The sequence below is a fragment of the Ostrinia nubilalis genome, chromosome W (genome assembly GCF_963855985.1).
Source record: "Ostrinia nubilalis chromosome W, ilOstNubi1.1, whole genome shotgun sequence".
Lineage (NCBI taxonomy): Eukaryota > Metazoa > Arthropoda > Insecta > Lepidoptera > Crambidae > Ostrinia > Ostrinia nubilalis.
Window position 1 is genome coordinate 9,285,053 of NC_087118.1, and position 144,179 is coordinate 9,429,231.

General features: G+C 36.7%; 2 long non-coding RNA genes across 2 annotated transcripts; one reads left to right on the forward strand and one right to left on the reverse strand.

Moving 5' to 3' along the window:
* Positions 1-48,015: 48,015 nt before the first annotated feature.
* On the reverse strand, positions 48,016-101,908 carry LOC135086290 (uncharacterized). Its single transcript, XR_010260384.1, has 2 exons — positions 100,916-101,908; positions 48,016-48,119 (listed from the first exon to the last, which is right to left on the reverse strand). It is a non-coding gene; the product is annotated as an uncharacterized LOC135086290 (long non-coding RNA).
* LOC135086348 (uncharacterized) lies at positions 90,018-91,885 on the forward strand. Its single transcript, XR_010260429.1, has 3 exons — positions 90,018-90,083; positions 91,041-91,143; positions 91,520-91,885. It is a non-coding gene; the product is annotated as an uncharacterized LOC135086348 (long non-coding RNA).
* Positions 101,909-144,179: the final 42,271 nt, after the last annotated feature.

Sequence of the window (144,179 nt, forward strand, 5' to 3'; positions counted from 1 at the left end):
ATCTGTTCCATCCGATCGATTTTCATTGTTTTATTTGCAGCACAATGAGAGCAATGAATGCTATATGAAATGGTGACAATCCACTAGTAGGCCTCAAAGAAGCGCTTCATGCACTCCACCCGTGAAGTCACGGTGAGAGCCAGTGACAACAACACTTATTTCTGTGTCCAAATGACGATAACATTTCTGAGGTAACCAGATCAGTCATGCGGCTTAGACTAGATTTATGTGAAAACAAGACTGGCGAGCCAGACTCCACCATCATTGTTTAAATTACTACTTAAGAACTATAAAAGGACTCCCTTTTCACCAATTCTTCCACCTGTACCGGACCCCGTTGACCAATTGCTGGATCCACTTTTAATTGTGCAATATAATACCACAAATATACCGCCACAGAACGTTATTCGATTCTTTTTTTTTTTTTTATAAATACCGAATGCTGGGACGCCGTCGACATTAACAGCGTTTAACTTCATGTGAGTAGGTATGTCTATTCTCATACATAAAGTACTAAGTTATACGTTAAAAATCTAGACAAACTGAGTGGGTGGAAGTAGTTTATATGTTATAAACAACATTAAAATTCGTAGATACGCTTTACCATAGGTCTGATTACTTTTCTTTTTATTTATTTTATTTTATTTTGTTTTGGCCGATTTCTGCTGAATACTTATTTATTTCTAATATCACTACTTATTATCACCAATAACTTTATTGCTATTTTCAAGCTGATAATAAGTATTTCTAATAAAATCTGATTTTATAATGATAAAAACCAAAATGTTTTCGCCTGCTAACTTGACTATTCTCATACAACAAAATAATTATGCCTTTTCCAAAGCAGAATAATCGTTATTTTATCCATAACTCAATGAAATCAGACACATTACTGAACTTTAATTATTATGGCAGGTTTGTTACAAATTATTATTTCAAAAATATGTATTTTTACTGACCTTTTATTTTCCTTATTTTTCAAAAAATGTGTATTTATCCTCGTCGCCACTTGTAGTGTACCTAAATGTGCACACTGGCTCACCGTAACACCAAGCGTCTCATTGGGGCACGTCCGTACTCGCCGGCGTCTGCCGTACGACTGACTCGTCCCACTCGTAACGACGTCACGTGACTGCCTATCACTTGTGTATGTGAGACAGCGTATTGTATCTATCTAGTACGTAGATACAAACACTACAACCTGGCTTCACCCCTTCAGCGCTAATCTCGTACCCCAGATAATCAATTTTATTTTGAAGAAAGTTACATTTTGATAATTTTAAAGTCAAATTGGATTTATCAATTAATTGCAGGACCTCCTCTAACCTATTTTATTATTATTTTATTTTATTTTATTTTGTTTGGAAAACATACAGTGAAACAATAATAGATTAACCCCTGCTTAAGAAACTATACACCATTTACATGTTTTCGCATATGTGTAGCAATACAATTATACAACAAAAGCCAATTCGTTTACATGAGAGAGTTATTTTTAAATAAGATCTATACCTACATTAAACAGCTGATGAACCGTCGAACCAAGATTTAGCCAATGTGTCCCTAAAGAGATTTGGTTTCGAGTTAAACAAATCGAGTTCAGGAATGGTAACCAATTTGTTCACTTCACATGCCGATCGCAAAAAGAATGAATTCTGTCTGTAGTTGGTACTGCAGCGGGGGATATTTAAATAAATAGGCAGCCTAACAGTTCTATTTGGAACTTTGAGATAGATTTTCGAGAGCAGTTCTGGAGAATCAATATAATTCTGTGCGATTTTTACTAAAAATATGATATCCGCAATTGCTCTTCTGTGTTTAAGGGGTAAAATATGGAATCTACGACATCTGGTCTCATAGTCAGAATCACGAATCCCACACTTGTACTGCAAGAACCTCATAAAAAAAACGGATTCCAGTCTGTCAGAGTGGACCTTATAACGAGGGTTCCAGACCTGAGAACAATACTCGAGGGTACTTCGCACCAAGGAACAGAATAGAATTTTGGGTACTTTGATATCATTGAATTGTGAACACGTTCTCATGATAAAACCCATTGCTCTCCTAGCTCTTTTAGCAATATTGTCCACGTGTTTCTCATACGTCAATTTAGTATCATGTATGATACCTAGGTCTCGTATCTCCACCACTTCCTTCAGTTCCTGTCCCCTAAGATAGTATGTGTTGCACAGTGGCTTCCTTTTACGTGTGAAACATATAAAATTACATTTTGCGACGTTTAAATCCAACCTATTCAAGGAGCAATACTGCTAAAACCTATCCAGATCCTCCTGAAGAAAACGAGAGTCATCATAAGAGCAAATATTTTTAAATATCTTCATATCATCAGCGTAAAGAAGAAATTTTGAATGTTTGATGCAAGTACACACATCGTTTATGAAGATATTAAAGAGCAAGGGTCCCAATAAGGAACCTTGAGGGACGCCTGAGGGAATATTGGTCCAGCAAGAAGAGAAGCCATTCACCACTACAGCCTGAGATCAATTTTCAATGTATGAGGTAAACCATCTAAACAGGTTACCATGAACTCCTGCAAGGAGAAGTTTTCGCAATAGCAACAGATGATCAATCCGATCGAAAGCTTTACTGTAATCAGTGAAAATGGCGTCCACTTGTCCTCCAGAGTCCATGCAAGAAGTGGTAAAGTCCGTGAACAGTAACAGATTTGAGGCTGTTGATCTCTTTTTTAAGAATCCGTGTTGCTCTGGGATAAACTTCGATGACAGAGCCCCATAAACTTCAGCATACACTATTCTTTCAAAGATTTTTGCAAATATGCAAAGTTTTGATATAGGCCTATAATTCCCTATCTCACTCTTACAGCCACTTTTGTGCACGGGTGTGATGAATGCAGATTTCCAAATTACAGGCACGATTCCTTCCGAAATTGATCGCCTGAATAAAATAGTAAGTGGTAGGGTTAAGTATTTTGCACATTTAAAAATGAACAATGGCACGATTTTATCTGGCCCAGCACCTTTACTTAAGTCTACTGATTTAAGTAGTTTGAAAACTTTATCGGAATCAATCTCAATGTCACTAATAGTGTTTGAATCATTCCCATTTAGAACTCCGGAAAAAACATTACAAGTGTTACTTAAAGGTGAAGAGAGAAATGTATAATGAAAGTAGGAGGCAAAAAGATTACAGATTTCTTCACCCGTATTTGCGGATTGGTCCTTGTAATGTAAAGTTGAAGGAATAATATTTGAACCACTTTTATTAGATCTAACAAACGACCAAAACATTTTAGGTTGCTCAATTATAGCATTTTCAGTACGCTTAATGTAATCATCATAGCATTTCTGTTCTACTCGCTTAGCCCTTTCACGCAGAATACAAAATGTGGTATAATCATGACTGTTGTTATATATTTTATATTTATTAAAGAATTTGTATTTTTCCTTAAGAATTTTCTTTAATGGAGCATTGAACCAGGGTGGGTATGAAGAGTAATTGGTAATTGACTTATATGGGATATATTTATCTATAATATCGTACAAATGCTGATAAAACACATTGGTTGCGTCTGCCAATGAATTATTATTTAAGCAAACTTCCCAGTTTATATCATTCAATGATGTCATTATTGGTTCGTAGTCTGCCTTTTCATAATAGTATTTAAGTCTAGGGTTAATTTTCAAAGGGGTAGTTTGGGCAAAATTTAAGGCAATGTTTAATGACTTATGATGGGCGTCCTCCGCTACTAGGGGGTCGTCACATGATATGACAGTCACTTTATTATTGCATAGCACGTAATCAAGTATTCGATTGTTTACATTTTTATTATAATTAAATTGATTTAAATTACACTCAGCAAGAGTATCAAAGAAGTGGGTTTGTGACTCACCTGTTATGCCTAACGGCTGCAGAAAATTAGGACCATCATGCCAATCGACATTGCTCAAGTTAAAATCCCCCATTAATAAGAATAAATCTTGCGGACAAGAATTAACAATCAGTGACAGATTATCTGCAAAGTTCTGTAATTGCAAGTTAAAGGAATTGCCTAAGTTCTCCCTGCAGAGGTACAAAGTGCAAACATGTAATTTCATCCTATCCAGGTTAAGGTTCTTATTATTCAATGATATGGTCACCCATAAATCCTCCGCAGAGGAGCGCCATTCAGGTCGTTCAACAGCTGCTAGGTCACGCCGAACGGCTAAAAGTACCCCACCCCCGTATCTTTCTCCTGTTTTCGAGTAATTCCTGTCCCGTCGCCAGACTACGTACCTATCGTCGAATAACTCGCTAGTATTCAGTCCCTCTAAGAGCCAAGTTTCCGTTAGTGAAATAATATCATAACATGAAAGAAGTAGGTTCCTTTTGAATGTGTGTGTCTTAGTACGAAGTCCCCGAGTATTCTGGTAATATGCGTTAATTTCTGTAGTAGTCATTTTTATCTAGACTAAAAAACTCAATAGAAGTCCATCGTAACAAGTTCCGATGTAAGTATTGAATGAGACTTACCTGCAGCACAAGCGCTAAGTTCACTGTGTTACATTTTAATATACGTCTGTAATAGCTTTGCGGCACGAAATAAAATGTTAAATTGGTCGTCAGACACGGAGCTATCAATTTACTACTATTAATTTCTATGCATACGTAATATAAATAACTACTATTAAAGTGACTAGCATATTTTAAAACTAATATAAACATTAGCATTGTAAAATTTAGATAAGGAGGACAGTATAAGGTAGATGTGTAATAAATACGCACCATACGCACAGCGCACAGGATTCTAAGCGCAGGCGATCGTAAACTTAATAAGCTATAAGAAGCGCAAGCAATAATAGGCGCTACGCTGGTTGCGAGAAAGCGCACGCTCACGAGCGAACGGCGCGTACGCAGCGTTGAGACGGCGGCATTCACACTCGATAACCGGTTACTCACTCCACTAAGACACAGTAAGCAGGCGTTATGACTAATTTTTAACACGGCGCCGACGGTTCTCAAACTGTTTACACTTACGAGATCCAGTAACAAAAGTACAAATATTAAACATAGTAAGTAATGAATCAGATTATTTTGGAAAGATCGCTTTCGGATTTTATAAAAAATATGGGTGACGTATCTGATTTTCTTGCCATGATTTTTGAGTGTTTTACCCATATATACTGAAAATTCTTTTCCTTTGCCAATGATTTTGCCTTACTTAATAATGACTTATTTCTTTGTGTGAGATGGTCATTTATGTAAATGTTTCCAGGTGTGGAGAAGCCCATCGCAGGAAGGTTAAGTTTCTTGCTTTTACGCGCTGAAGCTACCAATTCTTCTTTGGTGTAACGATTATTGAGTGACATTATGATTGGTTTCTCAGCATTAGGCACTCGAGTGGGTATTCTGGCAACATAATTTATTTCCTCTTTTTTGATAGGAAAATCACATAAACTTCCAATCTTCATGGCTATGTCGTATAGATTTTCACTTTTCTTCTGAGGGATTCCCCTTATCTCAACGTTGTTAGCTCTGGCCCATTGGTCCCTATCATCAATTTCACGATTTAGTCTGGATATTTCTGCTTGGAGAGTAGGTGTCACATTTGCCACCTCTTCAATCACTGACACACGCGTTTCAAGAGATTTTATAGAACTTGAAAAGTTGTTTAAAAGTCCGTGTGCCATATCTAATGACTCCTTCAGATCGCTGATGTCAGACTTGATCGTTTTGACATCTTCCATGAGAGCTGCTAGGGGAGCCAGTTGCAAGATGATTTTGTTAAGCTGCTCTTGCATTTTATCCAACTGCGAGGGCATCGGAGAGGTGGACGCCGGGGATGGTGCTGGGCTGCTAGACTTGCATTTAGGACATCGCCATGAATTTTTTCTGTCTCCAAGTTTTCTATAGCCGCTTTCCGTGACCCCAGAATATGTGTAATCGTACTGGTTTTTGCAAACACTACAGATCGGGCCATCATTATGCTTCACACCACAGGCGTTGCAGGTAAACATTGTACGAATGTTTGAGAAACACTGGAATTAGTGTACGACCGAGTAAGCGTGCTCTCACGATTGCTGCCGAACGGCTACTGCTACTATCTAAGCATTCTAGAGGGTTAGCGCCAAAAATAAGCAAGTCATCAATGTAAACCATAGCTTTTGTAAATCGCGATGAACCCAGAATCTTGTTCATCATTCTTTGAAAAACAGCTGGTGCATTCGCCAACCCAAATGGCATTCTGTTAAATTCAAACTGTCCATCTGGGGTGACGAACGCAGTCAGCTGTTTACTGTGCTCCCCGATAGGCACCTGATAGTAACCAGATGCTAGGTCCAAAGTGATGAAACAAGCTTGTCCGGATAAGCGCGCTATCTCGTCTTCAATAATAGGCATCGGATATCTTTCTTTGACGGTTACTGAATTTAATTTCCTATAATCTATGCACATTCTGAGGCTACCATCAGGTTTCCGCACTAAAATGATGGGACTAGCATATTCTGAAACCGATTCTCGGATTATGCCTGCATCTAACATCTCATCAATCATACTACGGACTTGTTCTCTTTCATGGTGTGAAAGCCTATAAGGTCTGCAAACAATTGGGCGTTGATCATTAAGCTCTATGTTCATTTCCGTGACGTTAGTACATCCTAATTCCCCTAGACTAGAGGCAAAGCAATGTTTATACTTATTTAAAAGCTCAATAAGCTTATCTTTGTGCTCTTTTGATACCGATTCGCCTATATTGAGATCCGAATCCAATATCTCTCCAAAATCTCTCGATTCAAGAACAGTTGGAGAATGTCTGGAGATTCTATTCACAGTGTCCATCCTTTCAGCTCTACACAATGCAAAATTATCCATTATCAAACAAGGACTGCAACTAGGGGCTACAGTAATATAGACAACCCCGTTTGTAACTTTATGTAAACCACCGTAGATGACAAACTGTTGACCGGGTTTCCCTACTAGCCTTTCTTTTATAATAATAGTTCCACTAAAACCATCGTATGTAAAAGCTTTAACCCTACAAGGCACCCAGTTCCATTTGTGGAACACCGACTTTAATCGTTCCTATAGCTATAAAACTATTAGTAGCGACATCTTTTGCATCTTATTAGAAGCTACTGACATTTAGCAATGTAGTAATACGAAGTTTTACCTAAAGATGTCATTCGTGTTTTGGTTGTAGTGCACTCAGTGTGAAATTTGAATGAAAGTGACAAGTTAGTCGTTTGTCTGAATTCAAAAATAAATAAAAAATAGTTATTGAACAGTTTTGATTAGAAAAAAAATACTCTGTGTTATAAAGAAGTGTATAATTTGCAGAGGTAAGTTGTATTATTTATTACAATAGTAAACGTATTAGGAAATCACATTTTTATTGTAGTTCCACATACGGTACGTTGAGCTTTAGTGTCCGTTTTTACTTACGTACTTACGACAACTTACCATATGAATATTTTGATTTTATTGCAGATAATTTCGCGAAGAAGATTGCGTAATGGAGATATTGAGGGTTTCTTCAATATTCATTCTGGGAGTGAAGATGAACAAGATTTTTCTGACGCTGAAAGTGATGATGACATCGAAAAAAATCAGTCCATCCAAAACTTTTTACACTCTGGACTGCACTGCTGGACAAAGAGTACCTCCCCCAAGAATTTCCACGAAGACCGGTCCCGTGCCGCTCGCATCCAGGTACCTCCCGCGTTCACCAGATGGTCGGTCCACCTAGTGGGAGGCTACCCACGCTTCGTCTACCGGCTCGTGGTCGCCACTCAAGAACTTTCCTGCCCCAGTGGCCATCAGCTCTACGAACTATGTGCCCCACGCACTGCCACTTGATTTTAGCGATTCTGCGGGCTATGTCAGTCACTCTGGTTCTCCTACGGATCTCCTCATATCTGATTCGATCACGCAGGGAAACTCCGAGTATAGCACGCTCCATCGCCCTTTGGGTGACCTGGATGTACCTCCTCGTGATGTCAAACGTGATGGGTTTGAGCATTTCCTATTTGGGGTGAAAAAAGACAACGATGCAAATATCCCGGTTGCAAAGTAAAACGTCCTTATCTCAAATGTCGCGTAGAACTTTTCCTAAATAAATATAATAATTAATTATTGTTTTAGATCTTTTCATCAATAAAAAATAAAAAAATTATGATATTATTCATATGATTATGTTTATTATTAATTGTAATATATAAAAAAGTTAAATAGATAAAAGTTATTTCATTTTATTAAGAATAATAATTTTAATTATTAATACCAAAAATTATAGTTAAGGCTCAGGGTACCGTATGTGGAACTAAAATAAAAAGTTGATTTTTCAGTAAAATATGATTTTATTTTTATTTTTATAAGTTTTTCCTATCTTCTCATCACTAATTACAACCAATATATTTTTGTCGCGCACTAAAAAAAAATTGAGCCTTGTAGGGTTAAAGGAGCTCTATGTCGTATTGAGCCAAAACTTTAACGAATGAATCATTACTAGATTCAGACTGCGGTAGTTCATTCCCTATATCATAGAAGCGTAGTTGAGACAAATCTTTATAAACCACAATATGGGGTAGCTCTGTAAAAGTCTGACCTACTACAATTTTCGTATCTAAAAGATTATCTCTCACAATTTACAGGGCACCTCCGCTTTCACATTATCGATTTCCAATGTAACATTCACATTCCCCAAAGATTTTACAATATTATTACCGAAACCCTTCATCATAGATTCTTTAGAATCATTTTTCAAACCCAAACTCAATGCAAATGATTCTTTAATTAATGTTACCTCGCTACCAAAATCAATGAATACTTCTGTTTCCACCCCATTTACGTTTGCCGGTTTTAAAAATTTTGAATTTTGACTTGAGCTAGTTATGCACATTGTTTTACGAGTTTCATCATGTTGGTTGTTTTGCATTTTATCTGATTTGAAACTAAAGCAATTTTCAGTTTTATGACCCACTCTATTGCATCGACTACATTTAATCAAGGGCTTCGAACACTGTGTAAAATGGTGTCCCTTTTCCCTACAATTGAAACAATATGGACCCTGATTGGCTAATACGGCTGTTTACTATTAAACCTTGAGCTTTCCTTAGTATTATCTGACCAAGTTTTTTGCCTTGCATGAAAGTTAGACTGCAATCTATCAGAAAAGCTACCAGCGTCCTTGTTACTTAACAAAAATTCTAGTAATTGATCCGGGTTAGAGCAACGCAAAGCCAGGGCACTAGATTTCATAGTTTTGTCACTAATACCGTGGATGATACAGTCAACTGCCCGTTTACCACTAATATCGCATTGATTTAAAAGACTTAATTTCTCATAATAGTACACTTCAATAGGTTCACCGAACCTACTCCTACGTTTCAATATTTCTTCCAAGATTTGACCATAATAATTCAGTTCCGAAGGGAAAGCTTTGATCAATTTCTCTTGCCACTCTTGCCACGAAAACAAAATTGTGTCCAAGCTCTCGTACCAAATTTTGGCCAAACCTTGTAATTTTTGCATTGCAAAGTGAACGGTAGTTTTATCGTCCCAGCCATACACTGATGCACACTCGTTGACTTTCTTTAGCCATAGATTAATACGTTGATTCTCTGTAGCTGGGTCAAAACTAGGAATAATATTTTGATGATCTAAATTTTTGTTAGTTGATGATGTGATTTGGTTCGGCTGAGATGGTAAAATACCGTTCTTAATTGATTTTACAATTTCTGTGATATCTCTACTCGTGAAATTAGGGCTACGGGATCTACAACGAGGCCTATCACTATCCTATTCCTGCCTACGATGGTGATAACGTTCTTTGGAAGTTGTGTCTCGACGCCTATTTCGATAACACTGACGTGAAGAACATGGTGAATTTACTCTCCTTTCTCTAGTACGTGACCGGGTTATATTATTACGATCTTTTTGCAATTCGCGTTCTAATATTTGAAGTCTTGTACGTACGTTTTCTAACTCCTCGTGACGCTCCCGAAGACGACTGCTCCTCGCACTCCTCTCGCGGGAACGGCTACGGCTTCGACGATCCAAGTTGTGACTGCGGTCTTCGTTTGGGATGTCATCTTGTTGTCGGGGCTGGCTAGGGTCCGGTGTTTCCAGTCGCCGACGCTTGCGTCCTGGTTCCGAACTTGAGCCGTCCATCGTTTGCCACTCGAAAGAGAAGAAAATATATTAGTCACATACCCGAAAATAAACCTAAAGCCAAAGGAGTAGCTTTCTAGGTTTTTTTTTGTGGGTATTTAAAAAAATATATCCCATAAACGTACGATACTAAAATTATAGCCTAAATACAACACTAACCAAATTTTATAGAATCAACACTAATCTTCACTCCTTATCAAAGTATAAAAATAAAAAAAAATGATACTAATTAAAAACGCAAAAACTCATTTTAAAATCCAAAATATTCTAATATTACGTTGTTAATATAAAATAAATGATAGTACAACAACCCCGTCAAAAATAAAAATATTCACTTATAATTCACTATTGAAAACGATTTGTAGTACCTACTCTTAGAGACCTACTCTTATTTATTAAACTAATTGAAAAAAAATGATTTCAAAAATCTTAATAAAACTCTGCCACTATTAGCACAGCTATTAGCAATAAGAAAAATAGGAATAAAAGAAATTACCATACCATGCTTCAAAGTCACCGTTAGGAGAAACCCCAGGTGCCAGTAGCTAAATAACCGGTTTCTTATTTCAACTTTGACTCAAAATTATTTCTAGCTAATTTGATTTCTTTGTAGTTTATCAGGCACTTGTATACTTCACGAATTAAAAATAATTAAAACAAAATTAAATTTACCGGTATAATATATTGCTTTACGGAACCAAGGGATAGTAACAAAATTTAAAGTATTCCTTTTTAACTATACACTTCACACACTTAAAAGATTACATTATGGGCGTGTACTTACGTTTTAAAACGCTGTTTCTCCCGCGTCTGACTTGTTGGATTATTATATTTCAGGTCACAAGTTAAACACTGTAGACTTTCAACAGGGTATTTATTTTCCACCGTGCACAGTAACTACAGTACTTCACAGTTTCAAAGATCTGCCGAGAAGAGACCGAGTCAGCCTAGAGCACTCACTTTTATCATTTCGCTCCCTACCCGATTTTCTGCTCAGACCACGCCATCTGGCGGAAACATCTTTTCACTCAAGTAGTCAAATAAACACCTAATAAAATCATTAATGTTATAAGATCGACTATTAACAATTGAAATTGCTTTATAAAATATTAAAAATAACAATTATAATATTGAAATTGAACAAATTTATATATGAACCTAACACAAAAGGTAAACCTACTTCCCATTGATTACCAATATTACGCGATGTTTCATCTAGAATACGTACCGCTCTCAAATGTGCCGTATTCTCGCGTCGTAAGGTTGAAACTCCGATCGAGTCTAATTCAAATGACAACTAAAAGATTTAACTCGTTTACATAATCGTGCTCCTCTGAGTGAGCGAGATGGAACGTGTGCCCGTTCACGGGAGTGTGAGTGAGACCGTAGCAACCATGAATGGACCAGCCTAGTAAGCATCTCGTAGCATAAGGTTCCTGCTTATTGCCATGCAGAATTTCATGAGGAGCTAAAAGATAATAATTATCTTCACCTATAAGTAGTCGAGGCACCACACATTCAGTACAAACATAATCTTTTGGTATCCTTCCGTTTGGCCAAATTACTTTTCGCTAAATTTCACTTCGCAAACAACTTATCGCCAAAGTTTCATTTCCCAAATGAACTTTTAGCAACTGTACTTTTCGCAACTAATTCATTTGGTCAAATTATCATTTGGCCAAATTTTACTTGGCAAATGTTTATATAGCAAATGTTTTATGTTGCCAAATATTATATCCCAAATAATTTGTTTGGTCAAATTGACACTTCACATACTTACCCACCGTTACCCACAAATCAAAGTATAAAACACATTATCATGGTTTTCACAAGAATTTTATGTATGTTGCAGGAAATAGTATGGTTGCAAAAAGTAGGTATTACAGAAAAAAGTAGGTTAGGTTAGGTTAGAACAGTGACCCTTAATGCGCGAAGGCGAGCGAAGCGTGCCGCGGCAGCGGCCGCCGAGCGCTAGAATCACCTCTATTGTTAATGAATCGTTTGAAAATTTCGATAAAAAGAATGAAATAAGGAAATTAATGTAGAACAAATTTTATATTAACTACCCACTAAACAAAATAATAACCACAAGCTAATTTGTATCGATTCTATGCACCAATTAAATTATTTTGTAAATAGTTTATCGTGAAATATTTTTGCCTAATGAAACATTTGGCAAACCATACTTTGCCAAACAATAATTTGCTAAACAATAATATGCCAAAAACAACATTTGCGAATTAAAAGTTAGCAATAAGTTGCTTTGCCAAATGAAAATTTGCGATACGTTGTTTGCGATGTGATAATTTGGGAAACGTTTTTTGGCCAAACATTAGTAATCCATCAACCTGTCGCAAAGTGACGTCATAATATTTATTTTCAAAAGAACCAGAAATCTTTGTGAGGGTCATAACTTTAGGTACATCAGACTGAAATATTTCAATACCAAAGGCATCAATAAATTTTATTGGGCTTGTAACCTTTTATTTTATTTTACATAAAATAAAATGTTTCACTATTAAATATAGTACGGAAACTTAAAATAATTAAATTCTTAATTCTAAGTATGTACAATTTATTATTTACATAAAAATAATTAAACTAAAAGTCTTAATTCTAAGTTACTACTAATAACAAGTAAAATAATACAAAGTTGAAACACTTAACTAAATGGCCTAAAGATTGTTACTGACTACCACATACGCTCGCACGCGGCCGTAAAGTGAAAGGTCTCGAAGGTCACGACTCCTCGGCCTGCGCCCACTGGCTAGCTGGATGCGTTCTGAGTAAGACGCGTACCTCTAATTATTGCTACGTGAGTCTACCTATCTGCTGTCGTACTATCGTGCTACCTAAAACGTGTTGTACATAATAATTATTTACCTTGTGAATCCCCCGTTAATTATCGGGTAAGTGTTGCAATGTATTTCTTGTAGTTGTAAGCTGTAGTTCGTAATTTCACCATCAAAACACGCTGTGTCATGATCATAACGTACTTAGTACTTTATATCCTTACATGTAAATTACAATACTTTGATCTTATAATTCATTTAAACGAGAAAAAGTGTTAATTGAAATATTTAAGTAGTTACTTGAGTGGGTAATGTAAATAGTAAAAATATGTACCCACATAATATTTTATGTCACAACTATGTACATAACATAGCGTAAATAGTTATTAATTAATCTTAGTCGCACACCTATATTTTACACTTAATAACTTCTCTTCGTTTGTGACATTTCGTACTAATTTAATTCTAATTCCTTCAACTGGCAGACAGACATATTCTGTCTGTTGCGAAATGTCACAAAATAATATCGTTAGCTTTTAATTGTTTTCTGCCCCTATGTATTAGTTGATTATTGTGCCTCATCATTGATCACTATTTTTTGCAAATCATTATCATCTGCTCCCACCTACCGCTTCGCTTGCCGATCTTTGGATGTTGCAGTAAAAATAGGGAATCGGAATAGTTGTAAAATATTTTGTTTACACTATTACAGGGCCCATCTACCCGGTACCGGACGTCTATCAAGCCCCTTATTCTGCCTGGCCTGGCCTACTGCTATCCACATACAACATCAAGACATCTACGCCTGGAGCTACGCGACGGAATTGCAGGACAGTGATAGTGACGGAACTGAGTTACACACATTCGGTCGTTTATTGTGAACCCACCTATTAAACCTAAGAACCTACTGTCTATCTTTTCTTTATTTTGTTCCCTCTCCTCTACTAGGAGTGTGACAGGCTAGACTGAGAACTAACAAGACCTAATTCGCTTACCAAGTCCTTATCGATTAACGAAACGGATGCACCGTCATCTAATAACGCATACGCACTCACTATGCCCTTAGGGCCACTAAGATTGACTTTGATCACTTTGAGTAGCACTTCACTCACTGGCTGGGGCGGAGGGCGGCCGCCGCGCCGGCGCCGCCGCTGCGGTCGGGCGGCGCGCGCGCAGCCGGCGCGCTCGGGGCGGCGACGTGCGCCACGGTCTCGCCGCGCGATGACTCACTCTCAGCTACCGGTGATAAGTCCGCCTCTTGCTGCACTGTGTTGATCGATTGTGTACGTGGCGAAGGTTTTTTATAATGCAATAGTTGATGATGCGATAGCCCGCAGTTATCTACGTCGCATACGGGTGCGGGGCACGCATTATTTTCGTGCCGATCCAATAGACAACAAAAACATAGATTTTTAGCTTTGACAAATCTCCATCGATCTCTTCGCATAGCACGTTTGAATGGACGACATTCCGTTAGCAAGTGATTTGACTTCGAGCAATAAATGCACGCTGCAGGCTGGGATTGAGTGACGTTTGTTGACGTAGTTAGTACAGGACGGTTAGACGTGAAATAGCGAGGTTTATCATCAGACCTTCGGTTATGCGTTGCTGTCGATTCCAGTTTACGACTGTCTCTCAGATGTGTGACTCCCACGACTGATGACATTGTGGCTTCACGTTTGAGAAACGAAGCTAATAGTTGAAGCTTAGAAACGTTGCTTGCTAGCTTATCATAAGCGTAGTCTGTCCACTTGCTAATTAAAATACTAGGCAGTTTAGAGATGATTGCTGATGACAGTTCTGGGCTTCTCAAGTAGTCATACTGATTCAGTGAGTTCAAAGTTGCAACACAGTTATTTACTTTCATCGAAAAGTTGATAATATCATGTTGATAATTGCTCGAAAGTGGTGACAACTTTCTCATTTGTGATGTCAATTGTTGTACAATTAGATCTGAGTGCCCAAACCTGAGTTCTAGTGCCTCCATTACAACATCCGGTGAGGTGCTGCCGATCAGTAGGTCAGTGACAGCTTCTTTTGCTTCACCTCTAAGTGCACGACGAAGTCTCCAAAGGTTTTCTGACTCAGTAAATTGACAGACACGTGTAGATTCCTCATAGGCGCTTCGAAAATGTAACCACTCGAAGCAGTCGCCAGTGAATAGCGGTAATTCACGAGGGGTGGCCAAACGGGTCAGTAAGCGTTCGTCTTGATGATGAGGTGATTTAGCCATAATATCCTTGAGTGTGTGGGCTAGCTGAAGTATACCGTCGACGGGCAGGTCAGGGGCATGCGCGCGGCGGGGATCCGTGACAATAGGTGCCGGCGCACACTGGATCGAGCCCATACAAAGCGTTGGACATCGCTTCCTTACTCAGTGTTTTTAAAATAAAATGAGATTGCGTCAACGTAGTAACTTCAAATTTTTACAGTGTAAGGTTGACAAGTTTATCTTTCTAATGTGATAGATTTTACTTATTAGATGGCAATTAATATAAGTGAAAAAAAATCTTAAAATATAGTGATGAAAAACTTGTATTTATTGTTCAATTAAAAGCAAATACTCACTCATTTTGGTCTGTTTCCATATTTAAAGAGTAACATAGTCTAACAATACTCTAAATTTATTCTCATTAAGTGTTAAAATTATTAAAGAAATATTTTTGTAAACGCCTGATTTTTCATTGCACACAATCACTTTGTTCGATTTTGTCGAGCTTGTTTTCATATTCTGTTAACTGTTAGATACATAATCTAACAATACTCTAAATTTATTCTCATTAAGTGTTAAACTTATGAAAGAAATGTTTTTGCAAACGCCTGATTTTTCATTGCACACAATCACTTTGTTCGATTTTGTCGAGCTTGATTTTATATTCTGTTAGCTGTTAGATACATACTAATGCAATTTTATAGGGACTTAGCGGACTACAAAACTGACTCCAATCAACAGATTGCCTAAGCCAATCTACGTTTGTAGCTAAAAACTGGTGCTCATTATAATGACACTACTTCTTCTTGCGACAAACAATGTCAATGAAATTATTGTTTTTTTTTTATAGTTATCTGATAAATAAAATGTGTAACTCAGTACCTACCTAACACAATCATAAATGAAGAAAAAAATACATACAAAATGTATGTATGGTATGTACTAAATTCAACGACAATCTTTTGAGATGATGACAATATGATTTTTTTACTATATCTGTTTTATAGTATTTCTTTATGTTCATAAAGTATTAACTACGTTAGTACTTACCTCTGTTTATCTGAAGAGAGTGTATGCGAAAACAGCTCTAGTATCCTAGCTAAAGAACTAGCGCGATCTTTCATCGTGGTTTTTAATAATGCATACAAATCTCTATTTGACTTGAGGTTTTTCATTTTAATGAGTATTTTTACTGAATTGCACACGATAAACAACTCATAAACCAAAATAAACATCTTTGGTTTACCTGACATTATTTTAGTGTAACGAATTTTACCTAAGTTAATTTTGCTATGCGGAAAAATGAGGCGCTTTTATTTAGTTTTTTGTGATTTTCTCGAAAATAGGGATGAATAAGGGTCTAAAAACTGAGTAATAATATCGCCCACGTTGTCATCTATCATCTCTCATTCATGGTTTGTTAAAGATCGCCCAAGATGTCAACTAAAACACGCAGTTTTCATTAAAAAAAATACCTTTTAAAAATACGTCAAAATAGCCAAGCTAGAAGTTTTTTAGGCACTCATTTTAACACACAGATTAAGATAAAGGTATAAGATAATACATTAATAAGTAATAACATAAAACCAGTGAACGAAATTGGATAAATTGACAATACAAACAGAAGTCAGAAAATCCATGATTTTGACTTTGTTCACTTTACGGTCGCACCACATAACTATGATAGTAGATCATGACTTGATATTAGTGATATTTGATAGAATGAAGTCTCATCTTTCAATTTATATGCAAATCAATCTTGTTTTAAGTAGTTGCATTTAAAGCACCATGTCCAACACCTTGTATGGGCTCGATCCACCGTGCGGCGCTGCCTCCGTGGCCGTTGCCGCTGCCACTGGTGACGGCTGAACATTACTCTGCTCCAGCCATTGCTTAACGTTGGACTGCCTTCCGTCAATGCTGACAGTCCTACTCTTACTTGTTTTTGTACGGCTTTTATATGAACACTTATCATCTGTGACCATAGCTAACTCGCATTCCAGGCGTTTATCGATAAGTTCCTTTTCGATCTTCGCCTTGGCCTCTGCAGCAGCTAATTCAAGCTGCTTCCGCTTGAGATGTGATGATGATGATTCACATGACACTGCATTTGATTCAGTTTTCACTGCACGGTTATTTTTTAACAGTTCATTTTGTACTTGATCACGTGACATCATTCAATCCTATCGAGCAACTTTTCACGGGATTTAGTGGTTAAAAGTCTATCACTGGTTGGAGTACGATACATAGTCCTGGTTAGACAAATCCGGCTCGAAGGAACGATTGTAAGGGATGGAAATAAGACCACTATTTTCGATAGGTAAAACGGTGCGACCGAGGAGCTATATGCGTGCTTACGTTTGCGGTGGCGCGCGGACGACTGAACTTAGGTGCGTTTTTACTGCGTTTTGCTAATTTGCATATCGCGGTAACTCCTTGGTCGGCCGTAGATTTATTTCGTAAACGATAGACAAGAGAATAATAAAAAAACAGTACAATTCACGAGCACAGTACGAATATGTGGTGCGTCGCCTACATGGATCACCTTGTTGTTGTAACTCCGTCTACTACAGCCGATGTATTACCAAATTCTCAAAATAAACCTACCCCATTGATTGAATCATCCTTATCTGCAAATGAAAATAAAAATACAACAAATAGCAAGAATAAACAAGCAAGTATTTTTATTATTGGAGATGAACAAGCACGGGGACTTGCGGCTCGACTTACAAAAACACGAGCGAACAAATGGAACGACGTGTATAGCATCACCGGAATTGTGATGCCCGATGCCACTTTGCGGGACGTGCTGCGAAGTATTGATGACTTATCCGGAAAACTGACTAAAGACGACATGATCGTTTTATTGACTGGTCGCCATGACTCAAATCCTAATATTGTATTTTCAAGTTTTTGTGTAGCGCTCAACAAATTAAGACATTGTAAGGTTATTGTATTGCCTGTTAATGATAACAAGTACCTAAATGAGAAAAAAATTAATAATGAATTGAACTTGCTAACATCTTCATTCTCAAACAGTTCCTTTATTAGTGCTACTCAGATGAATGTCGGACACACTCAATTTCAAAACCTTTTGTGCATCAAGTTAAATGTTGTAATTGACTATCCAAAGTATAAAACTATAAATAACTTGGGAAGAACGACCTTACCACTGAGCGTAAAAAGAAATTCAAACTGCATAACTCAACCAGCCATTACGAAAACTCATCAGTTCTTAAGGGGTACGATTCCATACTACTTTAAAAAGGTCAGGCACCCTCCAAATATAGTATTATCACCTAAGGCAACTCCAATTGATACTAATCCCACAGGTAGTTCCTCAAGGAATGAGTTTTTTCGTGAATAAACAAAATAATACCAAACTACTGATATTTCACCAAAATTTTGCAGGCATAATAAGAAAATATATTGAAAATTTGACATGTAATGAACATTATGAATAAATTTCTTATTCTTATTCTTATTCATATTAAATAAATTAAATATTGTATATGTTACGGTTAATGTGATAAATTGAAAATTATTAATAATAACCGGTTATTATGAATAATTCCCGACAGTCGCGGTGAAAGTGATAAATTAATCACATTTAACAGTGATTATTTAATAATTAAACCTTAGTACTAACAAATTTCATAAAAGAGAACAACATCTTGTGTACGTGCTCGTGTACAGCCAAACTTTTGAACGTTTTGATATCATATATTAATATAATTTGGCATAATGAGTTTGGAATGTTTTTTGCATAATATTACTTTTCCATGATGCCTATAACATAATGTTTTGATTTAAAGTGAAAAATAGGTTAAGGTGCGGCGGGGGTGGCCCTTGGGCCACCCCTAAGCCGCCTATTTAGTTTTATACACACATAAATGACCTCATATTAATCAAATTTACCAAATCATGCGGTAATTATTCATAATAACCGGCGATTATTCATAATTTTTACATTTATCACTTTGACCGTAACATATACAATAACTTTTAGTTTTCTTTAGATATTTCAAGATCCTTTTTGCATGTGTCCAGTGACAATTATCATAACAATTATTATATTGACTTAAGAAACTTACAGCATATCCAATGTCAGGCCTAGTTAACACAGCAAGGTACATCAAACTGCCAATTAATATTTGATATGGTAATTGTTTATCACAAACTTCAGCTTTTTCCAAATTAATTTTAACTTCTATAGGAGTATCAGACATTTTACAATTTGACATATTAAACTTTGTTAACAATTTCTCAATATACTGCTCTTGGTCTAATTTAATAACATTCAGTTCTTTATCAACAGTTACACGCATTCCCAAACAATTTTTAATTTCACCCAGATCTTTCAACTTAAATTTTTGACTCAATATTTCTACTAATTTACTAGTTTCAGTGCTATTATTTGAGAACACAAAAAAGTCATCGACATATAAGGCAATAATTAACTTTACATCATTACTCATTTTTGTATAAAGGCAAGGCTCTAGCTCAGATCTTTTAAAACCCAGGTCATTCAAACAAGTGTCAACTTTTTGGTACCATGCACGAGAAGATTGCTTGAGGCCATAAATTGCCTTTTTCAACAACAAAACTTTATTATCACAATTACAATCTTTAGCATTATTAAAACCTTCAGGTAATTCCATAAAAATGTTTTCCTTCAACTCACCATTCAAAAATGCAGTGGTAACATCTAAGTGACTTACATTAAGTCCTAATTTCACTGACAAGGCAAACAAGAGTCTCAATGTCGAGTGTCTCACAACGGGAGAGAATGTCTCTTCATAATCTACACCAGGCACTTGCGAATACCCTTTCGCCACTAATCGAGCTCTGTAACGCACTTTATTGTCCACATCACTTTTCTTTTTAAACACCCACTTGCATTTTACTAGAGTTCCATTTTCAGGTACACTAACTAACTCCCATGAACTGTTTTCTTCAAATGATCTTAATTCTTCTGCAATAGCTTTCTTCCAACTTTCCTGTTCAGATCCACTCATAGCTTCAGTAAATGTCAGAAAACCTTCATCCATTTCATTTTCATTAGCAACTGTCATGTTTAGAAAACCATACTTCTTAGGTGGTCTTCTTATTCTCTTTCCACGTCCAGATTCTTCTTGTGTTACAGGTGGTGGTGGCTGTATTTCAGGTTCAGGTTCCTCTGCAGTTGGTACAGTAGTTTCAACATCATGGTATTCTAGAGATTTATCCATTTCTTCATCTGAGGTATTCTGTTCACAATTCCCCTCTGAAACTACATTTTGCAATATCTCTTCACTGTTTTCTACCAACATTTGACTATTGCTGCAGTGATCATCATCTTTGTTTTCCATTATTATGACATTTCTACTTGTTGTTGTCGTGCCATTGCTAGGATTATATACTCTGTAACCCTTGACATTATCTTGGTAACCAATCAATATGTATTCTGTAGCTTTTCTGTCCCATTTTAACCTCTTTTCTCTGGGAGTGTGAACCATAACCTCGCTACCAAAGATGCGAACATGTTCAAGGTTTGGTTTCTGCCCTGTCAAAGTCAAAGTCAAAGTCAAAATTTCTTTATTTGTTTAGACTAATAAATAGTTCTTACAAATCGTCATATGCTCTTACGGAGCCTCTACATGTCTCATAATCTTTTTACCCTACCAGCGCTTCGAGACCAACATTTGGCAAGTGCTGAGAAGAAGCGCCGCAACAAACTCAGTCACCACTGTCTGCCGGTTAATATAAATAAATAGAAATAGTAGTAGTAGGTACATTCGATTCAGGAGCAGTTCACTGAATTTACCATGCATTCTTGTATGGTGTATCATAAGAATGGGTATACAAGATTGCGTGGTATATTAAACAAGGTAGTGACGTGCTAATATCTAGACTTACATATTAAGGTACTAACTCATAAGGGGTCTTGCTTGCAAACCTGCACAAATAGAACGGTTTCTCAGGTATACAGCTGTGTGCGAAGCCTCTGCCCAGAACCTCTTTGTTAGATTTGCGTCAAACAGTAAGCATCTTGCTTTTTCTATGATGGTACGATTTAGTCTTTCAGCTAAACCATTTTGTTCCGGAGTATAGGGGTTGGTTCTCTGGTGTATTATTCCACAACTCTTCAAAAAACTATCAAAGGCACTGTTGCAGAATTCCTTACCATTGTCTGTTCTGAATACTTGAATTGTTTTATTCTTTTGGTTTTCTACCATACTCTTAAATTCCTTAAAACAATTCAGTGCTTCATCTTTACTCTTCAAAAAATAGATGAACAACATGCGGCTATAATCATCTACTAAAGTCAGAAAGTAGCGGGAGCCTCCAATTGACTTTGTCTCCATTGGGCCGCAGATGTCAGCATGTATCACTTCCAGAACATCAGAGCTTCTTGTGCCAACATGTGTGAAAGGTAACCTGGTTGCCTTCCCTTCACAACACACTTTACAGCTTGTCATGTTTATGTTGCTTTCATCAGGAAAATTTATGCCTTCAACTGCTCCATTTTTCATCAAATTGAGAGCTCTGCTGTTGATATGTGCCATCCGTCTATGCCAAGTTCTGTTGTCAACCACTGCTGCTACTGCTGGACAAGAACTGGTATTTTCACTCAAGTTCAACTTGTAAATGCCATTCTCCAGTGATGCTGTAGCTATCAACATATTGTTTTGGTTGTATATGTCACCGTAAAATTGTGAATTCCGTCAGATTATAATCTGACGTAGTTAAATTACAATCTAACCTAACCTAACCCACTGTTAGTTTACAATCTAACGCGTTATATTATAAACTGACAGAGTTCACAATTTCACGTTGACATATACACGGCATTCATCAGACTTGAAAGATGGTTTGCTTCCATTGTTGATCATTTGGCTCACAGATATAAGGTTGGTGGCCAAGCTGGGTACATACAGCACATCCTTTATGATCACATCACACTCTTTGCCATGTACAGAAGTTGTAACTTGTACTTCACCACAACACATAACCTCAACTTTGTTGTTGTTGGCAACCATAATACTTGTAACTTGTGGATTTTCAGACACATTCCTCAACCAGTCTTTGTTGCATATCATATGAAAACTTGCCCCGGAGTCAATGTACCAATCTTGCTTACTAAATGAGCCATTCAAAAATACGGCACTAAATGCATTCATTTGTTTATTTTTCTGGAATGCTTTGTTCTTGTATGGGCATTTATTCTTGAAGTGGCCAACATTTTTACAATTATAGCAAGTTATTGTCTTTCCATTGGTCGATTTCACACTTGAATTACTTGACTCAGCTTGCGTATTTCTCATTGCTGAATTATTACTTTTGTTGTTGTACGAATGAGAGACGCCATATTTGTTACGCTGCACGTGTTTGGCGGCAAATGCTGTTTCTATGCAATTTTCACTTCCGGTACTGACTTCTAAATCCAATCATTTTGTTTTGATTGCATCTGCTGTTATATTAATTCCGGAGTGTTCAATGGCCATTATCATCGGCGCATATTTCTCTGGTAAACCGGCCAAAAGCAATGAGCCCACCCACTCATCATTTATGTTGAACCCGGTTCCGCTAAGTTTTTGAGATGTTTCTATTATCTGAGTAACGTATGCAGTCATGTTATCACAGTTTTCGAGTCTTATTGAGATCAGGTTTCTGAGTAAACTTATTCTGCGAGTAAAACCGGAGTCGTCAAACATATTCTTGAGTTTGTCCCATAATGCCTTGGTTGAGTTTACGCCTTTTATATGGACATATAATGACGGATCGATGGTCATAATCAATTTTGCCTTCGTCTTCGCATCATTTGAAGCGTTGACGCCATCACAATCTTCCTGCTTGATGCTGTTTTCCAAGCCTTCTAGGAGGAGTTAATTTTCGGCGGCAAAAGCCCATTCGTCATAATTTTCTCGTCCGCGTAACTTGGGAACGGAAAATTTACTAACAAGTTCACAGCCATTCTTGTGCAACTCAATGTGAATTAAACTGGTAATTTTTACAAAAAAGTCGGGACTGGGCCCATAACCTAATAAAACGCATTGGTTGTTCAGCACAGACTATTATTTATTTGACAAACCCGTAGTTAGTACACATTACACATACATACACTAGGTGGCAGCACTGTCAGACATTTTGTTATCTGTATTACAACAATTTCTAATGAGGATCAGTACTGTTGTACAAAATTCAATAAAACTAGTATCTACGTTAATCTTTAAGATATAAGAAAGATATATCTTTTTGAATTATCCAAATCGGACCATTACTTACGAAGATATTAAGTAATAAACATAGGCCGTTTTTGCCGCTAAAAGTCAACGTACGCAAGGCCGCGTGACGTCATTATATCCGAATCGAGCGCAGCCGGCGTACTAATGGGATGGAAAATATTTTTTTCCGGCTAAACTATCAGTTTTAGAAAAAAACTTTTAATAACATTTATTCTTCAAAATAAAGTAACCTATCGACCAGTAAGTCAAGTCATAACCAGTTTCTAGGGCTGGGGGGAGGGGCTAGCCTTACCCAGCTTATGGCCTGGGGGAGGGGGGGGGGGGGGTCAAGTCATACCCAGTTTCTGGCATTTCTGGCATGGGGGGGGGTGTCATACCCAGCTTCTGGCCGAAGGGGAGTCATATCCAGCTTATGCTTATGGCCTGGGGGTAGGGGCAAGCCTTACCTAGCTAAGCTAAAGGCTAAGATTAAATAGATTTCCAGCACGGAGCGGCTGTCCTTTCCTGCAGCAGCTGGCCCGCCCATGGGAACGGCGAATAGATAGGTAGGTGCGTAGGTTTAACTCAGAAAAACTAAATAACAGGTAGGTATTATTAAGTGTACATCGAAATGATTTTCATAGCAATGTCTTATTGTTAGAAGTTATACCTTATTGTTAGAAGTAAATAAATTAATACTTATACATTTTTATATTTTACTTGGAAGAAGATATGACTCTAACAACACTTATGTACACTTTATTTGAATAAATCGCCAAATATACCACCGCGGAGACCCCAATCGCGTCTCTGCGTGCCATTGAATCGTATGAGCGTATGGATTTTTTGCGTTATTTTTCACAATTTCCATTTTTAAAAATTACCTATCGATAGCTTACTTTATTCTGATGAATAAATGTCATTACAAGTTTTTCTCTAAAACTGATAATTTGGCTAGAAAAAAATATTTTCTATCCACGCAGTACGCCGGCAGCGTTCGGATCGGATATAATGACGTCATCGTCCCCGCGCCGGGCGGTCAGTGAACTTTTTTAGTAATTTGGCTATAACTTCGTCAATTTTTGTCGTAGAACAAAAATTTTTGCACTGTGTATTAAGGATTTCTTAGCCCTATAAATCTCCATTCACAGCTAAAAATCGAAATGATCCTCATTGCAATAGTTTATTTTCATTAGACAAGAAGTCAACTTTAGATTCAAGTGATTCGATTGCTTTTTTATTAATTGTCAGTGACTCCATTTTTTTCTGGACCATATCGTTTTGGTCGCTATTGAACTGTACAGAATTTTCCAATACCTTAATTTGTTTCAGAGTGTTTGCGGTCAAGGGATTGTACTGATTTCTTTATTTCTTTATATTCTTGACGGATGCTACTGATTTCAGATTTGAATTCAGCGAACGATGCATGCAGTTTCTCAAGATCAGTTCTCAATACATCATCCAGATTGCTTTTAATTCCGGATATTTCGTCTTGAATTTCCCTCTTCCAGTCATCCAAAGTACTACGTATCTCTGTAGTAAAAGTAGTGAAAACTTTCGAGAAGTCGTCATCATTCTTACGTCTTCGAGTAGTTACAGTGCTTGATTCGCCTGCTTTATTGTCTGGGTTGGTTGTCTTTGGCGAACGGTACATTTTGAAGTGGCACTTGTACACTAACTTATTCTACAATATAACAGTCAACTTGGGATACTGGTCAAATTTGGAGCTAATTTTTATTACACTAAGGTCTATTTTTAAGTAATTATAAGAGGATTTCAGGCCTCCGTCACTCGCCTATGCCGGCCGAGATAATTACCTACAGCGCGCGACAACTTCAAGTTGCAAATCAGTCAGGGCCGCCACGCGCCTGTGAGCACACGCGTATTTCTATACACGCTCGGTCGATCATCGTCGCAATCAAGGTTTATTGTTCCAACAGCACTGTTATTCTTCTTTAATGGAAAATCGTAATATTTAGGAATAATAATTAACTGTAGTGATTTAAATAATTAAAAAAACTACACTTTTAAATAATTTTGAAATACTTATGACAAAAAACTGTAGCAAAAAATTATTTTAGCTAATAAAAACATTAAATTTTCTTCACCGTGTCTATTTTCCGACACTACACCTTTTAAAACTGTTTGTCCAATTTCGAATTATCGCAACACTGAAGTTTATTAATAGGTACTTTAGAGATGGTACGATTATACAAACACCACTAGATTAAAGTTTACCAATCGTAAATACAATAATTGCTTCTTAAAATTAAGTTTTTATTTATTTTACTTTGCTTATACAACCCTGACGCTTGAGCTGTGAGGTAAATCAATTCTGAACACAAAAAAAATGCGCTCTTGTGAGCGTAGTAGTAAGGTGCGATTTCGAATGCACCATGTGCGTTGGATATTTTGCATTATTATTATTACCGTTAAAATGTCGGCATCTGATCCTACGCAAAGGAGTGCAATTTCTGTTGCTACTATTATGTATTCTGTGATTTAACCAACAACACGTCCACTCTCAAAGGAGCTCGAGCTCGTATACAGGGTGTCCCGTAATGCAACGTCAAGCCGGAACTGGGTGTTGAGGCAAGTAATGCTGGTTATCAGAAAAATATAAAAAAAAATCTATGTGGCATTTTGTCAAAATAATAGGCATTTAAAAAAAAACTAAAAATTCTACTCCCGGTGACGGTCTTTTTACTCGTGTTGCCACAAATCTTTACTTTTTCCAATTTTTTTTTTGTTATGTAACAAAATTACAAAACCAGCTGCTCCAGCTTGGATGAAAAAATACATTATTCCCAAAAAAAAATTTCAAAATAAAAATTTTGCCTAGTTTAAACTGACAGTACTGAAAAAAAATTGTACTACGCGAGTGTGGCAAGTGACGTCATAATTTGGCGCATTTATTAAGAATTCCAAAATGGTATAACACTTGGTAAATTCTTGCTGTAATTGTCGACAATTTTTGTTTTTTTTGGAAATAATCCCGTTTTTAACTTTATCTACCTTGGTTAAAAATATTATTCTAATGCGCCCAAAATTCAAGTTTCTGGCTTAAGTGAGGTGAAGAAGCCATTTTAAAAGGTATGAGCGGGACGGAGAGGGCCATCTTACCAAGCAGGGATGTTATGGATATCCGTAACCGTAACCGAAACTATCGGATATCCGAAAAAAATAAATATCCATAACCGTAACCGAAACTGATTCAAAAGTTGCGGATAATTTCGGATAAAGGCGGAGTCTAAGGGTACAATTCCAAACTGCAAAACTCTATGAAATCTGCAGTATACACGCCGCAGCTGCAATATATGCCGCGCTGCCGATTTCATAGAGTTTTGCAGTTTGCGGTTGCAGTTTGCGGTCTGCGGCCGGTCTTGGAATTGTACCTTAAATCTTAATATTTGTTACCAACTTGTCTGGCATTCCCTGGCACCATCTAATATGCCAGCCTGTTTTACCTTTATCATACATAGGTGTCGTCTTAGTTGGTACATAAAGTAGCTATGTGGGTCACGCAGCATTTTGCTATTTGAATTATACCTACATTTTTGAAATTCTAATAATTCCGTAACCGAAATTATCCGAAACTTTCGGATAATCTGAAATGATTTCATATCCGTGACCGTAACCGAAACCGGTATAATATTATTCTAATATCCGTAACCGTATCCATAACCGAAACTTCATATCCTTATTATCCCTGTTACCAAGTACAAGTGCAGGCAGAGCAGGTAGTAAAGGCGCGCACGGGTGACTTTTGTCACAGTATGTCAACTACTAATTACTGTCATGGTGACAAAACTTGAATTTTGGGCACATTAGAATAATATTTTTTAACCAAGGTAGATAAAGTTAAAAACGGGATTATTTCCAAAAAACCAAAAATTGTCGACAATTACAGCAAGAATTTACCAACTGATGTACCATTTTGGAATCCTTACTAAATGCGCCAAATTATGACGTCACTTGCCATACTCGCGTAGTACAATTTTTTTTCAGTACAGTCAGTTTAAACTAGGCAAAATTTTTATTTTGAAAAATTTTTTGGGAATAATGTATTTTTTTCATCCAAGCTGGAGCAGTTGGTTTTGTAATTTTGATAACAATTAAGAGAAGCATTATTCAGGGTTACATACCAAAAAAAAAATTTGGAAAAAGTGAAGATTTGTGGCAACACGAGTAAAAAGACCGTCACCGGGAGTAGAATTTTTTGTTTTTTTTTTAAATGCCTATTATTTTGACAAAATGCCACATAGATTTTTTTTATTTTTCTGATAACCAGCATAACTTGCCTTAACACCCGGTTCCGGCTTGACGTTACATTACGGGACATCCTGTATATATAAAAAAAAAATAGAAGTATTATATCAGTAAAAAAAACGAGGCAAGTTGTGAATTGTCAGAGACAAGCTATGAACCGTCAAAAAAGTAAAACAATATCTCACACAGTACAAACAGCTGTTTGTGTTGGTCTCTGTTTTCTTTTTGAAATTGTGATGTGATGATTTATGATTGATGAAGAGATGTGGTAACCATTAAATTTGACGTAGCCTAGAATATCTATTATAAAAAAAAAATAAAAAAAAATGGATGTGACAGTGGCAACACGTGTTTCAGGTGTTTCAGTGGAAAAATCAAAGGCTTAACGTTCAGTTTATCACAAAAATTTAATTTTAAGCTTAGTTATTTTCAATAAGTAAAAACAGGTGACGGATTTATCTGGTAAAACCGTAAGTAACATGGAATTAACTCCTTCCGATCCCCCGGACCCTCCGGACCCGGCTTCCTTTCCAATGGAAGTCTCACAGCCATTGTTTTCCCAAGCCGCGACAAAACGCCGTCTGGATACGGAGGTTCTTTCAGAGCCCGCTAAGCGTTCCAACAACCCTTCTGCTCCATTGTCTTCCCCAAGTAGCCAACCGGTGTACACGCACCCATCCCTCGTGATTTCCCCAAAAATCTACAGTGACCTGGACAAAGGTCCTTTCATTGTTCACGTGTCCCGTATCGAATCCGAGCCGAATGCCCCAACATATATCCAACCAATTAGATTTGGAAAGTTCTTGGTTACCCACAAAATCACTGATGTCATCAACGACGGCATAAAGAAAATTGGGAGAAATAGAATCTCAGTCGAGTTTTCCTCTGCTAGCGCAGCAAACAAATTCCTGAGTAATGAGGTCTTACCTCTCTGCAAGTATTCAGCTACAATCCCAACGTACAACGTGACCCGTATGGGCCTTATCAAACAAATTCCCTCTGATCTTTCAATGGAAGAACTTGCGGATTCACTGACGATTCCTGACGGATGTGGCATCCTACTTAAAGCTCGCCGCCTAAACAGAAAAGTGACCACAGACGGACAAGCGACCTGGGTCCCCACTCAATCGGTGGTGGTGACGTTTAAGGGACAGGTCTTGCCAAAACGAGTTTTCTTATTTCACAACTCCATCCCAGTTGAAACATATCAGCTTCCTACCATCCAGTGCCTCAACTGCTGCCGCCTTGGCCACGTCAAAGCCCAATGCAGGTCGAAGGCAAGATGTTTCCGATGCACACAACCCCACTCAGCGGACAGTTGCAGTTGTAAATAAGAAATTTTTGCCGGAGCAAAATAAAAAATAGATATTTGAATTGACAACAATTTATTGCGGGTGAGACAATAAAACTAGATAAAAAAAAGAAGGGATGGGTCGTTGGGCCGTTTGGTTGGTACAGATTAAAAATACTTAAGATTACGGGATTAGCGCGCTAGTCACCACCACTCGGCTCAACCCCCTCCGCACCCGTCGGGCGCAGCAAGCGTCTCGCACTGCGGGACAGCCGGTGCCAAACACCTTATAGCCGGTGCCAAACAGGACAACCGGTACCATACACCTCCTGCTATGGAGGCAACGTCAGCAACAACAGACAGCAACAGCGACACAAGACAGCGCAGAGGCTCGCCACCGAGCACTGCCCAACCACACACAATCTGCAAATAACAACCACGTGCATTGGTTAACAATGCCGCCAATGCAAACAAGAAAATAACAAGAAGAAACTCAAGGTAATCCTTGGAATAGGACCTGCTTACCTTCAGTAATAAAATTCAGCACGTGGCAGTGAGTCCACGAAATCGGCGGACAGCGGGATTTCGGTGTCCAACCGGAATTCCCTTATTTCGACCACAATAATAATGCGTGCCCTGCCCGTTTGAGTTGGGAAAGGGCACATTTAGGGCCGACTCAGAATGCCACAACACCACACACTACAAAACTTCTGTTCACGACCGCGGCCAGCAGAGCAAAGTGCACTCCCAAAAAGCGCCGGTCATCACCCGTGACGCAGATTTTCGTTCTAAAACTTGTCACTCCAGCAAATCACAATATCAAGCAGTTTTGTATAATTTTTATCTTTACTTTCAATAAATGCTACTTGTGTTAACTAGGCTCTTATTGAATAATTTCGATATGAGAACTCACAATACTGCTTCTCTCATTTAAATTTAATTAAATAATTAAACTTTAGGAAATAAAAAAAATAACAAACAAGCAAGTTTCTGAACGTCACCTGCGTGTTTCGTTTCACTCAGAATATGTCAAATTTCTAGAACGTTCCGAATCCATGATCAATCAAGATACATTATAATGCTATTTTAATATAAACATTGAGGAAAATACTGTAAATAGCTAGAATTTAAATTAAAGAGCCTAAATATTAAGTTTTATAAAAATGTAGTATTGGACATTTAATTTTGTTATACACTTTTTTTTACTAAAAGAATGAAACGTAACGCATTGATCTGTCAAACGGAGACATTCAAAAAGTGAGGTTATTTATTGCTCTGTTTACCAAAACAACGTAATTAATTTTTAATACAAGTTAATCTAAATTCAGTGAATCTCTAACGACGACACAATCAAGTGACAAAGGAAATACTGTACACTTTGTAATATGTGACCTTACGGTCAGTTGGAATGTTTGTTTGTGGAAATCGGTAAGTATTTAACCTCGCCAAAAAAGGTGTTACACGATGTAACAGAGGAAAAGGCAACTTGTATTCATTGCTCAGGACCCCACTTTGCGCTTAGCAAATCCTGTCCAGAGCACTCAAGACAAAAAACCATAAAAATTGCTATGTCGCAAGACAACATATCCTACGCCGAGGCCTCGGCCCTGTACCCAGCAACTCGTAGGTCTTATGCCGACATCACGAAATCCCCATCACCTCAACCTCTTCCCTCATCATCACAACCCTCCCATTCTCAAGCATCTCACCTCCCTCTTTTCTACAAGAAAACCATTACTCGTTCTCCCCGCCCTCACGTGCCCTTAGGGAAAGGTTACGATAGACAGGCGCACCAGGCCATAATAGGCAATTGTGCTTCTAGCCTCCCTAATGGTTGTGCCCTTAATAACAACCCTCAATCATCGCCGTTAGCTGACGAGAGTCTTTTAGACCTCGTCCTAACCCTTATCCTTCAGATTGTTTCCCAACACAAAAATAACATACCGTCCAACGTTACCCACAAACTCTTCCAAATCTCTCAATTATCTAACAACAATGGCTATCCAGGCGGTCCAGTGGAACTGCCAGAGCATTAGACGGAAAAAACATGAAATCTCCTATTTAATTAATAAATATTCTCCATCGTTCCTAGCTGTCTCGGAGACCTGGCTAGTTCCGGAATCGCACTTTCGTGTGTCTGGCTATTCATGTCTCCGTGACGATAGAAATGATGGATACGCAGGAAGCGCCTTCCTCATAAGGCGCTCCCTTTCCTATTCCCAACTCCCTCTTCCCTCGCATAGCCAGGACATTAATGTCGTGGCCGTGCGAATTTTCGATCTATCCATCCTATCCGTCTACATTCCCCGCCCTAACTCATCTTGTCTCAATGAACTTCGTTTAGTTATTCTAGCTCTTCCACCTCCCGTTCTTGTCTTGGGCGATCTTAATTCCCATAACATCGCTTGGGGCTCATATCATACGGATTCTCCAGGTTCCTTACTTCTAGACCTTTTAGACGACCTTAACCTATGCGTTCTGAACAATGGCTGCCCGACTAGAAGATGCTCCCCATCTCAGAATCCGGCCACCGCGGTGGATGTATCCTTTTGTTCCCCCAATCTTATGTCTCTGCTTTCTTGGAGTGTTCTGAAAAGTACTTTCGGCAGCGACCACTTCCCTATTTTGATCACTATCCCTAACAAATCATCCCGAACAGTCCAATCCCCTCCTCTACTAAGATACAAATTAAAAAACGCTGACTGGTCAGCTTTTTCCGTATCGGTAGATAACAAACTAGACTCCCTCCCTATAATTACTCCTTTAAATCCTATTTCAGTATACGAAAATTTTACAAACATCCTTCGGTCGTCAGCAGATGAACACTTCCCACAAAAAAAACCCACTCAAAAGATCTCCCCTCCGTGGTGGGACGCAGAATGTTCAGCCATTGTTCTCAGACGTAAGCAGGCCGAAAAACAATACAGTGTGAGTCACGTTAAAGTGTACATATGAAAATAGATGAAACTAGACCTATTTTTATCGACAAAAAAGAGGTCAAAAAATTTTTGAGATTTTTTTAAAAATTTTTACAGAATTTTTTTTCTTTCAATTACTTATTGTAAAGAAAACGTAATAACTTTTAAACTAAGCGGTATATCCTGATAAAATAAAAACAGTAATAATGCTAAATAACAGGCAATACTAAAAAAATACATACAATACACAAAAAATGCCAACAAGTAAAAAAAAATGATACTTTTTGAAAAAAATCTGCTTAAAAATTCGTGTTTTTTTGGTTATTTGATAAATTTCTCCAAAAAATGCCCCTATAACAGGTGGTTTTTATTGTTGTGTATTATTCTCTATCGTATTACCTTTGTAATAACAAAAATTGCATGTCTCTATCCCTATCACAACATTTGCTATGATAGTTTGAACAAAGGCCTACCACAACATTATTCTCCTCTACAGGTAGGGACAATTTTAATTTTAACTAAAATGCTTATTTTACTTCGAAATCTTTTGTTTTTACTTGAAATCTAACTTGTCTTTATCAAAATTACAAATCTAGAGCCATTTTCAGTTTCATTGTTAACGAAGCGTTGAATGGCGCGCCCGGAGAGGCTTAGTTCAAACGATCATAGTAAATGTTGTGATAGGGATAGAGACATGCAATTTTTGGTTTTACAAAGGTTATACGATAGAGAATAATACAAAACAATAAAAACCACCTATTATAGGGGCATTTTTCGGAGAAATTTATCAAATAACCAAAAAAACACGAATTTTTAAGCAGATTTTTTTCAAAAAGTATCGTTTTTTATTATTTGTTGGCATTTTTTGTGTATTGTTTGTATTTTTTTAGTATTGCCTGTTATTTAGCATTATTACTGTTTTTATTTTATCAGGATATACCGCTTAGTTTAAAAGTTATTACGTTTTCTTTACAATAAGTAATTGGAAGAAAAAAAATTCTATAAAAAATTTAAAAAAAATCTCAAAAATTTTTTGACCTCTTTTTTGTCGATAAAAATAGGTCTAGTTTCATCTATTTTCATATGTACACTTTAACGTGACTCACACTGTATAATAGATCTATGACTATGGAGAACTACCTGCACTATCAGCAGACAGCTGCCCAGACAAAGAAGTTTTTATCAAAAAAAAAAAGTTAGGATGGTTTAATTTTTGTGAGTCTATGTCACCTAGGACTCCCTCTTCTGTGGTTTGGAAACAGATAAGAAGGTACCGTCAATCCCTTTCAACATCCAATCCCCCCTCAAATGATCCCTCTGTTTGGTTGGAAGACTTTGCTGACAAATTAGCCCCTCCCTTTGTTCCCTATATGGATTGTTTCCCATCCTCCTCCTTTGTGCCCATTGCTTCAACTGGCATTTTAGATTCCCCTTTCACTGTTGATGAACTCCTGTCTACATTAAGCGGCCTCTCTGATTCATCCCCTGGAGCCGATGGATTGCCATATTCGTTTTTAGTTAATTCCTCCCTCAGAGCTAAATCTTACTTCCTGCAACTAATAAACAATTTTTTTGACCAGGGAATCACCCCTGACTCTTGGAAGGAACAAATTGTTATTCCTATTCCGAAGCCAGGGAAGGACCCTTTGGAATATAGTTCCTACCGCCCTATTGCCTTATCCTCTGCCCTTCTAAAAATCATGGAACATATGATTAGAAACCGTCTAGAATGGTTTGTGGAGTCTCGCGGTATTCTGGCGAAGTCTCAATTTGGTTTTCGCAAAGGTCTAAGTACTCTGGACAGCCTAAGCATCTTAACTACTGACATCAGATTGGCATTCAAAAATAAGGAATACCTAGTGGGAATTTTTTTGGACATTTCTTCTGCTTACGATAACGTCCTACTTCCAGTACTCAGGCAAAAATTGCTACATCTGAGTGGCTCGGAGAAGTTGGTTCGTTTCATCTGTAACTCATTAATGGCAAGATCTGTTTAAATTAAATGTCAAAATATCACATCCCCGCCCCGTCTACTCTGGAAGGGTCTACCCCAAGGATCCGTGCTCAGCCCACTTCTTTACAACATATACACCTACGATCTTGACCAAGCTGTGGATTCCTTCTGCAATATCCTACAGTACGCCGATGATATTGCTCTTTACATTACATCTAAATCAATAGATCAGGCAAACACACGTCTTAATGCCGCTCTGAACTACCTCGGCGACTGGATGACGACTCACGGCATATCCATCTCTGTGCCGAAATGCTGTTGCGTTACTTTCACTCGGAAACGGCACATTCCAGACATCGAGGTATACTTAGACGGTGATCCTATTCCCAGCTGTAACCAGGTCAAATTCTTGGGTCTGATCCTAGATACTAGACTAACAGGTGTCGCTCATTTTAACTACATCCTTAAAAAGGCGGAAAAAGGAATCAACGTTATACGCGCCCTTTCTGGAACTTGGTGGGGGGCTCATCCCTACTCTCAAAAGCTTCTTTACAACGCCATTGTTCGCAGTCATTTTGACTACGCGTCTTTTCTCCTGGACCCTTGCAATAAAGTTCCCCTCGCACAGTATGTTATGAGACTGTATAATCGGACATTCTTATTTATTTGATGAACCGTATAGAGCTCAGTTATACAAACATGATAGTAAAACTCCCGTTTGAAAATTCCAAGTAGTTTTCGCGGTATAAAAATTCAAAGTTACCTATTTTTTTTACTTCAAAATTATGCAAAAATATTCTCACTCGTTAACTAATAACATTTAATTCAGAATTGTTATAATACTTCATAGTGCTCTTAAAACTACACGTAATAAGCGTATTAAGTGCTTCGTAAACGCATTCAGTTAATTAGGAAAAATGATTTTAGTGATTTTTGTTTTTATTTTTTTTCTCAATTACACCTTAATATATGCAAACATTTTTAATTGCAAGATATAGTCTGATATTTAATCTAATTGTATAAAAAAAATCAGCCTTAAATTCCGTGATATATTTGAGGAAAATCAAATTGAAAATATGCGAAATATAGAATTGTAAATTTCCCATCACTTTTTAATAGCAATATTTCTTTTGGATGTTTAAATATCATCAGCTTGATTGTACCACATTATTGTATTGACATTCGATTTACATAGGTTTCAAATCATATTCATATTCATATTCATTTATTGCATCCTGTTGTACAATTAGGTGTTTACAAATAATTATGTCTAGACACAAACAAGAGCCCTGTAAGGGCATTGCAAGTTATTGGAAAATAACAATAATTGAGTTTAATAAATATTTAGATGTCATGCTTATTTCAATAAAATTAGATTCAGTAACAATAATAATTATAAAAGGTCAGTAGTTAATTATGGTCATGGTATTAATAGAATGTCACCAACAATAAATCAACAACAATGTATGTCATAAAGGAGTACACAATTATACAATCATTATCTAGTAATTACAATCTTTCATCAAAATATTCTTTTAAGTTGTAATATGCCTTTTTAATGAGAAGTGTCCTTACTTCACTATCAAACTTTCTACCTTGGAGGGCTTTTATAGATTTCGGCAAGTGATTGTAGACTTTAATTGCCATATAATACGGACTATTTTGAAATAGCGTTAGTCGTGCCGCGGGCACTACGAGGTCATTTGCGCGTCGCGAATCACAACGGCGTGACGTGTCTCCTATACGCTGGAAAAATTTGCTGTGCTTTCTAACTAATCGACATAACTCATGTATGTATATGCAAGTAGCTGTAAGAACTTTGTGCTTGACAAATACCATCCTGCATGAATCTCTCGGTGCTGTGTGTGTTATAACCCGGAGGCACCTCTTTTGTAAAACAAATACCGCAATTATTTAAATTAAAAAAAAAATAAAAATTAAAAATTAATTATTAATTAAATTAATTATTATTAAAAAAATTATTAATTAATTATTAGCAAAAAACAGATTAGAGACACTATTGAAAATTTCGGCACGGTATAATAATGTTCAAGTAGCACAATGATCACAGCCGACGCTCAATATCCAGCACCATGGGTTCGTATCCCGCTTCAAATTATCATCATAAAACTCTAATTTGTTTTATTTTATTAGGTATATAAAACAGGACAATATCGAAACATGCAGTAATAAAGGTAGAGATATCAATAAAAAACTTATTTTTTCCATAAAAATATTCAGAAATAATTATTATGTAAAAAAAACATAACCCTCCTTCTGGAGCAGTCAAGTAAATAAATATCAAATGAACTGTTCGTAAAAAATACAAAATCTAGTTTTAGTTTTTCGTACTCGTATCCTTAGATTAATAAGGTTTTATTAATCTAAGCTCGTATCGTAGTTTATTCAAAAATATGCCTACATTTTAATCGACTTGCACAAACAGGTTTAAGATTTAGGATTATCTGTGATTTAGGTTTAGGTTTTTTGTTGCATTCGTTTGCGCGTCACTCGCGAAAATAATAGCACCTACCTATTTATTTACGAGTAATAATACCGTGCTAGCACAAAATATACCTAGGTAGCAAAATATTATTTACTTATTTAATTATTATTTTACTGATGTTTTATTCCTTCTCTCTCTCTATTTATCGTCGCCGAATACGTAGAATTTCGTCCAATTACACCATGCTACCGATCCTTATCACTCGCGCGTAATTGTATTGCTGTCGCGCTCGCTCACTCACTGTGGACGGCCCGTCCCCGTCGTATTACTTTGCTCTGTGGGGCTCGGCGGCGCGCGACCGGACTATAGCATCATTTTCGATTCACTTACACGTGCTGCGTGAATGGCTGGCATGCATACCTATTAAGTATATTGACGTTACTGGGATCGGGAGTAGCCCCAATGGATGGGTACCTGCCTACCAAGCTTGTTTTCATTTAGCGCGCGACACTGGTCTTTTTAAATAAGTAGGTAGATAAGATTAATAATTCATAAATTAATCGTGTGCGTTACATCAGCGACATGGTGACGCTGGTCGGGATGTGCTTATGTGGAGGGGTTGGTGCTTTATATCCTGTAAATGTGTCGAGAGTCTACCATTTGTACCCGGTAAGGTTGCGGAGTACTTAATTGGTGAAAATGGGATTCCGCTGCGATGATGCTTGAAAACGTTACTGCAGCAGCGACATGATTATTGCCTATTAGCCTTGGCCAGATTTAAGGTGTTTCAATAGGTGGCTTGTATTTGGGGTTACCTACGCCATATCGAATGACAAATGATCGAAAATCAAAATATCGAACACGTTTCATCGAACGATCAAAATATATATCGAATGCTCAAAATATCGAACGTTCAGAATATCGAACCATCAAAATATCGAACGATCAAAATATCGAACGATCAAAATATCGAAAGTCGATATAGACGTTTTTATTAAATTTCATCACGCATCATTTCTGAACTTTCCTTTTTGGGACAGGCTAGGCTTATAATAGGTCCCCACGGACATTATTCTCAAAATTTATAAACTTGAAGAAATGATGCATGATGAAATTTAATAAAAACGTCTATATCGACTTTCGATATTTTGATCGTTCGATATTTTGATGGTTCGATATTCTGAACGTTCGATATTTTGAGCATTCGATATTTTGATCGTTCGATATTTTGATCGGTCGATGAAACGTATTCGATATTTTGATTTTCGATCATTTGTCATTCGATATGGCGTAGGTTGTATTGCCTTTCCATGGTCAAGCAGCGACGTTTGAGCCCCCCGTGGTAACGTTTTGGGGATTTCCATTTCTTCGAACGACTTTATTTATTTATTTACTTATTTAAGGCTCACAAAACAAGTTACAGTCATATTTAGGCACAGATAATAATCCATAGATTAATCTAAACCGCAACTCTTAACTCTTAACATGATGTCGAATATTATCCCTTTCTATTGAAGACGCTAAATAACCTTATTAACTGAAGTATAAGTTGGTCCTTAATTTCACACTAAAACTTTTCTTCGTAAGTACCTACCTTAACGTTAAACATGGTAAGGCTTACGATTTGGCTTTTTATAATATGTCTTCACTATTGACAAATTAACATTGGAAACTTTTTTGGCTTATGAATAAACTAAAGTTTTCCTGTACCTATATGTAATATAAAAGCTGTATGTTTCTTTCATTAAATAAATAATAAATATATTTAAAGAGATTGGCTTGGTTGGTTGGTTGGGCACAAATGTCGCTGCTAGACCATGGAAAGGCTCAAATATAAGCTACTTATTGAAAAAAATTAATCTGGCTAAGGCTAATGGCACAGAATAAGTAATAGTACAGGTACAGAAGGATTACTCCGCAAGACGATTTAAATAAATGCGAGTCTTGCTACGACGCGATACAGTGGAATTCAGCTCGCACAGCACTACGTACCTACAATTTTATTCACCTACAAGTTTTATCTCTTTCTATCGCGTGCCTCTGAACTCTTCTTACGCTGTTAGGGTTGCTGTCTAGTGAAAAATTAATTAATCTACTTATATGTAATGAGGTACGTATGTAGGTAAGTACGCATTCATTATGGAAAACCTTGGGAGAGGCCTTTGTCCAGCAGTGGACGTCATTTGGCTGTAACGAACGAACGCATTCTGAGCAGTAGGTAGTCATGGTAGGTTAGGTTCCTATACTACTATCCTAAGAATTTTATTGATTACCTACATGGCCAACATACCTTTCAGCATCTTTGGGAAGCGAAAAAAAAATATAAATCCGGTGTAGATTTCTTTTCGAATTTAAACACCCGAACGCCGCACAATATTTCTTTCTCTTTATGTCCATTTTTAAATAATACTTCGATCATAGAATTAGGTACATACTACAACGCACGCCAGCGACCTGACGGGCGCGCGCTGACACTCGACTGATATAATACCCGCCGGCGGGGCGCTTCGCTGTAGGTAATTATCGGATGTACCGCGCGGAGTGAGCCAGGCCTGCTAATGGGTAAAAATAATGTGGCTGCAGTAACGTTTTCAAGCATTACTGCAACGGACTCTTATTTTCTTCAATTACTCCGAAATCTTATTGGGCAAAAATGCTAGATTCTCGGCACATTTACAGGATTTAAGGCTCTACCTTTTCCATGACATAAGCACATCTTGATCAGCGTCACCATATCGTCGCTTGCCTCTCTAACTGACGTAACTGACATTTTGCAAAATTTTCAGGCGATTAGATAGATCGATTCGTCTTGCGAAATTAATTAAGATGGTGTAGATAACTCAGTTTCGAAAAAAATTTCAGATATGTCACCTAGAGAGGCAAGCGACGATATCTCTGAGTTAACGCACACGAATGAATCTGCATTTTGATTTTAAATAAGTGAAATACAACTTGATGCAGACTGACATGTATTTGGGAGAGAACTTGCTTAAGGATAATTACCTACTGTCTACCGTAACATTCGCTGCCTGCCGCTCGCGCACCCTGCTTCTACTTTCAATGACGCCAATCCAATGGGCCGCGCGGTCGCGTCTCGGCATGGCCAGCTACAGCTAGTAGGTATGGAGCGTGCGAGTGAGACAGCAAAGCTCTCACTTTGTTTATGTTGTGGCCGAATTTAATAATTAACAATGGAATTAAACAGGGGATTAACAATGGGTTCACTTTAATAGGTACTAGGTAAAGATTTTTTTTATTTGCTATACATCTTAAAATAAATTAAATGAGTAAAAAAAACATTAACTGCACCTCTGCACCGCACCTACCTACTAACAGCTCTCTGCGTGGCTGAAACGTTGACTGGCGGATAATGCTCTTAACATTATGAACAAAAGGTGGACCTTAAACATTATTATGGGCAATACAGTTTATAACCGACTACACCAGAAAAAGGGTTATGTTTTTCCAGTGTATGTAGGTCTTTAGATTAAGATTCGTCTTAATTATTATTGTGAGTGACACTGGGTAGGTTATCATAATTGGAAGGAAAACAATCGAACCTTTTATAGCCACGATAGCCGAACGGTGAAGGGGTCGGAGTGGCCGACTCGAGATCCGGGGAACGCGGGTTCGAATCCCACCGCCGCTCGACTATTGTGGTGAGCCCACTTGTAACACAAGCTCATTTAGTTTAACACGAGGGGCTAATGGGACTATTAGTAATATTTGGAATACAAATTGCTAATAATCTTAAAAAAAATCAATATTGTCGATTTTAGGCGCCACAATGCACAATGTTAGACAAATTATAGCCGAACTTTTGTAATGCTAATTTGTGTTTCTTTCATTTTTATTTGAATGTAGATTTTTTTTTTTGCATTTTACAAGAAATATGACAATTAATAAAACAATAATTTGTTGCAAAACCAAACCTATTTTAGTATTTTTATAAGTGACGAAATAAAACAGCAGCGATGAGCGCCATCTATTACATCATTTGTAACTAAATGCTACTTCTACAGCGCTGCAAAAACGATTGTTTAAGACTTCAGTTTTTACTAATGATAAAATTTTATTATATGAAGAAATATTGTTTAATTGAATCATTCACTGTGTTTAAATGAACAAATTAATGTGTAAAACATTTTTTCATTATTGTTTACTGAGCATTAGTGACTTTTTACAAACGTCTTCAGAAATTCGATACTTATGTCGCCATCTAGTGAGATTGATTGGGAATGATTCAAGATTTATAGGCATCGGGTTCCCGTGGTAATAGTTTGCAAACAAATACACGAGAAGGAAGTAGTTGAGTGGTTGACACTATTATCCAATAATTACTAAAACCTCTAAAACAATTCGATATTCCTAATAATTGAGTTGGCTTTCAATTTGTCAACGTTAAACGAACTATTGAAATACAAATAAATACCTTACTTACCTCCCGGAATCAACTGTTAGTTTCAAAAACGAAAATTTAGTTTTTAATGTTGAGTGTAAGCAACCTTCTACTTAACAAATGTCATAATACCCCTTTTTTGTTGTTCACTAATTTTCGCACAAACAAAATAATTTTACGAACGCGTGAGCAGCGTCACTCAAGCGAACGCAGTCGCGCCTCGCATTCGTCCAAGACAGTCTTGATAACGCGTACGTGAGCGGTGTCTATGTGTGCGTGGCTCGAGCGCGCTTAGTATGGAGTTTACCTTCTGTTATATTATGTGTCACAGCGGCGTTTTCACTCCGGGTTTGAGCCATCCAGGAATCTTATTTCGCACCCTTAGAATGAAAGTGACTTAACTCAAAATTCCTGTTACTCTCGATTTCACCATAAACTGACCTTATAAAGCATGCTCTATATCCCTGTATAGATAAAGTGACCTATCTCTTAGTAAAGGCAGAGCAACGCATACTTCGGTCTCTTTCACTAGTCCCGCTTTTCATATATGCATATTGTGTGAAAGAGGCAGAACTAGTTTTACGTCGGCGGTGCTTGCGAATGTACGTGTAAAACATTGGCGGATCTCGAATTGTATCTGTTTATTACAAAAATACTGTAAAGGTAAGTTCATGATTTTTTTGTCATAAAGTGACCTTTTAATAAATAGGTCTGTATTGAAACTAAATATGTTAGAGTATTCAGTGTTCATTTATGGATTCGGTCTGTTTAGTTAAAAATATAAATGAAGGATACACGACACTTTTACGAATAGGACTATTTATGACTGAACTAACCTAATTTAGTTTTGATATTTTTGATATTGCGCCTGTGTAGAAGAAAAAATAAAAAGGGCCGATTAACATATTTTTTGAATATGTCGCTTTAATATAAAATTTGTTTAAGATATGTATAAATTTATGTACTTAAGAGTTTAATAAGTTGTGTTGTTTCAGACTTTACTTCACAAGTTTACTAGTAAACTAAGAGCTAGTGAACGCCAGACCTACGTCATTTTATAAAAGCTGAAAGTTTATCAGCGTATGCTCCCGATATAGGTTATAATGTTGGTGAATTATGAAGTTTGGGTCATCGTGGCTTTGGGAGCTTTAGAGCTACCCTAAAAAACTGTCTGGCAAGGAGTTGGAACTGTCAAAACTGTGTGAGTGTTGGGGAAAATATTTCTAATTATTGCCAAAATATTAAACAAAAAAAAAAACAGATTTTATAGTATATCCTATATTGGGAGCATACGCTGACAAACTTTCAGCTTTTATAAAATGACGTAGGTCTGGCGTTCACTAGCTCTTACTCTATAGTCAAAATAACATCAAGACGAGTTAGTTCAAGATATGTTTAGTTTGATGGTAATAACACCTCCAAACATGCAAACTGATAATGAAAACAAAGACAGGGAGCTTTTTTTCCCTCGGGGATGACGGAGTCAAACAGCTTCTGAAGAGCCTTTAGTGCGGGCGCTCCACCTGCTTTCAGAAGCTCAGCCGTGATTCCATCATCACCCTGTACCTTGTTGTTTTTCAGGTGTTTGAGAGCCATTCTAATCTCGCACAGACTGACGTCCGAGATATCTTATAGTGTCGGGTCAATCTAGCTCTTGGGTCTTCGGCTAGATTTGTGATCAGGTGTGCGTACACTCGTGATAATTTTCCGTAGAACCTCAACCTCTTCCAATATCTCAGGCCCTGACGAGATGACTCTGCCATCCTCGGTCTTCAGCTTGAGTCAGTTGGCTTTGGCCAACAGACAGATCTCTTGCTATAGAGCCCTTGTTACGCTCAGTCGCCTCTTTAATTGGGTCTGTATCAAATTGGCGTAGGTCGCGAGTTGAGTATACTTGCAGAACCAAGTTTCTTCTCTCTTCCATAAGTTGGTGAGGTCAGAGATCTTTTTGGTTCCTTTTGAACGACGGGTTTTAATGAACTTAGACCCAGTCGTTTGGACAATTCCTACGAACCTGTCATTGCATTCGTCCACATTTCCGTAGTCTCCTAGGCATTTGAAAAGATTTTGCAATTCGAGATAAAAGCTTTCGGGGTTTTGGAGCTGGATGAGCGCTAGGCAGAGCGAAGACTTCATCACCTTCATTGGATTCGCGGAAGATATCGTAGTCATGCTCGATGGCTTCTCGATGTATGAAGAGCTTCTCAACAAATGGTTCTTAAAATGAACATGGACAGGACAAAAATCATGTCAAATATCCGTGTTGTAACCCACACCTCTGAAAGTTAGAGACTACACTCGAAGTTGTTGACAATTAAGTGTACCTGGGACAATCCAGTTAGGTAGGTCCAACTTCGAGAAAGAGGTCAACCGTCGAATTCATCTCGGCTGTGCTGCGTTCGGGAAGCTTCGCAATATTCTCACGTCCAAAATGCCGCAGTGTCTCAAAACAAAAGTCTTTGACCAGTGTGTGTTGCCAGTGACAACTTAAGGATCTGAGACGTGGTCGCTTTCTATGGGCCTCATAAGAAGGCCCGAGGGCGATGGAGCGTGTTATTCTCGGAGTCTCCCTGCGCGATCGAATCAAAAATGAGAAGATCCGCAGTAGAACCAAAGTGACATAGCACGCAGAATCGCTAAAATCATGTGGCAGTGGGCGGGGTACATAGCTCACAGAGTTGATGGGCCGCTGGGGCAAAAAAGTTCTCGAGTGGCGACCACGAGTTGGAAGACGTAGTGGCAGGCCCTCCACTAGGTGGATCGACGATCTGGTGAAGGTCGCGGGAGGTGCCTATGCGGGCGGCGCAGGACCGGTCGTTTTGGAAATCTTTGGAGTAGGCCTTTGTCCAGCAATAAGTAAACGTCATTCGGCTGAAACGAACGACTAAGAAGCAAACTATACCCTTGGGCTATACTTCGGTTAGTTTTTTTCATACAAAAAGGCTACCTTATAGCACCCAATATCTGAATGTGTAATTCAAATTATCCGAATTATCCAACACTGTCTTATTGCTCACCTACCTACACCAAGAAATCTTTCACCCAAAAAGTAGTTGGTAGTGTACATCGTATTGTAGTTAGTACCTAGATAATTTTTTTTTTAGATTTGGTTAGGTACCTGACAGGTTAGAGCACTTGCCCCACCCTGCCCCACCGTGGCTACGCCCATGTTCACTACCTTATATTCACATAACATTAAGTAAGTAATGACTTATGTCAACAGATTCATTTGCAATATGCGTCATAAACAGACTTAATTAATAAAAAATTTCATCAGTTTCAAAAGTATTTTGTAATAAAGTGACCTAATTTAGAAGTACTTTATATTTTATGTCAAAATATATACTAAATAAAGTATAATTACAAAAAATACTCTGCCAATGTTAACTCAAAAGGTTAATCAATAAATCTACTTAAAATCAATCAAATGCGACGGAACACGAAAGAGATATAGTAAAATGTATTCAAGACTACACTTTTTTGAAGACTTTCTTGTTCATTTACCACAAATTGCATTTTTTGGATTCGGTCACTTTCATTCTAAGGGTGCGATTTATCCGATAGGAAGTTATTCCTTGGCACTTTGCCGTATTCCTTAAGTTTATGTACATGTGCAACATCTTCACATCACAGCATTTTGTCACAGTCACAGCACAAATACATTTCACATTATTTCCAGAAAGAAAGAAAAGTGTTGTAACTTTAATAACACGTCTAAAGCTGGCAAGCAACTAAATCGCTGATATTGTATGGATCATACCTACCTAAGTAGTGTAGTGTTCTATAATTTGTATAAATTACCTCAATGGTTATCACCATTCAATCACCAAGGGTACAATATCAAAGGTACAAAGGCGTATAAAAGGCAGGGTTGTAATAGTCATTTTGCATAGCCAGGGATAAAGCCGATATTATACAATGTGTCCGGTCATGTAGTGATCAAACTTTAAGGGCGTAATCTATGGGCAATTTTATCGATGAAAATACTTCAAATTTGGGGCTAGACCCATTTCTCGAAAAATTACTAGGATTTAAGTTTTTAATTTTTAGTTTTCACCTCTTCCTTCAAAAACAAGTGATAGCGTGGGTAGCTTAACATTAATAAGCAAAAATTTTATATCATGCGATAGCCAATAAAATTATCTATTAATAGAAGTAGAAAACAGATACAAGTTTCATACATTTTAAGGGAGTAAGAATAGATTTAACTAGAAAAAAACATGACTTTTTTCACTTCTTTTTCAGTTATTCTCCAACACAAGAAAAACCAGGTCGTTAAGGTATGTTTCATTTGCATTGTATTATTAGTATTTGAGCTATTCTACAAAACGAATGTAAACTTATTAGCAGGCCTCCGTCACTCGCCTATGCCGGCCGAGATAATTACCTACAGCGCGCGACAACTTCAAGTTGCAAATCAGTCCGGGCCGCCACGCGCCTGTTTGCACACGTGTATCTATACACGCTCGGTCGATCATAGTCGCAATCAAGGTTTATTGTTCCAACAGCACTGTTATTCTTCTTTAATGAAAAATTGTAATATTTAGGAATAATAATTAACTGTAGTGATTTAAATAATAAAAAAAAAACCGGCCAAGTGCGAGTCGGACTCGCGCACCGAGGGTTCCGTACAAACCTGCAAGGTTTACAAAGTTCGTTCATTACGACAATCGAGTCATAACTATGGTATTTTTATTGCAAAATGAAATTCATAACATTACAATGGGGAAAGTAACTACTTAAAAGGAGAATGCCCAAAAGTGGTATCGCTCGAAATCTAATTGTACATTGAGGGTACCACACCGTAAATTCCTTTCTTCATTTGTAATGATTTGCGAAAGTAGTAAGAAATTGTAAAACCTCCGGAATAAAATCCGATTTTAATAAAAAGTATTGTAACAATGAGCTGCAATCAGCAACACCTATCACCGAGCAACGACACTACGTAGTTCGCACGGTTGTCAATAGATGGCGCTGTTCGTAGTTAGCTCGCGGTATCATTTGATTTTTTCCTGTCCTTAAGTAGTCAGGGCTAACCACAAATCCCTTTCCCCTTGCAAAATGGTATAAATAACATTGGTATGCACGCAAGATTATTTTGTGTTTATATCTGATCCTTATCAAATAACGCTAGCTTTGGCGTAGCTAGGGTTTTTTTTTAGGCAGGGTAACTATCTACAAATATAAAACAAGTATTCTAAGGTAAAACCTGTAGCTATGCCAATGGACACCATTCATTTCACTTAAACCAAAATTACGTCAAAGTCCGGAGTTTTATAAAAAAAAAATATGTGGTATGATTATTTTTTATTTATTTATTTTTCCTATATTTGCATTATAGGTAGGTACCTACCTCAGCGTTTTGAATTTTTGCGTTGATTTAGAATTTCTCACAGTTTAGAGGCAATTAGATTTAAGAAGTGTTTGATATGAATTTCAACTTTAATATCTCTACGCGTTCATGTGAAAAAGGGTAGGTAGTAAGTTTATAATTATTAAAAAAATATTTTATGTCATGTAAGCAAAAATAATATTTTAAATTTTATATAACTTCAAATTTATCATTTTCGCAATTTTTCCTTTATCTGTACTATATAACGTTGCTTCGTGCCGAATTTCAAGATTCTGAGTTCACAGGAAGTACCTTGTAGGTTTTGATTCCCTAGCGTGTGACGGAAATTCGTCTAAGGTGTCGGTATAAACTGCTGTATCTTTTGATCGCGTTAACTTAGAAGTTTGATTTTTTTACTTCTTAAAGGGACAATAGATCTAGGTATTTGGTATAAATTTCAATTTGATACCTTTATTCGTTCGTGAGAAATAAGGTAGTAAGTTTAATTTTATTAAAATATTTTTATTATATTATACACCACTACATTTTTATCACCGGAAAAAAAAAATCTGGGTAATGAGTTATTGATACTGATCCTATTTATGCAAAAAAAAAAGTTAAATAAAGCTACTCAAAATTTCATCCCAAAATTGGTAATATTTGGACACACGCGTCGCTAGCACTATTTACGCTCAACGCAAGGCCGCCCGCCGTTACTATGGAGAGAGATGCGACGTTGCCGGCCCGACACTTCCTAAAGGCGGCGGTGTACGTTTGTTGTGCGGCCATTATCACCCGCGAGCCACGAGCGAGAGGGCGGCGCGGGGCCGCGGCCCGCGCCGCCCTCTCGCTCTTCCGGCCGCCGGCCGCGGTCGGTCAGTTGCGCGCGCGCGAGCTCTTTATCGGTCGTGAAGTGTCTTGTTAACATTGTATCAATCAAGTCAATAGTGTCGTGCAATTATTACGTTGTCTTACCAATTCACCTCACGTGAATACGTGTTAATTAAAAAAAAACTCATTAAAACTCATTTATTTCTGTAAATAGGCTTAAAAAAAGCACTTTTACACGTCCCAGTATTAACCCTACCACTGCTTCAGGACAATAAATGGGCCAGTGCTGAGAAGAAGCAGCGCAAGAAACTCAGTCACTATTGTCAGCCTCTTTTTCAAAGATGCTTTTTCAAAAATGATACGTGCATTATTATTCTTGGCCGGAGAAATTGTGTAGTGCAGTTTTGCGACTGTACCGGGACAGCCACACTTCAGCACGATGCAGGGTGCTTATCAAAGCATTGAATTTTGCCGGTCCTAAGGCCGATCCTAAGCCCGGGTAAGTATGAATGGAAAGTTGAATTATTTTTATTATTTTACCTAAGCGCCTACTAAAACCACCATCTAAAACTGTTCGCACCACTCAGCTGTTATGGCGGATCTTAAATTCACGAACTACGAACGACGCGCGATCTCAATTGGAGTTACACAGTAGGTATTATTATTAACTAGTGTTAAAAACTCACAGAAATACAACGTGACGTATTACGTAATTACTAAATTACTGTTTTCGTCCTTTGCCCTGCGTTCAATTACAATTCTAATTACCTACTTGAAATGTTGCAATAAAAATAGCCTAAGATAGGTAGCTAAGTAATACATTATTATTATTCTGTGATGATAACACTGAAAGCCGCTGTTTTGGCAGATCTTTGAATTACATATTTCTTTTAAAGTCGTAGTAGCCTCGTAACGACACATTGGTGTGTATTCGTAACGTATTCACAGTAGGTAGGTATTTCATTGTATTATTAACTTACAATTAGTGTTAACAGTCAGAATACCACGTAAAGAAGTACGTAAGTGTAATGAAACACTTATTAGAACTCAAAATTACTTGAAATGTTGCATTATAATGGTCTAAATTAGTAATAATAACACTGGAAGCGTGGTCAAGGCGTGAGCGAGACAGACAGATCAATGTGCGAGCGCGTACGACTACTCTACTGAATGAACGAGCAGCGGAGTGGCCCAGCTGTGACGCGTAAAATAGGGACTAAAGAAAATTTAATAAAAAAATTAACTTTATAAAAATTTAATTTTTTTTTTTACTTTATAATTTTCACACATTTCTACATAACCTGTTAAAAATTTTCCGGTGATAAAAAAGTAGTAGTGTATAACTAAAAAAATGTAATTTTCGCAATTTTTCCTATATTTGCATTATATGACAATGCTTTATGCCAAATTTCAAGATTCTGAGTTTACGGGAAGTATCCTGTAGGTTTTGATTCCTTTGCGAGTGTCGAAAATTTGTTGAAAATATCGACATAATCGGCTGTATCTTTTGATTGGCTTGGCTTAGAAGTTTGATATTTTCACAGCTTAAAGGGACAATAGACCTGAGTATTTCATGTGAATTTCAGCTTGATACGTTCACGCGTTCTTGAGATAAAGGGTCTTGACAGACGGACGGACGGACAACAAAGTGATCCTATAAAAGGGTTCCGTTTTTTCCTTTTGAGGTACGGAACCCTAAAAACTACACTTTTTAAATAATAAATTATTTTGAAATACTTATGACAAAAAACTATAGCAAAAAAATTATTTTAGCTAATAAAAACATTAACTTTACTTCATTACTTCACCGTGTCTATTTTCCGACACTACACCTTTTAAAACTGTTTGTTTAATTTCGAATTATCGCAACACTGAAGTTTATTAATAGGTACTTTAGAGATGGTACGATTATACAAACTCCACTAGATTAAAGTTTTCTAATCGTAAATACAATAAATGCTTCTTAAAATTAAGTTTTTATTTATTTTACTTTGCTCATACAACCCTGACGCTTGAGCGGTGACGTAGATCAATTCTTAACACAAAAAAATGCGCTCTTGTGAGGTAGTAGTAAGGTGCGATTTCGAATGCACCATGTGCGTTTTGCTTTATTATTATTACCGTTAAAATGTCGGCATCTGATCCTACACAAAGGAGTGCAATTTCTGTTGCTACTATTATGTATTCTGTGTTATTAGTCTACGTCTATTAGTTTCGACGTAATTGTTGAACAAAGATACCCCTTCCCAGCGGTTTCCATAGCGCACGCGACTTGCGAAAATGCACTGCATGAAAGAATCACACAACCTATTCCGATTACTATGGAAACCGCTGGGAAGGGGTATCTTTGTTCAACAATTACGTCGGAACTAATAGACGTAGACTAATAAATTTACATTCGTTTTGTAAAATAGCTCAAATACTAATAATACAATGCAAATAAAACATACCTTAACGACCTGGATTTTCTTGTGTTGGAGAATAGGTAACTGAAAAAGAAGTGAAAAAAGTCATGTTTTTTTCTAATTAAATCCATTCTTACTCCCTTAAAATGTATAAAACTTGTATCTGTTTTCTACTTCTGCTAATAGATAATTTTATTGGCTATCGCATGATAGAAAATTTTTGCTTATTAGTATTAAGCTACCCACGCTATCACTTGTTTTTGAAGGAAGAGGTGAAAACTTAAAAATCAAAACTTAAATCCATGTAATTTTGCGAGAAATGGGTCAAGCCCTAAATTTGAAGTATTTTCATCGATAAAATTGTCCATAGATTACGCCCTTAAAGTTTGATCACTACAAGCCCGGACACACTGTATATTAGCTATCATGTGGAACGATTATAAACAAGCGATTTCCATCACAATAACTATTATCGAAAAATGGCAGTTGTTCCTTGGCACTGATGTTCGTTTTGTATATTGAAAAATACAACTGATAACCACTTAGTAGCAGGGGTGCGATAATCACTAGCATGCACAAAATGATTAATTATCGACCGGTGCTAATAAATAATCAACGTTGTAAATCAAAATTGCTAGTCGTGGAAGGACGTGATATATGTGGGAATAAAAAAGGGGTGGAAATTAATTGTTAGCGATTGGAAAGGAAATCGTTAACTTAGACAATATTTTACAGTTATTTTGACTAATAACTACACTGCTGAATCAACTTTGATGAAAATGAATGTTTTGAGATAGGTACATAGGGGAAGCCCGGGCAAGAAGCATAATGTGGGTAAGAAGAATAATCGATTTTACTAAAAACCTACAACACATGGCGCTACTGGACGTTTGCGGGTCTGTAAAACAGCAACACAGCCACGCCATGATAGTTCCACCAAAACAATACATGCGTGAACTTTTTGTCAATTCGAAATCAAATGTTTTTGGGTATTTTCTTACGATTTTTGGCAAGGTAGGTATGTGTGTTGATTTCTTTGATTACGTATTAAGTGTTGACTTATAGACTCTGTTTAGTTGATTGCATGTTAAATTAAGTTTAATTTGTGTGTGTTGCTTTTTTTCACCGGTAGAAATTTAACGGGTGGGTATACAACTTTTAAATATTGGTGCTTTGGGCAAAACGGATATGGGCAAAACGGATAGGTAAAGACAGCCATAACTGAATAGCAGGCCCTAACAAAACCACACATCTGAAAACAAGAACTTCCAAACAAGACTTGTCAAGAGGAAAAATGACCAAAAATAAAAATCAGATGGAGAAAACAAAATATTTATGTTGTGTGCTCAGAAGAATACACTGAACCACCTACCGAGGATTGGATAGAGTGCAATCAATGCAAGAAGTGGGCACACGAGGATTGTACCTTATATTCAGTACTAGCGGCCGCTCGCGACTTCGTACGCGTGGATCCCGTTTTACCCCCTTCATCTATCTTACGCGGTTTAGATTTTTTCATACAAATGTTTTTTCCCGCTAACTCCCGTTCCCGTGGGAATTTTGAAATATCCTGTTGTAACTAAGCTTTACGTTTACTAAGGTACCTGCATGCCAAATTTCAAGCGTCTAACTTAAGCGGTTTAGATTTTTCATACAAAAGGATTTTCCCGCTAATTCCCGTTCCCGTGGGAATTCCTAAGTATACTATAACCTGCCCAGGAGTATGAAGAATAATTGTACCAAGTTTCGTTAAAATCCGTCAAGTAGTTTTTGTTTCTATAAGGAACATACAGACAGACAGACAGACAGACAGACAGACAGATGGACAGACAGACAGACAGACAAAAATTTTACTGATTGCATTTTTGGCATCAGTATCGATCACTAATCACTAGAGTTGCCGCGAATAGTGGTTATAGCGAATAGTCGAATACCGATTAATCGCCATTCACTTTGGCGAATAGTCGAATAACTCGACATTACTATTCGACATAAAAATATTAAAATTATTTGTAATTTCTTCTAAGGTTGTGAGAAAAGAAAACAATAAAGTTAAAGAAATCTGTTTCATGTTATACCTACATATATGTAGTAAAGGATGATGGGCAACAATGTATGGAAAGTGGTACCCGCTCCAATAGCCATAACCAATATATATTTCAAAAGGCCTTTAGATGTAGGAAGATGTCTGCTATGGGGCCAGTTCTAATTCACGTTTTGAAAGTAGTAATTCCACTAAGTATTATAAATGAAAATATAACACATCATCCATGTATACGAGTATGTATTATGACTACAATCTATTAATGTAACTAAAAAAAACATTGAAAAGGAAAGGAATATACCTACGATGAACTACCCAAGCTATTAGCCCTTTATTCGCTTTCATCATCATCATCATGATCATTTTAGCCATAGAACGTCCAGTTGAACATAGGCCTCCCCCAATGATTTCCATAATGGCCGGTTGGTGGCGGCCTGCATCCAGCGCCTTCCCGCTACCTTTATGAGGTCGTCGGTCCATCTTGTGGGTGGACTTGTGGGTTTATTTGCTTTAACAACCCATTATAAAACCCGAAAAATAAAACCTTTATTAATAAAAATTACACCCTAGTTGAACTCTGGCTTAAATTGTTATTTGGTGTGGAAAAGTCATTTTAATCCAAGGTTCATCCTAGGTATAACTTTTTTTTGATAAGGGGGTAGTAGTTCTTCAAATAAAAACATTTATTTCACAATCATCCCTGTCAATAATTAAAGAGATGGAAGGATGCTGGAGCAGTAAACCCTTCATGCCTCGCATAACCTAAGTAGGTACCATACGATGGACACGTATTGATACTTCGGTTACACAAAAAGTATGTATATCTTCGAACACAACCAGATCTGAGGCTGGTGGCCATAGTAATTGTTGTTCGTCTTGGTAAGACCTTTCAAATGACACTACAAACATAACCATTGGAGCCGGGTACCATTTTGCAAAAAAGTATGTTTATCTTCGAACACAACCAGATCTGAGGCTGGTGGCCATAGTAAAAATTGTTCGTCTTGGTAAGACCTTTCAAATGACACTAGAAGCATATCTATTGGAGCCGGGTACCATTTTGCCCATTGTCCTTTTAGGCTTGTTTTGAAGAATCATCTATAGAGCAACCTACTGAAGAGCACCCCAAGAATGCTGAAGAAATCGCCCACTACATCGCATTAGCAAAGGCTGACAGAAAAATAAACCCATGTGAATGGTGGACTTTGAGTACCAATAAGAATAGATTTCCTATATTAAGTAAGCTTGCTAAATGATACTTAATCACACCAGCAAGCTCTGTTTATTCAGAAAGACTATTTTCCGAGGCAGGTTTAATTTACGAGGAAAAACGAATACGACTTGCTCCCGAACGTGCAGAAAAAAATGATTTTTTGCACCACAATCTGCCTCTGTTGGATTTTAAATATTAATTAAAAAGCCTAACTAATTTAATTTCATGAATATGATAGGCACAGGTACATATTATAAATAATAATTGATATTGTGTATTGTTTTGTTAGGGAAAATAATAAAAATATGATTATTTTTAACTCATTAGTTTTTTTGGTCACTAAAAGTTTATTTTAGACGACTATTCGCCGAATGCCGAATAATACTAGCTATTATTCGGTATTCGACGAATATCAATAAAATTTCGAGTAATGCCGAATACCGAATAATAGCGAGTATTCGCGGCAACTGTACTAATCACCCCCTGATAGTTATTTTGAAAATATATTTCATGTACAGAATTGACCTCTCTACAGATTTATTATAAAATAGAAGAAGATTATTGTGATGATTGCAATGATTAAAGCAGTTATTACTGTACATATCCGTCTTGCCCAGGGGGGTCGGGCAAAATGGATAATTGGAACTTTTTTTTTAATGACATTTTTATTGTAGAATTTGTTTAAGTTTCTAAGTTTATTCTTTACAATTCTAAAGATGATTACCTAAGATACAAATTATTAATTAATAGACTGTTGTTGATTGAATATTTATGTGGTTTTTTTGCCACTTTTCTTAAGGTATTCGTGCTGCCCGGGCTTCCCCTACCTCTTCGCTCAGCAACCACTGAAAACTAGCGTTGTAGTGCTACGCACTGCGGCATTATGCTGAGTGAAAGCCCTTTTGGCATTATTACCAAATTAATTTATACGCTGTCCAAATTTGTAATTTGTTGTTTTAATGTGCCAAATAAATGTACCTATATTATTTCTTCTTAATTTTTTACATTATAGGTAAGAATAAAGAAGTCAATATAATTGAGAAATGTGATCAAGCTTGTCAGCAAATTAAATTAAGTCAAATCTAATCAAATATTTTATTAGCAGAACCAATGTCACGATAATACAGGTATCCAGTATCTGAGTCAGTTTCAATAATAATGTTCTACCGCGGATGGTACCGTTAGACATATTAATAATATACAGACAAACTATACAGACATTCGTACACTTAGCCTAATAAAACAAAAATATACGGGTAAAGAAACTTTATTCTCATAAGAATTACTTCACTTACATGAGAACTTAGAAATAAAGACAATATATTAAAATAAACGTTTTTAACGCGAGCGTGCTAAACTAAGTTAGTGTGGGTGGGTATTTTGGTATCATTAACCCTTTCGGACCCGCGCTTAAACTAGAAAGACATTTGTAATTTTGAAAATGAATTTTAGGTAATTTGGGGCCGCAGATTACGAATCTGCTATAATTTTCCAGATTTTCCGCCGCCATCTTGGAAAATTCATATACCAACAATTGTATCAAACTGGGCCCTTCACTTCCCACGTACAATTGTGAGGGTCAAAATTGTAAGGGTTTTGGAAATTTTATCAATGGCATGTATTCCGAAAAACGTATTTTTAACCCGTAAGGAATAATGAGGTTTCAATTTTATACCAGTATTTGCCATTTAATATTGATTTGTGGGCAAAACCATCTGTTCCATGAGCTCAACAGTAAATATAGCGCTCGAAATATTCCTATGGAATTTTAATATCTCCTGGATCATGAACAGCATCTCCTGGAAGATGTTGACGATTGAAGGGCTTCGTCTGCTATGCCGCTTGCATACTCAGAGGTATGTATCGTCATGAATGTCTGAGCCTTCATCAGAAGAAGAGGAGTAGTTCATCTGAAGTAGCCGAAACTAGCTTTTGTCGTTGTCATCACTCTCATCCCCAGATGCATTGAGTATCTCTGCGATAGTAGCGTCGTTTAAAATCGGAAACATGGTGCGGAAACCATGGAAAATTAATAATTATGAGAAACTTAAAATACGCATAAGGTATTGTAGGGCCCACGTCGATACAATTGTGTCAGTAAAGTTCGTTAAGCCGTTACGCCAAAGTCTTTGCTTACAAGTAGTCACTGTTATCACAAAAAGATGCTATTTTTATCTATTTGTCTAATTAATAACTTGTATATTACTACAATTACAAAATAAAACCATAGTAGGTACTTTCTTTCGCCAAGTCGGGGAGCGCAATCAGTCATGAACTGTACATGTTGTAACCTGCTCACCAACTGCGCTTCGGACAAAATTTGCACGGGAGGTGAAAGAACGCATGCCGCACAATCGTACGATACTCAGCCCATCCACTTCCGATGTAAAACTAATGAGATAATCTCGATTTTGTAACCCGCACAATTGTATTGGAGCGGTCCGAAAGGGTTAAACAAGACGACACACGGCACTGTCAATACGAGCGATCGAGCTACAGTGAAGCGAAACAAAAGGAACGGGTTTTGGCCGTTACACGGATAAGCGCAGCTAGAAGCGTCTCGCAAGTTATAATGATAAATCATTGTGATTTGTTTGCGTCTGGATGATTAAGTAAATAGGCTTTAAGTTTTCTTTTGAATGCGTCCGTACTCTTTACGTCTTTAATATTATTTGGTAATTTGTTATACATTTGGGCACTTTCAAAAGTAATGTTCTTTTTTCCAAAGTTAGTTCGTGGCGAGCGCAGTATTATTTTGTTTGGGTTCCTTAAACGTTTTAGCTGGGGATATTCATTATTAGTTTGGAATGTAATATTTGTTTGTATTTCCTGTGACATAATGTTCCTAATAAGAATACATGAGTAGTATTTATACGTTTTGTCTATGTCCATTAATTTTGTATCCATATATAGTTTTGCTGTTGCCGTCAGGTAGTCATATTGGAATAGTGTTTTTATTAATTTATTTTGTGATGTTTGTATAAGTTTATGGTTAGATTTGGCCGCAGACCCCCAAATTTCAATCAAATAGTCAATGTGAGGCTTCGCCATTGTCGTATCGTATACTATGTGGTAAACATCGAACTATGGCGCGAAGGGCACCGGTCAAGGATAATAATTTGGCCCTTATTTTTCGAATGTGAGGCTCCCATGTCAGATGATTATCTAAAATTAGTCCTAAATATTTTTCAGTATTTGTTTTGCTTATTATTATATTATTGATCATTAATGGTTGAAAGTTTGGGATTTTTTTGTTTTTAGCGGTAAATATTACAAAGTGGGTTTTTGCTACCATAAGGGTTAAAAGATTGCACTGAAACCAGACACTAAGTGCTTGTTCACGTAGGCACGCGCGGGCGCGGGCGCGGGCGCGGGCGCGGGTAACGTCGCGAGCTCGTGTTCATATTGACGACCAGGCGTTCGCGCGATTGTGACGTATTGTCAGAGGTCGAATTATGGACGACGATCTTTTATTTTTAACCGAAAATTCATACCTAAAGTGGGAGATGCTAAAAATTAGAATTGGTGTGCACGAGATTAATAAAGAAAGAGAACGGTATGGTGAATTTCATACTTTATATCGTAATTTTAGAGAACATCCTTCAAGGTTTTTTGGATATACCAGGATGAGTGTCAACTGTTTTGATTACATACTGGATTCAATAAGGAGTGATATTTCAAAAGTAGACACAAATTTTCATAAAAGTATAAAGCCCGAAGAAAGACTATTTGTAACTATAAGGTGAGTTTAAAAAAAAGATTTTCTTAGTAAATAATTTATAATTTTCAATCAAAATCAAATTCAAACAAGGTTCCTCTTTATTATTTAATTTAATTAATATTATCGTTATCAACTAAACAACATTTCTGTTCATATGATGACTGTGTTTACTTTGCCAAATAGGAGTTCTAGCCTGAATAGCACTAATAAACTCTTCTGTATTGAACGACATGATAAAAACGTGCTATCGTTTCTAGCGACAAGATCAAACTGGTTGAACTTACCTGACGTCGTGAGTGAAACGCGCGCGCCGCCGCTAGTTTGACATGAACACACACAAACATCTTCACGCGTTGAAATTACCGCGAGCGCTCCGCGCGCGCCAATCGCTAGCTTGCCCGCTAGTTAGACCGCACGTGCGTTTCGTACGTGAACACTTGGAATCACTACATATGTTTGATATTTCGTCACCGCGCCCGCGCCCGCGCCCGCGAGTCAACGTGTGCAAGCACTAAGAAGATCAAGGTCATTCTGTGCATCTTGAACGATTGAGTCCATTTTATGGCCAAAATAAAACAGACTGGTATCATCGGTGTAAAGTGATAGGTCGCCTTTAAGGTCAAGATTGCTGATATTATTAATATACAGGGTGTTTCTTGTAAGGTGTCAAGCCGAAGGCAGGTGATAGGTGAGAACTAGACCTATCGATTTCACCCCCATGTATGTTCTACGATTTTTCATAGTTTAGAAGTTATCGTTAATTTTGTGATTTTTTCAAATTGTATGACCCAGTAGGCTTAAAATTTTTTTATCTTTTTTTTTGGGTCGACTTTTCTCAGATTTCTTTTTTTTGACAGATTCCCTATTAATTGCAGATTTTTGAAAAAAATAATCAACTTCCTATCTTTGATGCAAAATACAAAATTTTTGCTAGAAACATAAAAAATATGCTTTTAGCGGAACATTCTAAAATTTTCAACTTAAAAGTTTAAAAAAAAGAAGAAATTCCATAGGTCCAAAGTAATTTTAAAAACTGCGCAGTTTTCTGAACTTTCATAATAACACAAAAAAACATGTACTTAATAGGCCATTATTTTCTGTAATCGCTCCACTAAAGTGGTAAGTCGGAGATTCCGTTACATGTTTTGACTTTCTTAGGACTAACTAATGTTTGCAATTCTCTATCTTTACGTTACGTAGAACACATTTAAAGATAATAACTGAACAGAACATTTTTTTATCCACAACGAGGAATCTCTTGCCCTTCATCTGACCTGATGGAAACTGATGGATGATCAGCGAGCTTCACTCGGAATCCTAAACCACAGAGGAATTGGCTGTCCTAAATAGGTGGCCTTACCACTAGACCACAGTGGAGGTTGCTACTTTACGATTAAATTCGATATACTTACATATTAGAGTGTGAGAGAAAGGGAAAGAGTTTGTGTGTGTTTGTGTGTGTGTGTGTGTGTGTGTGTGTGTGTGTGTGTGTGTGTGTGTGTGTGTGTGTGTGTGTGTGTGTGTGTGTGTGTGTGTGTGTGTGTGTGTGTGTGTGTGTGTGTGTGTGTGTGTGTGTGTGTGTGTGTGTGTGTGTGTGTGTGTGTGTGTGTGTATGTATGTGTGTGTGTGTGTGTGAGAGAGAGAGAGAGAGAGAGAGCAAAAATGGGTGTAATGATTTAATTTAAAGTAAATGTTCAAAATGTCCGCCGTTGACCTGAATGCACATTCGACAACGTCAATATATTTATAACCACGATAGCCGAACGGTGAAGGGGTCGGTGTGGCCGACTCGAGATACGAGGAACGCGGGTTCGAATCCCACCGCCGCTCGACTATTGTGGTGAGCCCACTCGTAACACAAGCTTATTTAGCTTACCACGAGGGGCTAATGGGACTATTAGTAATTTGGGCAATACAAATTGGTAATAATCTTTTAAAAAAAAAAAAAAAAAAAAAACCTTCTTCATTTTAATTTGGTTTTGTGCTTCAGTCAGCTTTGTCCGCAGTTCATCAATATTATTTTCATATTCCCTATGGTATTTTTTTGATTTTTTTTTGATACCAGATGAAGGGCAAGAGCTTCCTCGTTGTGGATAAAAAATGTTCTTTTCAGATATTGTCTCTAAATGTGTTCTAAATAACGTAAACTTAAGGGATTGCAAACATTACTTAGTCCTAAGAAAGTCAAAAACATGTAACGGAATCTCCAACTTGCCACTTGAGTGGAGCGATTACAGAAAATAATGGCCTATTAAGTACATGTTTTTTTGTGTTATTATGAAAGTTCAGAAAACTGCGCAGTTTTTTAAATTATTTTGGACCTATGGAATTTCTTTTTTTTTTTAAACTTTTAAGTTGAAAATTTTAAAATGTTCCGCTAAAAGCATATTTTTTATGTTTCTAGCAAAAATTTTGTATCTTGCATCAAAGATAGGAAGTTGATTATTTTTTTCAAAAATCTGCAATTAATAGGGAATCTGTCAAAAAAAAGAAATCTGAGAAAAGTCGACCCAAAAAAAAGATAAAAAAATTTAAAGCCTACTGGGTCATACAATTTGAAAAAATCACAAAATTAACGATAACTTCTAAACTATGAAAAATCGTAGAACATACATGGGGGTGAAATCGATAGGTCTAGTCCTCACCTATCACCTGCCTTCGGCTTGACACCTTACAAGAAACACCCTGTATATGAGAAATAACAAAGGCCCCAATATTGAACCCTGCGGAACTCCGTAGGTTATCTGGGTAGTAGAACTTTGAAAATCCGCTATCTTTACAACTTGTGAGCGCTCTGTGAGGTATGATTTGAAAATGTTATAGGCACTACCGGTAATACCAATGTCTGTTAGTTTGTCTAAAATAATTTTGTGGCTAACTGTGTCAAACGCTTTTTTAAATCTATAAAAATACCAAGGCAAAGGTTTTTTTCATCAATGCTATTTTTAACTTTTGTGATTAGGTCAACAGTTGCAGAAAGGGTGTTTGACTTGGGTCTAAAACCATATTGTTTGGGGTAAAGGAATTAAATTGTGTCTAAGTATGTATGAAGGCGTGTATAAATAATCTTTTCAAAAATTTTTGATAACACTGGAAGTACTGATATTGGTCGGTAATTACTGGGATCTGACCGAGAGCCTGATTTAAAGATAGGCGTTACCTTAGCTATTTTTAAATTGTTAGGGAATGTACCTTCTTCAAGACAATGATTTATACAGTCAGTGAGTTCATGGGCAATTTGGTGTTTCACACATTTTATTGATTTTGTATTTATATTGTCTATGCCTGAGCTGGTGTTGGAGTCTTAACTATCAATTCCTTCTAAATTAAGAATAATGAAACCCTGGATGACAACAGGATTACATCGTTGTATCTTGAATCGTAATGCTTTACAAAAAAAACTTAAGTCTGACCCATACAACGAGGTGTTAAAAATCACTTTTAAACGTTATCGAAATTATTGCAACAACCTTATTAGACAACAAAAACGAAAATACGATAGAGAACAGTTACTAAAAGCTCACAAAGATCCTAAAAAAATTTGGAATGCTATCAATTGTATAACACAGCGGAAGCCAAAGAAAATTGACAGTACTGGTCTTTTAGACCTAGGCTTGACTTCTGAAGACTCCGTTAATAGGGTAAATCATTATTTTGCTTCCGTGGGTAAATCATTAGCTGAAAAAATTAATGTGACGGGCTCCAAAACTTTTGAACGCCTTAAGCAACAAAACTTGCCAATATCATCTTTTGCGCTTCATGACACGGATCTTGAGGAAGTTCATACTACCTTAATGAATTTGAAATCTAGCAGTGCGCCTGGATGGGATCACATACCAACTCTTTTCCTTAAGGCCGCTCACGCTCAAATCGTTCCTATTTTGGCTCACTTAATAAATCTATGTTTTGAACAGGGCATATTTCCATTCTCTCTTAAAAAGGCCCTTATAACTGCTGTATACAAAAGTGGCGATAAAACCGATGTATCCAACTTTAGGCCAATCTCTGTTTTACCTTCCATTTCCAAAATTCTTGAAAAAATTTTAAACTCCAGACTCGTAAGCTATCTAAATAAATTTGAATTAATATCAGCACAACAGTTCGGTTTTCGCCAAGGCATTTCTACAGAAGATGCTATCATGTCACTAGCTTCTTCCGTGACAGAAGCAGTGGACAGTGGTAACAAATGTCTAGTAGTCTTCTTAGACCTGAAAAAGGCCTTCGACACAGTCTCTGTGCCTATTCTTCTAGAAAAACTACAGAGCATTGGTGTTCGAGGCCTCCCGCTGCGGTTATTTAAGGACTACTTGTCGGAGCGAAAACAGAGAGTTAAAATAGGAAATCATATTAGCGACGATGAAAATATAACCTATGGGGTACCTCAGGGCAGTGTCCTGGGCCCGACATTGTTTCTTGTCTACATTAACCAACTCAGTAATATGACTTTGACCAATGGACGTGTTTTTACGTACGCAGATGACACTGCTCTTCTTTTTACTGGGAAAACTTGGGAATGTACTCGAAATTCTGCTGAGAATGGCTTGACAGTGGTATCACATTGGCTCGAGGATAACCTCTTAACGTTAAATACTGCAAAAACGCACTATATCTGTTTCTCCATTTATGATCGTTCTCAACCTGCTGCCGATTTCAAAATAAAAATTCATAATTGCAAAAACTTTTCGGATTCTGACTGCTCTTGCGTTGACCTGGAGAAAGTTGAGCATACTAAATATTTGGGAATAATATTTGATCAAAGATTATCCTGGCATGTTCACATTGAATTGATCTTAAATAGAATTAGAAAATTAATTTGGACTTTCAAGATATTACGTCATATTGCAAATAAGGAATTATTAAACCAAGTATATATTTCATTAGCCCAATCAGTTTTAGGTTATTGTCTGCCGATCTGGGGAGGTGCATCTAAAATGAAATTTTTGGAACTTGAAAGAGCTCAAAGATCGCTGGTGAAAGTTATGTACTTCAAACCCTACAGGTTTCCTACTGATATGCTCTTCCTGACGTCGGGCCTCCTTAGTGTACGTAAGCTTTATGTGCTCCTGATTGCCTTAAAAATACACAAATACTTTCCCTACGACATCAAACTTATAAATACTGATAGCAGAAGAAAGAAAAATGTTGTTCCTACAGCTATGGTCAAAACTACTTTTGCTAAACGTCAATACGGTAGACTGTCATCCTCTATTTATAATGTCCTTAACAATGAATTAAATATTTATCCGTTGACTATCCATGAGTGTAAAAACAGAATCACAGAGTGGCTTAAGACCAAAAACTATGACGACATCGAAAACCTAGTCAAACCTTATACATAGTATTCACACACACACACACACACACACACACACACACACACACACACACACACACACACACACACACACACACACACACACACACACACACACGCACGCACGCACGCACGCACGCACACACACACACACACACACACACACACACACTGACACGCGGTACAATAGAGATTTGAATAAGTTCTACTTAAATATTGTTAACACAAGAGCGGTGTTTCCTAACACAAGCAACTGTATGCTTAAAAGGAAACTCCAAACCCTGTATGTTATTTAATGTACTTTTGTAATGAAATAAAATATTTTGTATTTTGTATTTTGTATTTTTGTATAAGTAATAATACTTCATCAATTGTAGCTGGCCCTAACGACGTCAAACCAAAACCGTCCTGACTAGAATCAATCGTTGCAGTCGTGTGCGTCTTGTTGTTATGATACTTACTAGGTATACTTTCTGCCAAACTTGATCCTATCGTTGCGAAGAACTCGTTGAAACATTCACAAATCTCATTTCCATCTGTTATTGTTTGACTGCCTTTTTCCAGCTTAACCGGTATTGAGATATCTTTTACTTTGTTGTGAGTAAGGTTGTTGATCAAAGTCCACATTTTTCTTGGTTTTTTTTTGCAGTCAGAAAATTGTTTGTAATAGTAGTCTTTTTTCATTTTTTTGATTTCATCAGACACTCTTTTCCTCTCTGTTTGGAATTTATTTTTTAGGTTTTCATTGTTTGGTTTACTTTTATGTTCTTTGTATAGAAAGTTTCTTCGGTTTATTGCAGTTATTATTTTTGCATTTACCCAGTCTTGTTTTGGTGCATTTAGGATTTTAGTTTTCCCAATTTTATATTAATCAATCAAGTTACTCAATATTTTTTCAAATTTATCAATATTCTTGTTTGTTCTGCCCTTCATAATATCTTTTGCTTTATCTTGTAGTTTTTTCAAAGTCGACTGATTTGTAGAGGATTTTCTTTTTTGATTTTGGTTGGTATTTATTGATCTCGAGAAATATCTGCTTGTGATCTGATAAAGATAATTCCATGATAGCCATGTGAAGTTGGTTTTCATTTAGGTTTGTGGAGACATGATCTAATAGGGTCTTCTTTTGTGATGTTTCCCTGGTGCAATATTCAGGAGAAATGTTATTTATTAACTTAAAACCATTTTCTTGTAATGTATCTTGATAGTCTTTTACAGATTTATTAGGATCTAGTAGATCAAGGTTGAAATCTCCAAACACTATTGCTCTTCTTTTCGGCTTAGTTGTTGTGAAAATGTGTCCAGAAAATCACTAACATTAGTACGGCCAGGTTTGTATATTGCGCCAATATCTATTGAGAATTTTTTGAGATGTACCCATAGTAAGTGGTTATCATTTTGGGACATTTCTTCGATGTGGTAGTGCTTTAGGTGATTTGTGACAAAGATAGATACTCCGCCACCAATGGTATTCTTTCTGTACTGGTAATAGTGTGTGTATCCTGGTATCTGAATATGTTTTGCCTCGTCGTCCGATATACCTATCCTATGTGAATATTATGTTGCTATGCCAATAATACAATATCTGGGGGCACGGCAGTGCCCCCGCCAAGTCGAGCGCGAAGCAAACACTGCCGTACCATCCTTTACTGGAACCATTTCGCCGCATTTTCAGGCCCCTATTTGAGAACCTCTGGATAAGACCAGAACGCAGAAATTTTCGTCATCTAGTAAGCTATAATCACGTACTTAAAATCCAAAATTTCAAGTCTTTTGGTCATTTAGTTCCGAAGTTAAGCGAAAGCAAAGTTTCGCATTTACGACACTCACTCACTGATAATCATCAAAATAGAACTAGTACTTCCCATAAACTCAGAGAGCTGAAATTTGGTACAGAGTTAGGGTTTAATGGCCACATAAAGGGAAAACTATAAAAACTAGGAAAATCGAAGATCTGGAGTAACACCACATTCATAATAAATACTACTCCGGCACCGTGGTATTCGCCTGTATCGCTCACCGCTAGATGGCGCTAGCACTAGCAAGCGGTGTCCAGATTTTTTTCCTTTCTAGAGCCCCCCGTCGATTAAGTTGAATGTTGTGTAATTTGCATTTCGTTGATTTCGTTTATTATATTGTAAGGTTCGCTAAGGTTATGTTATTAAAACAATTCTGATTCGTTGTCCATTTTAAAGGTCGTTGAGTTTATTTGTGTTTAATATCGTAAAAAATGTCGATAAAACGACGACGTTAAATAATTTTGCCACTTTCTACAAAAAGAAGTGAAATCCCACCAAAAACATTCTGTAAAAAACTAGCCAAGTCTCGATGGAACTGCTTGTTTATCTCTAAAAAGTAATGAAATCTAGACAAAGTCTAGATTTCATTACTTTTTACATTCTAGTGGGAAAATACATTTTACATTCTAGTGGGAAATGAGGATCAAAGTTTTTTTTTTACGAAAAAAATTCGTATCTCTTTTGATATTAATGTTAAACAGTTCTTTTAAAATGCAATCGTGTTCTTGATTTTTTGCCTATATTTTAATGAAAACACCAGAGGTGCGATTGTGTAAAGTTGTTCATGGATGGACAATGAATACAATTGATCATCGATCGTATAACTAAATTCGAATTGTGTAATTTTGTCCATTACATGAAGACCGAAAAGTGACCGGTCGTATACAGGGTCCTTCTAAACTAGCTACATTCCTTTTAATGGGGGCATCTATACGGTACACTGAACAAGTTCACCAAATTTGAGTATGTGTTTTATAATGATTTTACAAAGTTACATTTTCTAACAAAAATAAAAATTCATTTCGTCTTACATAATGGAACATGCTGTATTTTTTACTCACACAACAAAGCTGTAGTGTATTCATTCTGCACAGGAACACGAGACACAACACACACAACGCTCACTACCACTGCACACTTTTTTGTTGTTTACACTCACGTCATAACAACTCACAGCAGTCGTCACAGCTGATAGCCGATTAGCTGATCGACTGATTGGGCGAGCTATCACTTCAATGTATCAGGCCTACTCTCATATCGTTGTCTATCCTTTTATTATCTTATGTTAATCACAGTAAAATGGACTCACGATACCATCGAAAAATCAACCAGCAAAGGCCATGATTTTTAAGGCGCGTCTTAGTAAATTTATTTGCATTTGTGCACCTGTGCGTCATAGTTCACTTCACGAGCACTACAAAACGCACCTTCACACAAGAAAGCTAGTCAAAAACTGAATTAAATCAAAGCGCACGCGCCGACAAATGCCGACAAGCCGCACGCCTTTTGTTGACACAAAGACGCCGACGCCGCCAAAGCAAGAGCCGAAAAGTTGGCATAAGCGTACAGTCGACAAAAAAGAAACTTATTTGTTTATTATTTTATCTGCTTGCTTTCGAGTTCAATTGATTCGAATCTAAATTACGGTGTTGAGTATTTCATGGTAAAATATCCTATAACAGATAATAATTAAAAATTAATCAAACTTATTGTTTTGTGAAGGTAATTCAATGGCCTAGTCAATTATTTAGAAACATTAAATTAGGCTATTGAAGCAAATAAAACTCTTCAATTTGTTTGTATTGATATTCCATTTATCCTAAATCAAAGTCCATTCTTAAATTAATCGTTAATGTCATCATTTCTATTACAATAGAAAAGTAGATGAGGTAGGTAGGTACCTAATTAGTTAAATAAAATTTCCGAATCATTTCCGTTCCAACTTGGTTTTTATTTATGACCTATCTTATGTACCTGTGATTTAACAATAAACACAATTTTAATTTGAATAGTAAAAAAAAGTTTGTTGCATTTCTTAATTTTATTTTGGTGAGTGTACATTGCGCTAGCCGGCGGCCGGCGGCACGTGTCTAAAGGCGGCGGCAAGTTCGTTTGCTGCGCCGGCTAGTGTTGTACGATACGACACTCGAGTCTTGGAATCTTACTTATTAAAAGTTTGAAGAAAATAAAATAGCAATGAATTAAGACTGTGTGTTTATTATTTTATTGGACCGTTTTAACTTTTTGATTACGAAAATCGTCAGTCTTTAGATGGATACTTCTGATTCGATTATTTGCGTTTAATGCAATTTTATTGATATTACATTTGTATTGTGCGATTTATTTTATTTTCATATAACATACGGATGATGATGAAATCACTCATTATTGCCTATTAGTATACACCAACTCATGTCATAATTCAGTCTAGCTCAAAGAACTTAAAATACTCGAAAGGACTCGGAAGACTCAATTATTCCCTTATTCATGTGACTAACGAGTCCTAGTCTTAAAAATAAACTCAAGTCTCGAAATAAAGACTTTAAAGACTCGAGGTTCTTACAACACTAGCGCGGTCGGCTATTGTGAGGGACGGCTGTCTTTGATACCACCGACTCCGCCACGCATAAATAAGGATGTCAACTCCAAAATTCTTTCTAATCTTAACAATAATAAAACTATCATTATTTACTTTTATATTTTTTTTTTGTTTCTACGATGATTTTAATGATTATTATTTCAGTTTAAAATTGATAGTTGGGAACAATTATTTACTTCGGAATACTAAAGACTGCCGATAATCACAGGTAGATAATTCGATAGCGTTTAGTTTCTGCTATAATCGAGTCAATTACGAATCACATTTTTAATTTGCTAAGGGGATATTAAGCGATTAAAATTAACATGAAAAATGTGCCTGCTTTATCGTAATAATAACCGTAATTCTAAATTTCATAGTCATGGTAACTATCCCATTTGTGTATGGCATAAAAATAAGTCATTGATTTCGGCAACTAACTTTTTTGCTTCGTTTCGTTGCTACGTTTGAAATAAAAGATTTTTGCAAGCGCAAAGGTATTTTAACGAACTTTTGAATAAACATCATTCCATTAAGGCCACTAAATAAGTACTTACCACATAAGATTTTTTTATGTTACCAAAAATAAATAAACTTTAATTTTCTGCTTAATTTAATTCCTTAAATAACTAGTAGTAGCCCTAGAATAGCTTGAGTGGCGCTGCCCGCCGGTCCGTCGTCCGGCGGCACTCTTGTGTTCGCGGCCAGTGGCCCAACGGCAGTAATGGCGGCCATTACGTAAGCTCGTGTGCGTGCGGATTTTTGTCAGTGTAGTAGTGAATCAGCTGAACAGGGTGTTGTATTGGGTTGATAAGAAATGAAGTTGTTTTCTTAATTATCTCGGAAACTAGCCTGAATTTTTGGCTCAAACTTTGGAAACGTATTCAGTGTGACGTATACATGCTCCCATTAAACGGAACGTAGCTGATTTAGAAGGACCCTATATAATCGTTTCATGGATTTGCGTTTTATTATTGAAAAACATACGCTAAAACTCATTTTTTTTTAACAAATGATAAATCAAATTCATGTTTAAATGCAGTTTTTTTAATAACATTTTATAATTGCACCTTAATAACATACTTTTATTCATAAAAACATTGAATTTGAACTAAAAATTTACCTCTGCAAATCATATAACCAAACGCATAGAACGAATGAAATACTAGTTTCCACTACCCGTCCCCAGATGGCAGGCTAAGTTGACTACTACTCTACAATAGATGGCGTTAATGGACTACTTAAAACGACGTAAAATGTTTATTTATTTTTATTTATTTATACTTTAATGCCAAAATTTTAACATTAGGCGAACTTAGTGCCATATTAAATAAATGATAAAATAAAAAGTGTTTTGAGAAGTGGTATTTTTATCTATGTTCTGTGAATGACAAGTGTTAACTGTCAAGCTTATATGACTAAAGACGTTAAGTGTCAAAAAAACTGAAAAAAACTTTTGAAACTTTAGATTCTAAAGTTTTTTTCACTTCTAAAGTTTAGAAGTGAGTCGTTGTTCAAAAACACCAGTAAGTATAAATGATTACACTACTTTAAGGCATTCTATCAAAAACAAACAACACAAAGTATAAATTAAGTAAAAACAACCCAAGCTTCTTTATAACAGTCGTATTATTCCTGTATAAATGGTAATGGTATTCATATTATCAAAAAATAAATTTCATTTTCAGTGCCAAGGGGAAGATTAATATCCCATGCCCAAGTGGAGACCCTACTTAGCCTATTAGAGGCCAACACTGAAATTGCGCGTGGGCGCATGGTGTGGGGTGCCCTGGCCAGTCAGCGGGTGGACGAATTCTGGCGCAACACGGCCCGCACTTTGAATAGTATAGGGGATGGGACATCCAAAGAAGCCGCAGCCTGGAAAACGGTAAGACTTATTTTTTACTGATATTGACAAATAACTTATTACACAATAATGACTAAGATTTATCCCAATTTTTCAGTATTGGCACGAGTTAAAATACCGGGCTCGGAAGCGGGACACCGAGGTTCGGCAACACGCCCGAGGGACTGGAGGAGGACCAGCCAAGAAACCTCTCACAGTAACTGAGAGTAGAATACTCCAGTTACTAGGAGAGGTTTCTTATGCTGGGAATCCCGAGGTCCAAATACCTTTAAATGTAAGTATAATGCATGTATTTGTTTTAATAGGTATGTGTTGTTGCCACATCCTAGCTAGCAGCTAACATGTTTTTTTTCTTTGTCATTACAGATCCCGTCTTGTTCTGGACCTGTCCCATCTACCTTTGGAACTCGTCCAAATGTAAGTATGATAAACAAAATACATAATAAAATTGCAGTATTATTAATATCATTTTGTATTTGTAATATGGATCTCATTTATATTGTATATCAGTTAAATAATGTTAAGTTGAATAATTATGTATGTTATTGTAAATATGTATAAACAGTATGATTTATGTTGCATATATGTATGTATTTGTTATATTAGGTATGTGTTGTTGCCACATCCTAGCTAGCAGCTAACATGTTTTTTTGTTTGTCATTGCAGGTCCCGTCTCTTTCCAGAGCACCTGCACCTGTCCCATCGTGTTCTGCAGTGCCTGCACCTGTCCCATCTTGTGGTGCAGGAGCTGTAGATGGGACAGGTGTCCCATCATCTCCCACTGGGAGTCATCCAAATGTAAGTATGATAAACAAAATACATAATTGCAGTATTATTAATATCATTTTGTATTTGTAATATGGATCTCATTAAATTGTATTTTCGTTAAATAATGATAAGTTGAATATGATTATGTACTATGTTATTATAAATATGTATGAACAGTGTGATATGTATAAACATTTGATCTGACACTGATGTATTTTATTTTGTTTATTTATTATTTTTGTATTGTGGGTATGCGATGCGACTAAAGCGCTCAAGATTATGGGCCAAACTGATTTAACTGATGCTATGAATAGCCACAACCACGCAGAATGACTCGATCGATCGAGACTGTTTTGCGGACGTCTAGACACACACAATCACAGTATACACAAACGCACTTTAATACATTACAATTTATTATTATTATTATGCACACACACATGTTACGGAGCCCTAATGTATGGATATCGCACAAGCAGCATTGCCCCCATTCACGGATTGCAACAGCCAGTAACCGAAAACGCGCCTCGTGCCTCCATTGACGTCAATCACTGCATTGTGTTATTTTAATTAATATATTTTACATTCATTCTTGTACCTAGCATCGGTCGAGTCTCACTATTGTAATATTGTAACTCTGTAATAATTAAATTTATTAAATAAAATCATTTTTTTTACATCCTCCGTTGTGACCATATATTTTTGGCGCAGTCGGTAGGATAGTCAAAGAGTAGGCTTCTAACATCGATCCACCGTGACTATCCCGAATCTACCTGTGGTCCAACTGAGGAGAATCCAGACATCGATTCCGTAAAGAAAGTGATACCCCAGAAATGCTGTAAGTACTTTGAATCTTTCAATCCTTACTATTCCTTATATTCCTAGTGTTTTACCTATCTGTCCTTGATTATTCCAAGGTCCTGATAACCCTTATTCCTAATTACTTATACATTTTTCTTATTTTATTTTACTGTGCATATTTTTTCTGTGTCTTATTTCGTGTGTGACGTTTTATTTTAACCGCCAAGATTTTTCATCCGAGAAGCTCGCGTGCGTTAGTGCATAATAGTAGGCCATCCAGTAGGCTCGGTGCAATAGACGAGAATAGGAATTTAGAGGAAACTATGGCTCATGACGATATTGACACGATTTATAAGTCGCTTAGGCTCCTGCCCGAATTCGATGGTAACCCTCACATTTTAACACGGTTTATTAACTTGTGCGATAGTTTGGTAGTAGCTCATTTCAAGGTCGGGCCAGGGAATGATTTAAATAATTTAGCGCTCATAAACGGTATACTCAACAAGGTTACCGGTCCCGCGGCTAGATTAATAAACTCCGGTGGCATTTCCGATTCCTGGAGCGGGATACGTAGCGCTCTTATTAACAACTTCGCAGACCATCGCGATGAGACCGCTTTATACAGCGACCTTTCAATGCAAACTCAAGGTTCTAGCTCTCCTCAAGAGTTTTACGAACGTTGCCAAAATTTATATAGCACTATTATGACGTACATAACTCTTAACGAGTCCGTCCCTACTACAGTCGAGGCAAAACGCACTCTTTATAGTAAACTCACCCTTCAAGCCTATTTACGTGGCTTAAAAGATCCCTTGGGCTCTAGAATCCGTTGTATGAGACCACAAACTATGGAAAAGGCCCTTGAATATGTTCAAGAGGAACTTAACACACTTTACTTGCAACAACGTAATGAAGGCCCCAGTAGGAAGGAGTGGGTACAACCGTCACCATCTAATTCAGCCTTGCCTACTTATAACTTGCCCTTAAATAACTTTGCTCAGAAAATGCCAGTGTTCAATATGCCTGGCCACTCCAGACAATACAACCCTAATATTCCCGGTCCATCCAGGCAACATCTTATGCCACTTCAACCGACACAAGGGTGGAGGCCAAATAATATGCAACAGATGCAGCCCCCGCGTGGGCCTACCAGAACTCAACAGATGTTCAGAGCCCTTCCTCCCAACTACAACCCTCAAAGTAATGTCTTTAGACTGGCAAGACCTCAGCAGCAACCCGCGCATAACTTCGGCGTCCCACGCCCTATGAGCGGCGTAGCCCCCTTTACCCCTAAGCCGTTACCTCCAACTGGCCATGATTGGCGCAAATTCGGTAATCCACCGCCAAGCAACTATTTCAAGACTCGTGAAGTTAACTTCAACGACTTCACTTATGATTACGATCCTCATTACGATTGTGAGCCTCAGTATGACTACTATTACCCAGATTTCAATGCCTACGAGCAATACCCTGATTATTACTATGAGTATGAACAAGACCAGACTACAGAGTCTCCCGTGGTCGAGGAAACCGCACATAGCATTCCCTCAACTGATGAGGAAAATTTTTAGAAGGTCTCGAAGTCAGACAAACGAAAATAGAAGTAAATTTTCATATCCAAAGGCAGCTGGGCTACATACAAATTAAAGACCCTCCTTTAAAGCTCTTGTTAGATACAGGAGCCAATCAGTCCTTTATTAGCCCGCAGGCCGTCCAAAAATACTTTAACCACGTTCAACTTAACTATGAACCTTTTCAAGTAACTAACGTTCACGCTACCAGCAAGAGCGACCACTCTATAACCTTACCTTGCTTTAATGAATTTAAAGAGGAAGGCGACATTACTTTGTTCGTGTATGATTTTCATAGCTATTTCGACGGTCTTATTGGCTTCGATTTACTTGACACTTGGGACTCTAATATTGACTTAAAACATAAATTACTCATAACTCGCAACGCAGAAGTACCTATAGACATGTATGACTCACGCAACGTTAACTTGTATGAGGAAATTATACCGGCTAAAACATCAAAGTTAGTTCGATTGCCTATAAATAGCCGAGACGGAGATGTATTTGTGACAAGCCAAGTCATTTGCAACTGTTTGATTTCCGAATGTTTAACTAAAGTAAAAGATAACCGCGGTTGGGTAGAGATTACGAACACTACACCTAATGACATCATCTTCTCAATGGACCGCCCGGTTTCAGCTGAATTACATAACATTAACTGTGAAAATACCGAGATTTTATCAGACCGAACAAAAGAAGTTTTATCACGACTACGTACAGATCACTTGAATATTGAAGAGCTGACTAACTTACAAAACTTATGTGCTAACTACGCGGACGTGTTTTACCTTGAGGGAGAACCTTTGACGTTCACCAACAAGATAAAACATAAGATAAGAACCACTGATGAAATCCCGGTACACACTAAAACCTATAGGTATCCGTATGTCCACCGACAAGAAGTTCGCGATCAGATCGAGAAGATGCTCGAGCAAAACATCATCAGACCCTCAGACTCTGCATGGAGCTCTCCTATTTGGGTCGTCCCCAAAAAGGCAGATGCCTCAGGCAAGGTTAAATGGCGTCTTGTCGTGGACTTTAGAAAAGTAAACGAGAAAACGATTGACGATAAGTACCCGATCCCTAATATCACAGATGTTTTAGATAAACTCGGTAAATGTCAATACTTTACAACGTTAGACTTAGCGAGCGGATTCTATCAAGTCGAGATGGACCCTGTAGACATTCCCAAAACTGCATTCAATGTCGAGAACGGACATTATGAATTTTTGAGAATGCCGATGGGACTTAAGAATTCTCCATCAACCTTCCAAAGAGTGATGGATAATGTCTTAAAAGGTCTCCAGAATGAAATCTGCCTCGTTTACTTGGACGATATCATCGTGTTTAGCACGTCCCTCCAGGAACATATAATTAACCTGGAAAAGGTGTTTAAAAAACTACGGGAATCGAATTTTAAGATCCAGATGGATAAGTCTGAGTTCTTAAAATTAGAGACCGAGTTTTTAGGACATGTTATCTGTAAGGACGGTGTTAAACCCAATCCTAATAAAATCACAGCTATTCAAAATTACCCGATACCTAAAACCCCGACAGAGATCAAACGTTTTCTCGGCTTACTCGGTTACTACCGAAAGTTCATCCCAAACTTCGCGAAGCTAACAAAACCTCTCACGCAGTGTCTTAAAAAAGGCTCTAAAATAGTACTCGATCAAAATTACACCGCTTGTTTCGAACACTGTAAGACGTTATTATTAAATGATCCGATTCTGCAATACCCAGATTTCTCTCGTGAGTTTCTGTTAACAACTGATGCCTCCAACGTCGCGATAGGCGCAGTATTATCACAAGGGTCCATAGGCTCCGATAAACCTATCGCATACGCATCTCGGACATTAAACTCTAGCGAATTAAACTATAGTACCATCGAGAAAGAGTTACTCGCCATTGTATGGGCCACCAAATATTTTAGGCCATACCTTTTCGGCAGAAAATTCCAAATTATTACAGATCATAAACCGTTACAGTGGATGATGAGTCTAAAGGAGCCCAATTCTCGCCTCACGAGATGGCGACTTAAACTTAGCGAGTACGATTTCTCTGTAACTTACAAGCAGGGTAAATGTAATACAAACGCGGACGCTCTATCGCGTATTGAGTTAAATAACGACGAGATCAGTTCCATCATAGTTAACCCGTCGGAGAAAGATCTCGATAATTCTAGAACCGTCACAGCTCCAGAGGATGCTGATGAGTCTAGGACCATCACAGTTCACACAGACGTAGAACATCCAATACTCGAGGTTCCTATCACGGATGATCCATTGAACAGATTTACCAAGCAAATTATTCTAAACGTTGTAGGTGATATAAGGGGCCGCACTGTAGTAACAAAACCCTTCGATACGCACACGCGAATCAGCATCCAACTGTCAGAGTCCAATTCGGCTATGAATCTTACCATTGCTAAAAATGAACTAGAAAACGTTAGGGAATACTTGAGACAGCAAGATATTATCAATAAATATCACGATGGTAAGACAAATCATCGCGGCATCAACGAGTGTTTCTTAGCGTTATCTCACAAGTACTATTGGCCCAAGATGCGAGAGCACATAACTAAATTTATCAACGAGTGCACAGTCTGCGGTCAAGCGAAATACGACCGTCATCCTATAAAACAACAGTTTAAATTAGTTCCACCGGCTAGTAAGCCATTTGAATTGCTACATGTGGACTTACTCACTATACAAAGCGAAAAGTTTCTTACTATAGTAGATTCTTTTTCTAAGTACTCCCAAGCTTACTATCTCCGAGATGGCACCGCTTTGAGTGTAGTTCAAGCCTTATTAAAATATTTTACTCATCATGGTATCCCTATCACTTTGGTTTCTGACAATGGCCCCGAATTTAGTAATCAGTTATTTTCAGAACTTATGAGACTGCATAAGATACAGCATCATAAGGTTGCCCCTCACACTCCCAACGAAAACGGAATCGTTGAGAGATTTCATTCAACCATCTTAGAGCATCTGCGTATCTTAAAAATCGATAGAAAAACTGAGTCTGTAATAAACCTGATCCCTTATGCCCTTCTGGCTTATAACAGTACCATACACAGCTTCACTAAGTGTAAACCCATAGACATTATAACAGGTCATTTCGACCCACGAGATCCATTTGATATAGATCTCTCATCACATTTATTGCAACAATACGTAATTGATCATAGAGCTAAGATGAGTGAAGCCTATAGAATGATTCAAGAATCTTGCACTAGCCTTCGTAAGGAAATAACTGACAATAGAAACAGGAATAGAGAGCCTGAAGTCGATTACAGTCCCGAACAGCCTGTCTTTATTAAAAATCCTTTTGCATCCCGTCAGAAACTTGCCCCACGTTATACCAAGGACATAGTTATGGCCGACCTCCCAATTCATATTTATACCCGTAGGAAGCGCGGTCCAGTCGCTAAGTCCCGCCTCAAAAGAGTACCTAAAAGTGCCCAATTGTTACAGGACTCTCCTAGTACTTACACAGGAGATAAAACTTGAAAGCCTTGACGATGGACCCGGCATCTTACCGTTCCGATTAGGCCCCACTAACATTATCTCTAGTTACCATACGTTTTTACAAACTATTAATCTTAAAGAGTTACAAACTAAAATCGACTCTATTTCTATGCAACTGAGTACTATTAGCCCTGAACTTAATAATAAGACGTCTGCTTTGTTTGAACCTCATCTTAACTATCTTAAAACTAAACTAACGGCCGAATACTGAAACACTACTCAAATCTGTCACTCAGCTGACGGGCTCCTAAATTTAAGTATCCTTCAATTTTAAATGGTATTCTCAAACGCTACTCAACGGATTTGAAGCCGTGATCAGCTAAGCAGCTCTCAAATGTTTACATAATGGCAACATTTACCAAAAAAAGTATGTTTTCATTTACACAAATGATAACTTTACGTCTTTTATCCATTACACGCAGCATCGTTTGGTTATGTATTGTCTTTTATGGAAATATACTCAATCAACTTAACATAGAACAGTTTATTTTTAGTTTCTATTATATATAAATCTCGTTTTATCATATAAAAAAATTAATGCTTGCATTTTTATTTAATTAAAAAAATAATTTTAAATGTGATACTTTTTATTGTTGAAATCTATTAAGTGGCGATCGTGGACCGAAACGTAACCACAATTGACATTTATCATTGTTGACTGACAGAGCATCAAATTGACAAATCAACAACTCTTGGAAATGCTGCTATGCGATGTCCCCTTAATCCTCAGAAATAGGCATGTTTATGTAAAGCGATTTCATAGCAGCTATTTTGGTTGTTACTTCGTGCACTATACGATGCACAGTTGGCTGTTAGATGTGGAAGATATCACCTAGTACACGTTCATAACTTCCCGTTGCGTAGAACAGTAGGGTTATAATAAGTATTTGGTCCACTGGTTGTATGGCATTTGGTGAGGGGTTTCAAAGAGCTTCCAAATTATGAATCCAGAAACAGCACCGTTTCTTTAGAGACGCGGAACCTCGCTCGGAATTGCATGTCATTATAATAATATTTTTCAATAGCGTTCAGCCTTATTGCGTTCCTGCGATTAGATCTAGGTATTTCCTCGAGGCTCGAAAGAAATGATAACGATGACACACATTATTTACCACTATTTAGGTCGATTTAGGTATAAGAATAGGATTTAAGATACCGCGCAAGCACTCTCAAATTTAACAGCTGCTTAAGACGATTTGACAGTTGTTTGAGTAATGCTTAGCGTTGAATGGCGTTTCAGTATGCGAAAATTCATTTAAGTGGCGTTTGAGTGCAACTTAATTTGAGAGGTGCTTAAAAATTGAGAACTGCTCAGATATTGTTTTGAGTATGCGAAATGTAAGTTTAGGAGCTGCTTAACTATTTGAGAAGCCGTCAAATATTTAAATGGCGTTTCAGTATTCGGCCGTTACAATGTTAACTGAGCAGCTACAAACCTTTGAGACAACTCGCTCGAAAAGAAGCCTCATAGATGGTCTCGGTTCAGTCGTAAAAAGTATCACTGGTAACCTTGATTATACCGACGCAATACACTATGATAAAGTTATAAAATCTCTGCAACATAAAGAAAACGAGATAATAACGGAATTGAATAGTCAAGTTAGTTTAACTAAAGAATGGTCGTCTCAATACACTCAAATTATCGAGAATATCGCAAATAACCAAATTATAATGCAAAACATACTAGAAAAAACCGGCCAAGTGCGAGTCGGACTCGCGCACCGAGGGTTCCGTACAAACCTGCAAGGTTTACAAAGTTCGTTCATTACGACAATCGAGTCATAACTATGGTATTTTTATTGCAAAATGAAATTCATAACATTACAATGGGGAAAGTAACTACTTAAAAGAAGAATGCCCAAAAGTGGTATCGCTCGAAATCTAATTGTACATTGAGGGTACCACACCGTAAATTCCTTTCTTCATTTGTAATGATTTGCGAAAGTAGTAAGAAATTGTAAAACCTCCGGAATAAAATCCGATTTTAATAAAAAGTATTGTAACAATGAGCTGCAATCAGCAACACCTATCACCGAGCAACGACACTACGTAGTTCGCACGGTTGTCAATAGATGGCGCTGTTCGTAGTTAGCTCGCGGTATCATTTGATTTTTTCCTGTCCTTAAGTAGTCAGGGCTAACCACAAATTCCTTTCCCCTTGCAAAATGGTATAAATAACATTGGTATGCACGCAAGATTATTTTGTGTTTATATCTGATCCTTATCAAATAACGCTAGCTTTGGCGTAGCTAGGGTTTTTTTTTAGGCAGGGTAACTATCTACAAATATAAAACAAGTATTCTAAGGTAAAACCTGTAGCTATGCCAATGGACACCATTCATTTCACTTAAACCAAAATTACGTCAAAGTCCGGAGTTTTATAAAAAAAAAAAATGCGGTATGATTATTTTTTATTTATTTATTTTTCCTATATTTCCATTATAGGTAGGTACCTACCTCAGCGTTTTGAATTTTTGCGTTGATTTAGAATTTCTCACAGTTTAGAGGCAATTAGATTTAAGAAGTGTTTGATATGAATTTCAACTTTAATATCTCTACGCGTTCATGTGAAAAAGGGTAGGTAGTAAGTTTATAATTATTAAAAAAATATTTTATGTCATGTAAGCAAAAATAATATTTTAAATTTTATATAACTTCAAATTTATCATTTTCACAATTTTTCCTTTATCTGTACTATATAACGTTGCTTCGTGCCGAATTTCAAGATTCTGAGTTCACAGGAAGTACCTTGTAGGTTTTGATTCCCTAGCGTGTGACGGAAATTCGTCTAAGGTGTCGGTATAAACTGCTGTATCTTTTGATCGCGTTAACTTAGAAGTTTGATTTTTTTACTTCTTAAAGGGACAATAGATCTAGGTATTTGGTATAAATTTCAATTTGATACCTTTATTCGTTCGTGAGAAATAAGGTAGTAAGTTTCATTTTATTAAAATATTTTTATTATATTATATAACTAAAAAAATGTAATTTTCGCAATTTTTCCTATATTTGCATTATATGACAATGCTTTATGCCAAATTTCAAGATTCTGAGTTTACGGGAAGTATCCTGTAGGTTTTGATTCCTTTGCGAGTGTCGAAAATTTGTTGAAAATATCGACATAATCGGCTGTATCTTTTGATTGACTTGGCTTAGAAGTTTGATATTTTCACAGCTTAAAGGGACAATAGACCTGAGTATTTCATGTGAATTTCAGCTTGATACGTTCACGCGTTTGTTAGATTAATTATATTATGTACATACCTGATTGATATTAATATTTCATGTGACCTATAATTAATATTAGTAACTACACTATTAATTAACTTTCTGTAACATCACAGACACCAAGTATCAAACAGCCGCCATATTAACTGTCAGATAAAATTAAGACTTCCGTTTGCAAATAAGAATTTATTGTAAGATTTCCGGCTTCTGAATAGTGGTTATTAATGTTTCTTAAATATAATTAAATAGATAAATTAATAAGCCAACTGGCTAATATTCAATCAAAAATAAATATTGTAAAATGAGAAGTTCCAACTTCCGGGTCCGTTTTAATATTATTAGTTGTAATATATTCGAACTTCCTGTTTATAGAATTTATTGTAAGATTTCCAGCTTTTGGATAATAATTATTAATATTTCTTAAATATTATTAAATGTATAATTAATAAGCCAACTTACTATCCTTTGATCAAAAACAAATATTGTAAAATGAGAAATTCCAACTTCCGGGTCCGTTTAAATATTATCTAACTTCCTGTTTTCTGATTGGTCGTCTTAAGTGACCAATCAGAGTTTAGTAGAGGAAAGGTAGGAGTATGGGTATAAATATATGGAATTCCTCGTTGAAAGGCAGTCTCGATGGATCTTTGAGGTGATGCTGACCAAAGTTAAGTGTACATTGTTTATTGATACCTACTATTATTATGCTTGTTGTGTTATTGTATTGTATTGTATTATTGTGATATTGTATTAACACCTGGCTATGTGGCTGCGCCAGGCCTATTATATTGACACCTGGCCAATTGATGGTGACATGCCACGGGGTCGGGTCGGTAGTTTGATGACCAGTATAAAAAAGGGCAATGCTTATAGTTGCCGGTTGTGTTATGGTACAAAACCTAAGTCGTAACCTAACCTAAACCTAAGACTTAACGTAACCTAACTTAGAACTTGTGTTCTGTGTGTTTGATTATAAATACTGGTTATACAGAATACCGTCAAAATGTTAATAATAAATAAGACTTAATTACTGCTAGACTACTCATTTTTATATAAGTTATAAATTGTTGTAACTGGTTGGAAAAGAGGCTGACAAAGGTGACTGAGTTTCTTCCGCCACTTCTTCTCAGCACCAGCCCATGTTGTCCCGAAGTGGTGGTAGGGTAAACTATATTTGGGACGTGTATAAGTGCCCTGGAAAAGGGCTTTATACTGAATAAACCATTTGAATTTATAATTGGATTTTTAATTTGGAACTTGCTTATTTATTAAACTACAGTATTATAGTCCTATATATTTCCACGGTATAATACGATATGATAGGAATATAACGTAAAGTATTTTATGCTAGATTTTGCTTATTATTCTTCTTTTTGTGGTAACTTTATTAATTAAAGAATCTGCTTTAATACATTAATATTTCCTAATTTACAAATGACTAATTCCTAAAATCTAACATCAGAAGTGGGATTCGAGCACTTTTGCTAATACGTCCTTATCTAAGTTTCAGAATGGAACCTGCTCTCTGGCTCAGACCTGAAAACCGTATGGGATGCTGCTTTCTCGAATCGAAGACCTGATGAAGACGTGGTGCTGCCAGCCTTCGAGCCAGCGGCCGGCGGCAGCGGTGCAGAAGGGTGGTGCAAATACTTCGAAGAAAGATCGAAGGAGTTTGGATGGAGCAGCTTGGTGACGTCGCAAAGGCCGGTAAGGCCCTTAGGGGCTTTGCTTTAGTATTTATTAAGTTGTGAAATTGTAACACCCATCTGAACTGATATCGCTGTGCTCTAGTATAATATCAAATCTAAGAAACGTCCCTCAGAGCAGAATTGTCCTAGTATGGCAGTGTTGTTTAACTTATGGTCGAAAATAGGGGGACTTTGTCAGATTAAAAAAAAATAAAACAAAGCATGAAATTTATTTCAATAATCAAAATACATTGTGTAGGAAAACATCAAAAATAGTTTTCATATTAAGAAATCGCATAGCTAGATACCAAATACAACTAAAATTTATCAGATTTAAACTACAATATTACATTTGAAAATATGTCGGGTCAAATTGACTAGTAAAATAAAATGAATTTCAAAAACAATTAAAAAAAAAACGTATTTATTCACTACGTTTTTTTTTTCTTTCTCTTCTTTATCTCACCGCCCCACAGTAGTTTGATTTTAAAAATAGGTGGACATACGATCGAAAGTCATAATTTCACCGAAACAAAAATTGTTTTGGATAGCATTTTGAATGCTGATCAACATTTGTCATTATGCATTTTTCGATAAAACGAGCCTTTCATGCTTAAAAAAAATATGACAAGAAAATTTGTATGGAGAAAAATCTTTTTTATTTTTTTTCTGGCTACTGTTGCAAACTGTAGCGGTCAAACCTTATGTAGTCGTAAATACCTATGGTGCCTAACATTACTACATAAATACTTTTTGCGGGCACGCGCGGCCAAGCGAGTAATGGACATGCAAAATTTTAAATATTTTTATTTATTCATTATTGTTTTTAATGCACTTAAACTTTTCTAACTAATGTGTAGAAGAGGGTTACGGATATTTCCATTTATGATGGAATTATTTGACTAACTGAATGGAGAGCCATAAAAATGTATTGTTTACTATATGGGTTGAAACCCTTAAGGAACCCAATACCTACTGTAATCGATTATGACAGTCAAAATTATTTAAGGATCTATTCAGGACTACTCTAGAAAGTTAAAAAATCTTTCATAACCATTGAAGTCAAGGGTTCTTGCTTGAAGACTTTTTTTAATCATGTATGTCGGTATTATAAGTGCCAAGAAGTAGGTAAAGGGTTGATATCTACCTAATCTATCTTACACGATAACCAGTAGACCAGTAGTGAATATTATAATGACAATAAAAACAACTTAGACTACCTAGTACCTACAAACTTAGGTTCTAGTTTGAAAGGTTTTAGCGTGAAATGAGGTAATAGGAGGCTGTAGTAAGTTAGACTAAGTATATTTATCTATTAATAATTACTTTAAGTGCATTAAAAACAATAATGAATTAATAAAAATATTTAAAATTTTGCATGTCCATTACTCGCTTGGCCGCGCGTGCCCGCAAAAAGTATTTATGTATGTGTGTAATGTTAGGCACCATAGGTACTTACGACTACATAAGGTTTGACCGCTACAGTTTGCAACAGTAGCCAGAAAAAAAATAAAAAAGATTTTTCTCCATACAAAATTTCTTATCATATTTTTTTTAAGCATGAAAGGCTCGTTTTATCGAAAAATTCATAATGACAAATGTTGATCAGCATTCAAAATGCTATCCAAAACAATTTTTGTTTCGGTGAAATTATGACTTTCGATCGTATGTCCACCTATTTTTAAAATCAAACTACTGTGCGCCCGGATGATTTAACACCGTGTCTAGTTATTTTCTTCTTTTGGATGTATTATATTCGATAAGTCTTTCTTCTAGTCTCGTGGCATTTTATCGTTTTTTCTGTAGTCTGCTGTTTTACCTCTTCATGCCATTCAGACTCGTATAATCCATTGTAGGCTATGGATATATCCTAATCTTGATTGATGGTTTTTTTTAAATTTAGTTTACTTACACTATTAAAAACACTTGGTTTTATAACATGATTACTACCGGTACATCCATCCAGTGAAATTTAATATTTATGCTGTCTCTGATATGCTCAACGCATAATAAATTGTAATTGAATGTCAGATTGGCCGAACGTATTATGAGAAATTTAACAATAAAGTTACACTACTGTTCCAAGGTTAACGGGTATTTTTAAAAATCTCGTTTGCTAAAAATCAGTGGAGCAAATAAATCATGTAATAGTATACAATCACTGTTGAATGATGTAGCTACTTGATAATTATATACCTTGATTAATTAGAAACCGATAGCAATATAAACAAATAGATACTGTTACATACAATTACACCGTAAACACTTATGTTCTCCTAATATTACACATTATTTCACAAGTCCTCGACTCTAGCTTTAATTAAACAATTTTCTTTACACGAGAATGAATATTTATAATGTGCAAACGGTCAATACAATTTCTGAAAAAAAAAAGTGATAGATTTCTTATTTATTTTTCAAGGCGTTGGTTTAACAATGAAAGAAAGGTATGTTATTAATAATTATCTAGTTAAATTACCTCGGCGATCTATAGGTGCCTAGCAGCGTTGCCAGACGTCCCGATTTTGGCGGGACGTCCCGATTTTTAAATCAAATTTAAATGTCCCGCGCGGGACAGGCTCGGTCCCGCTTTTCGGAGAGAGACACTCACTTCACCAGACTATTGTTTGAAACGCCATATTATTATTCTTAGGAATAAAACTTTTAATTTCGATTTTTCTTTTTTTTTCTTTTTTTATTCTAAAGATGAATTTAACGATAGAGTAAATCTGATTTAAAATATTATTTTTTTGTTAAATACATTTTCTATGGCTACTTTTGCTATCTATTGTCACGTAAACGTAATTTTAAGTCAAATAAAAAGATAAATATTTGAAAACCTGTGATTTTACGTTTTTACACTATTATATACGTTTTTTCACTATGTCCCGCTTCTGACGGAAGAATCCCGCTTTTTTCACTCAAAAAGTACCAAAGTCCCGACTTGGCGAAAAAAAAAAACTGGCAACGCTGGTGCCTAGATACTACATTAATTTCATTTTACGAGATGATTCGTCACTATTACATTTCTTTCCGGTGTTTACATGTTTTTAAATGGACAACTGACTAAAACAGAATCGATTACTTAATCATAAATAGTAAATTATTTTACACCATAATAATAGCAGAACCCTTGTTACACTGTCAATAAATTACTGTAGATTATCGACTAAATACAAAACAATTGTGTAAAAAAAAAATATATTTATTCGTCGGCGTTTCGTATTAAGTTAAAGTATGTTCTTCTTCATTCATCTGTCTTATGTTAGTAGTTAGAATAGAAATGAACAAACATTATTGTAAAAAAAAAAAAACCAGGAAATAAAATATTCACATTAAAATCAGGCTACTTGGTATAACATTGTTTATAACTAAATCTCACTTTTTCTAAACTTTGCTAAACTCCGTATAATTTTCAGTAAGGATATAGTTATTTTAAGACATTATTCGATACTATTTTTGTCTCTTTAGAAAGGGGCCCAATATATTATATGAAATGGTTTAAGTTTCTTTTACACGGCTTTCGAGACCTAATAATATTCTAACATTACAAGTAGGTGATGTAGTATATCTACGTGTCCCAAGACCATTGGTTAAAAAAGTTTTAGGTATCTTCAATTCAAAGGACCTTATTTCATTTGTAATTTGAGAAATAATATTGCATAATGTGGTCTCTGTTTACGGATAATTGTTTTACTCTGAGAGGAATGAAAATTAGCGTTGATTATAGTTGCTTAAGAAAATTATCGGTATTGGCCCAAGGAAATGATTGATAGAGATAAGATTTCAGAGCTGACCGAGAGATTGAGGTATTTTATGATTAACTACTTTGTAACTATTTTGTGTGTATCAAAACGAATATAGGATAAGAAACTTAACCAATCGTTAGTTTGGTCCTAAAATGTTTGTCATTTAGTAGTTTGTCGTTTCTTTTTCTTTAAAATGAATGTCTGCTGGTTTATTGTGTATTGGTGCCAATAAGTGATCATGGACAGCAGATGATTGCGAAGGTTGGTACTGATTCTCGATGGGGTAAGAGTTTTTGTTAAGGACCTTAACTTGAGGAGACTTCAACTGTGACTTTTGTGACAAAGACTTTTGTGTATTAAAATTTATAAACTTTATAAATGTGAAAAGAGATATTATAAATTAAACGAGCACTGTCACATGGTCGGTGTATTACAAGTGTGTAGTGTATGGTGGAGTGTCATGTGTGTGTGTTTTGCACATATTTTTTCCCAATTAAATAATCGTAATAAACAGTCCAAACTTTATGGTGATTAATAACTAATGATATAATTTTGTCTGTTCACTAACGCTGTTAATGACGGCTCGTGTTATTGCGTTTCGTATTATTATGTTTATTTATTTAAGTTCTTGTACCATGTTTTTTTCTCTTTCTTCTATTTTTATCTTCTTATTTTCTTCTTGTAAGTAGCTAGAATAGGAATGAAGGTATTTCATCAAAACTTCTCAATTCTGCCTAATTTCATTGGTACTTTTTTTTAAATAATTTAGTGTCCTATTGGATTAGGCAGCAAAGACTAAGCTATGTACAAAGTTATATGGTCATTAATATTTGGTATCCAAGGAAACTATTTTTTTTTTCTTCTCTCAAATTTTTCTTCTCTGGTTTCCCTTATCTTTGTTCGACCCTTTTTATATCCGTTTTTATTTTTGGTTATATTTTGTTTATATCCTAGTATCCATAGTACAAACTTTGCTTAGTTTGCGACTAGAAACTTAGTGTAAATGTCCACGGAAAAGGTCCAAGGATATTTTTATGTACCTACACAAGCAAACATTCCAATGAATATTATATCATTATACCGTTTAAACATATACGGTAAATTGTGTTAACAGTTAAAACCAAGTAGTATAAGAAATTTAAGCATTGGTTTGCCTAAGCCTAAAATGTTTATCCAGTAGTTTGTCGTTTCTTTTTCTTTTGTTTCTTTAAAATTATACAAGACTTTAATTTGAACTGTGACTAAGACTTTCCTGAACAAAGGTTTGTAGCGATCCTACCTACTGGACTTCAGATAAACTAACCATGTCAGGTCAGACTTAAGACTACATTGTAATAAAATTAAATGTTATAAGACTGGTTGCAGCCAGGGGAACTCACTATATTTCTATTTAGGATTTTGGCAAATGAAATATATTTCTTGTTTATCTTGAAATTCAGAAACGACAAGCTGCTGGAATTATGTGAGAAATTGGACCGATATTGTTGACGGTCATTACTGTAGTTGAAGATGGGACCGATGATGGTCATTACTGTAGTTGATGGGACCGATGATGGTCATTACTGTAGTTGATGGGACCGATGATGGTCATTACTGTAGTTGATGGGACCGATGATGGTCATTACTGTAGTTGATGGGACCGATGATGGTCATTACTGTAGTTGATGGGACCGATGATGGTCATTACTGTAGTTGATGGGACCGATGATGGTCATTACTGTAGTTGATGGGACCGATGATGGTCATTATACTGTTGTTGATGATGGGACCGATACTGTTGATGGTCAAATTGTAATGATTTTAAAATAATATAATAATTAAGTTAAGAATTACTAAGAACTGTTTATTGAGACTGTAATTATTTTATGTGAGACTGTAATTATTTAATATTAACTATTAAATGGGTGAATGGCAACATTAGAAAAAAAAAAAAATTTAATTGATAAATAGGTACTTCGAGAGCGAAGTACATGTCAGTATGGCCGTGTTAGATTAATTATATTATGTACATACCTGATTGATATTAATATTTCATGTGACCTATAATTAATATTAGTAACTACACTATTAATTAACTTTCTGTAACATCACAGACACCAAGTATCAAACAGCCGCCATATTAACTGTCAGATAAAATTAAGACTTCCGTTTGCAAATAAGAATTTATTGTAAGATTTCCGGCTTCTGAATAGTGGTTATTAATGTTTCTTAAATATAATTAAATAGATAAATTAATAAGCCAACTGGCTAATATTCAATCAAAAATAAATATTGTAAAATGAGAAGTTCCAACTTCCGGGTCCGTTTTAATATTATTAGTTGTAATATATTCGAACTTCCTGTTTATAGAATTTATTGTAAGATTTCCAGCTTTTGGATAATAATTATTAATATTTCTTAAATATTATTAAATGTATAATTAATAAGCCAACTTACTATCCTTTGATCAAAAACAAATATTGTAAAATGAGAAATTCCAACTTCCGGGTCCGTTTAAATATTATCTAACTTCCTGTTTTCTGATTGGTCGTCTTAAGTGACCAATCAGAGTTTAGTAGAGGAAAGGTAGGAGTATGGGTATAAATATATGGAATTCCTCGTTGAAAGGCAGTCTCGATGGATCTTTGAGGTGATGCTGACCAAAGTTAAGTGTACATTGTTTATTGATACCTACTATTATTATGCTTGTTGTGTTATTGTATTGTATTGTATTATTGTGATATTGTATTAACACCTGGCTATGTGGCTGCGCCAGGCCTATTATATTGACACCTGGCCAATTGATGGTGACATGCCACGGGGTCGGGTCGGTAGTTTGATGACCAGTATAAAAAAGGGCAATGCTTATAGTTGCCGGTTGTGTTATGGTACAAAACCTAAGTCGTAACCTAACCTAAACCTAAGACTTAACGTAACCTAACTTAGAACTTGTGTTCTGTGTGTTTGATTATAAATACTGGTTATACAGAATACCGTCAAAATGTTAATAATAAATAAGACTTAATTACTGCTAGACTACTCATTTTTATATAAGTTATAAATTGTTGTAACTGGTTGGAAAAGAGGCTGACAAAGGTGACTGAGTTTCTTCCGCCACTTCTTCTCAGCACCAGCCCATGTTGTCCCGAAGTGGTGGTAGGGTAAACTATATTTGGGACGTGTATAAGTGCCCTGGAAAAGGGCTTTATCTATACTTATAATAAATCTGTAGAGAGGTCAATTCTGTACATTAAATATATTTTCAAAATAACTATCAGGGGGTGATTAGTGATCGATACTGATGCCAAAAATGCAATCAGTAAATTTTTTGTCTGTCTGTCTGTCTGTCTGTCTGTCTGTCTGTCTGTCTGTCTGTCTGTCTGTATGTTCCTTATAGAAACAAAAACTACTCGACGGATTTTAACGAAACTTGGCACAATTATTCTTCATACTCCTGGGCAGGTTATAGGATACTTAGGAATTCCCACGGGAATGGGAATTAGCGGGAAAATCGTTTTGTATGAAAAATCTGAACCGTTTAAGTTAGACGCTTGAAATTCGGCATGCAGGTACCTTAGTAAAATTAAAGCTTAGTTACAACAGGATATTGCAAAATTCCCACGGGAACGGGAGTTAGCGGGAAAAACATTTGTATGAAAAATCTAAACCGCTTAAGTTAGACACTTGAAATTTGGCATGCAGGTACCTTAGTAAACTTGAAGCTTAGTTACAACAGGATATTGCAAAATTCCCACGGGAACGGGAGTTAGCGGAAAAAAACATTTGTATGAAAAAATCTAAACCGCGTAAGATAGATGAAGGGGGTACAACGGGATCCACGCGTACGAAGTCGCGGGCGGCCGCTAGTACTGAATAAACCATTTGAATTTATAATTGGATTTTTAATTTGGAACTTGCTTATTTATTAAACTACAGTATTATAGTCCTATATATTTCCACGGTATAATACGATATGATAGGAATATAACGTAAAGTATTTTATGCTAGATTTTGCTTATTATTATTCTTCTTTTTGTGGTAACTTTATTAATTAAAGAATCTGCTTTAATACATTAATATTTCCTAATTTACAAATGACTAATTCCTAAAATCTAACACGTTCTTGAGATAAAGGGTCTTGACAGACGGACGGACGGACAACAAAGTGATCCTATAAGGGTTCCGTTTTTTCCTTTTGAGGTACGGAACCCTAAAAATTAAACTAAGCATAGCTACCAATGATAACGACCTAGTTAAATACGCCCATTTGGCACAAGTATTACTCATATTAAGTGATAATGTAGATTCAGTAACTGTAGAGATAAATAAATTGCACAATATTTTAGCCTTTATTAGAACATCTACTATTCATCATTCAATTTTGAGTTTAACAGCAATTAGAGATATGATAAATAAATTACATAATTTGTACGACTAGGAAAGCATAATTAATTTAGATATCAGAGAGTACTACGATATAATCAAATAAGGATCTTGCTACTCAGGAAATAGTATTATAATAGTATTTAAGTTTCCTATCATTTTATCTCAAGTATACGATTTATATAGACTATCTATTATACCTAATAAAAACCATGAAATCCTCATCTCATCATCTCCTCTCCTTGCCATCCATCTGAAAGATTTCAAATACATAGAGGCTGAATGCCCGAAGACAAGTAATGGGTATCTGTGTAAGGAGATGCGGAATCTGCAGAGCAAGATAGTACCAGACTGCATACATCAACTTATCACCACGCAAGTAAGAACGTCTAGCTGCAAACCAGTCACAGTATCATTGGAGAACCCAGCCTTCGAGGAGCTCGACGAGAAACATTACACAGTCAACTTCCCACATCCCACGAGAGTACATCTTTCATGCAGCCAAGATCTACACCAAACACTAGAAGGTAGTTATCTCATCATAGTCCCACATAATTGCTATGTAGAGACAGAACAATTTCGGATGTACAACGCTAAAGATCGTTTACGAGGCCAAGCTGTGAAGATCATGGACCTGCCGAGAGAAAATCTACCTCAAACATCGTCACTACCAACTATCAAGCTGAACTCCATCAATCTGGACCACTTGCATGCCGCAAACGCCAAGATCTCGCTACAATCACCAATATCAACGTTACGAGAGCAAGATTACAGCATCTATCACACCACGATCCCAATGTACTTAGTCCTATTAAGTGCATGCGCACTGATTGCTGTAGTAACGTATCGCCGATTCTACTTGAAGCGGATGAAGATCAAATCTCAAGAGTCTCAAGAGATGTCCCATGAACTGCAAGGCACCTATGCCATTCCTAGCAGATCAAGGACCACGATGAAACAGCCTCCAGCTCAATTTACGACAGCAGTCTTCAATAATCGCTGTTCTACGGGTGGAGGTGTTACGGAGCCCTATGGATATCGCACAAGCAGCATTGCCCCCATTCACGGATTGCAACAGCCAGTAACCGAAAACGCTGACATCGCGCCTCGTGCCTCCATTGACGTCAATCACTGCATTGTGTTATTTTAATTAATATATTTTACATTCATTCTTGTACCTAGCATCGGTTGAGTCTCACTATTGTAATATTGTAACTCTGTAATAATTAAATTTATTAAATAAAATCATTTTTTTTTACATCCTCCGTTGTGACCATATATTTTTCACACAGTTTTGTTTTTTAAATATTATCTTTTTATTTATAAATACCTTATCACATCTTTTCTACTTCGTCTATATCGTATTATTATTTTCTACTACGTCTGTATTTACACTTTGGTAAAAATGTAATAACGATATCTGGCAACCCAGAAGCGTTGTATGCTCTATGGCCCCTCTCTATGGTCTCTTTTTCCTACCATTCAAGTGTGTGCACATGGTTGTAAATTATCTTCTCAATAAATAGAATATCACTGAAGTTAAGTGTCTTTTGTACCTGCCGCATCACTCTGTTCAAGGTCCTTCAGAGCTGGATGCAGGAGTCTGTACTGAGAATCTGTACTTGGAGCAGTCCTTTCGTGTTGTGTGCTGCCGGCCCGGGGTGACGTTAACGCATTGCATACCACATATTGCGTGCTTTCAAAATGCCCCTAACCGGCGAGGATACCAGCAGTGATTTTGCTCATCAAGACAAGCAAAAATTGATAAATGTGAGAAGATACATCAAAGGCCGCATATCACTTGTGGAAAATGAGCTGGGGGACATTTCTACCGTAAAATCCACCGCCATGTTGGATGTTGCCGCCGAACGAATTAGCAGTCTTTTTACGAGATTGGAGGACGTCAATCTCAATTTGGAATCGATGGATACTTCAGAGACCGCTGAGGGATCGAAAATCGAGTCAAGGTGTCAAAGAATACTAACTGACATTCGTGAACGTCGTGAGGCGCTGAAGCATCATTGTAACTCATCGGCGAGTGACTCCGGATCGACGCAAGAGCACCAGCATAAACCGAATCTTCCCAAGATATCGTTGCCCAAGTTCAGTGGAAGTTATGGAGACTGGCTGTCGTTCAAGGATTTATACGTCTTATACTTGAACTACGCATTTATACTTGAAGTCGTGTTTGGTCGGCGAAGCTGCCTCTTTGGTTACGACTTTGGAATGTACGAACGAAAACTACGTGAAGGCATGGTCTGCGATTACATCAAGATATGACAATAAGGTTCTTATAGCTAATTATCATTTGCAACACATTTTGTCTTTACATAAAGTCAATGGTAAATCTTATACACTAAGGCAATTAACAAATGATTTTATGCAGTATTATAACTCACTATTATCACTGAATATTTCAAACTTGCAAGATATTATTCTCATACATATTTTGTCAACAAAGATTGATTACAGTTCTTTGCGTGACTTTGAATTGCATAGAGATTCCAGTGATTTCCCTAGTTTGCAACAATTTCTTAACTTTATACAGCAGCGCTGCCAAGCATTAGATATGCTATGCCGTGTTGAAGCAGTGAGCACTACAAAGGTCGTGCCTCCGGCAAAGAGCACTAGTCATGTGACTGTTGGCAGCGGCAGAAGTGCAAATGGTAAGTTATTTTCTTGTTTGTATTGCAACAAAAATCACTCAACTTACAAGTGTTTTAAATTCATTAAATTGAGTCCCAATGACAGACAGACATTTGTTAACAAAACTAATTTGTGTGTTGTTTGTTTATCAGATAAACATTGTACTAGCAATTGCACATCCAATATTGTCTGTAAAAAGTGTTTACAAAAGCATCATCACTTATTACATCTTGATTCGCAGACATGTAATGAGACTTCTGCCCGTAGCTCTACTTCAAATGATTCTCACATCAATTCCCCGAGTAATGTTGTAATGACATCTTCAATAGTTAGGTACACAAAATAGTACCTCTGTATGTCAAGTGTCCCTTCTGCCCACTGCATTAGTGAATGTGTGTGACAGTGATGGTAAGCGATATGACTGCACTGTGCTTTTGGACATAGGTAGCCAAAAGAATTATATTAGTTCTGCGTTTGCTAATAAATTGGACTGTGTTAATTTTGAAGATGCTAGTCAAACTGTGGCCGGGGTGGGAGGTCATACTTGTAAAATAAAGCATAAAGTTGCACTATCAGTTTATTCTAACTGTTCTGATTTTAAATATTGTTCAGAATTTGGTGTGTTAGATTTTATTACTGATCCTTTACCAATGGTCAATGTGTCTAAAGAGGCACTGCCATCTCTCATGCATTTGCATTTAGCTGACCCTAATTTCAATATGTCTAAGGACATTGATATGATTCTTGGTGTTTCATGTTTTGCAAAATGTCTTCGAGAAGGCAAGATCGATCTAGGTCCAAATATGCCCACATTAATAAATACTGAATTTGGTTGGGTATTTTGTGGTGAATTGTCTGTGGTAGGTCAACATGTTTCAGGTTTAAAAAGCCAATGTCATTTGTCTGTCCTACATAACGACATTAAAAAATTTTGGCAATTAGAAGAAATGCCTAATGATAATATGTTGTCATTTCAGGAGAAAAGGTGCGAACAGAGCTACCTTGATTCTGTGTCCAGGGATGAAGAAGGAAGGTATCATGTCGATTTGCCAATAAACAAAGAACTTCTACCAAAACTAGGTAATTCTTACAATGTTGCTTTTCGTTGTCATATGTCATTGGAGAAAAGATTCCAAAATAATTCTGACATTTTTAAGGCCTATAAAGCATTTATTGAGGAATGTCTTAAACTTGGCCATGCTCACTTTGTTCATATAAATCCACACAAAAGTGATGAAATTGAATATTACATGCCTCATCATGCTGTCTTGAAGGAAAGTTCCTCTACTACCAAGCTTAGGATTGTATTCAATGGTTCTCAACCCACTTCTACGGGCTTGAGCTTAAATGATGTACTTCTTGTGGGTCCTGTTGTTCAACCTGACATGTTTACCATACTTATGAGATTTCGTACCTATGTTTATGTTTTTGTGTCTGATATAACTAAAATGTACAGGCAAATTCGAGTGAAACCTCAGTATCAAGCACTTCAGCGCATCCTGTGGAGAGATGATCCATCGCATGATATACAGTGTCTTCAGCTGGATACTGTTACATATGGAACAGCATCAGCCAGTTACCTTGCTACACGGACATTGGTGAAATTGGTTGAGGATGAAGGTGATAATTTTCCATCTGCTTCTAAGGCATTACTTCAAAGTACCTTCGTTGATGACATTTTGCATGGCGAGAATGATCTTTCTTCTGCATTAAATACCATAAATGAGTTGCAAGAGTTGTTAGCTAAAGGAAGGTTTGAATTGCACAAATGGTACTCTAATAGCTCAATGTTAATGTCGCAATTTCCTCCTGAAAAACTTGAAAAATGTCATTTTTTCCTTTGACAATAAGGAAGGTTCTTGTATTAAAACGCTAGGTTTGAAGTGGGAGCCAAACTCAGATAAATTTCAGGTCGAGGTACCTAAATATACTTCCACTAGTCATACCAAAAGAAATATTTTGTCTGATATTGCTAAGGTCTATGATCCCTTGGGTTTTATTGCTCCAGTTACAGTCTATGCTAAGTTGATAATGCAAGATATCTGGAAGGCAAACGTTGACTGGGATTCTAAGTTCTTTTATTATTATTTTATTTATTTATTTATTTTCATTTCAGTGCCTCGTCTCATGGTTAATACTGACGCAGAGAGGGTTGAGCTTCATGGCTTCGCAGATAGCTCCACGAAGGCGTATGGCTGCGTCGTGTACATCCGCTGCAGTTGTCCTGAAAAAACTACAGTCCACTTAGTATGTGCGAAGACAAGAGTTGCTCCTCTCAAACCTGTCACTCTGCCTAAGTTAGAACTTTGCGCTGCACTGTTGCTTGCTAAGCTTATGAGCACTGTTTCCAAGACTTTAAATATTAGTTCTGAGAACTCATTCTATTGGACTGACTCCATGATTACCCTGTGTTGGATGCAGAGTGATCCCGCTAGACGAGATGTTTTTGTATCGAATAGAGTTGGCCAAATACAAAATTTGTCTTCTAAAGACAATTGGTTTCATGTAAAGTCTTCAGAGAACCCTGCTGACATGGCTTCACGTGGTTTGGAACCACAGGATCTTTCCAATTGCAAATTATGGTTTAATGGACCTAACTGGCTTTTTCAAAGTGACTCACCTTGGCTTCATTCACCTCAAGTGTTTTCTCAGGATGACTCAGTGGGTGTTGACACTTGTAATGACATGCCAAGTGTAGCACTACCTACCTTTGAGGAGACTAAAAACGATTTTCTTGAATTATTTGAGAGATATTCGTCTTGGAGTCGATTGGTTAGAGTCATGGCTTATGTACGTCGATTTATTAACAATATGAAAAATGCTAAATCTAAAATCACTGAATTTCTCACAAGTAAAGAGCTTAATCAAGCATCAAGTTGTATCATCAAATGCGTGCAGCATGCTCATTTTCAAAAAAATGCTAATGGTAATGTTTCCTCGGAACTTGGTTCTGGTTCTAAGTCTTTGAAGTTTTTAAACATATTTTCAGATGGCGAAGGAATGTTGCGCGTGGGTGGTCGCTTACGTTATGCTGATATCCCTGTTGATCAAAAATTTCCATTGCTACTGCCAGCACGTTGTCATGTCACTGACTTGTTGATTAGGTATGAGCATGAGAGGTTGTTGCATGCTGGAACGCAGACGACTTTGTCCAGTTTACGAAGATTTGTGTGGCCGCTAAACGCTCGAAATTCTGTGCGTCATTTCATACACAAGTGTGTACGTTGTTACAGGTTTAAGGCAGAAACTGCTTCACAAATAATGGCTGACCTACCCAAATGTCGTATTACTCCTTCTCGACCCTTTCTGTTCACAGGCATAGATTTTGCTGGACCGCTGTCTGTCAAAGTTGCTCGTATAAGGAAACCTATTATAACTAAAGGTTATATTTGCCTTTTTGTGTGCTTGAGTACTAAAGCTATTCATATCGAACTAGTGTCGAATCTCACTACTAAGGAATTTCTAAATGCATTGCGTAGATTCATTTCTAGACGAGGTAAATGTGCTAAAATATTCAGTGATAATGGTACTACTTTTCATGGGGCAAAAAATGAGCTTCATGAGTTATTCAACATGTTTAAGAACGATTTTGAACAAGTTTCAAATTATGTAATTTCAGAAGGTATTGAATGGCGGTTTACAATTCCTCATTCAGCTCATTGGGGCGGGTTATGGGAAAGCTCTGTAAAACTTGTAAAGCATCATTTAAAGAGAGTGTTAGGACACACTGTACTTTGTTATGAACATTTGTATACTCTCTTAACTCAAATTGAAGCTATTGTAAACAGTCGACCAATAACTCCATTAAGAGACTTGGATGGTGATGAGCAGTGTCTCACGCCAGCTCATTTTTTAATTGGGAGCAGTCTGACTTCGTTTCCAGAGGGTGATTTTGCAGAATTTCCTGATAATAGATTGGATGTATATCAACAAATATGTAAGCTACGGCAAACCTTCTGGAAGCGTTGGAAGACTGACTATTTAAATACATTACAAATGAGGTATAAATGGTACAAAGAAAACCCAGATTTAATGTTAAATACTATTGTTTTATTAAAGGATGATAATCAGCCACCAATGTCTTGGCCATTGGGTCGTGTAGTTGAATTATATAAAGGTAAAGATAATCATATTCGAGCTGTTGTTGTAAAAACTAAAACTGGTTTGTATTCTCGACCTATTACAAAAATTGTCCCATTGCCTATTGAGCAAAGTAATTAACTTAAGAACTGATAAATGTAATTTTATAATTACTGTCTAAACTGTAAAGTTAAAAGGTTAATTATGTATTTGTTGAACTTTCAATATTAAAAACATAGTTTGATTTGTTTCTACACTATGAGTGTATACTATCTTGTGTATTAAACTAAATATTGTATACATAATTACATTGTTATATTTAAAGGATTTACAATAGGTAAAACTTGTTTTACTACTAGTATGTAACTGGTAGGCTATTATAGCTCGTAGGACACCTTATGGTTGTGTACTTATGTATGACGCCAAGAGCTTGTACTTATGTATGACGCCAAGAGCGCTTAGGTTTGTTGAACTTACTTACCTTAATTAATTTCTTTCTTGTTAATTGCATTTCTTAACTAACTTAACTTACTTTCTTCTTGTTTGTAGGTGTATTTCATTGCTTAAGTATTATATTGCAAAATGTAAGCTGTAATGTTATTAACTTTAACTTCTTTGTTTGAAGATTGAAATGTAATTTCAATGGGGCGGGTGTATGGTAAAAATGTAATAACGATATCTGGCAACCCAGAAGCGTTGTATGCTCTATGGCCCCTCTCTATGGTCTCTTTTTCCTACCATTCAAGTGTGTGCACATGGTTGTAAATTATCTTCTCAATAAATAGAATATCACTGAAGTTAAGTGTCTTTTGTACCTGCCGCAACACTCTGTTCACACTTAAAATTTATACGCGCACTATTATTATTATTTATGTATGTATATTTTATGCAGTATAGGTTAGTGTCCGTGACTCTCACTCGGCATGGGGCACACTGAAAACCAGCGTCGTGGCTTCCCTCACCGGGGGCCACGGCATATGCTGAGTGGGGTCCCATTGCGATGGGCATCGCTGTGCGACAGGGTGGCACTGCTTAGTTTACTAAACTTGCTCATTCATTGTATGTTTTATGTCACCTCTGTCTTATTTGCTTTTTTTTTTATTTCACCTCTTTTGTCTTTTGTGATGTCCATGGCAATAAATGTTTCTTTCTTTCTTTCTTTCTATATGTCGCATATACAGGGTGTTAGGTAAATGGGTATATGAGCCGAGACCAGCCCATGTTAGCATACTCATATAAATACTATAGTGGTGTCAGAAAGTCTGGGAAAGGTACCATTATTGAGTAATCAGCTGATTCAGTTTTTGTCGCCAGATTGCGTCGTGATACCCCTGAAAATTAATAGTACGACAAACTTGCGTAGATAAAACAAATAACAGAATTCATTATTATTCTCTGCCTAAAAATTTTTCTCTGAGAGGCAAAAACCTTAAGCAGTTCCCCAGGAAAATCAGTCCATCTAAAAAGATTTAGCATAAGTCAAATACTCCCTTACCTTATTTGATTCGATTTGGATAAGTAAAAGTAAACAAAGTGGTCAAGAATTAATTTTACTTCATTGCCTGTAACTTACTTATTAAATTAATTGAATAATCATTAAACTTGATAACTGATTAAGGAAAATGAGACATTGTAGGTAATCATTTAAATTTTATCATCGTAAATCACGATTATTGAAAAAAAAACCTTAGGCATTAAAGAAACGTGTCCAACGCACTGTTTAATCTTTGAAGGACAACGAAAGGTCCTATTGTTCTCGAACAATGGGACGGCACGTGTAGCGAGAGTGAGACGCAAGACGTATCGCACGGCGGCTTTCACTTGCAAGAAAGAGTTGGAAGATCATCGCGGCGCAGGAGTAGGGAAGTGACATTGAAGGCAAAAAATCGATTAAGATTTTTCTCTTGTTCAATAATAAATCGTTGAAGGATTTTTTTTTCTACAAATAATAAATTCAGGTGCCATTAATTAATTTCCAATCATTAATGGAGACGACATGTGGTTGGGGTTAAGTTTTCATTTCATGATTGACTAATGAAGGTCGAGTCGTCTCTGGGGTCAAAGTGATGAGAATGTCTCCAACTTCCTCATTGGCCCTAGAGCAATTCCAAGTATACCATCAATAAAAGCCTAATTAGAGTCATCAAACCTCTCAGTCATTCAATTAGAGCCATTAGAACTTCATAACTATGAGTTGTTTTCTATGTGTAAGCTGAGGACACGTGTCTCCAGCTGACACATCTGTATCTTCGTAAATATTTATGCTACGATAATGTATTATACCTCAAAAATTACAGTCGAATCCAAATAGTAGGCTTTCCACTTTTCAAGACTTTAGCTCAAATACTGTTAAAACCACGATCAAAAAACTATGTGCGAGCTGGAGTACCGTGTCTCCAGCTTACACATCTGTATCTTCGTAAATATTTAAGCTACATCAATGTTTTATATCTCATAAATTAAAGTCGAATAAAAAAACCCGACTTCAAATCTTTCAAAGCTTTATTTCGAACCGTTTTCGAACTACGAACCGATACGTATGTGTAAGCTGGTGACACGTAACACACGGTGGATTATTAAAACCGTATAAGTTAGAGTTGCGTTTTAAAGATCAAATAATTCGTTATAATTAAAGTACACACGAGACATAATTTCAAATCTCTAGGCCTCTTAGTTTCAGAATTAAAAGCCAAAAACTATTTTCCCGCCAAATAATTCAAATAATATGGGTCGACTGCGACGTTGCCGTTCCGTGCGTCCACTAGAGCAGTCGAATTTGAACCTAAAAACTAGTACTGTTTGAATCATTTTTATTTGTAGTTTAAATCATTTAATTTCGATTATAAGAATTTTAGACTAGGAGCCGGCTGATTTCTGTATTGAGTACCTAATAACCTATAAAATATTTTGGTAATAAGTTTTTATTTTGATCACAATGTTTTATTTAATCGAGGCAAAAACATTGCATCTATACTAATATTATAAATGTGAAAGTAACTTTGTCTTGCTTTCACGTCTAATCCACTGAACCGATTTTGATGAAAGGATGATGGGCATATTGGGCGTTAAACCAACAGAAACAAAAAGTATACTAAATTAAAGCTTAATACTAGTACTTCATTGCATAGTATGACAGCAATCCTGAAATACGCGGGGATACGGAGATAGAGGTCGTTGAATATGCAAAGTTTCCATAGTATTTCACATCACATTAGGGTAATAAAAATAGCATTAGGTCAATTAGATTTCTTTTATCGATAATATTGAGAATATTGTATCATATCTTACTATCGATTCTATCGATTTAGTAAGTATGTATACCGAATAAATCATAATCGATTATTCGATTGCAATAATCGATTATATTGCTGAAAATAAGGAATTGAATTAACAATCAAATGATAGTAATGATGGTAATCAAGAAAACCGATTAATCGAATTGTTAATATCGATTAATAATCGATCCGTGATCGATTATGCGACAACACTACAACTTAACTGGTAGAAATCCCATTGAAACCATGACTGTGTTCATGTCATTTCTCTAAATGGTAGGTACCTAGGGATGGTCCTACGCTTACAATGTAGAGAACATGGTTTAAATATACCATTTGTTGGCCCCACTCCTGAACTGTTGGACATAATAATGGATAAATAACTTAATGTATTTAAAATGTAAGTAGATAAGTATATTAATTAATAATATTTTTTGTTTGCGCAATAAAGCACCTAATATTACTATTACACATTATGTCAATTTCCAAGCAAACCCGGGAGTTTTTGGTAGTTATTTATATGAAAATATATTTCTGATATTAAGTCCTAACAAATAATAGTAGTTACATTTCTGTTGGTTTTACGCCCAGATTCCATAGAAAAGTGCCCATCACAGGGCCGCCGCAAGCGGGCGTGCAATGCGTGCACCGCACGCGGGCGGCACGCCCAGGGGGGCGGCAAATCGGGCGCTCAGAGCTTCCGAGAAGAGAAGCTCAGGGCGCTTAGAACAGCTGGGATCACGCAGCTGTTCCCGTCTGACGGAGGAGATGGTGTGTGCAATGCAGGCGGGGGCACCCCCACACTATCAGCCGCTGACCATCATCGTGGAGGGGAATCAGGAAGCGATCATATTGTCCCCTCATCTGACCCCTCCGCCGCCGACGGAGTGAGGGCGCGTTTGGTTCGTCCTCGTGCTCTCGCTCCGAGGACTCATTTTGCAACATGACATTTTCGCAGAAGGAGGCTATGGCCGCCCAGGCCTCATTACTGTCCAGCATTGCTTTGACTATGCTAGCCAGCACGAGGTCCCGGCCCAGCGCCTCGAGCCCACGCCGCACACACTGCGAGGGTATCGTGCGCCTCGTCCTCCGAGCCACGCGGCGGACCACCTCTCTTCTCGAGCGGGCCTCTCGACTTCTGTCGAGGATGTCAACCCATATGAGAGCCCCAGCCCCGTAAAGCGCAATGCTTTTCAAAATGCTGGCGTAAAGGAGCTGCCATTTGGCTCTCGAACCCCCCCACGATAAAGCATCCGCGGCCTTAAGCAGGCGCTATGACAGTATGGCAAAATGAGGGTCAAACTGACACCGGCTATCCGACTATCAGGCCCAGACAATTGCTCTGAACCTTAACTTCTATCCTGACTCCATCCACGGTAAAATAATATGGGCGTTAGGAGAAACACTCCAGTCTCCAGACGCGCGCAGGCAATTTAAGTGCTGGCAGTGGTCGCCAAATTGGCCGCGTCCATACAATCCCTCAGGCTGTGACGAGTGTCACCTGCATAACTGATAACATCTACGCCCGGGAGGAGGGCGCCGCTTTGTACCCAGTCATATCCGATGTTGAGTTACCTGGACGGCCTTCCTTGCGCAGCAGGCATAGTTATCCGGCCTAGGCAGGCAAAGAGGGGCTCCCTCCACAGCTGAGTTGACACTGCGGGAATCTATCATGGATGGTAGAGCGAAAAAGGCAAAATGGTTCGGGAAGAGCGCTCGCAAAACCTTGTCTAGCAGAGCCTGCTCTTTAGTCAGTGGAGGACCAATAGGCTGTAGTTGGTTTCTAGCATAAAATCTCCCACAGTTAGTATCGTCGTCCAAACTTGCGAGCATTTCTGCCCTCGCTCGGTCTTTGGCGGCTCCGATTTCATAAAGGCAAGCCATATGACGGGTCTCGTGAACGTTTACGCCAGCTACGAGTGAACGCAGCTCAGCTAGTTCAGCCGACCACCAGTAGACAGCACGACAAGGTGTGCGGTAGCGTGATCGAGGCATGTTAACATCACACACCTCAATTAACGATTTTCTTAATTGGATGGCCGCCATATCACCGTCCGTGACTATCGCATACGAATGCAGCCTCCTTGGCCATCTCCCGATCAAAGCGGGTAAGCGCCCATCTGGGTAAGGGAGAGGAAATTGAGCGGGTTGCTCCCGCACCCTTCATTGCTCCAGTGCGGTTAGAGCGGGAGTAGCACACGAAACGTCCACCACTAACCCTCCCTGCTATCGCACACTCGTGTGCACCGTCCCTCTACCCAAGAGGGATGGGGAGGCTACTACGATGATTTTTGTGCAAATGAAAATTTTCTACCTTGTATAACTTTTTATCAACGCGACGTACAGAATAAATAAAAATACTTAAACAATTGAAATTTTATCGTCTTTATACTTCTCAAAGACATTTTTCTCATATAGTCAACTATTGAAGCGTTAAATGTAAAAAATAATTAATGTTCGGCCCTTTAACTCAAGATGGTGACTAACGCTCTGACCTCTCGAGTTCGAAAACATACTTTTTTCATAACTAGCCCATACATAAAAATATACTTAATACAAATTAAAACATTTTACTTTCCACCTTTTGCAGGAAAAAAATACCAATTGATTGGACTATTAAGTTTAAGAAAATATGTCATAGCATGAAAAATGAGAAAACATCAATTAAATTAGCCTTTTTTTTGACAAAACTCATTAAGTAGGTAGTCGTAGGGCGGCATAATCGGTTTTGCACGCGGGCGACGAAACAGCTAGCGGCGGGCCTGGCCCATCATCCTTTGGCATAGAGATGGTTGAGTCCCGGGAAAGGACGTAAGATAGATTTTATCCCAGTTTTTGAAATATGATAAAGATTTTCATCATTATCATATCATCTGAAAATTATAAATAACTTGAAAAAATCGAGTATTCGGGTAGCCCTAGTGATACTCTACCTCTGGGCTTCGGCTTGACAGTACTTTTTGGGAAACCTTGTACAGGTGAACAATGGTGGCGCCCCCTATCAATGTGTTTGGTGGGACAGTTCAGTTTAGTGGGTCTTTTATAGCTGAGACGGTTCATTGTTCAATACAATAAATTCTTTCCTCTCTATTATTTTAGGTGCCTTATGTACGTATAGATTACGCACATTCTTTTTATATGAACGTAAGGGTGGGATTTAGGGGGTCACAAAACCGGTTTTACCGAAACCTTTTTTTTTAATACAAGTTTTACGGCTATGGATATAGATCCTTACGGCCAATTCTGTGCAAATGCTGTACAAAATGCTGTGTTTCGTCTATTTTGTGATGTCTTAGTAGTGATTGTGATTTGTGATGTTAATGTTGTTAATTTTTTTTTTTCAACAAAAGAAGAAGAATTCAATGAGGGCTTTCGCGATTGGAAAATCCGCCAGATGGCAATACGTAGACGCGAGGTCCAAATGCTGCGTGATTGGTGGATTTTGACATATCTGTCAATGTCATGCAAAATCTGTTTGTAACCATAGAGCAAAATACAGGGTGGAAACGATAAGTGATCTCACTCGATTATTTCTAAACTATACAAGATATCAATAAACTAGTTATTGATCCTGAAAGTGCTTCATGAGCTCTATCAAACGGTATTAATAATAGGTTACAGAATAAACTGGATCTATCCGAAACTTCAATGTTTCCAGCTTCCATACATTTGGTAAAGTCACATTATTTTAAAAACTACATATGATATCGTAAAACTGATTACTGATTCTAAAAGTGCTTCACAAGCTCTATCCAATGGTATCAATAATAGGTTACAGAATAAACTGGATCTAACCAAAAATTCAATGTTTCCTTCTTCCATACATTTAGTACTACCACAGTCATGACACTCATCTCTTGACAATATTATAGCAAGTAAAGCCTAAAACCAATGTTTTTCATTAATAATTTAAAATAAGAATACAATTTACGAGTTTATTTTAAGTATTTATTATTAAATTAAAAAAATTACACTTCTAATATTGTGTGTCTGGCATACATTTAGTATGGAAGCTGGAAACATTGAATTTTCAGATAGATCCAGTTTATTCTGTAACTTATTATTGGTACCGTTTGAAAGAGCTCATTAAGCACTTTCAGGATCAGTAACCAGTTTTTTAATATCTTGTATAGTTAAGAAATAATCGAGTGAGATCACTTAACGTTTCCACCCTGTATAGTTGTTGCCCATTTTTGCCACTTGACGTGGCAGAATCGTGGGACTTCACGGTATTTAAATAAAAATTAAAGTGGTTGCGTTTAGAAACGCCACAAATATTTGAGTCTTTGGAAACAAGTTCGTTATTATACTTGTATATTAAAATATAATTTTGTTTTACCTAGCTTTTTCTTATTAATAAAATATAGGTTATTAAGTACTCAATACACAAATCAGCCGGCTCCTAGTCTAAAATTCTTATAATCGAAATTAAATGATTTAAACTACAAATAAAAATGATTCAAACAGTACTAGTTTTTAGGTTCAAATTCGACTGCTCTAGTGGACGCACGGAACGGCAACGTCGCAGTCGACCCATATTATTTGAATTATTTGGCGGGAAAATAGTTTTTGGCTTTTAATTCTGAAACTATAGGTGTACCAGAATCTCATGGCAAACAAAAATATTGGAAAAGTGTGTTTTTCATATGGCCATTGTCTATGGCTTTACTGTCACCTGTCAAAGTAAATCAAGAGATCTGTCAGCCGCTGCAGAAATTTTGTAATCTCTTCATGCCTATTTGTTATTTTTGTGAAAAAGACGAAAAAACTAAAGCAAGTCTTAATGTTTTCAAAGTGTTTTGTAAAATAAGGCATAATTCAAAGTCAATCTTTGATTTTAATGCGCGTCGTTGAGTTGACAGTAAGTTGGAGTGAAATGTTTTGATACTTACCTAAATTTAGTTTATTACCTAACTGCGTCAGAAGGAGGGTTATGTTATTTTTATATTATTCTTATCTAATAGCTGCTTTATCGGGGTTTTCAGGTGTATTTCATGCATTGGTGCAGAGGAATGGTGAAAATGTTATGACCATGTAAAGAAAATTGAAAAAGATTTCATCAAGCAAGTTTGAGTAATTGAAATGCTGAAAAAGCGATTTATAGCCTGACCAGGAACATAAAAACCCTGGCATAGAGGCGCGTCAATTGCATTTGATAGTGCAACACTGAGTACAGTCGTACCTGTGTTAAATTAATAGGCTAACTTTATGTATCAGGATTCAGGATTAAGGGCTAATTTGATATTTTCATAAATTAACGAAAAAATATTAATATAGGTAACCTGGTTTAAATAAATTAAATGAAACCATCAATCGAGTTAGTAGGATTTATTTTATTATTCATCAATAATCAAATTCAGAACTTGAATATTCAACTGCAATGTCTGCTCATGAACGCTTCAAACTCGGTACTTCTTTCCCAATTCCATAAAATTCAACACTTAGAAAGTGACAAAAAACTTTAAAATAGGTTTATTTTTCATAGCGGACTGTACTATACGATAAACATGTCAGTCAATTTGACAACCTTTGTCGGAAACATTATTCAATGAAAATATTGTCCGAACCCTTAGTATTTCTCTTCGACAAATACTTTAACACATTGTGAACCACTTTTCTTTCACGACTATAAAAATATTTTAGCAATTTAATTCACAAAATCAATGAGGATCATTACTGTTGTAGAAAATTCAATAAAACTAGTATCTACGTTAATCTTTAAGACAGAAAGATAAATATCTTTTTGAATTTTCCAAATCGGACCATTACTTACGAAGATATTAAGTAATAAACATAGGCCGTTTTTGCCGCTAAAAGTCAACGTACGCAGGGCCGCGTGACGTCACTATATCCGAATCGAGCGCAGCCGGCGTACTATTGGGATGGAAAATATTTTTTTCCAGCTAAACTATCAGTTTTAGAAAAAAACTTTTAATAACATTTATTCATCAAAATAAAGTAACCTATCGACCAGTAATTTTAAAAAATAAAAATTGTGAAAAATAAGTATCGCTATGTCCAAAAACCACATTTTCATACGATTCGATGCAATGCGGAGACGCGGTTGGGGTGAGTGTAACTTAATGATTGTTTGTATCGAACATAATAATACATAATATGATGCTAATACCCAGTTTCTGGCCTGGGGGGGGGGGGGATAAGTCATACCCAGCTTATAGCCTGGGGGGAGGGGCAAGCCTTACCCAGCTTCTGGCCTTGGTGGGAGGTGTAAACGTTTGTGAGGCACGTACAATGAAACACAGGGCTGAGCAATGACTGATTTAATTCTATAAGATGCGGGTGAAAGCACATAATAAAATATTGACATTAGTTATCAAACTACCTGACATCATCCTTCCAAGGAAACATAATTATTGATGTTTTTTACTAGTACCTATTAAGCATGCAATATCTTTTATATTTAGCTTATGACATTTCTTTGTTTAATTATTACTAAAAATAATTAACTCATGCAATATAAATAATAATTAAAATTATGAGTATTTGATTGTATTCATAATAAATACAATGTATTATAGACGTAAAATAGATTAAATATAATAATAATAAGTTGATCTTACTTAAGGCCTATAATAGGTATCTAATTAGGTATCTACCTGCACTATCATTAGATTATATTAAATTACAGTGTATTTTCAGTATTCTCAATTTTTCAAACAATTAAGTTTAACCTACAGTATGTATACAAATTCAATTAGCTATATTTGATAATTTTATAACATACTTAAATTACCACATCATAATCCTCAACAAGTTTTACACACCTTTAATAAAGTTGGATAAATATTTTAGTATTAATATATTAATTAAATCCTTTTAACATTAAATCAGATGGTGCGTTATATGTTAAGTTTAAATAGACATTTTCTTATATTTATTATAACCAATACAATTCACGATATTTAATTATCAAATGTGTAAATATTAAAATTAGTTAAATACATTATTGAAGATTAAAAATTTCTATGAAATTATAATATTAAACATTGAAATAGGCATTTTATTATATTTATTATAACCAAAACTATTCACGACATTTGATTATCAAATGTGTGAACTGTAAATATTAAGATTAGTTAAATACATTATTAAAATTAAAAATGTCTATCTATGAAATTATAATATTAAACATTTGTCTGTTTAGTTTAAATTACACAGATGCAGATTGAAGTCTTGTTTCACATCAGGATCCCAATTTATTCGGTGGCCTCACTGTCCTGCCGAAACGAGTAACATATTGATTAGGCACATTTCTATTATCTGCATTACGTTGCGGTTCGGAGGAACAGGTGACTGCAATGTCGTCATAATCAAAGTTACATGTTTTGTTTTGTATCGCGGTCTCTTGATCCCGCGTGTCTAAACGGATGTGTCTACGGTTTCTTTTAGTAGTGCGTCCATTTGAATATTTTATTTCATATGAACGATCGCCTAATATGCGTGATATTGTTCCTGAAACCCACACATTTTTTATTACATTTAGAAATTTAACTTTTTGCCCAACAGATAACTTCGACAATTTTCTAAAACTTTTATCATAATACAGCTTTTGGTTAGATTGTCGTTTTAATAGATTATTTTTTACATTTCTTTGTATTTTAGGTTTTAGTAACTTGTTACTGAGTGGAATGATGCCGCGTAACTTCCTACTTTGTAGTAACTCTGCAGGAGAAGCCAAGTCTGTACTCAATGGAGTGTTTAAGCACTCCAACAAAGCAAGGCGGTAGTCGGTACCATCCTCAATACTCTTAATCATAATATTTTTTACTGTTTGTATGGTCCGCTCAATCTGTCCATTGGACTGCGGATAATATGGAGAAGAGGTTATGTGACGGAACTGCCAAGTTTTTGCAAATTCTTTAAATTTAAAACATGAAAATTGAGGACCACAATCAGACATTACTATGTTAGGTATACCCTGACGACTAAATATATTTTTCAACGACTTTACGACTGTTTCAGCTGTAGTAGACTGCAGTTCAACTATTTCAAAATATTTGCTGTAATAATCTACCAGTAATAAATAATCCAGGCCTTTTAGTTGAAATAAGTCAACGCCTACCTTAGCCCAAGGCCTATCGGGAATTTCATGCGACTGTAATTCTTCCTTTTGATTATTTTTTCTATGCGACAGGCACACGTCACAATTTGATATGAGATTAATTAAATCTTTATTGATATGCGGCCAGAACACTGATTCCCTAGCTCTTAGCTTACATTTGTCTAAACCCATATGTCCTAAATGTATTTTATTTAGCATTTCTTTCCGCAACGACCTTGGAATAACGACCCGGTCGTCCTTCCAGATTAAACCGTAAGCTGTTGAAAGACTTTCTTTATATGTACAATAAGGTCTAACTACCTCAACTACCTTGTTGTTTTCTATGGGCCAGCCATGCAATATATACTTTTTTAACTGAACAAGTTCATCATCAATTTCCGTATATTTTTGAATGTTTATAAATTGCTCATCCGAGATATATTGTGACGTAACGCGGGCCGCGTGCTGGACCACTGCGCATACTTCATCAAGCTCGCGACTCGAGCTCGTACCATCGCCGCGTGCGGCGGCCGACTGACTCATCACCGCGCACGGCTCATAGGCACGAGATAATGCATCTGCTATGTATAGATGTTTGCCTGGCTTGTATATTAATCTAAACGAATAGCGTTGTAATCGCAGCAACATTTTTTGTAAGCGTAAGGGTGCATCTACAATTGGCTTTTTAAATATGCTTATTAGAGGTTTGTGATCCGTTTCAATGGTAACATCCTCGCGACCATATATGTAAGGATTAAAACGTTCGCAGGCAAACAGACAGGCGTATAACTCCTTTTCTATTTGTGCGTATCTTTGCTCCGTAGTAGTTAACGATTTCGAGGCGTAACACACTGGTAAATTATTTTGCATTAAACACGCACCTAATCCTGTTTTGCTGGCGTCCACTGACAGTACTATTGGTGTTTTCAAACAGTAATACTGAAGCACGGGCCGTGTTATTAGACATGCCTTTAAATCCTGCACACATTTCTCATGTCTTTCATCCCAGTGCCATTCTGTCTCTTTCCTAAGTAATTCTCTTAGAGGCAATGTTTTATCCGATAAGTTAGGTATAAATGAACCTACATATCGACGGTTAAGATTCAATACCATCTATCTCAAAAAAGTCAACTTTACAGGAGACGAAAAAAACGTTTCATCGCTTCAGTTTATGAGTTACTAGAAATGTTAAAATCGCTAAAAAAGGTAAAAAAATACTGGAAAATGTTAAGTAAACTTAGATTGTCTTACTATTGTCATATACCAAGATAACGTGAGATAGGTGGTATTGATTCAAAAGAGTTAAAATTATTTTATTTATCTACTAGATAGGTGTTATTGAACAAAAACAACGTAATAAAAAATCAAAGAGTTTATTAATGAATAACATTTTAAAATAAGGTTATTTAGGTTGATCACCTGGCCTTGATCACCCAGGTGATCAAAGTGGACTTCCAGCGACAATTTAGTGTAATTTGATCACCCACACGCATACGATGCCCTGGATGATCAAAGTGGACTCCAGTAAAATTATTATTTTAGTGTCCTTTGATCACCTATGAATAAATCATACCTCTGAATAGTCACATACATGTCCAATTGTTGTACTTACTTTATTTTGTTTTGTAACATTGTGACTATTCAGAGGTATGATTTATTCATAGGTGATCAAAGGACACTAAAATAATAATTTTACTGGAGTCCACTTTGATCACCCAGGGCATCGTATCCGTGGGTGATCAAAGGACACTAAATTGTCGCTGGAAGTCCACTTTGATCACATGGGTGATCAAGGCCAGGTGATCAAAGTGGAATAGACCTAATTTTTATATTAAATTATTACAAATGAGGCAAAGAATCGTAAAAACTATGGCATTCTCTTGGTAGAACTTGCTTGAGTTCTTGCAAGTGTTGATATTTGGATGCAGTTATTGGAAGCATGTTTGTATGCAAGGGTAAATACGATACATCGTGATTGATGATACGTTTTGGTCGCTGTGGCAAGGTGTCCCAGTCTTGGTCAAAATGGAGTTTCACGTCTATAATATTTTCTTCAAAGTTGTAACGAATGGCCCGCAAGTCAGTGACGGTGTGATCACCTGCTTTACGTCCTGGCCGTATGGATTTATATATCCATGAAGTTGCATCAGCATAGTTTTTAACAAAATTGTAATCAATTTGAATAACTTCGTAAGGATTTGATGTCCTTGCTTCCAAAGATGCAGAAATATAATCGCATGGCAAATTTATTACGCGATTGGTGAGTCTTCGCTCTATCGCACTGTGGACAGAGTCGCACTCCATTTGCGTATGACCACGTTCGAGAAATTTTTGAGTTATCAAAACTTGGTGTTTAATACTTATGTTAAGAAGCGCATTTGCCATAACAACGTTACGATTTTGGTAAGTACATCCGTCAGAATAAATTATTATTGGTATTTTCTTTTGCAAGCAATGTCGCTCTAAATAGTCCACGACAAATGAAGCAAAAGTACTCGCTGTGAGGTCTGCAGCCGTTTCTGTAAACCAATAACATGTGCAATGGCGAGATATCAGATCATAAATCGTAAAGTTATGGCATGTCAGCTTGGTTTTGAAATATAAAGCGCTTGCCGTGGAGTAAGGGCAAACTTTAACTGATTCCAAGTCCATTGTAAGTACAATACAGTGTCCCGATTCCGCTTCCTGTTTATCTTTAGCTTTTTCTTCTCTAGCTCTATTTTTCTTGATTATGTGCTCTTGATAAACGTGCTCATCTATATTGCCTTCTTCGTGACCAACACAAATATCGCACATATCTTTTTTGAGGGTATATAATGCAAAATTGTTGTCATTAAACGTTTTATCAAAAGTGTATCTAGAAACAGCAGGGATATCAATTTCTCTGCAGTGTTGTTTATATGCGTTGAATACATCAGTTAGAGTACGGTAAACAGGCTCTAAGTATAATTTTCTTGTTTCTTTCCTTGCATAATGAGAAGGCATTTTTGGTATTTTTTTTAAGTAATCATTTAAAACTATTTTTTTTTCATTTCTAATTCCGCTTCCTGCCTGATCATTGTCTTGACTTAAGTTGAAAGTATTTGTTTTGGCCCACATCTGAACAGTAGTAGACTTCAATGATAAAGTATTCAAAAACATTTGTTTGCAGACTTGAATTTTTTCCTCATTTTTAGGTAAATAATAATTTATAGTGCCCTCTCGACGGGAATGTTCTTTGCCTTTAGTTTTTTGAGTAGTCGTAGTTCGGTTTACAAGTCCATTAACATAGATTTTTCTTTCTTTCCAATTCAATGTTTTCCAAAAGTAATTATGGATTGATTCCCGCGTTTCTTCGTCAAAACTATTGCAACCTCTTAATTTACTTTTTCTACAAAAATCAGAAATGCACGTCTCACCTATTTGCTTCGCTGGTCTTATCTGATCTTGTCGCATCTTCTGGTTTTGAGGCTTTGAATATCCTAAATATTCTTCCCCACGCAATCTTTTCCTTTGAGCTTTAAGTTTTTTCCATTCACTTTTCTTTGCTACGTGACGACGCTTTCGGCCTTCGTCAACATTTCCATACTCGTCTTCACTTGTCTCACAGTCTGTCGTCAAATATTCATTTAATATAATATCATCATCATCTGATTCTATATTCAGATCAGCCATAATTGAAGGACTTATACAAGAAATGTCTAATCTTTCACTTGTGGAATCGAGTACTACACTCACTATTGGAGCCGACAAGGATCTTTTTTTAATGGAAAATGTTTGAGTATCATCAGTTAAGTCACTCAAGGATAAAGATTTAGGAGTACTGAACGTAATTTTAAAAGAGGCTTGTTGTTCCAAAAGGTCACACTCATATTTTTCAAGTACGTTATGTTTTACCGGGGGATCAAAATATGTACTATTCTGTGCTGTTGCTGACGGTCCAGCAGAGTTGATTTTCTCTTTAGAAGTACCTGTAATTAAAATAATATCTTTACTACAATTATCTAGTCCTGAACCAATAAAAAAGAAAGTAAGTCACACCCCACCCACAGACAGAAAAAGAGACAAACTGACACGTTAAACTTAAAACACCTCTATTTTTCCGTCGGATAAAAAGAGTAAATAAAGAAATATTATCTTACCATCTCCGCCGTTATTGTTGGTTTTATCATCATAGTTCAGTAGATTCAAAATCCTCTTTGATCTAATTCCTTGATTTAACTTAGTCGCCATTTTACTGCAAAAAAGAAAATATAGCCGAAGTTATTTACTCAAAGTTTTATAATCTTTTCTGGAAATAACATCTATCTCGTACATTTCTGACTTTTAACTCACAATTAACTAAAAATTCCCATAGGCTAAAAATGTAATTAAACACGTCTACTACACAATGAAACTAAAACATGCTTAATTAAGTAACTTTTCGCCATTTTACTGCAAAAAAGAAAATATAGCCGAATTTTTACTCAAACTTTTGTAATGTTTTCTGGAAATAAAGTCTATCTCGCACATTTCTGACTTTTAACTCACAATTATCTAATTCCCATAGGCTAAAAATGTAATTAAACACGTCTACTACACAATGAAACTAAAACATGCTTAATTATGTAACTTTTCGCCATTTTACTGCAAAAAAGAAAATATAGCCGAAGTTATTTACTCAAAGTTTTGTAATGTTTTCTAGAAATAACATCTATCTCACACATTTCTGACTTTTAACTCACAATTTACTAATTCCCATAGGCTACAAATGTAATTAAACACGTCTACTACACAATGTCACTAAAACATGCTTAATTAAGTAACTTTTAACCACTTTTCTATAATAATAACAACAAACAATTGAACCACTAACCTGTCGAGACCGGCAAAACAACAAACTGACAGTTTTGATCAAAAACCATCTAGCGGTGCACACGGGCAATTTTGTCACAGACATTCTGACGTGGCGACAACTAGTCGCTTGTTCTGTCGCTAGATGGCTGTAGTGCTTCGAACGTAGCGTTGTTCAGTCACGCACCCGCAGCGGTGAGGTATAGACGTCTTGAGGAGAGATAGATAGTATTGGCAGAAAAATTTACGCGCTCTTAACATAGGTGGTATTTCTATAGCTAATAACTTTGGAAATACTATGAATATTGAAATAAGTGTTTGAACAACCTATGCCAAATTGGACTTTAAATCTATTGGCATTAAAAAGTGAAAACCGCCAAAACTTGAGATAGATGGTATTGAATCTTAACCGTCGATATGTTACTAAGCCTAACAGTCTCTCAACATCTTTTTTATTTTTAGGTATTGGCATATTTGTGATTGCTGTAAGATGTGAATCTTCAGGATATAATCCGTTCTTAGAAATTCTATGTCCTAGATATTTTATTTCTTCCAACCCGAATTTACATTTATCTTTGTTTAGTTTTAAATTAATTTTCCGACATCGTTCTAGAACTTGCTTTAATCGTTCATCGTGCTGGGCCCTAGTATTGCCATATACCAACAAATCGTCTATATACATACATACACCTTCTAAATCATCGAAATTTTCGACCATTTTTTTATGAAATACTTCTGAGGCTGAGCAGATACCATAGGGCATTCTTAGAAATTTGTACCTACCAAATGGCGTGTTAAAAGTACACAGTGAACTGCTATTATCTAAAGCTACCTGCCAGAACCCTGCACTTGCATCCAGTGTGCTGAAGTATTTGGCACCAGATAACTTACTTAAGATTTCATCAAGTGTGGGCAATCTAAAGTGTTCGCGTTTGATAGCATTATTTAATTCTTTGGGGTCTAGGCATATTCTCAAATCACCATTTGCCTTTTTTACTACGGTTATACTACTCACCCATTCCGACGGGCCTTCTACTTTCGCAATAATATTTTGAGCTTCCATTTCTAACAACTTTTTCTTAACATCATCCCTTATTGCAAATGGTAACTTTCGTGGCGCGTGTATGACCGGTTCCACTTCATTTTTTAACTTTATGCTATAATATCCGGGTAAACAGCCTATACCCTCAAAAACATCCTGATATGAGTCTAAGAACACTGGAACACTATTAGATGATTTTATCGACATGACACGCTGTAATAAATTTAGTTCAAGACAACTATGTTTACTTAAAATTGGGCAAGATTGGACATCAGCTATTTTGAATTCCAGTACATACATGGTTTCTTTATAATAAACTCTAAGATGGATTTTCCCTAATACATGTATGGTTTCACCTGAGTATGAACTTAACTTTGTATTACTTTTAATCAATTGATTCTTGGACACGCCTATTTGTGATAAGTAATACAAAGGCAAAACATTTACATCTGCACCAGAATCCAATTTAAAACGCACCAATTTATTATTAATTTTTAAAATAGCACTCCAATAATCTACACGTTTATCAATAAAATTGTTTACCTGTTCCTCGGACTCCACACAATAAACATTTGACTCATAATTACAGACACGAGCAAAATGGTTCATTTTCAGGCACCGTAGGCACTTTTTTCCGTAAGCCGGGCATTTATATTGTCCATGTACACCTCCACATCGCGTGCAGTTGGCTTTTTCACGTCGTACCGGTGCTCCTTGCGCCGACGCCCGCGACGCCGACGACGGTCCCGCTGCTCCGCGGGCCGCCAGCTGATGTTGCATGTGTGGGCGGCCTCGAGCTCGTGTCCCTCGGCGTGAGATCAAAGCATTGACCTCTCTCTGTTCATCTTCAGGATATTCACAATTTCTCGATACCGCCATTCTCATACCGTTGTTTTTGTTGTATTTTATTTCGTGAACGTATTCTTGTTTTATATTTTCTGAGTATAATCTTGACACGGTGGCTATTCGGCAAATCTCTTGTGCTTTATCCAAGTTTAACTTTTCTTCCCGCAATAATCTTTCTCTTATTCCAGCATCGTTCACGCCACATACCAACCGATCTTTTATCAAATCTTCCATCAAATCGTTGAAATCGCAAGATTGTGCCAGTTTCCTTAGTTCATATATGTATTGATCAATCGATTCGTTTTCCATTTGGCCTCTTGTGAAGAACTTATGTCTTTCGACCGTTACATTTTTCTTCACTTTAAAATGGTCGTCCAAAATGTCGATGACTTGCTGCTGCGTATTGTATTTTTTGTTGGACTGATCTACGACTTCTCGACACTGTTCGCCAATTACGTGCAATAATATGTTTATTTGTATCTCAGGGCTTTTTTCCTTTAGCTGACACGCTTTGAAATAAATTTCAAAACCTTTTTTCCAACGTATCCAGTCTGCATTTCTTCCTGAAGTGTCAATCGAGTTTTCATCGTATTTAAACGGCAACGGGGGAGTGAGCACTGTCTCCATGACGAAATGTTCTGTATTTTAACACTTTTAAAATACGAATTACTACTTCAATTATCTACTGCCGAATATCCTACCGGCTGCGCCATGTAAACGTTTGTGAGGCACGTACAATGAAACACAGGGCTGAGCAATGACTGATTTAATTCTATAAGATGCGGGTGAAAGCACATAATAAAATATTGACATTAGTTATCAAACTACCTGACAGGAGGGGGGGGAGAGGCAAGTCATACCCAGTTTCTGGCCTGGGGGGGGGGGGGGGGGGGTAAGTCATACCCAGCTTCTGGCCGAGGGGGAGTCATACCTAGCTTATGCTTATGGACTGGGGGACAGGGCTAGCCTTACCCAGCTTCTGGCCGAGGGGGAGTCATACCTAGCTTATGCTTATGGACTGGGGGAAGGGGCTAGCCTTACCCAGCTTCTGGCCTGGGGGAGGGGGGGGGGGGTCAAGTCATAACCAGTTTCTATGGGCTGGGGGGAGGGGCTAGCCTTACCCAGCTTCTGGCCTGGGGGGAGGGAGGGGGTCAAGTCATACCCAGTTTCTGGCATTTCTGGCATGGGGGGGGGGTGTCATACCCAGCTTCTGGCCGAAGGCGAGTCATATCCAGCTTATGCTTATGGCCTGGGGGGAGGGGCAAGCCTTACCCAGCTTCTGGCCTGGGGGGAGGGGGAGGGGTCAAGTCATACCCAGTTTTGGTCCGGGGGGGGGGTAAATCATACCCAACTTCTGGCCGAGGGGGAAGTCATGCCCAGCTTATGACCTGGGAAGAGGAGGGGGGCGGGGGAGTCATACCCAGCTTCTAGGCTAACTACTTTATTTGAATAAATCGCCAAATATACCACCGCGGAGACCCCAATCGCGTCTATGCGTTCCATTGAATAGTATGAGCGTGTGGATTTTTTGCGTTATTTTTCACAATTTTTATTTTAAAAAATTACCTATCGATAGCTTACTTTATTCTGATGAATAAATGTCATTACAAGTTTTTCTCTAAAACTGATAGTTTGGCTAGAAAAAAATATTTTCTATCCACGCAGTACGCCGGCAGCGTTCGGATCGGATATAATGACGTCATCGTCCCCGCGCCGGGCGGTCAGTGAACTTTTTTAGTAATTTGGCCATAACTTCGTCAATTTTTGTCGTAGAACAAAAATTTTTGGACTGTGTATTAAGGATTTCTTAGCCCTATAAATCTGCATTCACAGCTAAAAATCGAAATGATCCTCATTGCGCACATCCCAACTTAATATTATAAATGCGAAAGTAACTCTGTCTGTCTGTCTGTCTGTCTGTCTGTTACGCTTTCCCGCTTAAACCTCGCAACCGATTTTGATGAAATTTGGCATAGAGATAGTTTGAGTCCCGGGAAAGAACATAGGATAGTTTTTATCCCGGTTTTTGAAACAGGGACGCGCGCGATAAAGTTTTTCTGTGACAGACAAAATTACACGCGGGCGAAGCCGCGGGCGGAAAGCTTTTAAAATAAAGTTTGTTTACACTTTGACAGCAATAGACTGACATGCAAGGTGACATGTCAATGAAGTTTTCAGTTACTGTTGCCATTAAAAGAAATTAGTACCATTAGTTTTCCGCAACATGGCGAGGGTTTTTATGTTCCTGGTCAGGCTATATATTATATTAATACCTCTTTAACTTGATCATCTATTTGAAGAACAAGAAATGCAAGTGGAGTTCTTTAGAATCGTTTTCTAGTTCTGAATGAAGTGATAAGTTATAAGTATACATAATACGATTTACTTATTTTTCAAGACATTTTCTTATGTTAAAAACCCGATGTATAACAACATTCTTCATACACATACCTAAAATGTATATTCGTACTTCATGTTCATTAATATTAAAGTCATAAATGTTAAAAATTAAACAGTATCATGAGCATTTAATCCAATTTCCCCAGTATTGCTCTCAACAAAGTTTATTTTCCCTATTTGCCATGAGATTCTGGTACACCTATAAGAGGCCTAGAGATTTGAAATTATGTCTCGTGTGTACTTTAATTATAACGAATTATTTGATCTTTAAAACGCAACTCTAACTTATACGGTTTTAATAATCCACCGTGTGTTACGTGTCACCAGCTTACACATACGTATCGGTTCGTAGTTCGAAAACGGTTCGAAATAAAGCTTTGAAAGATTTGAAGTCGGGTTTTTTTATTCGACTTTAATTTATGAGATATAAAACATTGATGTAGCTTAAATATTTACGAAGATACAGATGTGTAAGCTGGAGACACGGTACTCCAGCTCGCACATAGTTTTTTGATCGTGGTTTTAACAGTATTTGAGCTAAAGTCTTGAAAAGTGGAAAGCCTACTATTTGGATTCGACTGTAATTTTTGAGGTATAATACATTATCGTAGCATAAATATTTACGAAGATACAGATGTGTCAGCTGGAGACACGTGTCCTCAGCTTACACATAGAAAACAACTCATAGTTATGAAGTTCTAATGGCTCTAATTGAATGACTGAGAGGTTTGATGACTCTAATTAGGCTTTTATTGATGGTATACTTGGAATTGCTCTAGGGCCAATGAGGAAGTTGGAGACATTCTCATGTCAAAGTGTCGTAATTACAGTGCCGTAATTACAATCCAGTTGGTCAGTAATCTTGCTGATTGTCTATCAATAGCCTATCGAAGGGCCACCCAATCACTCATACTATCGTTAATAAAATATCATATTAATTATTTTCTAAGAAAAATAACAGCGTTTATCGCAAATTAAATTTAGCTAAAACATTTCCAAAAGCATGGCAGATTACGGTTTTCTTAATTTACCAAATAAAACTGTGTTGTTAGTTTTTTTTTTCAAAATCTTCTATCTGATTTAGACCAATCGATAGTATGAGCGATTTCAGGTAGGTAGGATCTATCAATTATTCGATAATTGATTTTAAGACATTCCTATTGATTAGTCAGATGGGTTTCAAACAATTTGATATTTTAATCGATTTTTTGTAATATCAATATCGATTACCGAATTTATGGAAAAAATAATGACCTCGCACTAGTTGCACCGCGCATGCGCCATGCGGCCATGTTTATTTGTTTACATTATTATTTGATCAGTTTGTTGCGATGTTTTGTTGTTCGACGTTCTGGATAATTAGATATTCAAATAGCTAAGTAATACAATGACATTAATATGGTGTTGAGTGGTGTTGGTGCAATAGGACTTTGTGTTTTCTTTAGTGTGATGAACGATTTATGTCCGGGAGACCTTCCGTTCCACGATACCTCGTGTCATAATGTTTTCGCGGGTGGGTGAATCGACACCACCATACCACCGAAGGGAGACCCGGAGATCCCGTTCTTGAAAATAGGATTTCACTACAAGTACCTACCCGGTCACTTGAAAGCGTGGGAAGGTAAATAAGTGAGTGGATGGATGTGATAATGTGCTGCGATTCGTTTTGTGAATTAGAGTGAAGTGTTACCCCCTGAATATCTTGGATTGCTTGCAGAGTCAATAAAAAGAGGTAAGTGAAGAATTGGTTCAAAAGTAATAATAAAAGTGGGCGGTGCCGACTCGCGTCAAAATTTGTGAATGAAATACCGTTTGACCACGTTTGACCTAGGAGGGAGTTGCGCGATCGTAGGGCTGTCCAAAAATTAAAATAATAATTATTTATTTAGTTTTGTATGGGAAAATATTATTTATTAAATATTACGATATCCACTTTCTGACACCACTATAGTATTTATATGAGTATGTTAACATGGGCTAGTCTCGGCTCATATACCCATTTACCTAACACCCTGTATGTATTTGTTATATTAGGTATGTGTTGTTGCCACATCCTAGCTAGCAGCTAACATGTTTTTTTGTTTGTCATTGCAGGTCCCGTCTCTTTCCAGAGCACCTGCACCTGTCCCATCGTGTTCTGCAGTGCCTGCACCTGTCCCATCTTGTGGTGCAGGCGCTGTAGATGGGACAGGTGTCCCATCGTCTCCCACTGGGAGTCATCCAAATGTAAGTATAATAAACAAAATACATAATTGCAGTAGGTATTATTAATATCATTTTGTATTTGTAATATGGATTCATTTATATTCTATTTTTGTAGATGATTTGAAGGAAATGCTTCCCCTCCTCCTGAGTTACCGTTGTCTGGGTCGGAAGATTCGGTGCCGGTTGGACCGAGGCGGGGTCGAACCTCCCAAATCAGAAACACTCGACCTTGTGAGTTCTAATAATAATACTACACATACTTACAAATAGGCCACGTAAAAAGTATTGCTGTCTCCAATTAGGTGTGTAGAAATACATTAAACTTACAAGGACCTAAGTATCCCTTAACCCTGCAAGCACTGTACCCCTAAAGGGGTGGCAAACAATAGCTTTTCTATTGAGTCTGGTTTTAAGGTGCTTGCTAGATAAAGTCAAACATACATTGAAGAACTATAAATAAAAAAATTGTTTCAGACCGCAGGCGACGATACGATGACCCCCCAGAGTGGGCTCGTCGATACGAAGAGCAGCGCCTTCGTATCGACAGAAGTCGAGCGCGCTCCCTTGAGCGCCTGGTAGAGATCGCGGAGCAAGTTCTGGCGCTCTACCGAAGGAGTGTGGCGGGGAATGGGCCATAGCAATATTTCTATAATTATTATTACGGACTGACTTTTTCATAGTTATTTTAATATTAATATATCTTATTGATTGTTCCAAAAAAACTAAGTAAATTAGTAGGCTAAGAATGCTGTGATTATATATTTTAAATAAAAACTTAGTTTGTAAAGAGATGAAGGCTGACTTTAAAATAATTATAGTGTACAAATGAGTAGGGAGGCTGTGGATTTTGCCATGGTTATTTTAATATATCTTGTTGATTGTTCCAAAAAACTAAGTCTAAATTAGTAGGCTAAGAATGCTGTGATTATGTATTTTATAGTAATAGGCTAAGAATGCTGTGATTATATATTTTAAATAAAAACTTAGTTTGTAAAGAGATGAAGGCTGACTATAAAAAGTATAGTGTACAAATGAGTAGGGAGGCTGTGGATTTTCCCATGGTTATTTTAATATATCTTGTTGATTGTTCCAAAAAAACTAAGTCCAAATAAGTAGGCTAAGAATGCTGTGATTATATTATTATATTTTAAATGAAAACTTACGTTTGGAAGTTGAAGGCTGACCTTAAAAAAAGTATAGCTGACTAAAGGATTTTAATAAAAAGATGTGTATATTTAAACAGTTTTATTTATTTAAGTCATTTATTTCTGTAAATAGGCCCAGGGGCCACTTTTACATGTCCCAACATAACTACGCTACCACTGCTTTAGGACTATTGTAAATTAGTGTTGAGAAGAAGCAGCGTTTATAGGCGTTATCGAGCGCTTAAAATCAAAATTATCTTTATCAAATAGACTAATTAAATTAGTACTTACAAATCGTCAAATGCTCTTAAGGAGCCTATACATGTCTCATTCTTTTTTGCCCTACCAGCGCTTCGAGACAAACATTGGGGAAGTGCTGAGAAGAAGCGCCGCAACAAACTCAGTCACCACGGTTTAAAAATATAAAAAAGTAGGAAGTTACAATACATTCAGAAGCAAGTTACTTACCACGCGTTCCTGTTAATAGAAGGTGGCCTGAAGACTCCCATCTAGCATGAGACCGCGTGGCAGTTTTAAATATATTTCTTTAGTGCCGTGCTAATTTAGGAGACAAGGCAAGAAAACTCTAGAGAGCAAAGCAAAGCTTATCTGTGGTTCTGCCGGTCCCTCCACAACCTTTCCACCAACCCTCGTCGTGAAGTGACCCCATCACCAACATGGACTGGCTGCGCTGGTTGTCTTCTGCCGTCCCTTCTTATGTCATACCCGTCCAGTGTGGGAACTTCAATGCGTGCACGATTGCACATGTTGTGCAATACAATACACGCATTGACAATTTTCCCAGCTTTCACTGGATCGTAGTGGAGGGTTCGGTGCGCTAGAAGACAGCGCCACCTAGCCTTCAGTACACCAATGCACCGCTCCACAGTATTGCGGGTACTACAGTGCAGATCCGTGTAGTGTGCTTCTGGGGAATCCGGAGCTGCTTGTAGAATGGGTGTCATCAGCCACTCCCGCTGGGCGTATCCAGAATCCCCTTTAAGGTAAAAATAAGTTACTTAGGTATGCTGCACGATAAAGGCTTAAAACATAAAAGGTGAAATATTATTCGATGTATTACCTAATAGCCAGCACACTTCACCGGCTTCAGCCAGACTTCGCATGTGAGCCTCCAAAGCGCTCCTATTCCACACATGCGAGTCATGGCTGGCACCTCCATAAGAGGCATCCACATGAAGAACATTAAGTTCTGCATCACATATCTAGAACATTATAAAATTTAAAAACCTATAAATAACCCATCTCATTTTTCTACAATAAATAAATGTCAGAAGTGCCACAGCAAACTAAGGTAGATACTAATAAAAACTTACAATCATAGCATTTAGTGAGTGGTAATGCTTCCTATTGAAGAAAGCCTCCTTAAAATCATGGGGCCGTATGATGGCAATGTGTGTGCCATCAATACAGCCCACAACTCCAGGGAAGCCAAAGGCATCCATGAATCTGCAAAAAAAAGTTGGATTATATCCCTTTCTATTCTTGAGCCATAATAACAGCTTGAAATGGGTACCTACCCTCTCATAACCGCCATTCTCTCCTCACGGTCACCAGGGAAGGCGATGTGCCGTTGGAGAATTTCTGGTTCATTTAGAGCTTCTGTGACTTCAGCCACACACTTGTGGACAGCAGTCTGGCAGAGCCCTAAATTAAAGTCTTTTCCAACCCGCCTCTGGTAGCTGCCCCCGGCGTAAAAGTGATCTATAATATTAAAAGTAACATTTAAAAAACGGACGGATTCGCTTTAAGTACTCACATTTGCAAAAGAAGGTACTTACTTTAAGCTCTGCAGAGATCCCTGTTGATCTACGCCTTTGGGGCATGAACGGCGCGAGTTCATCAACAAGCTGTTGAAATAATGGCAACGACAGCCTGTAATTGCTGATGAACTCGACATCCGGCATGTCCCAGGGCATCGATGCTCTCCGCAGCGCCTTTCTCTTCATCTGAGAGCGTCTCATGCGACGCTCGCGTTCTATCATGCCCATCATATAGGCGTGCGCCATTGTAGGTCTAAAAAACACTCGGATTATCAATCAATTGTGCCGAAAAAGAACTCTTGTGATTCACTAAATTTTATTTCCATTAACATAAGACACTTACCGCTTAACACACTTTATCTTTCAAAGAAACTATCAAAATTTTCGTACGAGGACGAGAATAAAATTCACAGAGAGAGAGTTATCTTCAACACTTCCATGAGAATTTATACGATTGTCATGAGTTACGAGTCACCGCAATCATTTGACATTAGCAATGAGCTCATAAACCTTAGACAATTCGAATTTGCTGTCAAAATCATATTCATCATTCACTCATCGTATAAATTAACGATCAAATCGTTATCGTTTTATGAACTCCGTACACAATTAGAATTAGCCGTTCGACACATCATAACGTACGTTATGAACTGTCAAATGAATACGATTGCCTTACACAATCGCACCACAGGTTTGTAGCTCTTTTAGATCGTAAAATAGGTGTCACTTTAGAAAAAGAGTTATGAAAATTCATTAAATGTTAGTCAGGGTAAAACTGCTAACCTCCATTTATAATCAAATATCCAGCAACCAATGAGTGCTAAATAGTTTGAACAACCTTTTTGATAAAAGAGAAAAAATACTTAGTGAGATACAGCTTAATAAGTACCTAAGTCGAAGATAAATTACTAAACAACAAAATAAGATAGTCGCATGCGCCAGCGAAAAAATGCGTAAGAAGCGATATTATCCATGGAGCCTACATGAATATTTGCTTACTTACGCAGACCCTATAGAACGAATATAAGCAAATGTTACTAAACTCTAACTACATTAAACGTTTTAAGCAAAAGTAATGCTTAAAGATTGAATAGGTATTATGTTTTATGACAAAAAATGCTTAATTTATCCTAACATCATGCATAATTGATTGTCATTACTTCTAACCGGGTACGGGAGTGGTAGGTAATTACTATATTTTGAATTATAGTGAAAAAACGTAGGGACACTTAACAATTTTAAAGACCACCACTATCCACTGGTGGGAACCTTTGGTGGGATGGACATGGTGGGTGGTGACTTACGCGGCCACCACCATGTCCATCCCACCAAAAAAGCCAAACCACACACTGATAGTCTCATCGACGGACTCCATCATAACCGGCGACAATGTCATAAGACCGTCAGAACCACTTTTGACTTCAAAATCAAAGGTCTAAAGGTGGAAAAGGATGACAATCTAAAGGCCCAAAAAAAGAAACTCTACAATGCTATGGATGGAAGTGTCGCCCATTCTCTACAAACGCTTGTTCGAGGCGGGAGCAGTCCACATAGGTCTGGAGATAAGACCGGTAGAAGACCCCACTAGTGAAATGCGCCAAATGCCTCTGTTTTGGACATACAAAAGCCCTATGCAAAGAGGAAGAGGAACTGCGGAGGAACTTACTCATGGCTAAACTGTCTATCCTGAAAATAAGGCACACCACTATCGTGGAAAAAATGCGAGGGCGAGAACTGACACATCCAACATCCACCACTACATGGCATTCAGTGATAAAGTGATGAATGCCCAGAAAAACAAAAGTAGGACTACTTAGCGCTTTCCAGAACAGCATACTGCTAAGAACACCCTAAAAATGCAGAGTTCAAATCTCCTAAAAGACCGTGTCCGTGGTCTTTTGGGAGATTTGATTTGATTTGTGAAAGCTCAACATCATCTGAGCTAACCTGAGACGCTCCAAGCAAGCCACTGCCGAACTGCTCCAAGCAGCCGAGGACAAGGACATAACCATAGCACTCGTTCAAGAACCCTACATAGGATCCAGTGGAAGGGTTAAGCAATTTCCTGGTTCAAAAGTCATTCAGTGCACCCTCAATCGGCAGAAACCAGTCAAAGCCGCGATTATACTCTTCGGTGACCGATTGAGTCATTCACGACCCCTAACTGGTCACGGAGACGGAGGCCGCGGTAACACTGGAGGCAGGCAGGCTAAAACTAGGAATTGTGTCCGTGTATTATGAGGGAGACAATCCAATTGAGCTTTAGATATAACGCACAAAGCGGTATGAAAAAGCTAAACACCCAAAACATCATTATAGGGGGAGACGTGAACGCCTAGAACCAATGGTGGGGCAGCGTTTCCGAAAGCTTAGGTGAAGCTTACAGTTCCTTCTTCCAAAAAATTGCAGATTGCGCACAAGCAAAGTGGATGTGTCAGCGTGCAGTAAGCCACTACTGGGTAGGATTAAAGAGAAAGTGGACAGAACGCTAGTCACTTCAGACCACAACGCCATAACCTATTCTCTCTGTCTGGGTGATATTTATGTACCAGAGCTATTCGTAGCGAAAGGGAGATATTCATGGAAATTGCAAACAAATGCCTATCTATAGCATATTTGCTCATACAATGGAAGACGGCTCACTTCATCCTCAAGAAGTCAGGGAAAGACTTATCTTGCCACTAGTTTGGGAACTTTTCTTGATAGAGCATTTGCAGGCAGGCCAATTATTAGACGGCGTGGCGCCCATACAATAGTGTTTGTTACCATTTTTTCTTGGCTTGTGGATCTGAGACGTGGTCGCTTATATAGGCCTCATAAGAAGGCTCAAGGTCACCCAAAGGGCGATGGAGCGTGCTATGCTCGGAGTTTCACTCACTTTAGTTCCCCTTCGGATCTTCTCATTTCTGATTCGATCACGCAGGGGAACTAAAGTGACTGACATAGCCCGCAGAATCGCTAAAATCTAGTTGCAGTGGGCGGGGCACATAGCTTGCAGAGCTGATGGCTGCAGGGGTAGAAAATTTCTGGAAAAAAAGTGGCAACCACGAGCCGGAAGACGTGGTGTGGGCAGGCCTCCCACTAGGTGGACCGACGATGCGAGCGGCGCAGGCCCGGTCTTTGTGAAAATCCTTGGGGGAGGCCTGGCCTTGGGGGATCCAGCAGTGGATATCGTTCGGGCTGAAACGAACGAACACTTTTTTCAATGACTGAGTGCATTGAATCCACCGGCATAAATGTGTGCCCAGGGAGCAAATTATTTATTTGAATAGTTGCAATATTCTTGCATCTTTGCAGGCACTTATGAGTGACCCGAGTACGTAGTGTGTGCTTATAGTCACAAGTGTGTTTGAGATATCTTTGTTAATAATACTTAACTACTATAGTTTTTGCTTTGATTAATGCTCTCATTTTCGCTAAAAGACTTTAAAGCTTATTAAAAAAAGACTACTTTTTGCTAAAGCGCCAAAATTAATCGAATCTTATTAACTTACTTTTGCTTATACGCCAAATCATTTTGAACTACAACCATCAATAACTACTAATATACCAATGAACTATAAAACTCAAAAAGCTCGAATTGCTAAAGTAACAGGTCATTCGAGTTCTTAAATAACAAAAAAATACTTAATGTTGTGAAAGCAAAAATATTTTGCCAGCAAAAAAAACCTTACGCGACACTTGTTGCAAAAACACTGAAAACACGTCGTTTTAGCAGCGACAAGGGCGGTGATTTTAGGAATACTTAATATTTTCAAAGTGCTAAAGCGCCAAAAAAGTCATCGGATTGAGTTGAAACCTAGATAGATCGACGCAGAAAAAAAAATCCTATCCAACAATGTATACAGGGTGTTGATTTCAATACCCGCCATATTTAGGGAGTAGATTAAGTAGCTTATTCTGATCACGAATCAGCAAAAAAACTGACTTCCAAAATTTTTATTATTATTTTTTAAATATCTACGATTTCCATAATCGACCACTACAGTGCAGAATAGTCCCCCAACGCAAACGGCGCGCGGCGCTCACCCGGTGACCCGGGCAAGCGCTGCGCCCCCCGTCCCACGCCCCACTACCCGCGCTCGCCCATGAGTCAGTCAACTATCAGCCACAATCAGCTGTGAGTTCAAAGACGACTACTGGACAGAGCTTAATCCAAATCTACCCTAAAAATGTAATGAGTAAATTAGTTACTTACACCTTATCATGTTACGAGTTTATTTGTTGTTCTAAAAACTAATTAATTAAGTACTCTTTAATTAATAAAAAAAACCTTTTACACGAATTTGCTTCCTTCCGCAAAATAATTTTTTTTACAGAACCTACATTATTATTATTTTTTAATTAAACCATGCTTTTATGTGTGTGATAAGCTTGTACCTACTTATCATTCAAAAGTACTGTAAACAGATGACAATAATGCTCTTTCATACAGGTTCGTTATTCCTTACATTTCCAGCTCTCTACCTTAATAACTTTTACGTCTTTACGATAGTAATTAGTAAAATAAAACTTAACTTACTTAATACCGCAAACTGAACACCTAGAAATAACACACTGGCAAACTCTTGTTCCTTCACTTTCGATAGGAGATAAGACAAGATTTTGTTTTTAAACTCGATTGATTTCAGTACCTAAACAAAATTTCATATCTTAAAAGAAAATTTCGGTGCAGTCCTGTTGTCCCCCCTGCTTGGCCCCCCTGGTCCCGAGCCAACAGGATTTCGAAATCCTGTTGTCCCCCCTGGCTAGGGGAGACAACAGGACTGGATTTTCAATCAATGATTTGAGGACTGTTGTCCCCCCTGGCAAACATTGAGTATTTAGAAGCCATATATTTTTATAACTTTTAAGATTAACTGAAAATGGAGTACCTGACTGAATGCCATACTTATTGCCAAACTAAATACCTAAACGTATGTCAAATTAATAATAATTAACATTTTGTTAACGAAAATACTATTTCTGACTATTCCAAAATCTGCTTTACTTGCTTTTAACAAATCTTTATGAATTATCCCTACTAAATAATATTAAATAAATGCGAAAAACTTTATCTGTCTGCCTGTTACGAATTCACGCCTAAACCATTGAACCGATTTTGATATTTGGTAAAGAGATAGTTTTGAGTCCCGGGAAAGGACGTGGGATAGTTTTTATGCCAGTTTTTGAAACAGGAAGGCGCTCTTATATTTTTTTCTGTGACAGACATAATTTTACGCAGACAAAGCCGTGGGCAAAAGCTAAGTTAAAGGTATGCTATTCTATTCTCATGTATAAAAAATATTATCTTCTGTAAAGTATACTAAAAATCCGTTTAGTAGTTTTTAAATACGTGAATGAGTATCAAACATCCATACTCACAAACTTTGACATTTATAATATCGTCCATTTGCGACGACACTGTGATATATCAAAAACAGTGGTTTTACAGAAATCGACTTTTAAACTTTTGAATGACCATAACTCTTAAAATAAGGTTAGGATTACCTAATTGTGTATGAAACGTTTAAAGATTAACTATTAATGAATTTAAATATTTATAGTAAGACATAACTTTGCGTCTAAATTGATGAAATTATAGCGATTGAAAAAAAAAGAGACAACTTATCACGTTATTCTAGTAAAAAATAATATTTTGAAGATGGCAAGTTCAGTTGTTGTCACGTTGTAGATGATATAAAAAAATATATTTATATAAGTCATTATTTAGATAAAACGTTGATCTTGAAAAATTTTTTTTTATTTTACTAACATTACAATCAGTAAAAATGAGGTAATTATTGGAACAGGCGAATATTTCGCTTTGCCATGTTAAATTTCACTTATAAAAATATTATCTAAGTAGACAGACAGTTGTATACATACAATATTTAAGTTCACATTAAGTTTTCTTATTCTAAAACCTAATACTTATCAAAATAAACGAAAAACTCTCAAAAGTAAAACCTCGTAAACTACTACAAAAAAACACAGTAAGAGAAACTGTACTAAGTATGTATGTATGCAGAAAAAAATTTTGTAGGTACCTACTAGGTTAGTAAATAGATGTTTTTTAACAGACTAGTTATGACAATTTAATCCTAAAACTATCAACGCAAAAATCGCCGTCTCCAGCGCATAAAATGGCAAAAAAGCGACATTTTGGTAGCTTTTAGGGTCTTTTAATTTTTTATACTTATTTAAAATAAAATTTATAAAAGATATTTAAATAATGTATTAATAGTGAAAAATAACAACCACTATTATTTTATAAATAATGTAGCCATTTTATTGGCGTAGTTTTTCTGCAATAGTTATACCTATTGCAAATTATTATTATACAAAACAATGTTGCGCCCGCCAAAGTAAATTTGGGCAAGATGCGATAAAATTCCATCAATTGCTGATGATCTGTAATTATATTAAAACATTAAAATACCTTTTTTTGCAGAAAGCAAAACATAGCCAATACAGCTAAGTAACATTGAATAATTACATAATAATAAATAAATATAATATCTGGGGTCATCCAACGCATTGCTATTCTAGCATACTTCTACTAATAGATAATTTTGTTAGCTATCGTCTTAGATTAAGCTAATCTAAGGCTATTGTATGATAATATAAAATATTTTGCTTGTTGAGTCTGTAAAAACAGACAGTCGTATAAGTATGTTTTATTTGCACTGTATTTCTAGTATTTGAACTATTCTTCAAAACGAATGTATGTTTATCAGTCTATATCTACTCATATTAGTTCCGACGTTATTGTAGCTCAAAGAGACCCTTTCACAGCGCTCGCATAGCGCTGTTAGTCATGTTGTCGAATTAGGTTGTGGAATTCCTTCAGGCAGTGCATCGCCACAAATGTTAACCTTTGCTTTTTTGCATTGCTAGTCCCCATCTGTAATGATATCTGGAGTTTAGTATTACTGTTTAGCGTATACAACGTGACAAGTAGATATACCATTCAATTTCAATAACATGTATTCTGCAATAACAGAACATCAACAAATGACCTACAACATATCCGTACCGCGCGGGAATAACTTGACATGTCATTTTTGCGTACTTTTCAGGGGAGCGATTTTAAAGTTTAGAGTTCCCTGGTAAATCGGAATTAATGATAATTGATATTTTTATGATTGAAATAAGCTAATTTGATGCATATCTTTCGATTGGCGTAAGAATTTGATTAAATTATCTTCTTAATCTATTAAAAAAAAGACTTGTCAAGTTGTGTACCGACGACTTGTCAAGTTATTCACCAAAGAAAAACAAATATTTAAGGTGTAAAAATTGGATTTAAGTTAATTATTTTGAATGAAGTTTAAGTAAAAAAACAAAACATAAAAATAGAACATATTTTTATCACTTTTGCAATGAAATAGTAGCAAATTTATTAGAAAACTCAAATAATAATCGCAGATTATGATCGCTTTTGATCAGGTAATTGTACGTTTACTTAAAATTAAAAAAAAGACAAATAAAAGAACAAAAGCCATGCTTCATAACAAGCACAATTAATTTTAATTATTTTAAGCTTACCATTAAGCTTAAAATAATTAAAATTAGCTGGATACATTTTTGCGTAAGGTCGACACGCCCTTACGCGTCCACCGTCCATTTCACGTCCAAATGACGGATCACTCTAGAACGAAAGCTATTGCTATGATTCCCTGAATGTATGACACGTAAACCCACATAAAAAAAATCTTATAGCATGCTACCGTTTTTGCCAAAAATAAATCCCACATGAGCAGGTGCGCGTTTCAAGGTAAGTTTTTAATATATTTAGGTCTAGTTTGGGATTTACCGCAGTCTATAAGCCTTAACCATGAACCATACAATACGGATAATGATATCGGTGATTGTACTTTATTAAATGACACTTAAAATAAGGTGGATGCGAATTTACTACAATGCAATTTCCACTTTGCGTCAGAAGTGATCGCGGTCTGGTTTAACTGGGTCTAAGATATTAAAATATACAAAACAATGCATGTTTTATATCATGTAAAACGTTATTTACATGACGTATCGAACACAAAGATTTTTTTCAGTACTTAGGCCTTTTCCTGGACGCTAATACACGCTCTTAATGTAGCTTACCCTTGTGATAGCCAATTTGCGTCCACATTATCACGACTATTTTCTAAATACAGACGTTGTAAATAATATTAAAAAGCAAACTGTGCCTAGAGAGGATACCATATTGTAAATTGAGCCATAGGCACTATTGAAAATTCAAAAAATTAAATAAACTAAAATATGTCTGTTTATAATTATTAAGTGTGATACCTAAATATTTTGAATACCAATTAGTAAGATTTTATTTATATTTTTTTATTTCCATGCTGTTATTAATTATTAGTGATTTTGAATGCATTTTTCTATATTTTATTAATATTACAAAGATAATATTAAAACTTCTAATGGTTTAGAGCAAAACTAAAGGGAGCATAATGACAACATTTTTTCGTTCAAAATGATTACGAAAAATTGTATATTATTTTTTTATTCCTCAAATCTACCAACTCACTAAATGGACGAGATCTGGCGTATCGACCCTACTTACTTTTACCTCATCATTATTCCTAAATAATGTCATTGAAGTCAAATAGACTATAAAAATAAAAATAAAATTATCCGGAACTTAAAATTGACCTAAAAGTTTATTATTAGATTTTTTACTTAGATTCTGTTGTCAAACGAAATATTAGTCTGTTATGAAAAAACATTAGTAGATAGTACCTACCTATTGACTAAACTTATCCTTCTTCTTTCAACTTGCTATTTAAACGTTAATTTAGTTTTAAACTATTGAAAATAGTAATAAAAGTAATAATTAACGCTTAAATATATTAAAAAAATATTTTCAGGGGTTGGTAAGTAAAAAATATTTAAAGACGCTCGAAATCCTGACAATGTTATATTTTAACAATTGCTAATGACACATATAAAAATATGATTATACGAAGTTAATAGCTGGATAACTCCAAATATCCAAACTCTTGACTGCGTGCATAACAAGACAACTGCACATATCATGGTAGTGTTTAGTACTCAGAGGGAATCATAACTTGATAACTGTTTTTGTCAAATTAAAAACGAAAATCCATAAATGTATAAGTCGAGATATTAATAAATACATGTTCTGACATACATTGATAAATCGAAATATAAATGTTTGTAAGAATAATATTAGTTGGATATATCGTTATGTCAAATATTTATTGCCTAAATTAGAGATATTTACTTATGAACAAGAGCTGTATTTCAAGTATTTTTGGGTATTTCGAGTTGAGTTTTTTATACCAGTAGGGTATAAGGTAGAGGAAGCGCTTAAGCTAATAAAAAAAAAAAAGTGCAGGTCGAGATGTCAAGTTATTCCCGCGCGGTACGGATATTTCCAATATAGGAAAAATTTTCATCATCTACAACGTTACTAGTTAAGATGTCCCGATGATACTTCGATTTTCTTACAAGAATAACGTGACATATAAATAATTTATCTTTTACTTTGCTTTTTGTTTTAGAAGAACACTGTGATAAGTATGACGTGCCACATTGTCGAATAAAATAAAAATATTTTAAAACCTTACCTTTGTCATCAATACCGCGGTATCCTCGAGATGTCACGTTTTTCTTAAAAACGAAGAGCACCTCACATCTCAAAGCGCAGGTGGCGACTGAACTGTCACAGTGTCGAAGCCAACTAGATCGCCGAACGAGCCAGCGCTATAACGTAATATTTTGTCTCTTTCTCTCAAAGTATTGTTGTTTTTGGAGTAACAAATACCCTGTTTTTGGAGATAAAAGAACGCAAGATCGCGGTTCAGAATTTCGGTAAAACAAAAAATCGTATATGTCGAGATGTCACAGTGTCGTCGCAAATGGGCGATATTAGAAGCTAGGACGCTAAAACTGCATAATTTTAAATTAATCATAATATTCAACACTTGCTCAGTGATTCAACTAGCTGCCGCCCGCGACTTCGTATGCGTGGAGTCCGTTTTACCCCCTTATGTGTGGAATTTCGTAAAATCCTATTATATTCTTCGTATTATTTCATATCCTTAAATAAATAATTAAATAAAATTTTAATCCGTTCTTGGCAGATGTCTACACTCTTTAAGGAACCTACCTGCCAAATTTCAAGTTTGTAGGTGTCAGTATCGGCACCAACACCTTATTTTTTTCGTTATCAAAATGGTACTTATTATTTAACAAACGGTTAGGTATTCAGTTTGGCAATTTGGCATTCAGTCAAGTACTTCAGTATTTCAAAAATTATGTTATAAAAATATATGGCTTTTAAATCATGTTTGCCAGGGGGGACAACAGTCCTCAAATCATTGATTAAAAATCTAGTCCTGTTGTCTCCCCTAGCCAGGGGGGACAACAGGATTTCGAAATCCTGTTGGCTCCCCCAGGGGGGCCAACCAGGTGGGACAACAGGACTGCACCAAAAATTTCATATCTTTCATTTGGAGCGGTGACTTGTAATTGAATACAATAATACCACCGCACAGTGGTCCCGATTTAATAAAACATGGACATTGATGCTAGAGGCACGAAATTTTTTTTGATGGTTACTGCTATGATAACTAATAAGGCAAAAAAATATTACAATCCTACGACGTCTATTTCGTAGTAAAAAAAAATATATACATATTTTTTGTATGGAAGAAATTACGTTTCTGTCAATTTTTCGAAATTCTTTAACGATGTTAAGATGCCGATCACACATGTTATAAAACAAGTGATTCTGAGTATTTCATGCGAAGATACTTGTCACTTATCTCTGCGTACTTTTGAGTTATCGAGGGTTGAAAAATCGATTTTTTTATATTAAATATTTCCACGAAAAATTGCCAGAATTACAATATGGTGTATAAGGGACAGTGGACACTTTTGATGACACATAACAACGACTCGAACTCGCGCGCGCTCGTATGCATCAACTTTTACTAAAATAAAAAAAAATTAAGGGAAATACTAAATACAAAGTTGTATGTATAGGTCCGCTGGTCGTCAAAAAGTAGCTTATACGAGAGGTTGCCCAATTTACAATATGTCCATCATTGATAACTCACACAAATATCGTCTCTCTCTGAAGGATAACAAGTCTTTTTTGTTTCCAGAAGCTCTTGATAGGATGGAAGCCCATAAATACTCTCTGAAGCGAGAATGAATCTCAAATTGCGATATTGCCATTTTGACAAATTACATGATGTAACTAGCGCTAACATTTATCTTCAGGTAGACACAGTTTTAAGTTAAAAGATTGTCTACTATTTCACACTGTTCTTCGTTTTGGAACAGTTCTTTGATTATAGGTAGTCGCTAATTTCGTTTTGTTAGACTCTTTCAGTTTATCACATAAAGCGTAAACTAATTCCTCCTCAGAATGATCTAAAAGTGTTAGAGAGCGCCTCTTCTTCTGCAGAAGAAGAATTTTGCATAAATCTTCAAAAGGTCTATGCAAAATTCTTCTTCCGCAAGGTATTCAAGGGACTAAAAGTCGATGGTTGCACATCTACTTCCGCAGTCTCATCAACTGGAGCGTCTTCCTCAGTATTAACGTTGTCTATGCGTTGTGTTAACTCGGTAAAAAACATATTTTTACAATTCGGCCAGACAATTTCAGAGTCTAGCCAATGCGAATTCTGGTGCAAAAATGTCTTTTGGGCTCTACTGGAAGCAGACCATATCTTCTTTGATATATTTCTTGTAAAATTACGACTTAATGATTTGATAATTACTCAAATCTTCGGAAGACAATTCAATGCCAATACGTTCGTCATTTTAGTCTGAAATGGTCTAGCCGAAATGTAAAAATTAGATTTAAAAAATGTTCTTTTACCGAGTTAACACAACGCATAGACAACGTTAACACCGAGGAAGACGCTCCAGTTGATGAGACTGCGGAAGTAGATGTGCAACCATCGACTTCTGTTATAAATAAAAAACCTTTTGAAGATTTATGCAAAATTCTTCTTCTGCAGAAGAAGAGGCGCTCTCTAACACTTTTAGATCATTCTGAGGAGGAATTAGTTTACGCTTTATGTGCTAAACCGAAAGAGTCTAACAAAACGAAATTAGCGACTACCTATAATCAAAGAACTGTTCCAAAACGAAAAACAGTGTGAAATAGTAGACAATCTTTTAACTTAAAACTGTGTCTACCTGAAGATAAACGTTAGCGCTAGTTACATCATGTAATTTGTCAAAATGGCAATATCGCAAATTGAGATTCATTCTCACTTCAGAGAGTATTTATGAGCTTCCATCCTATCAAAAGCTTCTGGAAACAAAAAAAACTTGTTATCCTTCAGAGAGAGATGATATTTGTGTGAGTTATCAATGATGGACATATTGTAAATTGGGCAACCTCTCGTATAAGCTACTTTTTGACGGCCAGCGGACCTATACATACAATGTTGTATTAAGTATTTCCCTTAATTTTTTATTTTATTTTATTAAAAGCTGATGCATACGAGCGCGCGCGAGTGTGAGTCGTTGTTATGTGTCATCAAAGGTGTCCCTTATACACCATATTGTAATTTTGGCAATTTTTCGTGGAAATATTAAATATAAAAAAATCGATTTTTCAACCCTCGATAACTCAAAAGTACGCAGAGATAAGTGACAAGTATCTTCGCATGAAATACTCAGAATCACTTGTTTTATAACATGTGTGATCGGCATTTTGACATCGTTTAAGAATTTCGAAAAATTTACAGAAACGTAATTTCTTCCATACAAAAAATATCTACATATTTTTTTTTACTACGAAATAGACGTCGTAGGATTGTAATATTTTTTTGCCTTATTAGTTATCATAGCAGTAACCATCAAAAAAAATTTCGTGCTTCTAGTGTAATGATTTTAGAATTCATATTGTATTTTATACGATTATTGGTTACTTTTAAATAGTTATTGCAACAATTTTAGTATTTGTATTGTATTTTAGAAGAACCCAAAAACCCATTATTAAATTAAAATACTTTATTTGATTACTTCCTAGGCATTTTGCAGACATTAGAATGATTTTAGAATTTATTTTGTATTAAATCCAATTATTTCATATTTATTATTTAATTTAATTATTTTAGATTTTTATTGTATACATTTTAGTATTTTAAAAATTTAGAAACAAGCTAATTATGAAATAAGTATTGCATTTGTCTAGTTCCGGAGCATGCCGTCGATAAGTCGTTTTGAACCGGTCGACTTTCACTGATGGAAGGGGAAGTTACCTTATCGCTGGCATGCCGCTGGACAGTCAGTTCGATTTGAGCGTTCAAAGCAAGAGGTACTATTAAGATGACGTCATAATGTCGGAATTGTGTAAATCAGTGGTGCTGAAATACAAGTTAGAACAACCTACAAGAGTGTTTCATTTCAACTCAGAAGTGGTACGTGATCTACAGCTCATAAGGTACGTTTTTATTTATTTGGTTAAAAAGTAATTGATTTTAAAAGTTCAAGTAGAAAAACGTATGAATATTTCGTTTAATGCATGAAATAGTTATTTTTAAAACGAGGCTAGACGCGCCTTCAGTTTATCAGGCTAGATGCGCCTTAGACTATGACTAAGACTATGACTATGACCATGACTATGACCATGACTAAGACTTAGTATAACGAGGTTAGACGCACCTCCAGTTTATCAGGCTAGATGCGCCTTTGACTATGACTAAGTATTACAAGGCTAGATGCGCCTTGGACTATGACTCAGTACAACGAGGCTAGACGCGCCTCCAGTTTAATAGGCTAGATGCGCCTTAGACTATGACTATGACTTTGACCATGACTAAGACTTAGTATAACGAGGCTAGACGCGCCTCCAGTTTACCAGGCTAGATGCGCCTTTGACTATGACTGAGTATAACAAGGCTAGATGCGCCTTAGACTATGACTATGACTATGACCATGACTGACTTAGTATATCGAGGCTAGACGCGCCTCCAGGTTATAAGGCTAGATGCGCCTTAGACTATGGCTATGACTTAGTATAACGAGACTAGACGTGCCTCCAGTTTATCAGGCTAGATGCCCCATTGACTATGACTAAGTATGAGACATGTAGAGGCTCCTTATGAGCAAAATATTTGACGATTTGTAAGTGCTATTAATTAGTCTACTAAACAAATAAAGATATTTTGACTTTGGCTTTGATTTTGACTTTGACTATAACTATGACTATGAACTATGACTATGAACTATGACTATGACTTAGTATAACGAGGCTAGACACTCCTCCAGTTTATCAGGCTAGATGCGCTTTTGAATATGACTAAATATAACGAGGCTAGACGCGCCTCCAGTTTATTAGGCTAGATGTGCCTTGGACTATGACTGTGACTTAGTATAACGAGGCTTGACGTGCCTCCAGTTTCATCAGGCTACATGCGCCTTGGACTATGACTGAGTATGACGAGGCTAGACGCGCCTCCAGTTTATCAGGCTAGATGCGCCTTAAGGACCCCATTGTTTAGGATAGTCTCTAGAATGAAAAGCCTTCTATTACTGACATAACAAGCAAGCCGTCCAGTTGTCACATGAGTTGTGTGTGAAGGTCGCACTGAATAAAATACAAGTATAAATACAAAATCTTTATTTGTGATGCATATGTATAATAGAAACATGTCACAATGGTATTTTACTACACTTTGCTCAGGGAGCATAATATTAATTGTCAAACAAAAGATTTTTTAGATTTATTTTTTGAGATTTAGATTTTTGGAAAAGACACAAATCAAACTTTTGCTTAATATAACATGAACATAGCTTCCATATGATGTTGAGTTGATGCTGGTCAGACACAGTTTATTTCGTCGAGTACTTTATTTCACAGTTGAGTACAACGACTACTGAAGATGGAGCTCGTATGCCGCCAGGGACACCCGTCAGCTGACGATGAAATAAGCGTGCTAAGCGGACGAAGTTGTCGTCGTCGTCCAGTAAGAAGGCGCCACCACGATCGTCTTCTATGGGGCCAAGGTTGAAGAAAAATACGCGAAGGAGCTCATCTTCTTCCAGCTCTACTGAAAGAGCAGTGCCACATGAGGTTCGTAAAATTTCTGGTAGACTCTAGTGAAGAAAAGTGCCTATTTTTTTATTGGTAGTTTTTTTTTATTGCGCACACATTATGAAATATTACGCATACCTACAGTAAAATGGGAATATTAGCTAATGTAGTAAATCTTTAATAGTAATAATTAAAGGTAATGATAAAGTATTCGATTATAACGTTTAAATTAACGTTAAAGTGAATGTGCTAAAAAAAAATTATTTTTTTAAATATTTTTACACAAGTAAAGTGAATTAATTAATGATTCGTTTATTTTAAAATTGTCGTCGGTTCGGACTTTCGGTAGGTTCTTTTGCCAAGTACAATATCTTGTCTATAGATCTATAATTCCACTTCAAAAATATATTTCGAATTATTCTGACCTCTGATTACATTAGTCTGACCTAGATAGGTAGTTTCTAGTTGAATTAAGCTTTTTCTTCTAATTTAGTTTTCTCAAATAAACACAATATTATATTACTGTAAGAAGTCATAAAAAAAAGTCATGCAATTTGTAACTATAAAAAGAACTTAGTACCTGTACCAAGGTTTCATAGGTTAGGTTAGTCATTTTTTTTGGTAGAGCATAAGATATGAAACGTCAAGGTTCCATAATGAGCAGAAGCTTAAAGTTTTTCTTTTAGTAGTCTTTCATTTTATGACAATTTTGTGAGCGATAATATAATAGCTAATGCAAATAAGAGAATTTTGTCTTTGACTTAGACATTGCAAAAGTTAATTGGCTTAGCTAAAAGAACTACGGACGTCTGTTAGAGGAAATTTTGAATCCTGCTACTTGAAAGGATGAACAGTTTACGTAATTATTTTTATGACAAAAAAAATCTATGAGACTGTTTTGGTAAATGAAAAATCCTTTTAAGTGTTGGTAGTGAGTGCACTTGTTGACGCAAAACCGATGCTGAAACTAAGTATAGTTTGGCGGATCATTTCAATATCAATTCCAATTGTAAAAGTTGTGGTCAATCATCAGTCATACCTCTATAGAGCTAATATAAACAAAAATGTTGATGAGATTGACGCTGTTATAGAAGTGTTAGTGATTGATGATGTATAGCAGACTTCACTGACAATGGACGATTTGACACCGATATTGATTCGATATTACAATTTATTAAAGACATTCTGATCTTGAAAGCTTAATTAATCTGAAATGACCTGTAAATTACCATTTTTGGTCGGATTGTAATTAAGAAAAGTAGTTTGATTAAATTCACAAAATAGCGACGTCACTTGCTTGTCGTGCCATACGAAATCTATGGGAGTTTGATTTAACAGTTTTTAAAAGTACGTCAATTGACTGGCGGTGTCAACACGTCTATTGGTCAAAACTTCACGCAACTGCAATTTCTCACGGTTTTGAATACTGACATTCTATAAAATTCCTGGTCAGAATATTTTCGAGAGCCACGAAAATGACGGACACAAGTAAATACCAGTTAACATAAATTTCTAGTTTTACAGAGGATAGTTTCTGGCGTTTACAGTTGCCTTTCGATTTAAAATTTTAAAATAACTTGACACCTGGCGAGCTTAAGGCCGTGGGTTCGATTCCCGCCTTAGGCGGTTCTATATTTTCAAGTGATATTTTATAATGCGAATAGCTTTCCGCCGAGGGTTCTTCCGCGTGGAATTTTGTTTGTCACAGTTGTTTGTTTTGTATGTTATGTATGTAAATTAAACAGGGGGCCAAGTACCGGGTGTTTAAGAGCCTTTTTAATTCACAACGGCAAAGGTGAAATCGTTTTTGGTAATTTGTCGCCTAGTCCAATAACACTTAAAGCAAATATTTTAATAGCTACTTCAATGCTTTTTCATCGTCATGTAAATCGAATTGTAAAAGACCCCTCAGCTATGGATACTCTCGATAGAGCTGATATTATGACTAAGCCCGGACTTAGTTCCGACATGTTCTGGTTAGTTAGATAAGCTTTATACTCTTTTGTGAAATTATCGCGATTGTATTGCTATAAATCTGACTGAGATAGGACGTACACGTGCAGTCTTTGATGTCAGGATGAAAAATAATGTGCAAATACCACCATTACCACTTATCTCATTACAAAAGGGAAAAGGGTTCAGAAAACCATAGATGACTAACTTGATCCAATGCTATGATTATCAATATTATTCAAGACTCTAAATCATATTTAAGTCAGATCTTGATGATATAAAGAAAAGTCTTCAAAGTTCTGTAGCAGTCACTTACTTTAGTCGACCCACAGACAGACGACCCCTGAGGAAAGACATCTTCAATGAAAGACAACTTCTATGAGTTAGAGACACTAGCTGTGGTGTGTGTGCTAAAAAAAAAGGTATATCTTTTAGGACTTAAAAGTTTCTACTGGTTATGCTGCCTTAAGAACCACGTTAAAAAAAAAGAAGAAATTTAGTTCCGCGAATAGTCCAAATACCAAAATTTAGTCATAGAATCTGACGACAACCCATCCAAACATCGTAATCTCTTCAAATAGCAGATACAGTAAGGTTGATATCAAATTATTTTTAGTGGTCCCACGTACAGCTAGATGGCAAATATGTTGCGCTTATCGTGATGAAATCGAGCATCACAGACATTCAGAAACACATAATATAAGGACACTGTAATTGTACCTATTGGTTTCAAACACTTGGAAAATTTGTAAAGAAGAAAATTATGTTAAGGCCTTAGAAATACATAATTCTGACGAAAGTACCTTTAGTGTTAATCATAAATCGTGACCATAATTCATTATTTGCCAGATTACGGTTACAAATGGATATAATTGGATATAATATTAACGTTTTGACATGTTCTTATAAACTTAATAACTTTTACATGGCAGTCATGGCAAGATACACTGTAATTAAATTGATTATGTACTAACATCTAATGGATGTGTATTTATGTGAAATAAAAATTTGGATTTAAAAAGAGAAGTTTCCAATATATTCGATATTATAGTTTTGAGAAAATTATAAAGTAAAACGATTAATATCTGAATTTCATGCAAATATCCGTTATTGGTTATAAAATAAGTCATTACGAATAATATAGATTAGGTGAAAATGTATAGTGTGTATAAGTGCCTACAAGATTTTTCTCCCTTTCTTATCATTTGTTACTGGTTTAATATGAAGAATATAGTTTCTAAAATGCATTATTAATCTTAAAAGACTTGTTAACAAGTTGTCATAGAAGTGTTTATCATTCTACTAATATGCTTCATATTGTAATATTGTTTGAAAAGTAATATTAATGATTTTAGAATAAATCCTTATTAGACGTGAATGCCGGGAGGCATCACGGTGTCGGATGGCCGAATGTAATGATTTTAGAATTCATATTGTATTTTATACGATTATTGGTTACTTTTAAATAGTTATTGCAACAATTTTAGTATTTGTATTGTATTTTAGAAGAACCCAAAAACCCATTATTAAATTAAAATACTTTATTTGATTACTTCCTAGGCATTTTGCAGACATTAGAATGATTTTAGAATTTATTTTGTATTAAATCCAATTATTTCATATTTATTATTTAATTTAATTATTTTAGATTTTTATTGTATACATTTTAGTATTTTAAAAATTTAGAAAACAGCTAATTATGAAATAAGTATTGCATTTGTCTAGTTCCGGAGCATGCCGTCGATAAGTCGTTTTGAACCGGTCGACTTTCACTGATGGAAGGGGAAGTTACCTTATCGCTGGCATGCCGCTGGACAGTCAGTTCGATTTGAGCGTTCAAAGCAAGAGGTACTATTAAGATGACGTCATAATGTCGGAATTGTGTAAATCAGTGGTGCTGAAATACAAGTTAGAACAACCTACAAGAGTGTTTCATTTCACTAGCATCAATGTCCATGTTTTATTAAATCGGGACCACCGTGCACCGCCTCGCACGCGGCACGGACATCGGGCTCGCACGGAATAGGTACTTCCCCATCTTCGTGTTTCGGGCGTCATCGGGCGGCCGGCGCTCAATCGTGGATCATCGATTTTCTCTGTTCATCAGTCCGATTTTGCTTTCCACGCAGAGAGGCCGCGCGCACGCTCCGCGAAATCTAGCTCGTATTTAGAATACCTAGTACTCAATCGCTATTTTCTTATTTCTTGCCTTGTAACTTCAACTTTTCTCTTCCTCTCTGCTTGATAACTGTTTTCTAGTACTTATTACTTCCTACTACCGTAATAACGTAATTTCATTTCTATCGGCGTTTAATTTAAATACCCTGAACGAATGTTAGTTAGGTTCAGGTTAGACTTCCATTCTTCATAACTTACATAAAATAATTCATCATCATGTTCGGGATTAGTTTAAATGAATGTAATTTCATTACACGAAATAACTACCAAAATTTATTGATATTCTTATCGTTTTAATAATAACGATTAGTAATTAAAGATCTACAAATCATTTGCATTTGAGTGTTTTGAAAGCTTGCTTTAAGAGCATTAATGATAGGACGAATCTTTAGTTCACAAAGATTAAACAAAGTATTTTTCCCGCCGCTTTTACATTCTCATTCGTTGATAGATTTCCTGTACTAAACTGACGAAATTAAACTTTTCTGATGTTAAAAATTACGTAAACTAGTTGAAAATGAAGAATAACGATAACTACCGATTCACGACGACATTCGATGGACGTATTTCATCGAATGCACTTTTCTAATTGCAAATTTGCGATTTTTGATTGTTTTCTCGTGCGGTTTTGAGTATTTAGTGTGTGAAAGTGTGATAGTGAGTGTAATAATAGTGAGTGAGTGTTAGGAAGATGCCAAACCATACGTACAGTGCTTGTGAGTACGTAAACATGGTTTACTGTTACGGGAGGGCACGTGGAAACGCATCTGAAGTCGCATCGGTGATAGAGGTGGGCGCCGATATAAAATTGGCCGGCGGCGGCGCGCCGACTTTTTGACCTCGGCGGCGGCGGCGTCGGCGGCGTGACCTTGTTTGACCTTTGTTCATTAGGTTTTTTTTTTAAATCCGGTTTTTTTAGTATCTGTCGTCAAGACTAATCAGGTGATTTGCAGTTGGTTTGGGTTTGAGCCACTAGAGCAATGGTTTACCCTAGTAAATTAGCTCTCTTGATCATAGATAGGTACTTTGATATTTGGAAAGCGGGTTTGGCTGAGATCAGGTTCTCGTGTACTTCCTAAAGGCGAGCGTAACAATGTGCCGATAAAAGTACCTTTAACATGTATTTTTTACCTCTTTGGAGGCACATAGTTAAGGTTCTATATTGGCTCACATAAAATTCTAAATCCTATTCTTTGTCTTACTACCGATTTGTGTTCATAATAATCTCTCTTCATAATTTTATTTTTCATACTTTTTTTATTCATACATTTTTATTACTACCATCGGAGCTCATAACAGTTAGTAATCATAATTTTTTTATCAATACTGTTACTCCAAGAACCATTTAAAATACATAATTTTTATTTTCAGATCTTTTTTTCTTCATAACATTCGTTGATCATATTGTTTTAATTAATAATGTTGTTACTAAGAACATACTTCAACTCATAATGTTGTTGTTCAGAATAATTTACTTTATAACAGACATACTCGTATCTTTAAAAAAATCATATATAATTTAATAGAGTAGATAAGCATGCAGAGCATGCAGCATGAAAGCAAGCATGCAGCATGCATTGGTATCTCCTCGTCTCCGGCGCTGCGGGATGTGCAGCCCTTCCGCCCTTGCGTAACGAGGCTCAGGCACCCACGCTTGCTTCCGCAGCTTCGGCTTTTTGGATCGCCATCGGCGCCTCGGCGACCAGCCTCAGCCGCTCCAGCTCGCCCGTCGCCTGAGCCTCGTTACAGCGGGCGAGGACTGCCCTCCCTCCGCGCCTCCGGCTTTTAAATTACACTCTAGGGGTAGGGCAGACAAGACTACGTGGAGTTGAGTCGGTTTTGCAGCGATTCGTTTCTGTCACGTTAGTTTTGTGGCACAAAATATTGCCTATTTTGGACGATTTCAAATTAATTTAATGTTAAAATACGATTTAATACGAATATAGACATCATGATTTTCAATAATATGGATAAATGTATACACTTATGAGTACCTAATAAATTTATGAAAACAAATATTAGGATACATCACATTTATGAATATTATAGTTATTTATTCGAATGATTATGAGTTTCGATCATTATTATAGAAAAATATATGCAAACAAATATTAGTAAAAACTAAGTGTATGATTAGTGATATTATGAATATCAATGATTATGTTTTTAAATATGTAGGTTTTAAATTTTTTAATGAAGAATGATCATTATAGTATCAAATTGTATGAGAAATATTTTCGGACCTCCAATGATAGGAATTGAAAAGTTATGTAAGAAAATGCGCTACCCATAGTTAATGTTGGATTAGCTGACTGTCGGTGGAATATTATATTCAGTTCTGTTTTATTTATATTTATGGTCTTTCCATGTCATCCTACGGTTCAGGATTTTAATGCAAGTTGATTGCAGCAATGTGTCGAGGTCTAGATTGGCCGGAGGATAAGTTTCACGTCTTAAATGATAATATGGTGAGACTTCGGGGCTTAATTACATGCGCCACTTGGTCAGCCAAGCAGCTGACTTTGCAACAGTCTAGTCACTTTAAGATCACAGTTACATTTGAGGAATGCCGCAGCTGTCTGGTGTCTGGGCTACTTTACTAGTAGATATTATAGAGTATCGGACCAAGTACAGAGTCCTGGGTTACTCCAGCTCTGCAGCTAAAAAGAGAAGATTTTATTACCGAGTTTGATTTAAAACTGTCTGTCACTGAGATAAGAATCCATCAGCAGGTAGTAGAAGTGTGCTAGAAGGTACTTTTTAATTTCATAGAGTTATCCTTTATGATAAACCCAGCTGAAGCCGCAGCGAAAGCAGACGTACAGGATTCTTTCTTTTCCAAACATTGTACTGATTATGGTTAGTATGGTTTCTGCCAAAATTTATGGTCGGGTATACTATATTACATGGGTCATACTTAGGCAAGGGAATAAACGAACAAGAATGGTCCTTTTCCATAATTTTAAAAATACAAATGTCAGATTAATTGAGCGATAAGAGAATTCGTTAGGCGACTTGTCAGCCTTATGGATCATTTCCAAAGTTAAGAGACTTGCGAGGTTCTTCTCACTCATTGTGGTCATAGTCAAGACCATGGACTTCATGGTGATCAGATCAAATGCAAGTGCTTTACGAGGGTCCATTTTGGCTATTTCTTTAGCTTAGCCATCTCTCTTAGCGTTAGTTCTTTCGTTTCAGCCGAAAGACGTCCTGCGCCGCTCGCATCCATGCACTTCTTGCGACCTTCCCCAAATTGTCGGTCCACCTAGTGGGAGGCCTGCCCACGCTACGTCTTCCGGTTCGTGGTCGCCACTCAAAAACTTTACTGCCCCAGCGGCCATCAGCTCTACGAGATATGTGCCCCGCCCACTGCCACTTGATTTTAGCGATTCTGTGGGCTATGTCAGTCACTTGGTCCTCCTGCGTCTTTTGTCCTCAATTAGCGTAGTTGGAATCAATCTTCTACTTTGAACTTGAGGAGGGTAAGCGGAAACATGGCGGTCAACTCCTCAGATAGTCAAGTACAAAAATGTCCAGAAGTAGCATACGAAAAGATGCAAAATGAGCCCTCTCAAATCACAATGGGAAGGATATTAAGGTATAGGGTAGTAAGGGATTATCCGTGTCAATGGGTTTAAATAAACCGGCTTGTCATGTAGCAAAAGTCTGAGATTTTTCTTGTCAGTTCGCACTCGCCACTCATTTATTACCGGACCTAATAAGCGGAGAACACTTTGAGGGAGGTACTTTGTTGCCTTTCAGAGGTTGTGGTTCCCATTTGCATTCCGAGACATAATTGCCAATCTCTGTGTGAGTGATTCGCTTAAATTATAGTCCAATAGTGTGGGTTATCTGCCAGACGAAGGCGGGGATTTTTTTCTTGACAGCAAGAGGGACCGGCGCCTCTCGCGATCAATTATTTATTAGACCAAGCAGTAACTTGAATAATGTACTTGATTAACTGTTAATATAGTTAGTATTAAGTTATTCATTAAATTTATTAGTATATCAACGGCATTAAGTTCGCCTTGTGTACCAATTTATATGGCATTAAAGAATAAATATTATAGTTAGTTCTTCTGTTATAATATGGTTTTTACTGATGGGTCAAAAATGGGCCCTAACGTAGGCTTTGGCGTGTATGGAGAGCAGCCGAAGCTTAGGCTATCTCAAAGCCTGGGTAAATTTGCCTCTATCTTTCAGGCAGAAGTCTACGCCATTATTGAATGTGCGGAAGCTAACCTGCGAAAAAATTATGCCAACCACATAATTTACATTAACTCAGACAGTCAGGCCGCGCTGATGGCCTTAAACTCGCATGTTAATCACCTCAAAGTTGGTAGAAAACTGCATGAGTCGACTGAATACCCTAGTAAAACGTAACAGAGTACCTAACGCTGAGATGGGTTCCAGGTCACGCGGGAATCGTGAAACTGGCCAGAGCGGGAGCGGAGGGAACACAATATGGTCTAGAACCCTTTTGTGGCATTTCCAAAAGTCTCGCTCGAATGACCCTGGAGAACATCTATTTAAACAAATCCTATAAAATTAAGGCATGGTCAGACACGCCAGGATTAACTCATTCCAAAGCTCTTATAAAAGCCTATGACCGAAAATGCTCTAAGCAGATCATAGGACTGAGTAGGATCAAAATGCGCATCTTAGTTCGGGCCTTCACTGGACACTGCAACTTAAACAAGCACTTGTCCACTATGGGACTGTCCGAATCAAGAACGTGCAGGATGTGCCAAGAGGCAGATGAATTGCCACTACACATTCTCACGGACTGCGGACCTTTGATGCGCAAGCGGAGCTTACACCTGGGCAAACACATCCTAAGCCAACAAGATGTAAAACATATCGGCCCCCAAAAGATACTGCAATTCCTAATGGATGCAGGACTCGGAGGCGAACTGTAAGGAAAATAGCGGCGATCACAATAGATCGGTACCGGTCGCAGTTATACTAGGACTTTATTGAACTAGAATAGCCGTTCAACTCAATAAAAAAATAGTTCTTCTGCGTTTGAAACACAAATTAGTACAGTATAGGAGAGGAATAAATTGCCAATAGTTTGTACAGTATCAGTATCGGCGCGCCGACAGCTGGTCGTCGGCGGCGGCGGCGTGAAAAAATTCGCGGCGGCGGCGGCGCGCCGGCGTGGCGCCCACCTCTAATCGGTGAGTAGGTACCTAGTTCTAAACTTAAAGGAATGTGTTTTTTTTAATGTAGGGAGTAAATAATCTGGTAATTTTGTGTACAAAATACTCCCGCGATTGCGGTAGGTAGTGGCTCGATGGGTGCCGCAGTTGAAG